Here is a 144179-nt window from a genome sequence, read left to right as displayed (position 1 = left end):
ATTGACGGATTGCCTGGGCCAGGGGTTCAATATAAGCAGCAAATAAAGTGGGACTGAGGCAGCAACCCTGTCTAGTTCCTCTTTGTAAACTAAACGATGGAGATAATGACCCATTAATTTTTATTTGGGCTGTTGGTAAAAAGATCTAATTATATTTACAAAATGTTTATTGAAGCCGAATCTATCCAAAGTTTGATCAAGAAATTCCCAATTGACCCAATCAAAGGCCTTTTTGGCGTCAAGGCTTAGTAATACTGCTGTGTTCTTTTCCCTTTCTATTTTATCCATCAGATGTAGCGTCCTCCTAATATTATCATGTGTTTGACGGCTTTTTATAAATCCAGTCTGGTCTTCGTCTATTAATTCAGGAAGGATAGTCTCTAGCCATTTTGCTATAATTGCTGTATACATCTTATAATCTACATTAAGAATTGAAATAGGCCTATAACAGCAACTAAATTCCCTATCCTTACCCTCCTTTGAAAGTACTGAGATGGTTGCCTCATTCCATGAAGGTGGAAGTTTACATTCTCTTTTAATCCAGTTAAATGTTTTTAACGGAAGTGGGGCTAGTTGTTCTTTAAAAGTTTTATACCATTCGGCAGGAAAGCTGTCACTACCTGGTGTTTTAGACGCTTTTAAACTCCCAATCACGTTAATTATTTCTTCTAGTGTGAAATCTGCTGTAATTGAATCGTTTTTTGTTTTTTTTTGCCTATACTTGGTAAATCCAGTTCATTAAGAAAATTTCTTGTCGCTTCCATTTTAGAATCAGAGGTATCCGTATACAGTTGTTTATAGTAATTTAGGAAAATTTTTCCTTAATTTTCTGTGAATGATAAATCAAATTATTTGTTTGTGGGTCTCGCATCCTATGAATGGTACTCTCAACTTGCTGTTTACGTACGCGTCGGCCAAGTAAATTGGCTGCTTTGGGGCCGGATTCGTAGTATGTCTGCTTATAGAATCAAGCCTTCTTTTCAACACCTTGTTCTAACAAGTCGTTAATCTGTTTCCTTATTTGCTGCATACGTGTTAGTAGATCTGGGTCCCTGTTGATTTTGTGTTGTTGCTCCACACTTGATAAATCTGATGTCAGGGTATTATACTCCTTTCTTTTTTTCTTTATTTTGTGCTGATAGTGCAATCAAGTTCCCACGCATCACAGCCTTCAATGAATCCCACGGGTCTAGACGGGTCTACCTCTCCATTATCATTTGTCATCATATATTCTTTAAAATTCAGTTCTATCTGTTCTACAATTGCTTTGTTATTTAACAAACCCACATTCAGCCTCCAACCTGTCTGTCTCTTCTTTCCTTCTATTTAAACTGTCAGATGCAAAGCACTGTGGTCAGAGACATCAGCTACTCCAATGCTACAATCTCTCACCCTATAACAGTCACTTTTTGGCATAAAAAAATAATCAATCCTAGAGTACGTACGGTGAGGAACTGGGTAGTGAGTGTAGTTCTTGAGAGATGGATTAATATGTCTCCAGACATCCCAGTATCCTATATCGTCCCTGGCTGTGTTAATCAATTTTGATATTTTGCTTAAATTTCTTTTGCTGTTAGTTGTGTCTAAATGATGGTTTAATACCACATTGAAATCTCCACCACATGTACAGATACTCTCTGCCTCCAGTACAATTACATCCATTAGTGATTTGAAGAACAGTTTACTAGTATTGGGTGGAGCATACACATTTACTAATGTTACTATCTCTTCTTCAATTTTACCCTTAACGATGAGATATCTCCCATCCTTTTCTTTCATTTCCTTATATGATTCAAATTTAACTTCATTAGCGACAAGAATAGCTATCCCCCTTCTATACGTATGCTCATATGAGTTGTAGTAAGTATTTCTAAAACCAAATCTTTTTAATTTCTCATGTTCTTGTTGAGAAAGATGAGTTTCTTGCATAAAAATAATATCCACTTTCTCTTTTTTAAGTTTGGTCATTACCTTTAACCTTTTAACTGGGTTACCCAAACCGTTCACATTTAAGGACATTAGCTTAACCTCAGTAGGCTGTGACATCATCCAGACGAGTCATTCTTATACCACTATGTTTCCACAGGCTAACCTTAAATAAAATAAACTGTAACACAGTAATAAGCCAAGAACTGCTTAGAACGGGCATTATAACAGAGAAGTATAAGGACTTCCAAAGTCTGAAGAGCGTTCTCCAGTTTTCAGCTGAGGGGGGATACCTCTCTCCAGGAAAGGCACCCTCCCCAATAAGTTCGCTACAGACTGTATCTGTAACCTCATTTCAGCTAACCTCATTTTCCCACCAGCCAGCGCACATACACCAAAGATCTTTATGTAAAGGGTCGCTTTAGCATAGATTTTTAAACACTGCTGTGTCCATGTTCAAATTCCCGTAGGCGTTCTGTAGCTCTTCTGGCAGTGTCCACACTTGTGGTTGATCCTACTCGCTGCCACGATGTAGCCCGCTGGAGACGATCCAATAAATGGCTCTTACCGCTCTCTCGGGCACCTCCACGCTGTATCCACGCCGACGCAGCTCCTGCGCTGCCTCCCAGGCACTGCCGTACACCTGCACACCGCCCTACCAGTAGATGCGTATCCGACCTTGCGCTGGTGAAGAACGGTGGCTGTATAGTCATGGTCGAAATACAGCGGTTTCTCTTCCATCATGATTTTCTTTCACCAGACTTTTTGGATAACCATCTCCTTGGTGCTGTACTGCTGGAAATTTACTATAATGGACCTTGGACGCGAATTTGGGCCCGGGCTGGGCGCCGGGTCTCTGTGTGCACATTGTATTTGCAAGTCCACGTTGCCAAGTTAAAATTCGGAGCAATTTTTTCGTCGAGCCCTCGACTCAGTATCGTTCAGTCTGTCTTCTAGTTTCTGCTGATTTTTAAAAGCCTGTTGAAGGGCGATGTTGGCCTCCGCAATCCATGTTTCAGTGTCATCGAGCCGCGTCTCTACTGTATCTCGTTGATTTTCTTACTGTGTTTTTGCATGGCTAGCATGTTTGTTGATAGTTGCTGGTTAACCTCTTTTTGAACTCAAGGAACTCTTCTCTCATATCATGTTTAATTTCGTCTTTGAATGTTTTTAAATCTTCTTTCAGTTCGCTGATCTGCTTGCTTATATTTTCAAGCCCCGTAAACACATTCTCCGATGTTGATTCGCCTCCACGTTGTCGGTCCTCCTCTCCCCGCATGTCGTCCTCCTCGTCTAACCCTACGTGGTGTGGATAGTTATTCGCTGTACTTTGCGTCCCTTTGGCTCTACCTTTCTTTCCCCCCGTCATATCAATGTAGGAAAATCACTTTTATTTATCAAAAATAATTACACAGGGGTAAATATAACACTGACTTGCGAGAGCTAAGTGCTCAACCCGCCATTTTTGTCTGCAGCCAAACCGGAAGTCCCTCTTTCTGCTGTTCCAAAGAAATCAGAGGGAGACCTTCAGTAACAGATATCAGGGAATTTGAGAGACAGCCGTCATTTACACTGTTTGCTGGAAATTCTGATTTAACTCGATGAAACAATCTAATTTAAATAAAAGGCTACAAAGTGGGCTGAGAGAGCCATGTGGTCTTAAAACACAGCAGGAGGTAAGTAGGGATTAGTGTGTGTAGTGCATTACCTGCTCTGCTCATACATTATAGTGGAAGACTCCTTTAAGTACATTTACATTCAGGAAATTTCCTATGATCGAATTCAGAGTGCATCGATTCAGAGAGAAAGATCAAACTCTATTAAGACTTTATTACTTCCTAAATAAAGGCAGTAAATGCTTCATCATGATCAGAAATTTTCTAAAGTTTTTGTCTTGAATCTTTGTTTTTTCTTGTATTTAAGTGGAATGCATTACAATTTACAGTATTGATAGTTTTAGGCACCATCTAACCAGTCAGAAAAATTTAAAATGAGTGTAATCCTCCTTACCTAGTAGCACATTAGCCATCAAAAACAAACACACACACACACACATTTGCATGAAGAGTTCTTAGAATAGATCAGCACTTTCAGCAGATGTTCATGGTTCTTCAGACAATATCACTCAAGCACAACACACACACTGCAGTCTACCTGCTGTTAAAGCTGCTGTTCCAAATCGCTGCCAAAGACACTTCACAACTGAAAAAGGAGACATGCTTTCCACATTAAAGCTTTATTTCAGCATAGCTAAACCACTGATACCATTTTAGACAACTAAGCATGCTTTAAAGTGTACACTTGATTTCTAGTGAGCGTCACAGCGACTCTTTCGGAACGAGGTGATCTGAGTCGTGTCGTGGTAGGAGACGGTACAGCCGAACACCTCGGCCTCTTCCCAGCGTTCTTTGCTGAGGGTCAGGGTGCTGCTGCGGCTGTAGAAGCCGTTCTTCTGTTCTTCTGTGCTGGTCACAATCCCCTCGTTCACCTCGGCACCATCCACGGTCCAGGTCAGCAGCGCCCCCTGTGGAGAATAGGCTGAGAGCAGGCAGAACAGTGAGGCCGATCCCTCAGAGAGCTGCAGAGAGGAGGGAGGGAGCAGAGACACGGAGGGCTTCACCACCGGACCAGCTGGAGAAAACACACACACACACACACACAAACAGTTATATTAATGTTATTGTAAACTCTAACATACTGAACTCTGTGATAATAAGACTGTAGATCAGATACACAAGTTTATCTGCACATCGTACAACAAAGCAGAATTCTCGTAACGTCATCCAACCAAATCAAATCTCCATCTTCTGAACAAAACACAGTGTGTATGAATGAGCATCACACCACGGTAAAGTTATGTATGTTTATTTATTTTTTTTACATGATGGGAATAATTATTTTGTGGCTCATCATTAATAAAAAAAAGCAATAACCCACCATTGTTCATGATTTATTCTTACACACATTTTCAGGACTATGATAAATTAGAGCAACACAAAGCAAAATTAAATCCACTAAAAACTAATATTTCAAATTTGTCTTAAAAAGTTTTAGACTGAATTTTACAAAATAAGACAAAAGCTGATATTTTACAGAAGCAGCTCTGCGCTTCACATCACATTTCTCTTCTTTATATAAAATGTTTTTTTTCTCTTATATTAATGTTACATTATAATTTTACAGTAAATTTATACATTTTAATAAATTGTGTAAAAGTACTAATGAATCTCTGAGCTTTTAGAAAAAGAAGGCACTTACTTCTTATAATGAGTTTGGAGCCACCACCAAAAGTGACCCACAGTGTTACATTCCAATGAAGCCGTCGTACAAAAACCTCTGTCACACTACAGTGAACACACACACACACACACACACACACACACACGCACAAACACACACACACACACACACACACACACACACACAAACACACACACACACACACACACACACACACACACATAGTTATATTAATGTTAATGTAAACTCTAACATACTGAACTGTGATAATAAGACTGTAGATCAGATACACAAGTTTATCTGCACATCGTACAACAAAGAAGAATTGAAACATGGCACTGCACATGTAGTCAGATTGTTCAACAGGGATGAAACTGTGCCAGGTGGCGTTATAGCACTTACTAACTTTACACTGATCTGAACAACTTTGAATAATGAACTAATTGTTCTTTCCTTGTAATTGTTTTACAAATATGACCCAATATATGTTCAGTGATACTTTTTTATTTACCTTTTTGTTTGTGTTATATTTTTTTACTAGTATGTGGTTTTAAAAATGAATCTCCACTTTAATAAGCCAATGTATTATGATGTGGTGGGCTGCTGGATCCAGCCTCGCTGTCCCTGACCGTAATGTTAGAGCCATCAGAGCCTGCGGAACGGGAACTTTCCTTCACACCAAAGGCAGAATCGTCCCAATGCCGCACTGCCTACGTAACCGGACATCCGTTCAGACAAATCAATCTAAGGAATGTTTCCGGTTCACTCCTATTTATAACCTGCAGGTGCGTCCTATCAGATGACGTCACCTGACCGAGGTTATAAAAGCCAAAAATTTGGCGTGTTTGATACACACATGCTTCACAACCGGCAACATGACAAGATGTTCCCATAGCGTTTTCACGCAGCATCTCGTTCCCGCCTTTTCAGGGAACAGGGTTACAGCAAAGTAACCCGAGACGTTGCCTTTCAAAGGCTACACTCGATGCTGCGTGAAAACGCTATGGGAACACTGCAAGTGTCTGGACTCCAAGGTTGTGTAACGTGTGCGCACAAGGCCGAGAAGGTATCAGAACTATGTCTGGGTAGCTGACTCGAGGACCCGTGGGCCCGGAGTAGCATCAACATCCAGACTATAAATGTAATAAAGGTGTGCGGAGAGGACAACCCTCCGTGTCACACACTTGCTGCAGGGGAATACCTCTTGCTAGTGCAATAGATGAGGCGGTCCCCCTGGTTGAATGAGCCCTGATTCCTAGAGGTGAATTGAGCCCACGCACCTCATAGGAGGGGGCAATAGCCCAGTGTAGTGGGTGCCACCCCCCGTTGCGGCCCCAGACCATGTAAAAGCTGCTCTGACTTACGCCACTAGCTGATGCGGTGGACGTAAATCTTAAGAGCACATAAGGGACAAAGTAAGTGAAGTCTTTCCTGCTCCGAAGTTGTAAAGGCGGAAGACAGAAGGCTTCAAAACAATAGGATGCATATTGGCAAATGTGTGCGGAGAGAACCAACCCTCCGCGTCACAGACTTGCTGCAAGGGAATACCTCTTGCTAGTCCAATTGATGAGGCGATTCCCCTGGTTGAATGTACCCTGATTCCTAGAGGCGAAGTGAGCCCACGCGCCTCATAGGAGAGGGCAATAGCATCTCTCATGCAGCTTGCGGCTTCAACACATGTAAAAGCTGCTCTGACTTACGCCACTGGCTAATGCGGTGGACGTAAATCTGAAGAGCACGTACTGGACACAGTGAGTGAAGTCTCTCCTGCTCCGAAGCTGTAAAGGCGGAGGACAGAAGGCTTCAAAAACAATAGGGATCTCCGATCCTCTTAGAAAGGTAACACCTTTTAGAAAAAACATCTTAAGGGTCAGAAACCTGAGGCGCTGACTCTAGTGGTTCAACAAGGGGGCACAAGCCAGAGGACAAATTTTTCCTGCAGAAATTCCAGCACTGAAACAATTTGGCAGTGGACTGGGTCTACCTGCTTCGTCATGCACCAACTTTCAAATACATTCTATTTGAGGGGAGGCAGCCCTAGCACTTAGAATAGTCTTAATTACGCTGGCTGGAAGACCAGCTTGACTTAGTTGGTCCTGTTCAGGGACCGCCAAGGCGTCCAGACGCAGGGGCTGGAAGTCAGAAAGTAGTAAAGGGGTCATTTGCTGATCTTGCGAGGCGAAGAGGTCCACCTCCGCTACATGAAATTTTCCCAGAATGTAAATCGCTCTGAGGGACAGGAACCTGGTGCGCTAGCTATTTAGCGGCGCGAGCACAGTCCACCCTGGCGATTAATATATAAGACCGCTATAGTGTTGTCCACCTGCACTAGGACATGGTAGTCTCAACTGCTGGAGGAAGTGCTTTAGGGCCTGAAATAGAGCCATGATTTTGAGGCAATTGATGTGCCGCGCAAAAAGATGGCCTCTCCAGCTCCCTTGGGCTGGACGGTCATCTAAGACCGCACCCCAGCCCATGAGGGAAGCGTCTGTCATTAGCATCTGCGACGACAAGACGAACTTAGAGTGGGATCCAGAGTCAGAAACCGGGGTCTGAACCACATAGGAAGGGTACGAAGCACCTGGCGCGTAGCCCTTATTGGGGATTGGCCCTAGAGTAAAATCCCCTGGTTCTTAGCCACAACTGAAATGCTCTCATGTGCAGAAGGCCCAAAGGTGTCACCGTGGATACAGCTGCCATGAGAGCTAAGATCTCTAAAACTGATGGTCACTTTCTGGTCTAGCTTGATTTCTTTATTCTTGACGGTGTTGAGAATGGATTTGACACGAGCGGGAGACAGCTGTGCCCGCTTACGCTCAAATTCCATGTGACACCCAAAAATGTTGTCCTCTAAACAGGAAAGAGCATGCTTTCATGGCATTGGATCTCAATCCTAGGAAACAAAGATTAGCTAGAACGACATGCTGATGTCGAAGCGCTAGCTACTGAGACTGGGCCAGCCAGTCATGTAATTCAATACGGATGCTCTGGAGTCGTAAGAGCCAGAACTACATCCATGTATTTTGTGTATGTGCGGGTGAAAAGCTAGACCAAATGGAAGGACCCGATACTGGTAAGCTTCGCCCCCGAAAGCGAACCTCAGGAACCTCCTGTGTTGTGGCAGTATTTCTATTGATTAATTTTTAGATAGCGGTAAAGCCCGCAAAATCTAAAAAATTGGACGCAGCCCCCCGTTCCTCTTGCGCACTTTCCAGTTTCATAGAAGTGGAGACCACGCCATTGAAACGCGGAGGGTGATGTGAGAACTGAATCCTGTAGTTTCTCTGTACAGTGCTTAGTACCCAAGGATATATACTTGGCAGTAGCTTCCACGCTGCCAGTTTCTCTGAAAGGGACAAAGCTCAGCGGCTTGGTTAAACGGGGGGGATGTTAGATGTTCGGCATCCTGAAACATGGCAGGAAAAACCCGAAGAACTAACATTTTATTGGAGACTGGAATTGCCCGAAACACCAGTGGTGGCGGAGCAAGAACACCAACCTCCTGGGGGTGCCAGGGAGAACACTTTATTCTTTAAAAGGAATTCTGCGTGCCTCTCCCCATTGGGGGGCCACCCCCCACGGTCCTAGGCACATGAACCTCATGGCTGCTTTGTGAAGACAATATGCCAGTCTGACCTCTTTTGAAGCGAATTGCGTGACGTACCCCAATCTTACAAGGGGGTGCCCAGCTCAAAAACACTCTCCTTGTGTGTTTCACACCTCGCAATAGTCAGACCCGGTCAAGACTGGGTGGCCGAAAGTCCCGACTCTTGAGCAAGGCGGGGAAGGAATTTCCCGAAGGCTTGTTATATAACTTCGCCTCATGAACCTAGTGGCAACCGAGTTAACGACATCGCCAAGTAGGCCGGGAGGCAAGATGGGCCATCGAGGAGGAATACACGATCCTTCTCCTTGATGCCCCTGAGATTCAACCACAAGTGCCTCTCCGCGGAGACCATAGCAGCCATAAAACGGCCGATAGCACGAGCCGTCTGCTTTGTTGCACGAAGAGACAAGTAAGTCCAATACGTCCTACCTTGAAGTGCCCCGCCAGTACTCAAGTCTCTCAGCAGGTCAGCCTGGTAGGCGTGCAAAACCGCCATGGTGTGCAATGGAGCACCAACCTGACCTGCTGCCTGAAAAGCTTTTCCCTCCAGGGAAGATAAAAAGTCTACACAGCTTGAAAGGAAGTAATAGCTTTTCAGGACGGATGTTGTCCCAGAAGAGAGATAGCCTGGAAGCGTCTCTTCTATCTGGGTGTCATCATATAACTCCGCGCTTCGACCTCAACTATATTTAAATCAATAAATAGGTTAATGGCAGGAAAACACGGGATGAATACAGCTTACTCCATGAAAGGGTTAACTCATATGGAGATTGCTAAGAAAAGGGGAGAGAGCGTCGTTGAGGCTCCGCCCCCCGGCCACCCGACAGAACCTGCCATCTACGTTTTTATTTATTTATTTTAATTTATTTATTTTTAAGTGCCTAGAGGCTATTACCATCTCCGCGGAAGCAAGAGAGGATGTTTATCCTTGCCCATTCACAAGAACCGCCAGGGCGCGCTTGAGAGCGGACAGAGGAATTTCCCGATCCGATGAGCGAAAGAAAGGAGTTTTTAAATCCGTCTCTCACTGCTCTGCCAGATGCACGAGTTTAAGCCCCAGGAATGCGCGGCGGCTCGAGGCATCTCAAGGAATGTGAGGCGCGCGCGTAGCACTTAATCAAAGCAGTAAAGTGTAGAGATCGCCCTCCGATATGGATTATACACACGGAGGGACATCTTGTTTAAACTCTGCCATTATCGGTGAGTTAAACACTTATTTTGCTGGTTAGACACAACACGCTCACAACTAGGTGAAGACAAGAATCTGAGGAATGTTTCCGGTTCACTCCTATTTATAACCTGCAGGTGTATCCTATCAGATGACGTCACCTGACTGAGGTTATAAAAGCCAAAAATTTGGCGTGTTTGATACACACATGCTTCACAACATGACAAGATGTTCCCATAGCGTTTTCACGCAGCATCGAGTGTAGCCTTTGAAAGGGAACTGTTCATTAGAAGCATTTCACAGAATTTACCTCTAAAGCTTTTTCTTATTTTCATGTAACTTTCAGCTCCACCTTTTCCTCTTCCTCCTTTTCATTCATTAAAATTATTATTAATTTGCTCAAAGAAATTCGCGGCATCAAGAAAGGATCCATATATCTCACTCCATAAATTAAAAGTGAAGGTGTCTAATTAATATTGAGGGAGGGCAAAACATCCGCATGTGCGGTAACATAAACACACTTTTAGCCTCTCAGCTTTATTTTTAATGTTGCTCGCGGCAGCGTAACAGCCTGTTAATTCATGTACTGATGAGATGGACAAAGTGGTCGATGCCCGTTCTTTTATTTCCTGCATTGTCGGGCTAAAGTACAACTTTTCGGGTCGATCTAGCACTTAAATCAAACTAAAAACTACTCTCTCTACTAGGCTCTATAACTCAAGCTTACATTTCGCATTCGCGTTCACAAACACTGGACCTCATTACACACAATGCATCTTCCGCAATGGACTACACTCCCTTAATCAGCTGTCGTAAATCAACCTCTTTCTCCCACAACAACACGCTCTTTGTCGGCAGCACACGTGTGATCGACGCACTTATCCATATGAGTATGAAAAATATGCAATATTATGGTTTCCGTCATTTTTTTTATTTTTTTATTATTACAGTGGTGTGAAAAACTATTTGCCCCCTTCCTGATTTTTTATTCTTTTGCATGTTTGTCACACTTAAATGTTTCTGCTCATCAAAAACCGTTAACTATTAGTCAAAGATAACATAATTGAACACAAAATGCAGTTTTTAAATGAAGATTATGTTATTAAGGGAGAAAAAAAACTCCAAATCTACATGGCCCTGTGTGAAAAAGTAATTGCCCCCCCTTGTTAAAAAATAACTTAACTGTGGTTTATCACAGTTAAAAGTTCAATTTCTGTAGTCACCCCCAGGCCTGATTACTGCCACACCTGTTTCAATCAAAAAATCACTTAAATAGGAGCTACCTGACACAGAGAAGTAGACCAAAAGCACCTCAAAAGCTAGACATTATGCCAAGATCCAAAGAAATTCAGAAAAAAATGAGAACGAAACTAATTGAGATCCATCAGGCTGGTAAAGGTTATAAAGCCATTTCTAAAGCCTTGGGACTCCAGCGAACCACAGTGAGAGCCATCATCCACAAATGGCAAAAACATGGAACAGTGGTGAACCTTCCCAGGAGTGGCCAGCCGACCAAAATTACCCCAAGAGCGCAGAGACAACTCATCCGAGAGGCCACAAAAGACCCCAGGACAACATCTAAAGAACTGCAGGCCTCACTTGCCTCAATTAAGGTCAGTGTTCACGACTCCACCAAAAGAAAGAGACTGGGCAAAAACGGCCTGCATGGCAGATTTCCAAGGCGCAAACCACTTAAGCAAAAAGAACATCAAGGCTCGTCTCAATTTTGCAAAAAAACATCTCAATGATTGCCAAGACTTTTGGGAAAATACCTTGTGGACCGACGAGACAAAAGTTTAATTTTTTGGAAGGTGCGTGTCCCGTTACATCTGGCGTAAAAGTAACACAGCATTTCAGAAAAAGAACATCATACCAACAGTAAAATATGGGGGTGGTAGTGTGATGGTCTGGGGTTGTTTTGCTGCTTCAGGACCTGGATGGCTTGCTGTGATAGATGGAACCATGAATTCTACTGTCTACCAAAAAATCCTGAAGGAGAATGTCCGGCCATCTGTTCGTCAACTCAAGCTGAAGCGATCTTGGGTGCTGCAGCAGGAGAATGACCCAAAACACACCAGCAAATCCACCTCTGAATGGCTAAAGAAAAACAAAATGAAGACTTTGGAGTGGCCTAGTCAAAGTCCTGACCTGAATCCTATTGAGATGTTGTGGCATGACCTTAAAAAGGCGGTTCATGCTAGAAAACTCTCAAATAAAGCTGAATTACAACAATTCTGCAAAGATAAGTGGGCCAAAATTCCTCCAGAGCTCTGTAAAAGACTCGTTGCAAGTTATCGCAAACACTTGATTGCAGTTATTGCTGCTAAGGGTGGCACAACCAGTTATTAGGTTCAGGGGGCAATTACTTTTTCACACAGGGCCATGTAAGTTTGGATTTTTTTTCTCCCTAAATAATAAAAAACATCATTTAAAAACTGCATTTTGTGTTTACTTGTGTTATCTTTGACTAATAGTTAAATGTGTTTGATGATCAGAAACATTTAAGTGTGACAAACATGCAAAAGAATAAGAAATCAGGAAGGGGGCAAATAGTTTTTCACACCACTGTATATATTTGTGTACTGACTGGGCTGGTCTTGGCAGGCGGCCCACCGGGAAAACTCCCGGTTCTCCAGATGGCCAGTCCGCCACTGAGAAAGACTGCACTGCTGCAGCTGGGAGCGACTGCAGGTGCTGAGTTGGAAGATGTGATACAACACAATGACACTGTGTGGACTCACAGCAAAACAATAACAATTAGAAATCTATCAGTAATCATAACACCACAGTACACAGACTCCATAATGGCTACTACTATTAAAAAAAATATTGTATAATTATATACTTCTATTATTTCTATTTCTCTTTCTCATGACTGGATAGTTTTAGTTTTTGTTCAGTCTCTATTACTCATCCTACCCATATTACATTGTCAGACTCTGAACTGATGTCAGTCACTGTTAATAATCTGCCCTCAGCTTTAGTTGTATTTTTTCTTGTTTCTCTTTTAGGCCACACTTCAGCGCTATTCTGAATTCTCACTTAGTCACTGGTGTAACTCCTCCTGTTCTCACAGCCTCTCTCTTAGCATTTGGGGATGACGCTGGTGTTCCTTCTCTCCACTTCCTTATAAGACTGAGCCCTGCTTCACTCCTGAGGTATTATGTGACACTATACATCATATCTCTGGTTCCTGGAAGAGAGAGAGGGGGAGATAGGCAGGAAAGAGAGGGGGAGAGAGAACAGAAGAGGGGAGAGCAGAAGAGGAGAGATAACAGTTCGGTATGGTCGCAGTCACATAATGCAGAATGTAAATGTATATTTAGTGTAGAGTGCAAGCAAAGACTTCGGCAGGACTAACCATAACAGCATAACTAAAAGGGGAAAGCCAAAAGGAAACACAGACATGAGGGCTTCCTGAGATGTAAAGCAACCAATCACCTCACCGTCAACAAACCTGAGTGATCAATGAGAGCATCTAAACATACCAGTTCACCATAATACTCTACGTCCATGAGTCCCCCAGATCTGCTACTTTACCCAAGACAGATCTATTTATAAAAATGCTTGATTAAATGAATAGGTTTTTAGCCTGGACTTAAACACTGAGACTGTGTCTGAATCCCGAACACTATTTGGAAGACTATTCCATAATTTTGGGGCTTTGTAAGGAAAAGCTCTGCCCCTGCTGTAGTTTTCATAATATGCGGTACTGATAAGCAGCCTGCATCCTTTGATCGAAGTAGGCGTGGCGGATCGTAAAACACTCAGATACTGCGGTGCGAGACCATTTAATGCTTTATATGTCAAGAGTAGTATTTTAAAATCAGTGCGAAATTTTACAGGGAGCCAGTGAAGTAAAGGTAAGGTAGGTGTGATGTGCTCGTATCTTCTGGTTCTAGTGAGGACTCTCACTGCTGCATTCTGGACTAGCTGAAGCTTGTTTATGCATCTAGTTAAACAACCAGACAGACATGAACTAGTTTTTCTGCATCGTTTAGCGGCAGTATATTTCTTATCATGGCAATATTTCACACCAAGGTTTTTTACTGTTGCACTCGATGGAACAGAAAAGCCATCTAAAGTTACAGTGTGATCTAAAATCTTACTTCTAGCTAAAAGCAGTCCTATGACTAGAACTTCTGTCTTATTAGGATTAAGCAGAAGGAAGTTAATTAGCATCCAATCTTTTATGTCCTGCACACATTGCTCAACTTTAGTAAGCTGGTTTTTCTTATCTGGTTTTGCTGAGACACATAACTGTGTGTCATCAGCATTACAATGAAAACTAATACCATGTTTACGGATTAGGTTGCCTAGAGGAAGCATGTATAGGGAAAAATGCAGTGGGTCTAAAACTGAACTTTGTGGAACACCAAACTGCACTAAAAAGGATGCAGAATAATAACCATTTAAGTCTACATACTGATAACGATCAGTCAAATAGGATCTGAGCCACGAGAGGGCTGTACCCTTATTACCTACTACGTTTTCTAATCTGTGAAGAAGAATGCCATGATCAATAGTGTCAAAAGCTGCACTGAGATTGTTACACAACCCTGATCAGAGGCCAATAGGAGGTAATTTACTACTTTAACGAGTGCTGTCTCTGTACTTTGATGGGGCCTAAATCCTGACTCATACAGTTCATGTATGCTATTTCTATGTAGATATGACCATACTGTAGCTGCTCCGCTACTATCTTTTTGAGAATGTTAGAGATAAAGGAGAGGTTTGTAATTGGACAGCTGACAGGGGTCGAGGTCAGGTTTCTTAATAATCGGTTTAATAACTGCTAATTTAAATAATTTTGGAACATAACCAATGGTGAGTGAGGAATTAATTATTCTTAACAGGGGTTCTGTTATTGCGGGTACTATCTGTTTAAGAAAATGCGTTTAAGGAAACTAAAGGTTAGTTTAACATCTGCATCAATTGCATTGTCCGGTTTCAAAGCTTCAATTTTATGCCTGATATTTACAATTTTATTATTTAAAAAGTTTATGAATTCCTTACTGTTGCACGATGTTGTTGTGGAGATGTCTGAAGTCGTCTTATTTTTAGCTAATTTGGCTACAGTATTATATAAGAATCTAGGATTATTTTTGTTATTTTCTATAAGAGTGGAGAGATGTGTTGATCTAGCTACACTAAGAGCTTTTCTATAGTTCAGGATGCTCTCCTTCCATGCTATTTGAAATACTAACAATTTAGTTTGATGCCATTTATGTTCTAATTTCCGAGCTGTCTGTTTAAAAATACGTGTGTGGTCGTTATACCAGGGGGCAAGTTTCTTATCTCTAATAATTTTTCTTTTAACTGGAGCTACATTATCTTAGGTATACTGTAGAGTCTCCTATAACCAGAGCTCTTTTAGCTCTTTCAGCGGGTGCATCACTGAGGAGAGCAAACGTTGGACACGTGCAAAAGAGGTGTGCTCCAGTGGGTTAGCCTTAGTGTTAGCTTTGGCTTAACGAGTATCCCACTCGCCCTGCTGTGAGGGCTCCTATGCCGGAGCCCAGACTTTCTGCTATGGGAATAACACCCTCTCTAAAGTCTGGATGCGCTCCTCTCACGCTGATATCTTTTCCATCAGAGTGCTCACTAACACACACCTATCACAAGTAAAATTATCACTAATGACGGAGGAAGAATGTCTGGCTCATTTTTTGGGCAAGAAGACCATTCAATTTCACCATTTTTAGACAACCATATATTTTCACTTGCTAGCTGCTGATGGGCTTCTGTTTCTGAAGCTGGCCGCTGACGGACTGATTCGTTTTTTTCCTATAAAACATACTAATGTAAACCTTTTGGATCTGACCATCCATCCTTCACCAGCATGAGACATCAGTGTTATCCCACTTCACTTTTCACACCATTACTTAGTATTCTGCACTCTTCTTCTCTCTGCTCTTCCCACAAGTAACTATACCTCTCGCTCACTCCCTCAATCCTTCCCTTCTTCTTTTCTTTCTCTGTCTCTTTCAGCATCCAATGTTTCTATGTGAATCTCAGTATGTTTTTGCAGCTCTTCAGCCATGAACTAAATTACAGCAAGTCTGAGTTGATGTATATTACTAGAGATGCATTAATATGATGTATTTTGTGATTGTTGGGAGAACTGTTGTGTAACAATATCTGGCAGGACAATCAAACGTTGGGTAGTTTTTCAAAACTAGCTAACTTTCTCTCCTGATGCTTACTCACTCCCTCACATATCGTCTATACTGCCTTATCCTTTATTCAGGGTTGCAGAGGACTTATCGCAGTTCCAGTGAAGATGACTTAGGGCACAAGGCGGGGTACACCCTGGACAGTACAGTGCAGGGCACACACACACACACACACACACACACACACACTCATTCACACACTACATGCAATTTTGGGAACACTAATTAGCATAATCTGCAGGTCTTTGTACTGTGAGAGGAAACCAGAGTACCCGGAGGAAACCCACCAAGCACTGGGAGAACATGCAAACTTAAACCCGGACCCTGGATGTGCAAAGCCAGACAGTGCCTCTACACCACCATGACGCCTCTCTTATGATATCTCATCACAATTTTTTTTTATTGTCCTGGCCCACAGGTGATGGAATAAACATCCTCTAAAAAACTGAACATCTGCATCACTATCAGGCTTCAAACAAAGAACTTTATTCAGTCACCAAGCGCTTAAATAAACACTAATAAAAAACTTCATCTTGTGCTATTGTTTTCTTTCTGCACTAATATTAACTTCTCTCTAACAGGAATTTAGCCTCATAATATTTTATTAGTTTATGAGGATGTGTTTTATTGTAGACCACCAAAGCACATGTAGGTCTGTAAGTCACTCTGGATAAGGGGATGTTCCCAGTGCTGTAGACGTAAGTATACTTGAGAGACAGTGCAATACTACTTCTTGTGCTGCGGTTCAGGTCTCGCTCCTGTTTGATGGTTTATTGAGTCAGGAATCACGTAGCATTAAGGTGTTGTTTTAATGTGATCTGATTTCTCCAGCTGATGGCCCTGTTTTATACATGACCTCTGATCACTTTTTTCTTGTCCTGTCTTTATAGAAGTTTTATTATCAGTTTGTCTCACCTGTGTCTTGTTTTTTTGTCATGCTGATACACTTTGCTGCTATTCTGTTCAATTTGTAATGGAAGATCTAGATTACTGCATTTGGTAGTTTTTTTGCTTCATTAAGAACACATGGCTCTCTCAGCCTACTTTATAACCTTTTATTTGAATCAATTAGATTGTTTCATCGAGTAAATGCAGAATTTCCCGCAAACAGTGTAAATGACGGCTGTCTTTCAAATCTCCTGATATCTGTTACTGAAGGTCTGCCTCTCCTCTTTTCAGAACAGAAGAAAGAGCTTAAACTGATATTTAATCTTTATTTAGTTCTGGTCATGTAGTTTTGAGTCTGTCAGCATCATAAAGCCCAGAGATAACAGACTGCTCTGAGTTAATCATGACGTAACTACTCAGCATATACGTACAGGAATGCTGTGTATAACTTTTATATAATGTTAATACACAGCAGGAGGTAAGTAGTGATTGGTGTTTGTAGTGCATTACCTGCTCTGCTCATACATTACAGTGGAAGACTCCTTTAATTACATTTACATTCAGGAAATTTCCTATGATGTGCATCGATTCAGAGAGAAAGATCAAACTCTATTAAGACTTTATTACTTCCTAAAAAAGGCAGTAAATGCTTCATTATGATCAGAAATTTTCTAAAGTTTTTGTCTTGAATCTTTGTTTTTTCTTGTATTTTAGTGGAATGCATTACAATTTACAGTATTGATAGTTTTAGGCACCATCTAACCAGTCAGAAAAATTAGAAATGAGTGTGATCCTCCTTACCTAGTAACACATTAGCCATCAAAAACAAACAAACACACACACACACACACACACACACACACACACACACACACACACATTTGCATGAACAGTTCTCAGAATAGATCAGCACTTTCAGCAGATGTTCATGGTTCTTTAGACAAACTCACTCAAGCACAAAACACACACTGCACTCGACCTGCTGTTAAAGCTGTTGTTCCAAATCGCTGCAAAAGGCACTTCACAACTGAAAAAGGAGACATGCTTTCCACATTAAAGCTTTATTTCAGCATAGCTACACCACTGAAACCATTTTAGACTAAGCATGCTTTAAAGTGTACACTTGATTTCTAGTAAGCGTCACAGCGACTCTTTCGGAACAAGGTGATCTGAGTCGTGTCTGATAACGTCACCCAACCAAACTGCAGCTAAACAATCTCCATCTTCTGAACAAAACACACTGTGTATGAATAAGCATCACTTCCCAGTAACGGTAAACTATGTTTATCTTTTTTACATGATGTTAATAAACTTTTTTGTGGCTTATCATCAATCAAAAATAATCAATAAACCAACATTGCTCATGATTTATTCTTACACACATTTTCAGTACAATTAATAAATTAGAGCAAAACAAAGCAAAATTTAATCTACTAAAACTATTTTAAATTTGTCTAAAAAAGTGATGAAGTGTTTCAGACTGAATTTTACAAAATGAGACAAAAGCAGAGTTTTCATGAAATCAGCTCTGCTCTTCACATTACATTTTTCTTATTTATGTAAAATGTTTCTTCCCTTTATATGAATGTCACATTATTATTTTACAGTAAATTTATACATTTCTTTAAACTGTGTAAAAGTACTAATGAATCTCTGAGCTTCTAAAACGCCACCAAAAGTCCTTCACAGTGATGCATTCCAATGAAGCCATCGTACAAAAACCTTTCTCACACTACAGTAAACACACACACACACACGCACGCACGCACACACACACACACACACACACACACACACACACACACACACACACACACTGATGAATTAAAGTGAATTACTTAACTTCTGTAATTTCTTCACTACAGAAGAAAGAAATTACTACTTATAAATATTGTTAAGGCAAATTTTATGCTTCTCTCTCTAATTTTCTTATTAATGCATCTTAGACTTAAAAGTATTTTACAGAAAATCTCCATCTGACCACAGAAGCAAAACTCACAAAATAACTCTGTAGTAGTGTGAGAATTACAGTAAGATTGGGGGAATGTGGTGAAGGTGTTTCCATACTTAGAGGACACTTTGCATTAGCAGCTCATGCTTCAGTGCTCTGGGAGTGTTTATAGCGCTGTGACTTTAACACTTCATGACTGAGAGCTGCTGCTACAGCAACTTCACCCACAGCTACCATGACTTTGATCCCCATCTTTATCTGGACACTGATCCTCTGGACTCAAGGTCAGACACTGCTTCAGATTTTATCTCTATAATGGTCTTTTCATACAAATACACTTTTTATGTATTATAATGTTTCAGTTTCATGGTGAATTATAATATATATTTTTACAGAATGCAGAGGTCAAGTCACAGTAACACAGAATCCTGCAGTGAAATCTGCTCTTCCAGGAGAAACAGTCATCATCAACTGTAGAACCAGTCCGGCAGTGTATCATCACAGCTCATATGGCCACTACTTATACTGGTATCAGCAGAAACCTGGAGAAGCTCCTAAACTCCTCATTAAATTTGTAAATCAGCTACAGTCAGGTTTTCCAGCTCGTTTCAGTGGCAGTGGATCTGGATCTGATTTCACTCTGACCATCAGTGGAGTCCAGACTGAAGATGCAGCAGATTACTACTGTCAGAGTTACCATTCCATCAGTGGCTATGAGTTCACACAGTGTTATAGAGTCGTACAAAAACCTGTGTAAGTGTGACTGCTGCAGCTGGGACCTACTGCAGGTGCTTAGCACCACCGTATAATACACACACACACACACACACACACACACACTACAAAAAGTGTATATGATTAAGATGGCTTTGCTAAAACATAAAGCTGTGTGTCATCAGCCTAGCAGTGGAAGCTAACAGCATGTTAATAAATCATTTTAGCATGTAGAGGGAAAAAGCAATGGGTCTAGAACAGAGCTGTCTCAATGGAATCAGGACTAAATACTGACTCAGACACTTCATCTACATGTGATACAAAATGGGTTTAAGCTCCTAAGCCACATTTACATATTTATGAATTTCTTATTATTTTAAACAGACAATAAAGTAATATAACTAAATTAATTTATTAAAATAGAAATAAATAATCCATGTACTGATCATAAACATAAGTATTAAGGTATTAATTAATTCTGGCTTCATTAAAGCTCACAGTTACAGATAGAGTAAAGTATTATTAATAATAATTGCAATTCCTTTGTTTTGCAGAACTTCCTGAGAACTCCTGTGCCTTGAATTAGTCAGTTTCTATAACAGTTGGTGGAAGTTTCCTCCAAGGTTTAACCTCGAAATCTTCAGTTAATCCAAATGACAGAATCAACAATCACCTCTGGCCTAAACTACAGTCATTTACTCACTCACTATGGAAGCAAATCAGTCTCATAAATAATTCACACAAAAGACACGATGCACACATGCGTATACCAATTCACGTGTGAAACCCAATTCACGTGCACGAAATTATATATATATATATATATATATATATATATATATATATTCACGAAAAAAACAACTCATATACACAAAAAAATATAAATATTCATAATATAAATTTCACAAATGCAAAACAAAATTCACTGATGTACAACTGTGTACAAAATTTTTGAATGTTTAAAATTCACGAGTGCATCATGGACTGCATGTGAAAATCGACTTTCGTGTGTGAATATCCCTGGATTTGTGTGTGTGTATTTTTGAGACTTTGCTGGCAGCAACGTGGGTCACTTATACACTTTAGCCAGATGCAACCTCACCATTCAACCAATCATCGCCCTCTAGGAGCGCAGCACTCAAGTAGCTCAGCTTTGCACACCTTTTGCGCAATCTGAGTTAATTATAGCGGAAATTAAGCTTTACCTACTCAAACAAAGAACAGGATGCACTTGTAAGTTATTACTATATTTCATAATGTTTCATTAATGAACTTTGCCGAAAATTACACAGCTAACCACTTATCATCTTTATAAACACTTCAGCCTTATTACATGTTTGTCAATCAAGACAGTTACAGTTTTCAATTTGGAGAATAATTCAATTAAATTTTATTTGTATAGCGCTTTTAACAATTGTCATTGTCGCAAAGCAGCTTTACTCAATCAAAAGAATTGAAGTCTGTATAGAATGTAAGTGTGCATGAATCAAGATGAGCAGATTGTCCCTGATGAGCAAGCTGCGGGTGACAGTGGCAAGAAAAAAAACCCTGAGATGGTAATAGGAAGAAACCTTGAGAGGAACCAGACTCAACAGGGAACCCATCCTCATTTGGGTGAAACAGAAAGCAGGAATTGATCTGCATTTATACAGTGTGTTAGGTGGCAGGCAGTTCAGCTATAACATGTTTATATTAATTTATATTAATTGACGTAAATATAAAATCCAGGTAGTTACAGTATTTGAGACAATTGCAATCTTGAACTATCGAGCAACCGCAGCCTGTTAACACCAGTTGAGGCCAGAACCGTCTTTATGGTAACGTGAAACCATCCCCAGACACCAGACGCATTCCAAAGAGACACACGGGGCATCCATGCGACGAGATCTCCAACCAGAAGCGGGACACCAGGATGGGTCAGACAGGTCCGGAGGGCAGAGGGAGTCTGGATCACTGGCAGCTCAGGAACGACATGTGTAGCTCGACAGAGAGAGGGAAGGAGAGAGGGAAGAAAGAGAGGGGGAGAGAGAACAGAAGAGGAGAGATAACAGTTAGATATGGTCTCAGTCACATAATGTATAATGTGAATGTATATTTAGTGTAGAGTGCAAGCAGAGATTCCAGCAGGACTAACTATAACAGCATAACCAAAAGGGAGAGCCAGAAGGAAACACAGACATGAGGGGGAACTGGGATGTAAAGCAAACAATCACCTTACCGTCGACAAACCTGAGTGATTAATGAGAGTGGGGGAATAAAATGAATAAGAATAAATGTTTCTATGGGTCACAGGGTATTCTGATATATCTGAATGTCAGCAGATTTGCTTTTATTTCATTAACAGCTCAAATAATGTATACATAATATAACAATTGATTAAAGCCGCACAATTTCAACTTTGCTTTGGTGCCGTCACTGAGCCAGAGAGCAGTTGTCATTTATAGGTATTATTAAACAGCTTTACAAATAGTCTCTTTAGTCACTATTATTTCTTACAATATGATTTCCTTACAATAATTTAAATTATCAGAGGTACTGGGATATATTTTTTTCCGTGCACTTGAATTGGGTTTCATGCATGTGAATTGGGATACGCATGTGTGCATCGTGTCTTTTGTGTGAATTATTAATGAGACTATTTTGCTTCCATACCTATCAGCTCTCTGACAGTTCACTGTGTTTCCTTTCTCTTCTATAAATAAAACACACTTTGTACCAGATTTGCCAACCCATCTAAGCATTAGAACTCACCTTTTTAACAACTCTCTTCACTGTGCATAAATAAGCGTCACACCAGGGTAAAGTTATCTCTTTTTAATATTTTTTTTTTGTATAACTTTTTAACTTATTACATCAGTAGCACCAAACTGTTCCCAAAGTGTGAGTCGTACAAAAATCAATCACCAATCTGGACGGGACATTTTTAGACTTACTCCTACATTACAGTATATTTATTTTGATCTTTTCGTATGTAAAAAAAAATCAGTTGCTTCTGTTTGCCAAAATATAAATACGTGATTAATTTAAGTCACAGTGATTATGTGTTAATTCATTGCACAGGACTATGGAATGAATCCCTGAAAGTATGTTATAGTAACTCAATGATTTAAGGTTTGATATTTTCCTGTTAAAAACTGTTGAACCAGGTTTGTGTCATGAGATGGATAAGCATAATGTACAGAGGTACAAAGAGATGTAATCAAGTTATTTATCTGTTCTAAAGAATTTAGTTATAAAAAGACGAGTTGTATTAAAAGTCAGGAACACCTCGCCATACAGTATCAGGATAGCTTTTTTGAGATGCAGCATTATTTTTATAATTTCAGCATTAAAGCTGGATTTATTACCGTAGAGTCGCCACGAGAGATCAGCAGACTCATGCACGTCTATTTAGAGCCAATAACTATTGAGCGTCTAAACTTCATACATGTTTATGTAAAATAAAAACCACTGAGAGTCCCTGGTCTCTCTGCTTTGTCCCTCCCACACTTGTCTCATCTTAACATTTAAGTCTTTGAATCCAATATACAGTAAACCTCGTATTATTACCCATCTGTCATTGTCCATATCCATTAGCCTCAATTCCTCTCTTTTTAACTGTGGGAGATTACTGATAAAGCTCTGTGCAGTAGTAGATGTAAATGTACAGTGCTGTGAAAAGTATTTAGCTGTTAGATTTACAGGTAGTTTCCACTTCACTCATTATTTTATGTGTAACCTTTCTGTTTATACTCCAATACATCTCAGGGACAGTTATGAAATGTGAGATGCAGATGTTCCACATGAGCTCCACACACAATTTTAGAGTACCTGTGATTGCTGAGACAAAATGTGGATGTTGGAAGGATTATTACTATTGCAAGAATAATTTGTGCAAGATATTATGATTGTAACCTTCAGTTAATTTCCTGCTTATTGCTTTTATACTTGATTGCAGACACAGAGTTTGGAGTAGACACAGGCAAACGTGATGTGCAAAAGCAAGAGCAGGAGACTCATGATGCCTAGATGAAATCTCAAATTTAGATGGAGGAGCGCTGACTAAGGATACAGAGCAATAAAATTAACACAACATTTACTAAAACGGAAGTCCTACCAGCAGTCAACAGTGATGGTAGTATGATGGTCTAGGGCTGCTTTGCAGATTCAAGAGTTGTACGAATTGCCACGATTGACAAAAAAAATTCCTGAAGGAGAATGTCCAGTTTGTGACCTCAAGCTCAAGCGCACATGTGTTATGGACCTCTGAATAGCTCAAATAAAAAAAAAATGCTAAATAGCTATGAATAGCAAAAATGAAATAAATAGCTCTTAATAAAAAAAAAAGATTATTTAAAAATTGCATTTTGCATGTACTCAAGTTTTCTTTGTGGTCTGCGAGTGTTTTACAAGACTTGCACAATTTTGTAATAAATTCTAACCTGTTAAATGAGCGAGGGCTTGATATACAAGTACTGTAGTATGAATGCACTTTGTCTGCTGAGCGTCACGTGATCACAACTGAGCCATGGTTCTTCTCTCTCTTATGTGCCGTGGGATTGTGGGTAATCATCTCCCATGCTCAGTCTCATAACTGCATATAGCCAACACCTGTGCGCGCGTGTACTGTTTACTATAACATTGTGACCACATTTTTGTGCGAACGCATAAAGCATTTTAAAAATTGTGTCCAAGTGTAGTGACTGTTCTTTAGTAACTGTCCTGCAAAAACAGCCGTCGTTAAGAAAAAAAATGTTAAAAAGGTTGTAGTAGTGAAGGTGATGAATCTGTTTTCAATCATCAAGTTTTCATTATTTCTTATGGGAAATTTGCTTTGATATACGGGCACGCTTCTGGAACGAATTATGCTCACAATCCTAAATTTAACTGTATTAAAATATGTTTGATGGTCTGAATCACCTAAATTTGACAAATAAGAAAAAATCAGGTTGGCACAAATATTTTTGACAGCACTGTATGTTTAATGTGTTAGCATGGCAAAGTAACATACATTAACAGACACATCTGAGATAACTTCCGACCGTGGAAATGTCTCTATATTTCCTAAATTAAATTTTTTAAAAAGTATTGAATCTAGAGTAGACACACAGCAGCATTCGTCTGTATTTTACATCAGCACAGAGAGAGTTAGAACTATTTACGCAAAACTTCAGATATAAACCAGTGAGCAAGTTTACACTCACCAACACACACAGACACACACACAAACACACACATTGGATATTTTTATCTTCAGTATTCACAAATGTACTATTTGCATATCCTTCACAGTTTAGAATTATCTCCAACATTTTACTGATAACTATATGTATTTTTAATGATGCACAGAAGTTATTTTTCTTCATTTTTAGACTTGTAATAGAAATAAAAGTGACGCACCAACGATGAGTTTGCTTCCTTCACCGAAAGTCCACCACAGTGATACATTTTAATGAAACGATCTACAAAAACCTCTATTACACTACAGTGACCACACACACACACACACTTTCTCCCAGAATAGAGCAGCACTTTCACCAGATGTTCAAGTTTCTTCAGCCAAACTCACTGAAGCACAACACACAGCACTGAATCTACAGCTAAACACACTCTCTCATCACACTGATAATGACTATTAACTGGAATAAAAGAAGACACAATGTCCAAAATGAAGCTTTATTTCAGCAGAGCAAAACTACAGGAAGAGCAACAGGACAGTGAAGAGAGTAAAGACAGAAATGTCAGCATTGTGTAGAATTAAAACTCTATTGTAGATGGATGTGTAAGCAGCTCAGTGTTAAATTCTATCTTGGAGCTGTTAGTCTTCACACTGGCTCTTTCTGAACGTGACCGGATGATTGACACCAGCATGGGAGACTGTACAGACAAACTCCTCCCCCTTTTCCCAGACTGCTTTGCTGAGGGTCAGGGTGCTGCTGCGTGTGTAACCGTCCTTCTTCTGTTCTTCTGCGCTGGTCAGAACCCCGTCCTTCACCTCTGAGCCGTCCACTCTCCAGCTCACCAGCGCCCCCTGTGGAGAGTAGGCAGACAGCAGGCAGAGCAGCGAGGCGGATCCCTCACACAGGTGCAGAGAGGAGGGAGGGAGCAGAGACACGGAGGGCTTCACCGTGGGACCGGCTGGAGAAGACAAACACACAATAAACACACATTTACACACACTTACACAACATTTACTCATTACTGCTTATTCACATGACTGCAGTTCAGTAGAACTACTCAGCAGGAGAAGATTTACTAGTTACTGGTTATATTGTGGAGCGACTCAGACTTTGATCAGCTTTATTCTGTGTTAAACACTTCTTACTGATGTGTAATATAAAGTGCTCCCTGTGTGATAGTAGTAAATGGATCTGATTACACAAATGTTCATTGTTTAACACAAACACACAGCAGCATTCGTCTGTATTTTACATCAGCACAGAGACTTTAGAACAATTTACACTAAAGTTCAGATATGAACCAGTGACCAGGTTTAAACTCACGGACTCACATTTTTATTATTCACTCATTTATTATTTTACTATTTTACAGTAAAGAATTACTTATAAATAAATTACTGATAACTATACACAATTTTTTTTTATTTAACTCATGTAAATGATGAGCGGAAGTTATTTTTCTTTACTTTTAGACTCCTAAAAGAAGTAAAAGTGACTTACCAATGATGAGTTTGGTTCCTCCACCGAAAGTGACCCACAGTGATACATTCTATTGAAACCGTCGTACAAAAACCTCTGTTACACTACAGTGACCATACACACACACACACACACACACACATAAAGAGAGGTTCCACTTTGCATTAGCAGCTCATGCTTCAGTGCTCTGGGAGTGTTTATAGCGCTGTGACTTTAACACTTCATGACTGAGAGCTGCTGCTACAGCAACTTCACCCACAGCTACCATGACTTTGATCCCCGTCTTCATCTGGACACTGATCCTCTGGACTCAAGGTCAGACACTGCTTTAGTTTTTATCTCTACAATCATCTCTTCATTCAAATACACGTTTTTTATGTATTATAATGTTTCAGTTTCATGGTGAATTATAATATATATTTTTACAGAGTGCAGAGGTCAAGTCACAGTAACTCAGACTCCTGCAGTAAAATCTTCTCGTCCAGGAGAAACAGTCACCATCAACTGTAGAACCAGTCAGGCAGTGTACACAGACTCATCTGGTGACCGCTTAAACTGGTATCAGCAGAAACCTGGAGAAGCTCCTAAACTCCTGATCAAATTTGCAAATCAGCTACAGTCAGGTTTTCCAGCTCGTTTCAGTGGCAGTGGATCTGGATCTGATTTCACTCTGACCATCAGTGGAGTCCAGACTGAAGATGCAGCAGATTACTACTGTCAGAGTTACCATTCCATCAGTGGCTATGAGTTCACACAGTGTTATAGAGTCGTACAAAAACCTGTGTAAGTGTGACTGCTGCAGCTGGGACCTACTGCAGGTGCTTAGCAGCGCCGTATAATACACACAAACACACACACACACACACACACACTACAAAAAGTGTATATGATTAAGATGGCTTTGCTAAAACATAAAGCTGTGTGTCATCAGCCTAGCAGTGGAAGCTAACGGCATGTTAATAAATCATTTTAGCATGTAGAGGGAAAAAGCAATGGGTCTAGAACAGATCTGTCTCAATGGAATCAGTACTAAATACTGACTCAGACACTTCATCTACGTGTGACATGAAATGGGTTTAAGCTCCTAAGCCACATTTACATATTTATGAATTTCTTATTATTTTAAACAGACAATAAAGTAATATAACTAAATTAATTTATTAAAATAGAAATAAATAATCCATGTACTGATCATAAACATAAGTATTAAGGTATTAATTAATTCTGGCTTCATTAAAGCTCACAGTTACAGACAGAGTAAAGTATTATTAATAATAATTGCAATTCCTTTGTTTTGCTGAACTTCCTGAGAACTCCTGTGCCTTGAATTAGTCAGTTTCTATAACAGTTGGTGGAAGTTTCCTCCAAGGTTTAACCTCGAAATCTTCAGTTAATCCAAATGACAGAATCAACAATCACCTCTGGCCTAAACTACAGTCATTTACTCACTCACTATGGAAGCAAATCAGTCTCATAAATAATTCACACAAAAGACACGATGCACACATGCGTATACCAATTCACATGTGTGAAACCCAATTCACGTGCACGAAATATATATATATATATATATATATATATATATATATATATATATTCACGAAAAAAACAACCCACGTACACAAAAAATTATAAATATCCATAATATACAAATGCAAAACACAATTCACTGATGTACAACTGTGTACAAAATTTTTGAATGTTTAAAATTTACGAGTGCATCATGGACTGCATGTAAAAATCGTCTTTCGTGTGTGAATATCTCTGGATTTGTGTGTGTGTATTTTTGAGACTTTGCTGGCAGCAACGTGGGTCACTTATACAGTTTATCCAGATGCAACCTCACCATTCAACCAATCACAGCCCTCCAGGAGCTCAGCACTCAAGTAGCACAGCTTTGCACACCTTTTGCGCAATCTGAGTTAATTATAACAGAAATTAAGCTTTACCTACTCAAACAAAGAACAGGATGCACTTGGAAGTTATTACTATATTTCATAATGTTTCATTAATGAACTTCGCCGAAAATAACACAGCTAACCACTTATCTTCATAAACACTTCAGCCTTATTACATGTTTGGCAATCAAGACAGTCACAGTTTTTAATTTGGAGAATAATTTAATTCAATTCAATTCAATTTTATTTGTATAGCACTTTTAACAATTGTCATTGTCGCAAAGCTGCTTTACTAAATCAAAAGAATTAAAGTCTGTATAGAATGTAAGTGTGCATGAATCAAGATGAGCAGATTGTCCCTGATGAGCAAGCCGCGGGCGACAGTGGCAAGGAAAAACTCCCTGAGATGGTAATAGGAAGAAACCTTGAGAGGAACCAGACTCAACAGGGAACCCATCCTCATTTGGGTGAAACAGAAAGCAGGAATTGATCTGCATTTATACAGTGTGTTAGGTGGCAGGCAGTTCAGCTATAACATGCTAATTGATGTAAATATGTAAATAGTTATTGGAGACAATTGCAATCTTGAACTATCGAGCAACCGCAGCCTGTTAACACCAGTTGAGGCCAGAACCGTCTTTATGGTAACGTGAAACCAGCCCCAGACACCAGACGCATTCCAAAGAGACACACGGGGCATCCATGCGACGAGATCTCCAACCAGAAGCGGGACACCAGTATGGGTCAGACAGGTCCGGAGGGCAGAGGAAGTCTGGAACACTGGCAGCTCAGGAACAACATGTGTAGCTTGACAGAGAGAGGGAAGGAGAGAGAGCAGAAGAGGAGAGATAACAGTTAGGTATGGTCGCAGTCTCATAATGTATAATGAGAATGTATATTTAGTGTAGAGTGCAAGCTGAGATTCCGGCAGGACTAACTAAAACAGCATAACCAAAAGGGAGAGCCAGAAGGAAACACAGACATGAGGGGGAACTGGGATGTAAAGCAAACAATCACCTTACCGTCGACAAACCTGGGTGATCAATGAGAGTGGGGGAATAAGATGAATAAGAATAAATGTTTCTATGGGTCACAGGGTATTCTGATATATCTGAATACCACCAGATTTGCTTTTATTTCATTAACAGCTCAAATAATGTATACATAATATAACAATTTATTAAAGCTGCACGATTTCAACTTTGCTTTGGTGCCGTCACTGAGAGGTACTGGGATATATTTTTTTCCGTGCACGTGAATTGGGTTTCACGCATGTGAATTGGGATACGCATGTGTGCATCCTGTCTTTTGTGTGAATTATTAATGAGACTATTTTGCTTTCATACCCATCAGCTCTCTGACAGTTCACTGTGTTTCCTTTCTCTTCTATAAATGCAACACACTTTGTACCAGATTTGGCAACCCATCTAAGCATTAGAACTCACCTTTTTAACAACTCTCTTCACTGTGCATAAATAAGCGTCACACCAGGGTAAAGTTATCTCTTTTAAAAAAAAAATTTGTATAACTTTTTAACTCATTACATCAGTAGCTCCAACCTGTTCAAAAAGTGAGTCGTACAAAAATCAATTACCAATCTGGACGGGACATTTTTAGACTTATTCCTACATTACTGTATATTTATTTTCATCTTTTTCATATGTAAAAAAATCTGTTGCTTCTGTTTGCCAAAATATAAACACGTGATTAATTTAAGTCACTGTGATTATGTGTTAATTCATTGCACAGTGATGTTCAAGCACCCAGTACACTCCCATGATAGTGATGCTGGCCCCTCTTAGGTCAGTGAGACTCATATAGCATCATTCACTCTCATTCATTCATCTTCACTTAATGTTTTAAGCTGGTCAGGACCACAGAGGATCTGGAGCCTATCTAGTCACATTCTACTGCATGATCTGTCACACGCCGACCTGCGTCAGCAGGCTAAAGGACCCACAAGCAGACACAACAGATCAAATGGGAAAAAAGTATTTAATTGGAAAATATGCTGGAAGCAGATAAAGGGAACATTAGGCAGTATATATATATATATATATATATATATATATATATATATATATATATATATAGAGAGAGAGAGAGAGAGAGAGAGATATATAGATAGATAGATAAATAGATATAGATATAGCTATGTATAATGTAGTTCTTTTATATTGAATATATATATCTATATAGTTTACTCTAGAGGCGGTCAGGAGTAGGCAGCAGGGCAGGTTGGAAGTGGCTGTGGGCAGAGCTATAGCAGATGAGATTATGCTGAAAGTAGATACAGAGGAAAGTTAGGCAAAATATGCGGTTCACTCAAAATGCCACTAGGAATGGGCAGCAGGGGAGGTTAGAAGTGGCTGAAGGCAGAGGTCTAGAAGATGTGAGATCCAGAGCCCATACAACACGGGCGAGAGAGCAACAGTGAAAGATCAAAGGGCAGAGCGCTTGCCGTCTTAGACTCACTAAATAAGAGCAGCCAAAAGGAGTCAGGGTAGAGAGCAGAGGCACTGACCAACAACTGAACAAGGACAGCACACACCTGTAGTCCAAACTAGAATGATCCAGGGGGATCGAGACAAGCCGTAGTCGAAAGTGAAAGCAGAGAATCAAAGCCGGTAGAGCAGTCAGCGTAGCAAACGAGTTTAATCCGAGAGGCAAGAGCGTAATCCTGGGGAGCAGAAAAGAGAATCAACAACGTGAAAAACAGGCAGATATACTTGACAAAAAGGCACGAGACAATAGAGCATTGGCACGCAATAATTCGGCAAGGGTTCGCTGCTTGAGGGAGAGTTATATAGAGTGGTGGTGATGAGGCGCAGGTGTGCGCGAGCATGAGTAACTCAGGCGGCAAAATGGAAGCCGCGGAATGGAGTGTGGAAGGGAGTTGCGGGAGATCAGGACTTGTCCCGAGAAGCAGGCATTACCCGGCGTACCGTGACAGGATCAGAGACAGATAAAACTATTCTATTCACAAAGGAGTTGTTACTATGTATTAGCAATAATTTTTTGCTGAAGGACTGGAAGAGGTGAGTAGTGCCATGACAAAAACATCTAAGATACAGAAATGTGTTTCAGAATAAACAGGACTATGGAATGAAACCCTGAAAGTATGTTAACTCAATGATTTAAGGTTTGATATTTTCCTGCTAAAAACTGTTGAACCAGGTTTGTGTCATGAGATGGATAAGCATATTGTACAGAGGAACAAAGAGATGTAATCAAGTTATTTATTTGTTCTAAATAAGTTAGTTTAAAAAAGACGAGTTGTATTAAAAGTCAGGAACACCACGCCATACAGTATCAGGATAGCTTTTCTGAGATGCAGCATTATTTTTATCATTTCAGCATTAAAGCTGGATTTATTACCGTAGAGTCGCCATGAGAGATCAGCAGACTCATGCACGTCTATTTAGAGCCAATAACTATCGAGCGTCTAAACTTCATACATGTTTATGTAAAATAAAAACCACTGAGAGTCCCTGGTCTCTCTGCTTTGTCCCTCCCACACTTGTGCTGTCTCATCTTAACATTTAATTCTTTGAATCCAATATACAGTAAACCTCGTATTATTACCCATCTGTCAATGTACATATCCATTAGCCTCAATTCCTCTCTTTTTAACTGTGGGAGATTACTGATAAAGCTCTGTGCAGTAGTAGATGTAAATGTACAGTGCTGTGAAAAGTATTTAGCTGTTAGATTTACAGGTAGTTTCCACTTTACTCATTATTTTATGTGTAACCTTTCTGTTTATACTCCAATACATCTCAGGGACAGTTATGAAATGTGAGATGCAGATGTTCCACATGAGCTCCACACACAATTTTAGAGTACCTGTGATTGCTGAGACAAAATGTGGATGTTGGAAGGATTATTACTATTGCAAGAATAATTTGTGCAAGATATTATGATTGTAACCTTCAGTTAATTTCCTGCTTATTGCTTTTATACTTGATTCCAGACACAGAGTTTGGAGTAGACACAGGCAAACGTGATGTGCAAAAGCAAGAGCAGGAGACTCATGATGCCTAGATGAAATCTCAAATTTAGATGGAGGAGCGCTGACAAAGGATACAGAGCAATAAAATTAACACAACATTTACTAAAACGGAAGTCCTACCAGCAGTCAACAGTGATGGTAGTATGATGGTCTAGGGCTGCTTTGCAGATTCAAGAGTTGTACGAATTGCCACGATTGACAAAAAAAATTCCTGAAGGAGAATGTCCAGTTTGTGACCTCAAGCGCATGTGTTATGGACCTCTGAATAGCTTAAATAAAAAAAAAAATAGCTAAATAGCTATGAATAGCAAAAATGAAATAAATAGCTGTTAATAAAAAAAAAAGATTATTTAAAAATTGCATTTTGCATGTACTCAAGTTTTCTTTGTGGTCTGCGAGTGTTTTACAAGACTTGCACAATTTTGTAATAAATTCTAACTTGTTAAATGGGCGAGGGCTTGATATACAAGTACTGTAGTATGAATGCACTTTGTCTTCTGAGCGTCACGTGATCACAGCTGAGCCATGGTTCTTCTCTCTCATGTGCTGTGGGATTGTGGGTAATCATCTCCCATGCTCAGTCTCATAACCGCATATAGCCAACATCCGTGCGCGCGTGTACTGTTTACTATAACATTGTGACCACATTTGTGTGCGAACGCATAAAGCATTTTAAAAATTGTGTCCAAGTGTAGTGACTGTTCTTTAGTAACTGTCCTGCAAAAACAGCCGTCGTTAAGAAAAAAAATGTTAAAAAGGCTGTAGTAGTGAAGGTGATGAATCTGTTTTCAATCAAGTTTTCATTATTTCTTATGGGAAATTTGCTGTGATATACGGGCACGCTTCTGAAACGAATTATGCTCGCAATCCAAAATTTAACTGTATTAAAATATGTTTGATGGTCTGAATCACTTAAATTTGACAAATAAAAAAAAATCAGGTTGGCACAAATATTTTTGACAGCACTGTATGTTTAATGTGGTAGCATGGCAAAGTAACATACATTATCAGACACATCTGAGATAACTTCCGACCGTGGAAATGTCTCTATATTTTCTAAATTATTTTTTCACACACACACACATGCACGCACACACACACACACACACACACACACACACACACACACACACACACACACATTTCCATAACGAGAGGTTCCACTTTGCATTAGCAGCTCATGCTTCAGTGCTCTGGAAGTGTTTATAGCCCTGTGACTTTAACACTTCATGACTGAGAGCTGCTGCTACAGCAACTTCACCCACAGCTACCATGACTTTGATCCCCGTCTTCATCTGGACACTGATCCTCTGGACTCAAGGTCAGACACTGCTTCAGATTTTATCTCTACAATCATCTCTTCATACAAATACACATTTTAATAATTTTTATAATGTTTCAGTTTCATGGTGAATTATAATATATATTTTTACAGAATGCAGAGGTCAAGCCACAGTAACTCAGACTCCTGCAGTGAAATCTGCTCGTCCAGGAGAAACAGTCACCATCAACTGTAGAACTAATCCCCAGGTGTACCAAAGTTGGGGTTATCAACCTTTAGCTTGGTATCAGCAGAAACCTGGAGAAGCTCCTAAACTACTGATTATAAAAGCAAATCAGCTACAGTCAGGTTTTCCAGCTCGTTTCAGTGGCAGTGGATCTGGATCTGATTTCACTCTGACCATCAGTGGAGTCCAGACTGAAGATGCAGCAGATTACTACTGTCAGAGTTTCCATTATATCAGTAGTAAATATGTGTTCACACAGTGTTATAGAGTCGTACAAAAACCTCCCTCAGTCAGATTGTAGAGAGACTGCACTGCTGCAGCTGGGAGCGACTGCAGGTGCTGAGTTGGAGGATGTGATACGACACAATGACACTCTGTAGAAGAGAGGAACCACATCACACTAACTCACAACTCACATCAGAAATCTCTCAATAATCATAACACCACAGTACACAGAGTCCACCATGGACACAACTGTACAATTAATACTTCTATTGATTCATAAATGATTCTGCTCCTTTTTCTCATGACTGAAACTGTTTGGTGGATAATCTTCTGTTTTGTTCAGTCTCTATCACTCATCCTACCCATATTACAGTCTCAGATGCTGACCTGATATCAGTCAACGTTAATAATCTGCCCTTAGCTTTAGGTGTGTTTTTCTTGTCCTTTCAGGACACACTTCAGCTCTGCTCTGGATTCTCCCTCAGTCACTGGTGTAACTCCTCCTGTCCTCACAGACTCTCTCTTAACATTTGGGAATTAAACTGGTGTTCCGTCTCTCCCCTTCCTGATAAGACTGAGCCCTGCTTTACTTCATAGTATTATGTGACACCAGCTTTCCTGCTTTCTCTGCATTTTCTCATACAGATCTTCTACTGTCTCATTTTAAGATTTCATTCTAATCTAATATAAAATTCAAATTATTACCCATAAATCATTGTTCTTAGCTCTGAGATCTCATTTCTTTCTTTTTATTGTGTAACCCCATTTAGTCAAGCCTCCAGTCCTCCTGACTCTCTCTCTCTTTACAACTTCTATATCCAGAGATTTAACATCTCTCTTTTAAAACACACTAATGTAAACCTTTTGGATCTGACCATCCATCATTCACCAGCATGAGACATCAGTGTTATCCCACTTCACTTTTCACACCATTACTTAGTATTCTGCACTCTTCTTCTCCCTGCTCTTCCTACAAGTAACTATACCTCTCCCTCAATCCTTCCCTCCTTCTTTTCTTTCTCTGTCTCTTTCAGCATCCAATGTTTCTATGTGAATCTCAGTATGTTTTTGCAGCTCTTCAGCCATGAACTAAATTACAGCAAGTCTGAGTTGCTGTATATTACTAGAGATGCATTACTATGATGTATTTTGTGATTGTTGGGAGAACTGTTGTGCAACAATATCTGGCAGGACAATCAAACGTTCGGTAGTTTTACAAAACATCTCCTGATGCTCACTCACTCCCTCACATATCGTCTATACTGCCTTATCCTGTCTTCAGGGTTGCAGAGGACTTATCGCAGTTCCAGTAAAGATGACTTAGGGCACAAGGCGGGGTACACCCTGGACAGTACAGTGCAGGGCTCACACACACACACACTCATTCACACACTGCATGCAATTTTGGAAACACTAATTATCATAATCTGCAGGTATACGGAGTATACCTGCAGATTATGCGGAGAGTAGTACCAGAGTAACAGAGTACGCGGAAAAAAAAACACCAAGCACTGGGAGAACATGCAAACTTAAACCCGGACCCTGGATGTGCAAAGCGACAAGGCTAACCACTACACCACCATGCCGCCTCTCTTATGATATCTCATCACAATTTTTTTTTTTGTCCTGGCCCACAGGTGATGGAATAAACATCCTCTAAAAAACTGAACATCTGCAGCAGGCTTCAAACAAAGAACTTTATTCAGTCACCAAGCACTAAAATAAGCACTAATAAAAAACTTCATCTTGTGCTGTTGTTTTCTTTCTGCATTATTAGCCTCATAATATTTTATTAGTTTATGAGGATGTGTTTTATTGTAGACCACCAAAGCACATGTACGTCTGTAAGTCACTCTGGATAAGGGGATGTTCCCAGTGCTGTAGATGTAAATATACTTGATAGACAGCGCAATACTACTTATTGTGCTGCGGTTCAGGTCTCGCTCCTGTTTGATGGTTTATTGAGTCAGGAATCATGTAGCATTAAGGTGTTGTTTTAATGTGATCTGATTTCTCCAGCTAATGGACCAGTTTTATACGCGACCTCTGATCACTTTTTTCTTGTCCTGTCTTTATAGAAGTTTTATTATCAGTTTGTCTCACCTGTGTCTTGTTCTTTTGTCATCCTGGTACACTTTGCTGCTATTCTGTTCAATTTGTAAGGGAAGATATCAAGGGCGTATATTTGCTCTGTACATTGGTGGGGACATATGACTCCAAAACAGGATAAACACATGCCATTTAAACAGCAATCATTTTATTTCACTTTTTCTGAGTCTTAGTGTGCAAATCTCGAATCAAATCATTAATGTTTGCCAAGTCAGTGAATGCATTTTAAAAATTATTTGTGCAAAGTGGATTGTCTATTGGTGAACCGTCAACAAAATTCTAACATGGCAAGATTAGTATGTAGCATATCAATTTCTTTCACAAGACTGATTTCTGACAAATAGTCGTCATTAGATTAGGAGAACTGACAGGGATCATATTTATACTTTTACATTTAGCTGTTTAATCTGCTGTTATTTTTAAGTCCGTATTCACAAACTATAGCCTGTCCTGCTATAATGAATGTGCGTCAAAGCGGTAAAAACTAGCATTAGCATGCACTAGCATTAACGTTAACTGTCGTCGTTACTTTGATGGACTTTGATAGATTCACTAGCGAACTTAAAGTGACTTATGTCCAGCTTTTTTTTCTTTTTTTTTTGCTGCCGCCATTCTCACATATACGTCACCCAACACACCTTTTTGCAAGGAAAAAAATTCCACTTCATTTAGCGCTGCTTGTATCTGAACGCAGCCATAGGCTCTCACATGATAGCAGGAAAAGGCACAGCCAATCAAAATGTTCATATGTGTTTTGGGGGCGGGAGGACTCAAGGAGAGAACATGATATATTCCTTTCTGCGTGTCTAGGTTAATGTTGACAGCACGATTTTTTTAAGTGGATTAAATTATTGGTGGGCACATTTTAATGGTCGGAGGATATTGGTGGGGACACATCCCCTCTGTCCACCCTAAATCTACGCCCCTGGAAGATATAGATTACTGCATTTGGTAGTTTTTGCTTCATTAACCCATTCAACATTGAATAAAAGTTAAACACAGCATTCCTGTACGTATATGCTGAGTAGTTAAGTCATGATCTCTGGGCTTAATGATGCTGACAGACTCATCACTACATGACCAGAACTAAATAAAGATTAAATATCAGTTCAAACTCTTTCTTCTGTTCTTTTTCCACTTTAATTTTTATTGCATTTTAGTATATCCCAACTGTTACATTTAAATGCATTTTTCCAAATAGCAGAAAAGGCTAATTTCAGTCAGATATGACATGCCATTTCAATAACAAGCAAATAAGATTAAAAAAATAATAATAAGAAAAAAATAAGAAACAATAAGAACAGAGCCTGTGGTGAGAAAACTGTAGAAAAAGTAAAAACATGGTGCATACAAAAAGGAAAGACATTTAGGTATAAAAGCTTAGGCACAGTTGACATATATGCCTAAAACTTTGGCTAGTACAGTTTAAGAGCCAGTGCCCCAATGATTTGTCAAAGTAAAGATTCCATTTTTGCCATCTTTTGGCATACATGTCCGCCTTCAAGCGTATCACACCAGTCATATGTTCCAACGTCCTTTCCTGAATTACCTCAAGCCACTGTTGCTGTTTAGGTAAATCAGGCTTATACCAGCTTCTGGTTATGGTTTTCCTTGCTGCTGTAAGGAGTATTTTTACCAGGTATTGGTCCTCCTAAAGTGTAACCAGTGAAATATGACCCAACTACAAGACGGGTCATATTTCATTTCGGGTCATATATTTAATTCTCTTTTCTACCTTGATTTAAGGTATAATGTTGGGTTGGCCTTACTTTCCATAATACTTACGTAAAACATAAATATTATTTTTGCACATTTACTATTTGATTAGTATGCATTCATCATAATCTTCACAACTGGATTAATTTCGTGTGAAGTTTCCATTTTTATTTTTCTGTTAAAGTAATCTCTGAATTGTATATACCTAAATAAGTCCCTATTAGTAAGAAAAAAAAATTCTGTAATTCCTCATTTTCCACTACTGTACATATTGCTCTAATGCCTTTTGTTGCCCATTGTTTAAATGTGGCATCACTTTCGCCTGGTTTAAATTGAGTATCAAAGGCTCAGCGAATTTAAACTAAAACTTCACTGCTCCAGAGGTTATTGAATCCAATTGACTTTTGACTACTGAGGGGATTTCATTTTCTCCAAGAACTGACTGAATCTGATAACCCACCATATATGTCTCATTTTCTTTCCATCTAGTAAAATAATTGTTGTTACACCAAAGAAAAAGGGGACGGAACTGAGCTGCATAAAAGTAATCATTGAGATTCAGCAGGGCCAATCCTCCTTTGTGCTTGGCCAACTGGAGTGTTGTGTATCTTATTCTGGGCTTCTTTCCATCCCAAATAAACCTGAAAATCAGTTTGTTCCAGATTGTAAACTGCTGTCTAGGTATCTCTACTGGCAAAGCTTGAAAGAGGTATAGCAATCTAGGTCATATGTTTGTTTTGATGACGTTGATCTTGACTGGCAAAATCTAATGGATAGGTAGACCACCGTTCCACATCGCTTATAATGTTCTGGTTAATCACATTATAGTTTGCACCATACAAGCTACTCAGATTTTTTGTAATAATCACCCAAATATATTTTATTTTCTACCATGTCCCATCTTAAATTATATCTATATCTGATTTCCTCAGAAGGTTTGTAATTAAATGACAAAAGTTGTGTCTTCGCAATATTTAGTTTTTAAACAGCAAAGAAGTTAAATACATCAAGGATTTCCATTAGTGCGGGAAGAGAAGCCTCAGGATCTGTTAAATAGATCAAGACATCACTCGCAAATAAACGAATTAAATGAACTTTATGTCCTATCGTAACGCCTTGTTTTTGTTCATGTTGACGCATTGCCTGGGGCAGAGGTTCAATATAAACAGCAAATAAAGTGGGACTGAGGCTGCAACCCTGTCTAGTTCCTCTTTGTAAACTAAACGATGGAGATAATGACCCATTAATTTTTATTTTGGCTGTTGGTAAAGAGATCTAATTATATTTACAAAATGTTTATTGAAGCTGAATCTATCCAAAGTTTGATCAAGAAATTCCCAATTGACCCGATCCAAGGCGTTTTCGGCGTCAAGGCTTAGTAATACTGCTGTGTTCTTTTCCCTTTCTATTTTATCCATCAGATGTAGCGTCCTCCTAATATTATCATGTGTTTGATGGCTTTTTATAAATCCAGTCTGGTCTTCGTCTATTAATTCAGGAAAGATGGTCTCTAGTCTTTTTGCTATAATTGCTGTATATATCTTATAATCTACATTAAGAATTGAAATAGGCCTATAACTGCAACTAAATTCCCTATCCTTACCCTCCTTTGGAAGTACTGAGATGGTTGCCTCATTCCATGATAGTGGAAGTTTACATTTTTTTTTAATCCAGTTAAATGTTTATAACAAGAGTGGCTCTACCTTTCTTTTCCCCCGTCATATCAATGTGGGAAAATCACTTTTTTTAATCAAAAATAATTACACAGGGGTAAATATAACGCCGACTTGCGAGAGCTAAGTGCTTAACCCGCCATTTTTGTCTGCAGTCAACCGGAAGTCCCTCTTTCTTCTGTTCTAAAGAGATGAGAGGGAGACCTTTAATAACAGATATCAGGAGATTTAAGAGACAGCTGTCATTTACACTGTTTGCTAGAAATTCTGCATTAACTCCATGAAACAATCTAATAAATTTAAAAAAACTCAGCGAGAGCCATTTTAAAACACAGCAGGAGGTAAGTAGTGATTGGTGTGTGTAGTGCATTACCTGCTCTGCTCATACATTACAGTGGAAGACTCATTACATTTACATTCAGGAAATTTCCTATGATCGAATTCAGAGTGCATCGATTCAGAGAGAAAGATCAAACTCTATTAAGACTTTATTACTTACTAAATAAAGGCAGTAAATGCTTCATCATGATCAGAAATTTTCTAAAGTTTTTGTCTTGAATCTTTGTTTTTTCTTGTATTTAAGTGGAATGCATTACAATTTACAGTATTGATAGTTTTAGGCACCATCTAACCAGTCAGGAAAATTTGAAATGAGTGTGATCCTCCTTACCTAGTAGCACATTAGCCATCAAACACACACACACACACACACACACACACACACACACATATTTGCATAGCATTTGCACATTTATACACACATTTCTCAGAATAGATTAGCACTTTCAGCAGATGTTCATGGTTCTTTAGACAAACTCACTCAAGCACAACACACACACTGCACTCGACCTGCTGTTAAAGCTGCTGTTCCAAATCGCAGCCAAAGACACTTCACAACTGAAAAAGACGACATGCTTTCCACATTAAAGCTTTATTTTAGCATAGGTACACCACTGATACCATTTTAGACAACTAAGCATGCTTTAAAGTGTACACTTGATTTCTAGTGAGCGTGACAGCGACTCTTTCGGAACGAGGTGATCTGAGTCGTGTCGTGGTAGGAGACGGTACAGCCGAACACCTCGGCCTCTTCCCAGCGTTCTTTGCTGAGGGTCAGGGTGCTGCTGCGGCTGTAGAAGCTGTTCTTCTGTTCTTCTGTGCTGGTCACAATCCCCTCGTTCACCTCGGCACCATCCACAGTCCAGGTCAGCAGCGTCCCCTGTGGAGAATAGGCTGAGAGCAGGCAGAACAGTGAGGCCGATCCCTCAGAGAGCTGCAGAGAGGAGGGAGGGAGCAGAGACACGGAGGGCTTCACCACCGGACCAGCTGGAGTAAACACAATAATAATAAACACACTAATAAATTAGAGCAAAAAAAAAAGCAAAATTTCATCTACTAAAAACTATTTTAAATTTGTCTAAAAAAGTGATTAAGTGATTTAGACTGAATTTTACAAAATGAGACAAAAGCAGAGTTTTCATGAAATCAGCTCTGCTCTTTACATCACATTTCTCTTATTTATATAAAATGTTTCTTTCCTTTATATAAATGTCACATTATTATTTTACAGTAAATTTATAAATTTCAATAAATTGTGTAAAAGTACTAATGAATCTCTGAGCTTCTTGAAAATGAAGGCACTTACTTCTTATAATGAGTTTGGAGCCGCCACCAAAAGTGACCCACAGTGTTACATTCCTATAAAGCCGTCGTACAAAAACCTCTCACACTACAGTAAACACACACGCACACGCACACACACGCACACACACACACACACACACACACACACACACACACACACACACACACACACACACTGATGAATTAAAGTGAATTACTTAACTTCTGTAATTTCTTCACTACAGAAGAAGAAATTACTACTTATAAATATTGTTAAGGCAAATTTTATGCTTCTCTCTCTAATTCACTTATTTATGCATCTTAGACTTAAAAGTAATTTAAAAAAAAATCATCATCTGACCCCAGAAGCAAAACTCACACAATAACTCTGTAGTAGTGTGAGAATTACAGTAAGATTGGGGGAATGTGGTAAAGGTGTTTCCATACTTAGAGGACACTTTGCATTAGCAGCACATGCTTCAGTGCTCTGGGAGTGTTTATAGCGCTGTGACTTTAACACTTCATGACTGAGAGCTGCTGCTACAGCAACTTCACCCACAGCTACCATGACTTTGATCCCCGTCTTCATCTGGACACTGATCCTCTGGACTCAAGGTCAGACACTGCTTCAGATTTTATCTCTACAATCATCTCTTCATACAAATACACATTTTTTATGTATTATAATGTTTAAGTTTCATGGTGAATTAATTAATATATATTTTTACAGAGTGCAGAGGTCAAGTCACAGTAACTCAGACTCCTGCAGTGAAATCTGCTCGTCCAGGAGAAACAGTCACCATCAACTGTAGAACCAGTCAGGCAGTGTATAGCAACAACTACTTACACTGGTATCAGCAGAAACCTGGAGAAGCTCCTAAACTCCTGATTAAACTTGTAAATCAGCTACAGTCAGGTTTTCCAGCTCGTTTCAGTGGCAGTGGATCTGGATCTGATTTCACTCTGACCATCAGTGGAGTCCAAACTGAAGACGCAGCAGATTACTACTGTCAGAGTTACCACAGTGGTGGTGTGTTCACACAGTGTTATAGAGTCGTACAAAAACCTCCCTCAGTCAGATTGTAGAGCGACTGCAGGTGCTGAGTTGGAGGATGTGATACGACACAATGACACTCTGTAGAAGAGAGGAACCACACCACACTAACTCATAGCTCACATCAAAAATCTCTCAATAATCATAACACCACAGTACACAGAGTCAACTCACATCCACTTTGAAAAATTACAGTTTTATAAGTTAATTAATATAAATTATTGTGGTACTATTTCCCATGACTGAAGCTGTTTGGTGCAAAATTGGCTCTTTTGTTTCTCCTAACATTTGGGATTGGAGCTGATGTTCCTTCTCTCCACTTCCTCTTTTTTAAAGTGTAACCCACTTCAGACAAGCCTGTAGTCCTCCTGACGTCTCTCCCTCTTTCAACTCCTATATCTCAATATTTATCATCTCACCTTTAAAACACAATAATGTAAACATATTGTACATAGTCATCCATCATTCAGCAATGTGAGGTATCAGCATTATCCGCCTCTTCCTCACTCCCTCAATCCTCCCCTCCTTCTCTTCTTTCTCTGTGGCTTTCAGCATCCAATGTTTCTGTATGAATCTCAGCATGTTTGGCAGCTCTTCATCTGAAACGAAATCTCACAAGTCTGAGCTGCAGTATATCAATAGAGATGCATCACTAAGATAAGATAAAATAAGATAAGATAAGATAGGGAGAAGATAAGATAAGATAAGGAGAAGATAAGATAATATATACCACAGTGGTGAAATTTCTATGTTTCAACAGCAAAGAAAAATAAAGTAGGGACAGTACAGTGTATAAATAGAAAAGTAAAAGAAAAAGCAATACAATAGTTACACTTTCAATCAAATTTCAAATTGCAATAGCGAATATAATACTGCACAATTTAAAAAGGTGTTATTGCACAGTTGTAATAGACTTGATGTATGTTGTGACTGTTATGGAGAACTATTGTGTAACAGTATTTCAAAGGATAAGCAAATTGTGTAGTATTAGAAAACTATCTGACTTTTCCTCCTCATACTGTATCAGAGTCACAAAATGGGAAATGAGTTTGAAAAGCATGATGAAATATGTATAAATCATAATTATTAAATTGTCCCTGATGAGAAGGACTCAGGAATGTCATGTGTAGCTTAACAAAGTGAGAGAGAGAGAGAGCAAGAGAAAGAAAGAGAGAGGTTTTTGAGGTTTTAAACGCACTTTATTGTGAAACAATAAAGAAAAAAAAACCTGTTGTACATTTTTTCTTACATATACATATATATACATACGGACACACAGACACACGCATACACACATGCAGTATTTACATATTTACAACTTTTTTTTCTTTTTTTTTATTAAAACACCCACTACCCCACTTCCCGTCTATTAACTAAGTCTTTTTTTTTTTTTTTAGTTTTTTTTGTCCGTTAATTTACAGTTTTATTTACAGTTTGTGGTATGGTTTCAGCTGTTGTCCATTTTCTCTTCTTCTTTTTGAGTGACGGTTTGTTTGTTTTTACCTGTTGTGTTAGTTTTTTTCAGTTCTTTTAACGTTTTCACTACCTTTTTCCTCTCCGTTTTGGACAGCTGTAGGAACAGGTTCACCTGCTCCTCTATCCCTACAGGTGTGTGTGTGGTGCTGCACCCGGCCTCCTCACTCTCCTGTACCGCGGTGCTCACAGTCTGACTGCAGGTTTTCCGCTTATTTGTTGGTTCTGTATTGGACGTCTCCTCTTGTTTTCTCCTCGGTCTTGTGTCTTTAGGTGTCTGTGGTGGTACGTTGGTCTGCGGCTGCTGTGTGTCGGTGCAGACGTTGGGGGCGTGGTCACTGTCAGCACTGAACACTGTACCGGCATCAGGTTCTGCGCTCGCGCGGTGTACAGTGGTACCGGTGTTGGGTTCAGCGCCGAGACAGCAGGGTGTGTCTCAGTGCTGCCGGTGTGTTCAGTACTGACCTGTTGGAGTTCCGGTGTGTCGGCGAGGCCCACCGCAGGCACGGATTCCTCGGTGCTCCCCCACCGTGCCGCTGCCGCTGTCTTCCGGCCGTGTCGCCGTGCGAGCTCCCCGGCTGCACGGCTCCGTTTTCGCACCCATCGCTAGCAGCACGTCCTCAATCTGCACGCCGTCCTCCGGCACACACCTGACACCATGCCGGAGGGACAGAGTCTCCACACCGGCCTTAGAGGCCATGGTGCCTGCTCTCTCTCTCTCTCACTTTAAACTTTTATTTAACTAAAAAACATTTACTGATTAAAAAAAAAAAATGAAATAAGCAGTCTCCAGAGAGATTGGCAGGACGCCAAACAGCCTTTCGCACGCTCCCTCACACCCAGCGCATGCGCAGAGAGAGAGAGAGACAGAGAGATCTTAACACACTTTATTAAAGAAAAGAATTGTAAACTTATTTACATGTTTTCTTTTTTTTCATAAGTCTGGTGTTATTTACATATTTACAGTGTTTTTTTTTTTTTTTTTTAAAGCTGTAAGAATCGGTTGGTGTGTGTAGGTGCGTGTGTGTGTGTGTGTGTGTGTGCTGTGTGTGCTGAGTTGCGCCCTGGTTCTTTATTCTCCTGTGTTGCGGCTTTCAGGGTCTGACTGCAGGTTTTCAGTTTTGTGGTGGGTTCTGTTGTGGATGTCTCCTTTTTTTCTCTTCGGTTTGGCTGTAGTGCTTTCTTTAGGCGTTGGTGTGTCTTTAGGCGTCGGTGTGTCTTTAGGCGTCAGTGTGTCTTTAGGCGTCGGTGTGTCTTTAGGTGTAGGTGTGTCTTTAGGTGTCATTGGTGGTGTGCAAATTTGTGGCTTCTGTACCTCTTTAGTCAGGTTTTTCCCGCTGGCTGTCCCCGCCCTGCTCCTGCTTTATTTTGGCCGAATCGCCCCCTGAACAACCCAGTGCAGACAGCGCTGCCTTTCATGTCTGATATCGCCTGCAGTCAAAGCACTTCAGTCGCGCCTAGATGGCAAAAACTATGAAGCAGGTCTCCCCCTCTTTAAAGTAGAATTTTACATTAAGTGTTCCTTTTATGTCGTTCAAAACCATTAAAATCTGCTAGCAGAAAGGCAGAACGTGGGGCAAACAAATTTATTGAAGCAGGCCAGCTCCTTCATAATTTCCTCGTCCTAATAAATAGGGGCACATTTGATATCATGACTCGTGTTGTGGCAATAGACAGAGGGGTAACTTGAACCGCTGACCCTATTACACATACTCCCCCTTTTTGTTAGTGTACTCGCAAGGTTTATCTTGGTTTAAACCACCACCACTGCTTTGTTTATCCGGGAGGCAGAGTAGATGTTCTCACACCTGACCTGCTCTCCACCACTAGCAGCACCTCCTCCACCTCTACTCCGTCCTCCACCACACACCTACAGTAATGCCATGTCGGAGAGACAGTGTCTCTTGACCAGCCTCAGAGGCCATGATGCCCCGCTCACTCTCTCTCTCTCACTATAAACCTTTAACTTTTTTTTTTATTAGTAACATTTACTAATAAAAATAAATAAATAAATTGGGGGGGGAATGTCAGTCCTTCCACAACTTGGCAAATCACTGAACAGCCATCCAAGCACTCTCCTCACACCCAGCACAGAGAGAGAGAGAGAGAGAGAGAGAGAGAGAGAGAGAGAGAGAGAACAGGTAGTTATGATCACAGTCGCATGTATTAGCTGACTTTTTTACTGTTTGTCAAAAAATTCTTCATGGTTTCTTTTTTTAACAGGGTTTAGGTCCTATTTTTTGAGACCTTTTATTTCTTCTTTCTGTATGTTTGATAGTTTTACTTGTCCAGTTTAAAACTGTGCCATTCCTATTTTGCCATGTGACTACCTGTGTTTTGAACTTGACTAAGGATCTGTCTACATGATATGTGTTTGTCAGTGCCTCGACCCCTATTAGGTATCAGGACTACAAAAATAAGAAGATCCATAAAAAGAAATAAAAAAGCAACTAAACAAATAAATATAATATTCCTGATCCACTGCAGTGACGAGTGTTCAGAGCTTCACATGTATCAACACAGAAACAGTAATACATCAGAGGCCGAAACAACAGTATATCATCACATAAAGGACAAAGGACACAGGATTGAGGATTAGAATGTTCGACTTTTGGACAGAGAAGATAGATTCAAGAGAGGGGCAAAAAAAGGGCCGTCTATGTACAAGTGAAAAAATATATTTTTTCACAGATGTAGAGATCTTAGGCTCAACCTGTCTCATATTTTTCATGCTGGTCCACCAGGAAAGCCTCCCTTAAAATCCCCCTTACTCTCTCTGGTCGTTACAGCTTAACGACTCTCCCTAATCCCACTCTATTGCAGTTTCTTCTAAACAGTTTTCATGTGGGAGTAAGTTTATTCTCTATAATTATTTTTCTTTTAAATGGAGCTACATTATTTAAAGTATAATATAATGTTTACTCTAAGCGTTCAGTCACCTGATCGAGTTCTCTGGGGTCAGACAGTGATCCAGTCATAGCTGATAACTCTGGCAGATCACTAAGAAATCTCTGTGCAGTAATTGATGTGAATGTATGTTTAATGTGGTAGCACAGCAACGTACATACATTATTAATAAAACACATTAAATGAGATGAGATGTTCTAAGATTACTTCAGACAGTAAAAATGTCTCTTATTTTTCTTTCAGCTGCTCCCACTAGGGGTCGCCACAGCGGACCATTTGTCTCCATCTGACTCTGTCTACCACATCTTACTTTTTCACTCCAACCTCCTGCATGTCCTCCCTCACCACATCCATGTGAAAATGTCACTATATTTTCTCAATTTAATCTGAAGGTATTCATAAGCGTGTCCTGTTATGCACTGATTTATTTATACTGGGTCCAGAATGGACATAAACACTGTTCTCAGAAGGTCTACTGGATTCTGAGGTAAAAGAAAGTCAGGAGCTGATTTTCAGTTTAAATTCAGTGTACAGTTTTGACACAAGTAGGAATGGATAAGGATCTGAACTCCTCCATCTTATTAATATAAAATAAGTCTTTACCTGTCAGTTCACTCAAGCATAAACCCTGCAGTAAAGAAAGAGATGAAAGCAGCTTCCTGCTCCACACCCAGCTAAACACACAGAGTCAGTGTTAAGCAGTAAATCAGAGAGCAGTGTAGAGGAAGTGAGATTCACATGAAGACGGGTGAGTGATCCTCTTTCTCCCAGAATAGAGCAGCACTTTCACCAGATGTTCAAGTTTCTTCAGCCAAACTCACTGAAGCACAACACACAGCACTGAATCTACAGCTAAACACACTCTCTCATCACACTGATAATGACTATTAACTGGAATAAAAGAAGACACAATGTCCAAAATGAAGCTTTATTTCAGCAGAGCAAAACTACAGGAAGAGCAACAGGACAGTGAAGAGAGTAAAGACAGAAATGTCAGCATTGTGTAGAATTAAAACTCTATTGTAGATGGATGTGTAAGCAGCTCAGTGTCAAATTCTATCTTGGAGCTGTTAGTCTTCACACTGGCTCTTTCTGAACGTGACCGGATGATTGACACCAGCATGGGAGACTGTACAGACAAACTCCTCCCCCTTTTCCCAGACTGCTTTGCTGAGGGTCAGGGTGCTGCTGCGTGTGTAACCGTCCTTCTTCTGTTCTTCTGCGCTGGTCAGAACCCCGTCCTTCACCTCTGAGCCGTCCACTCTCCAGCTCACCAGCGCCCCCTGTGGAGAGTAGGCAGACAGCAGGCAGAGCAGCGAGGCGGATCCCTCAGACAGCTGCAGAGAGGAGGGAGGGAGCAGAGACACGGAGGGCTTCACCGTGGGATTGGCTGGAGAAGACAAACACACAATAAACACACATTTACACACACTTACACAACATTTACTCATTACTGCTTATTCACATGACTGCAGTTCAGTAGAACTACTCAGCAGGAGAAGATTTACTAGTTACTGGTTATATTGTGGAGCGACTCAGACTTTGATCAGCTTTATTCTGTGTTAAACACTTCTTACTGATGTGTAATATAAAGTGCTCCCTGTGTGATAGTAGTAAATGGATCTGATTACACAAATGTTCATTGTTTAACACAAACACACAGCAGCATTCGTCTGTATTTTACATCAGCACAGAGACTTCAGAACAATTTACACTAAACTTCAGATATGAACCAGTGACCAGGTTTTAAATTACACACACACACACACACTAAATATTTATTATATTCTTAATATTCACTTATTTATTATTTTAGTATTTGGCGGTAAAGAATTACTCAAACAATTGTAATTACTCAAATTTCTGATAATTGTACACATTATGTTCCAGTTAACTCATATAAATAATTAATAGAAGTAATTTCTCTTCACTTTTAGACTTTTAAAAGAAGTAAAAGTGACTTACCAATGATGAGTTTGGTTCCTCCACCGAAAGTGACCCACAGTGATACATTCTATTGAAACCGTCGTACAAAAACCTCAGTTACACTACAGTGACCACACACACACTCACACAGACACAGACACACACACACAAACACACACCCACACACACCCACACACACACACACACACACACACACACACACACACACACACACACACACACACAGCTTTCCATAAAGAGAGGTTCCACTTTGCATTAGCAGCACATGCTTCAGTGCTCTGGGAGTGTTTATAGCGCTGTGACTTTAACACTTCATGACTGAGAGCTGCTGCTACAGCAACTTCACCCACAGCTACCATGACTTTGATCCCCGTCTTCATCTGGACACTGATCCTCTGGACTCAAGGTCAGACACTGCTCCAGATTTTATCTCAACAATCATCTCTTCATTCAAATACACATTTTTTATGTATTATAATGTTTCAGTTTCACAGTGAATTATAATATATATTTTTACAGAGTGCAGAGGTCAAGTCACAGTAACTCAGACTCCTGCAGTGAAATCTGCTCGTCCAGGAGAAACAGTCACCATCAACTGTAGAACCAGTCAGGCAGTGTATGGCAACAACCACTTACACTGGTATCAGCAGAAACCTGGAGAAGCTCCTAAACTCCTCATTAAACTTGTAAATCAGCTACAGTCAGGTTTTTCAGCTCGTTTCAGTGGCAGTGGATCTGGATCTGATTTCACTCTGACCATCAGTGGAGTCCAAACTGAAGACGCAGCAGATTACTACTGTCAGAGTTACCATTACATCAGTAGTAAAGATGTGTTCACACAGTGTTATAGAGTCGTACAAAAACCTCCCTCAGTCAGATTGTAGAGCGACTGCAGGTGCTGAGTTGGAGGATGTGATAAGACACAATGACACTCTGTAGAAGAGAGGAACCACACCACACTAACTCACATCAGAAATCTCTCAATAATCATAACACCACAGTACACAGAGTCCACCCCATGGACACTACTGTACAATTAATACTTCTATTGATTCATAAATGTTTCAGCTCCTTTTTCTCATGCTTAAAATTGTTTGGTGGATAATCTTCTGTTTTGTTCAGTCTCTATCACTCATCTTACCCATATTACAGTCTAAGATGCTGACCTGATATCAGTCAACGTTAATAATCTGCCCTTAGCTTTAGTTGTGTTTTTCTTGTCCTTTCAGTACACACTTCAGCCCTGCTCTGGATTCTCCCTCAGTCACTGGTGTAACTCCTCCTGTCCTCACAGACTCTCTCTTAACATTTGGGAATTAATCTAGTGTTCCGTCTCTCCCCTTCCTGATAAGACTGAGCCCTGCTTTACTTCATAGTATTATGTGACACCAGCTTTCCTGCTTTCTCTGCATTTTCTCATACAGATCTTGTACTGTCTCATTTTAAGATTTTATTCTAATCTAATATAAAATTCAAATTATTACCCATAAATCATTGTTCTTAGCTCTGAGATCTCATTTCCTCTCTTTTTATTGTGTAACCCCCTTTAGTTAAGCCTCCAGTCCTCCTGACTCCCCACTCTCTCTCTCTTGAACTCCTATGTCCTGAGATTTAACATCTCTCCTATAAAACACACTAATGTAAACCTTTTGGATCTGACCATCCATCCTTCACCAGCATGAGACATCAGTGTTATCCCACTTCACTTTTCACACCATTACTTAGTATTCTGCACTCTTCTTCTCCTTGCTCTTCCTACAAGGAACTATACCTCTCCCTCACTCCCTCAATCCTTCCCTCCTTCTTTCTCTGTCTCTTTCAGCATCCAATGTTTCTATGTGAATCTCAGTGTGTTTTCGAAGCTCTTCAGCCATGAACTAATTTACAGCAAGTCTGAGTTGCTTTATATTACTAGAGATGCATTACTATGATGTATTTTGTGATTGTTGGGGGAACTGTTGTGCAACAATATCTGGCAGGACAATCAAACGTTCGGTAGTTTTACAAAACTAGCTAACTTTCTCTCCTGATGCTCACTCACTCCCTCACATATCGTCTATACTGCCTTATCCTGTCTTCAGGGTTGCAGAGGACTTATCCCAGTTCCAGTGAAGATGACTTAGGGCACAAGGCGGGGTACACCCTGGACAGTACAGCGCAGGGCACACACACACACACTCATTCACACACTACATGCAATTTTGGGAACACTAATTAGTACAATCTGCAGGTCTTTGTACTGTGGGAGGAAACCAGAGTACCCGGAGGAAACCCACAAAGCACTGGGAGAACATGCAAACTTAACCCCGGACCCTGGATGTGCAAAGCGGCAGTGTTAACCACTACACCACCATGCCGCCTCTCTTATGATATCTCATCACAATTTTTTTTTATTGTCCTGGCCCACAGGTGATGGAATAAACATCCTCTAAAAAACTGAACATCTGCAGCACTATCAGGCTTCACACCAAGAACTTTATTCAGTCACCAAGCACTAAAATAAACACTAATAAAAAACTTCATCTTGTGCTGTTGTTTTCTTTCTGCACTAATATTAACTCCTCTCTAACAGGAATTTAGCCTCATAATATTTTATTAGTTCATGAGGATGTGTTTTATTGTAGACCACCAAAGCACATGTACGTCTGTAAGTCACTCTGGATAAGGGGATGTTCCCAGTGCTGTAGATGTAAATATGCTTAAGAGACAGTGCAATACTACTTCTTGTGCTGCGGTTCAGGTCTCGCTCCTGTTTGATGGTTTATTGAGTCAGGAATCACGTAGCATTAAGGTGTTGTTTTAATGTGATCTGATTTCTCCAGCTGATGGCCCTGTTTTATACATGACCTCTGACCACTTTTTTCTTGTCCTGTCTTTATAGAAGTTTTATTATCAGTTTGTCTCACCTGTGTCTTGTTCTTTTGTCATCCTGATACACTTTGCTGCTATTTTGTTCAATTTGTAAGGGAAAATATAGATTACTGCATTTGGAAGTTTTTTGCTTCATTAACACATTCGAAATTGGATGAAAGTTAAACACAGCATTCCTGTATGCTAAGTAGTTAAGTCATGATCTCTGGGCTTAATGATGTTAACAGACTCATCACTACATGACCAGAACTAAATAAAGATTAAATATCAGTTCAAGCTCTTTCCTCTGTTCTTTTTCCACTTCAATTTTTATTGCATTTTAGTATGTCCCAACTGTTACATTCAAATTTTTCCAAATAGCAGAAAAGGCTAATTTGAGTCAGATATTACATGCAATTTCAATAACAAGCAAATAAGATAAAAAAAAAAAAAACTAAACAAACAAACAAAAAAACTAAACAAATAAGAACAGAGCCTGTGCTGAGAATACTGTAGAAAAAGTAAAAACATGGTGCATACAAAAAGGAAAGACAATTGGGTATAAAAGATTAGGCACAGTTGACATATATGCCTAAAACTTTGGCTAGTACAGTCTAAGAGCCAGTGCCCCTATGATTTGTAAAAGTAAAGATTCCATTTTTGCCATCTTTTGGCATACATGTCCGCCTCCAAACGTATCACACCAGTCATATGTTCCAACATCCTTTCCTGAATGACCTCAAGCCATTTTTGCTGTTTAGGTGAATCAGGCTTATACCAGCTTCTAATTATGCTTTTCTTTGCTGCTGTAAGTAGTATTTTTACCAGGTATCAGTCCTCCTGAAGTGTAACCAGCGAAATATGACCCAAGTACAAGACGATGCATAAAAATGGGATCTCATATCCAAGTCCTTTGTTAGGGTTAAATGTACATTTTTCCAAAATGGCTTCAGTTTTTCACATCTCCAAAAAATGTGTGTGCGGTGTACTTCTAAGCAGCCACATTTACTGCTGATTTTAGGTGTAATAAAGAATCGTACTAAAGTCTTCCAATTGAATACCCTCCATTGTTGCGAGCTTGTGGAGGAATGTTGAACTTCACACATATCAAACCATACATCTGGTAGAATTTCTACATTTAATTATTTTTCCTACCTTGATTTAAGGTATAATGTTGAGTTGGCCTTACTTTCCATAATACTTACGTAAAACATGGAGATTATTTTTGCACATTTACTATTTGATTAGTATGCATTCATCATAAACTTCACAACTGGATTAATTTTGTGTGAAGTTTCCATTTTTATTTCTCTGTTAAAGTAATCTCTGAATTGTATGTACCTAAATAAGTCCCGATTAGTAAGAAAAAAAAATTCTTTAAAAAGTCAGTAATTCCTCATTTTTCACTACTGTACATATTGCTCTAATGCCTTTTGTTGCCAATTCTTTAAATGTGGCATCACTTTCGCCTGGTTTAAATTGAGTATCAAAGGCTATCCATCAAAGTACTTTTTGGTCTTTGCTTAATTTAAATTGTCTAGCAAGTTCAAACCAAAGCTCCACTGCTCCAGAAGTTATTGAATCCAATTGACTTTTGACTACTGAGGGGATTTCATTTTCTCCAAGAACTGACTGAATCTGATAACCAACCATATATGTCTCAATTTCCTTCCAACTAGCAAAATAATTGTTGTTACACCAAAGAAAAAGGGGACGGAACTGAGCTGCATAAAAGTAATCATTGAGATTAGGTAGGGCCAATCCTCCTTTATGCTTGGCCAACTGGAGTGTTGTGTATCTTATTCTGGGCTTCTTTCCATCCCAAATAAACCTGGAAATTAGTTTGTCCCAGATTGTAAACTGCTGTCTAGGTATCTCTACTGGCAAAGCTTGAAATAGGTATAGCAATCTAGGTCATACAGTATGTTTGTTTTGATGACGTTGATCTTACTGGCAAAATCTAATGGATAGGTAGACCACCGTTCCACATCGCTTATAATGTTCTGGTTAATCACATTATAGTTTGCACCATACAAGCTACCCAGGTTTTTTGTAATAATCACCCATGAATATTTTATTTTCTTCCATGTCCCATCTTAAATTATATCTATATCTGATTTCCTCAGAAGGTTTGTAATTAAATGACAAAAGTTGTGTCTTTGCAATATTTAGTTTGTAAACAGCAAAGAAGTTAAATTCATCAAGGATTTCCATTAGTGCGGGAAGAGAAGCCTCAGGATCTGTTAAATAGATCTAGACATCATCTGCAAAAAAAAAAAAAACTATTAAATGATCTTTATGTCCTTGTACGCCTTGTATTTGTTCATGTTGATGGATTGCCTGGGCCAGGGGTTCAATATAAACAGCAAATAAAGTGGGACTGAGGCAGCAACCCTGTCTAGTTCCTCTTTGTAAACTAAACGATGGAAATAATGACCCATTATTTTTTTATTTTGGCTGTTGGTAAAGAGATCTAATTATATTTACAAAATGTTTGTTGAAGATGAATCTATCCAAAGTTTGATCAAGAAATTCCCAATTGACCCGATCCAAGGCCTTTTTGGCGTCAAGGCTTAGTAATACTGCTGTGTTCTTTTCCCTTTCTATTTTATCCATCAGATGTAGCATCCTTCTAATATTGTCATGTGTTTGATGGCTTTTTATAAATCCAGTCTGGTATTCGTCTATTAATTCAGGAAGGATAGTCTCTAGTCTCTTTGCTATAATTGCTGTATATATCTTATAATCTACATCAAGAATTGAAATAGGCCTATAACTGCAACTAAATTCCCTATCCTTACCCTCCTTTGGAAGTACTGAGATGGTTGCCTCATTTCATGAAGGTAGAAGTTTACATTCTCTTTTAATCCAGTTAAATGTTTTTAACAGGAGTGGGGCTAGTTGTTCTTTAAAAGTTTTATACCATTCGGCAGGAAAGCCGTCACTACCTGGTGTTTTAGACGCTTTTAAACTCCCAATCAAGTTAATTATTTCTTCTAGTGTGAAATCTGCTGTAATGAATTCGGTTTGTGTTTTTTTGCCTATACTTGGTAAATCCAGTTCATTAAGAAAATTTCTTGTCGCTTCTATTTTAGAATCAGAGGTATCCGTATACAGTTGTTTATAGTAATTTAGGAAAATATCCTTTATTTTCTGTGAATGATAAATCAAATTATTTGTTTGTGGGTCTCGCATCCTATGAATGGTACTCTCAACTTGCTGTTTACGTACGCGTCGGGCAAGTAATTTGGCTGCTTTGGGGCCAGATTCGTAGTATATCTGCTTATAGAATCAAGCCTTCTTCTCAACACCTTGTTCTAACAAGTCGTTAATCTGTTTCCTAATTTGCTGCATACGTGTTAGTAGATCTGGGTCCCTGTTGATTTTGTGTTGTTGCTCTACACTTGATAAATCTGATGTCAGGGTATTATACTCCTTTCTCTTTTTCTTTATTTTGTGCTGATAGTGCAATCAAGTTCTCACGCATCACAGCCTTCAATGAATCCCACAATATAGATGGGTCTACCTCTCCATTATTGTTTATCATCATATATTCTTTAAAATTCAGTTCTATCTGTTCTACAATTGCTTTGTTATTTAACAAACCCACATTCAGCCTACAACCTGTCTGTCTCTTCCTTCCTTCTATTTGAACTGTCAGATGCAAAGCACTGTGGTCAGAGACATCAGCTACTCCAATGCTACAATCGCTCACCCTATAACAGACACTTTTTGGCATGAAAAAATAATCAATCCTAGAGTACGTACGGTGAGGAACTGGGTAGTGAGTGTAGTTTTTAAGAGATGGATTAATATGTTTCCAGACGTCCCAGTATCCTATATCGTCCCAGGCTGTGTTAATCAATTTTGATATTTTGCTTAAATTTCTTTTGCTGTTAGTTGTGTCTAAATGATGGTTTAATACCACATTGAAATCTACAGTACAATTACATCCATTAGTGATTTGAAGAACAGTTTACTAGTATTGGGTGGAGCATACACATTTACTAATGTTACTACCTTAACAATGAGATATCTCCCATCCTTTTCTTTCATTTCCTTATATGATTCAAATTTAACTTCATTAGCGACAAGAATACCTATCCCCCTTCTATACGTATGCTCATATGAGTTGTAGTAAGTATTTCTAAAACCAAATCTTTTTAATTTCTCATGTTCTTGTTGAGATGAGTTTCTTGCATAAAAATAATATCCACTTTCTCTTTTTTAAGTTTGGTCATTACCTATAACCTTTTAACTGGGTTACCCAAACCGTTCACATTTAAGGACATTAGCTTAACCTCAGTAGGCTGTGACATCATCCAGACGAGTCATTCTTATACCACTATGTTTCCACAGGCTAACCTTAAATAAAATAAACTGTAACACAGTAATAAGCCAAGAACTGCTTAGAATGGGCATTATAACAGAGAAGTATAAGGACTTCCAAAGTCTGAAGAGCGTTCTCCAGTTTTCAGCTGAGGGGGGATACCTCTCTCCAGGAAAGGCTCCCTCCCCAATAAGTTCGCTACAGACTGTATCGCAATTCACTGACGTGTGACCGATGGCACAGCTTACCTCATTTTCCCGCCAGCCGGCGCACATACACCGAAGATCTTTATGTAAAGGGTCGCTTTAGCATAGATTTTTAAACACTGCTGTGTCCATGTTCGAATTCCCGTAGGCGTTCTGTAGCTCTTCTGGCAGTGTCCACACTTGTGGTTGATCCTACTCGCTGCCACGATGTAGCCCGCTGGAGACGATCCAATAAATGGCTCTTACCGCTCTCTCGGGCACCTCCACGCTGTATCCCCGCCGACGCAGCTCCTGCGCTGCCTCCCAGGCACTGCCGTACACCTGCACACCGCCCTACCAGTAGATGCGTATCCGATTGAAAGGCGACTGAAAACGGATGCCCTTTTCTTTGAGAGCCTTTTTAATATTGGTGTACACCTTCATTCATTTCATTTACCTTTATTTAACCAGGAAAAAAAACTCACTGAGATTAACATCTCTTTTCTAGGAGTGTCCTGGCAGCCAAATAACAACAGACATTACAAAGAAGACAGTTTACATATTAAAAACAAAAAACAACCTTGCACTGGTGAAGATGGGTGGCTGTATAGTCATGGTCGGAATACAGCGGTTTCTCTTCCATCATGATTTTCTTTCGCCAGACTTTTTGGATAACCATCTCCTTGGTGCTGTACTGCTGGAAATTTACTATAATGGACCTCGGACGCGAATTTGGGCCCGGTCTGGGCGCCTGGGCTCTGTTTGCGCATTGTATTTGCAAATCCACGTTGCCAAGTTCAAATTCGGAGCAAAGCAGCTTTTCGACAAATTCCATCACTGAGCCTTGTTCAACGTTCTCTAGTACACCGTGGATCCTGATGTTGTTTCGTCGAGCCCCCAACTCAGTATCGTTCAGTCTGTCTTCTAGTTTTTGCTGATTTTTTAAAGCCTGTTGAAGGGCGACATTGGCCTCCGCACTCCATGTTTCAGTGTCATCGAGCCGCGTCTCCATCTCGTTGATTTTCTTACTGTGTTCTTGCATGGCTAGCATGTTTGTTGATAGTTGCTGGTTAACCTCTTTCTGAACTCAAGGAACCCTTCTCTCATATCATATTTAATTTCATCTTTGAATGTTCTTTCAGTTTGCTGATCTGCTTGTTTATATTTTCAAGCCCCATGAACACATTTTCCAATGTTGATTCGCCTCCACGTTGTCGGTCCTCTTCTCCCCGCATGTCGTCCTCCTCGTCTAACCCTACGCGGTGTGGATAGTTATTCGCTGTACTTTGCGTCCCTGTGGCTCTACCTTTCTTTCCCCCGTCATATCAATGTAGGAGAATCACTTTTTTACCAAAAATAATTACACGGGTGTAAATATAACTTCGACTTGCGAGAGCTAAGTGCTCAAGTCCCTCTTTCTTCTGTTCCACAGAGATCAGAGGGAGACCTTCAGTAACAGATATCAGAAGATTTGAGAGACAGCCGTCATTTACACTGTTTGCTAGAAATTCTGCATTTACTCCATGAAACAATTTAATAAATAAAAAAAAACTCAGCGAGAGCCATTTTAAAACACAGCAGGAGGTAAGTAGGAATTAGTGTGTGTAGTGCATTAACTTCTCTGCTCATACATTACAGTGGAAGACTCCTTTAATTACATTTACATTCAGGAAATTTCCTATGATCGAATTCAGAGTGCATCGATTCAGAGAGAAAGATCAAACTCTATTAAGACTTTATTACTTCCTAAATAAAGGCAGTAAATGCTTCATCATGATCAGAAATTTTCTAAAGTTTTTGTCTTGAATCTTTGTTTTTTCTTGTATTTAAGTGGAATGCATTACAATTTACAGTATTGATAGTTTTAGGCACCATCTACCCAGTCAGAAAAATTAGAAATGAGTGTGATCCTCCTTACCTAGTAGCACATTAACCATCAAAAACACACACACACACACACACACACACACACACACACGCGCACACACACACACACACACACATTTGCATGAACAGTTCTCAGAATAGATCTGCACTTTCAGCAGATGTTCATGGTTCTTCAGACAAACTCACTCAAGCACAACACACACACTGCACTCGACCTGCTGTTAAAGCTGCTGTTCCAAATCGCTGCCAAAGACACTTCACAACTGAAAAAGGAGACATGCTTTCCACATTAAAGCTTTATTTCAGCATAGCTACACCACTGATACCATTTTAGACAACTAAGCATGCTTTAAAGTGTACACTTGATTTCTAGTGAGCGTCACAGCGACTCTTTCGGAACGAGGTGATCTGAGTCGTGTCGTGGTAGGAGACGGTACAGCCGAACACCTCGGCCTCTTCCCAGCGTTCTTTGCTGAGGGTCAGGGTGCTGCTGCAGCTGTAGAAGCCGTTCTTCTGTTCTTCTGTGCTGGTCACAATCCCCTCCTTCACCTCGGCACCATCCACAGTCCAGGTCAGCAGCGCCCCCTGTGGAGAATAGGCTGAGAGCAGGCAGAACAGTGAGGCCGATCCCTCAGAGATCTGCAGAGAGGAGGGAGGGAGCAGAGACACGGAGGGCTTCACCACCGGACCAGCTGGAGAAAACACACACACACACACACACACACACACACACACAGTCATATTAACGTTAATGTGGAGCAGATGCAGAAGTTTATCTGCACATTGTAAAACAAAGCACAATTCTGATAACGTCACCCAACCAACCTGCAGCTGAACAAAACAATCTCCATCTTCTGAACAAAACACACTGTGTATGAATTAGCATCACTTCCCAGTAACGGTTAAACTATGTTTATCTTTTTTACATGATGTTAAAAATCTTTTTTGTGGCTTATCATCAATCAAAAATAATCAATAAACCAACATTGCTCATGATTTATTCTTACACACATTTTCAGTACAATTAATAAATTAGAGCAAAACAAAGCAAAATTTCATCCACTAAAAACTATTTTAAATTTGTCTAAAAAAGTGATGAAGTGATTTAGACTGAATTTTACAAAATGAGACAAAAGCAGAGTTTTCATGAAATCAGCTCTGCTCTTCACATCACATTTCTCTTATTTATATAAAATGTTTCTTCCCTTTAGATGAATGTCACATTATTATTTTACAGTAAATTTATACATTTCTTTAAACTGTGTAAAATTACTAATGAATCTCTGAGCTTCTAGAAAATGAAGGCACTTACTTCTTATAATGAGTTTGGAGCCGCCACCAAAAGTGACCCACAGTGTTACATTCCCATGAAGCCGTCGTACAAAAACCTTTCTCACACTACAGTAAACACACACACACACACACACACACACACACTGATGAATTAAAGTGAATTACTTAACTTCTGTAATTTCTTCACTACAGAAGAAGAAATTACTACTTATAAATATTGTTAAGGCAAATTTTATGCTTCTCTCTCTAATTCACTTATTTATGCATCTTAGACTTAAAAGTCATTAAAAAAAAAAATCATCATCTGACCCCAGAAGCAAAACTCACACAATAACTCTGTAATAGTGTGAGAATTACAGTAAGATTGGGGGAATGTGGTAAAGGTGTTTCCATACTTAGAGGACACTTTGCATTAGCAGCACATGCTTCAGTGCTCTGGGAGTGTTTATAGCGCTGTGACTTTAACACTTCATGACTGAGAGCTGCTGCTACAGCAACTTCACCCACAGCTACCATGACTTTGATCCCCGTCTTCATCTGGACACTGATCCTCTGGACTCAAGGTCAGACACTGCTTCAGATTTTATCTCTACAATCATCTCTTCATTCAAATACACGTTTTTTATGTATTATAATGTTTCAGTTTCATGGTGAATTATAATATATATTTTAACAGAATGCAGAGGTCAAGTCACAGTAACTCAGACTCCTGCAGTGAAATCTGCTCGTCCAGGAGAAACAGTCATCATCAACTGTAGAACCAGTCAGGCAGTGTACAAAAACTCAAATGGTGAGTTCTTACACTGGTATCAGCAGAAACCTGGAGAAGCTCCTAAATTCCTGATTAAATATGTAAATCAGCTACAGTCAGGTTTTCCAGCTCGTTTCAGTGGCAGTGGATCTGGATCTGATTTCACTTTGACCATCAGTGGAGTCCAGACTGAAGATGCAGCAGATTACTACTGTCAGAGTTACCATAGCATCTCTGGCTACTGGTTCACACGGTGTTATAGAGTCGTACAAAAACCTCCCTCAGTCAGATTGTAGAGAGACTGCACTGCTGCAGCTGGGAGCGACTGCAGGTGCTGAGTTGGAGGATGTGATACGACACAATGACACTCTGTAGAAGAGAGGAACCACACCACACTAGCTCATAGCTCACATCAAAAATCTCTCAATAATCATAACACCACAGTACACAGAGTCAACTCACATCCACTCTGAAAAATTACAGTTTTATAAGTTAATTAATATAAATTATTGTGGTACTATTTCCCATGACTGAAGCTGTTTGGTGCAAAATTGGCTCTTTTGTTTCTCCTAACATTTGGGATTGGAGCTGGTGTTCCTTCTCTCCACTTCCTTATTTTTAAAGTGTAACCCACTTCAGACAAGCCTGTAGTCCTCCTGACGTCTCTCCCTCTTTCAACTCCTATATCCCAATATTTATCATCTCACCTTTAAAACACAATAATGTTAACATATTGTACATAATCATCCATCATTCACCAGTGTGAGGTATCAGCATTATCTGACTCTTCCTCACTCCCTTAATCCTCCCCTCCTTCTCATCTTTCTCTGTGCCTTTCAGCATCCAATGTTTCTGTATGAATCTCAGTGTGTTTGGCAGCTCTTCATCTGAAACTAAATCTCACAAGTCTGAGCTGCAGTATATCAATAGAGATGCATCACTAAGATAAGATAAGATAAGGAGAAGATAAGATAAAATAAGATAAGATGAGATAATATATACAACAGTGGGAAAATTTCTATGTTACAACAGCAAAGAAAAATAAAGTAGGGACAGTATAGTGTATAAATACAAAAGTAGAAGAAAAAACAATACAATAGTTACACTTTCAATCAAATTTCAAATTGCAATAGCGAATATAATATTGCACAATTTAAAAAGGTGTTATTGCACAGTTGCAATAGATTTGATATATGTTGTGACTGTTATGGAGAACTATTGTGTAACAACATTTCACAGGATAAGAAACTGTGTAGTATTAGAAAACTATCTGACTTTTTCTCCTCATACTGTATCAGAGTCACAAAATGGGAAATGAGTTTGAAAAGCATGATGAAATATGTATAAATTATAATTATTAAATTGTCCCTGATGAGCAGGACTCAGGAATGCCATGTGTAGCTCAACAAAGAGAGAGAGAGAGAGAGAGAGAGAGAGAGAGAGATCTTAACACACTTTATTAAAGAAAAAAATCGTAAACTTATTTACATGTTTTCATTTTTTTTCATAAGTCTGGTGTTATTTGCATATTTACAGTGTTTTTTTTTGGAAAGCTGTAGGAATCGGTTGGTGTGTGTGTGTGTGTGTGTGTGTGTGTGTGTGTGTGTGTGTGTGTGTGTGCTTGTGTGTGTGTGTGTGTGTGTGTGTGTGTGTGTGTGTGTGCTGTGCTGCACCCTGGTTCTTCATTCTCCTGTGTTGTGGCTCTCAGGGTCTGACTGCAGGTTTTCAGTTTTGTGGTGGGTTCTGTTGTGGATGTCTCCTTTTTTCTCTTTGGTTTAGCTGTAGTGCTCTCTTTAGGTGCCGGTGTGTCTTTAGGTGTCAGTGTGTCTTTAGGTGTTGGTGTGTCTTTTGGTGTCATTGGTGGTGTGCAGATTTGTGGCTTCTGTACCTCTTCAGTCAGGTTTTTCCTGCTGGCTGTCCCCGTGCTGCTCCTGCTTTATCTTGGCCGAATCGCCCCCTGAACAACCCAGTGCAGACAGCGCTGCCTTTCATGTCTGATATCGCCTGCAGTCAAAGCACTTCAGTTGCTCCAAGGTGGCAAAAACTATGAAGCAGGTCTCTCCCTCTTTACAGTAGAATTTTACATTAAGTGTTCATTTTATGTCGTTCAAAACCATTAAAATCTGCTGACAGAAAGGCAGAACGTGGGGCAAACAAATTTATTAAAGCAGGCCAGCTCCTTCATAATTTCCTCGTTCTAATAAATAGGGGCACATTTGATATTACGACTCATGTTGTGGCAATAGACAGAGGGGTAACTTGAACCGCTGACCCTATTACACATACTCCCCCTTTTTGTTAGTGTACTTGCAAGGTTTATCTTGGTTTAAACCACCACCACTGCTTTGTTTATCCGGGAGGCAGAGTAGATGTTCTCACACCTGACCTGCTCTCCACCACTAGCAGCACCTCCTCCACCTCTACTCCGCCCTCCACCACACACCTACAGTAATGCCATGTCGGAGAGACAGTGTCTCTTGACCAGCCTCAGAGGCCATGATGCCCCGCTCACTCTCTCTCTCTCACTATAAACCTTTAACTTTTTTTTTATTAGTAACATTTACTAATAAAAATAAATGAATAAATAAATTGGGGGGGAAATGTCAGTCCTTCCACAACTTGACAAAACGCTGAACAGCCATCCAAGCACTCTCCTCACACCCAGCACAGAGAGAGGGAGAGAGAGAGAGAGAGAGAGAACAGGTAGTTATGATCACAGTCGCATGTATTAGCTGACTTTTTTACTGTTTGTCAAAAAATTCTCCATGGTTTCTTTTTTTAACAGGGTTTATGTCCTATTTTTTGAGCCCTTTTATTTCTTCTTTCTGTATGTTTGATAGTTTTACTTGTCCAGTTTAAACCTGTGCCATTCCTATTTTGCCATGTGACTACCTGTGTTTTGAACTTGACTAAGGATCTGTCTACATGATATGTGTTTGTCAGTGCCTCGACCCCTATTAGGTATCAGGACTACAAAAATAAGAAGATCCATAAAAAGAAATAAAAAAGCAACTAAACAAATAAATATAATATTCCTGATCCACTGCAGTGACGAGTGTTCAGAGCTCTACATGTATCAACACAGAAAGAGTAATACATCAGGGCCCGAAACAACAGTATATCATCACATAAAGGACAAAAGACACAGGATTGAGGGTTAGAATGTTCAACTTGTGGACAGAGAAGAGAGATTCAAGAGAGGGGCTAAAAGGAGCCGTCTATGTACAAGTGATAAATATATTTTTTTCACAGAGGTAGAGATCTTAGGCTCAACCTGTCTCATATTTTTCATGCTGGTCCACCAGGAAAGCCTCCCTTAAAACCCCCCTTACTCTCTCTGGTTGTTACATCTTAACGACTCTCCCTAATCCTATCCTATCACCCAACCTATAATTATTTTTATTTTAAATGGAGCTACATTATTTAAAGTATAATATAATGTTTACTCTAAGCATTCAGTCACCTGATCGAGTTCTCTGGGGTCAGACAGTGATCCAGTCATAGCTGATAACTCTGGCAGATTACAAAAAAATCTCTGTTCAGTAGTTGATGTGAATGTATGTTTAATGTGGTAGCACAGCAACGTACATACATTATTAATAAAACACATTAAAGGAGATGAGATGATCTAAGACTACTTCAGACAGTAAAAATGTCTCTTCTTTTTCTTTCAGCTGCTCCCACTAGGGGTCGCCACAGCGGACCATTTGTCTCCATCTGACTCTGTCTACCACATCTTACTTTTTCACTCCAACCTCCTGCATGTCCTCCCTCACCACATCCATGTGGTAATGTCACTATATTTTCTAAATTTAATCTGAAGGGTGTGACCAGCTTTATAAGTGTGTCCAGTTATGCACTGATTCATTTATACTGAGTCCAGAATGGACATAAACACTGTTCCCAGTAGGTCCACTGGATTCTGAGGTAAGAGAAAGTCGGAAGTTGATTTTCAGTTTAAATTCAGTGTACAGTTTTGACACAAGTAGGAATGGATGAGGATCTGAACTCCTCCATCTTATTAATATAAAATAAGTCTTTACCTGTCAGTTCACTCAAGCATAAACCCTGCAGTAAAGAAAGAGATGAAAGCAGCTTCCTGCTCCACACCCAGCTAAACACACAGAGTCAGTGTTAAGCAGTAAATCAGAGAGCAGTGTAGAGGAAGTGAGATTCACATGAAGACGGCTGAGTGATCCTCTTTCTCCCAGAATAGAGCAGCACTTTCACCAGATGTTCAAGTTTCTTCAGCCAAACTCACTGAAGCACAACACACAGCACTGAATCTACAGCTAAACACACTCTCTCATCACACTGATAATGACTATTAACTGGAATAAAACAAGACACAATGTCCAAAATGAAGCTTTATTTCAGCAGAGCAAAACTACAGGAAGAGCAACAGGACAGTGAAGAGAGTAAAGACAGAAATGTCAGCATTGTGTAGAACTGAAACTCTATTGTAGATGGATGTGTAAGCAGCTCAGTGTCAAATTCTATCTTGGAGCTGTTAGTCTTCACACTGGCTCTTTCTGAACGTGACCGGATGATTGACACCAGCATGGGAGACTGTACAGACAAACTCCTCCCCCTTTTCCCAGACTGCTTTGCTGAGGGTCAGGGTGCTGCTGCGTGTGTAACCGTCCTTCTTCTGTTCTTCTGCGCTGGTCAGAACCCCGTCCTTCACCTCTGAGCCGTCCACTCTCCAGCTCACCAGCGCCCCCTGTGGAGAGTAGGCAGACAGCAGGCAGAGCAGCGAGGCGGATCCCTCACACAGGTGCAGAGAGGAGGGAGGGAGCAGAGACACGGAGGGCTTCACCGTGGGACCGGCTGGAGAAGACAAACACACAATAAACACACATTTACACACACTTACACAACATTTACTCATTACTGCTTATTCACATGACTGCAGTTCAGTAGAACTACTCAGCAGGAGAAGATTTACTAGTTACTGGTTATATTGTGGAGCGACTCAGACTTTGATCAGCTTTATTCTGTGTTAAACACTTCTTACTGATGTGTAATATAAAGTGCTCCCTGTGTGATAGTAGTAAATGGATCTGATTACACAAATGTTCATTGTTTAACACAAACACACAGCAGCATTTGTCTGTATTTTACATCAGCACAGAGACTTTAGAACAATTTACACTAAACTTCAGATATGAACCAGTGACCAGGTTTAAACTCACGGACACACAGAGTATTTATTATATTTTTATTATTCACTCATTTATTATTTTGCTATTTTACAGTAAAGAATTACTTATAAATAAATTACTGATAACTATACACCAATTTTTTTTTATATAACTCATGTAAATGATGAGCGGAAGTTATTTTTCTTAACTTTTAGACTCCTAAAAGAAGTAAAAGTGACTTACCAATGATGAGTTTGGTTCCTCCACCGAAAGTGACCCACAGTGATACATTCTATTGAAACCGTCGTACAAAAACTTCTGTTACACTACAGTGACCACACACACACACACACACACACACACACACACGTAAGTTTTTCTTAAAGAGACGTTCCACTTTGCATTAGCAGCACATGCTTCAGTGCTCTGGGAGTGTTTATAGCGCTGTGACTTTAACACTTCATGACTGAGAGCTGCTGCTACACCAACTTCACCCACAGCTACCATGACTTTGATCCCCGTCTTCATCTGGACACTGATCCTCTGGACTCAAGGTCAGACACTGCTTCAGATTTTATCTCTCTAATCATCTCTTTATACAAATACACGTTTTTATGTATTATTATGTTTCAGTTTCATGGTGAATTATAATATATATTTTTACAGAATGCAGAGGTCAAGTCACAGTAACTCAGACTCCTGCAGTGAAATCTGCTCGTCCAGGAGAAACAGTCACCATCAACTGTAGAACCAGTCAGGCAGTGTATAGCAACAACCAATTACACTGGTATCAGCAGAAACCTGGAGAAGCTCCTAAACTCCTCATTAAACTTGCCAATCAGCTTCAGTCAGGTTTTCCAGCTCGTTTCAGTGGCAGTGGATCTGGATCTGATTTCACTCTGACTATCAGTGGAGTCCAGACTGAAGATGTAGCAGATTACTACTGTCAGAGTTACCATTACATCAGTAGTAAACATGTGTTCACACAGTGTTATAGAGTCGTACAAAAACCTCCCTCAGTCAGATTGTAGAGAGACTGCACTGCTGCAGCTGAGTTGGAGGATGTGATACGACACAATGACACTCTGTAGAAGAGAGGATCCACACCACACTAACTCACAACTTACATCAAAAATCTCTCAATAATCATGACACCACAGTACACAGAGTCAACTCACATCCACTCTGAAAAATTACATTTTTATAATTTCATAAATTATTGTGGAGTTATTTGGTGCAAAATTGGCTCTTATGTTTCTCCTAACATTTGGGATTGGAGCTGATGTTCCTTTTCTCCACTTCCTCTTTTTTAAAGTGTAACCTATTTCAGACAAGCCTGTAGTCCTCCTGATGTCTCTCCCTCTTTCAACTCCTATATCTCAATATTTATTATCTCACCTTTAAAACACAATAATGTAAACATATTGTACATAGTCATCCATCATTCAGCAGTGTGAGGTATCAGCATTATCTGACTCTTCCTCACTCCCTCAATCCTCCCCTCCTTCTCTTCTTTCTCTGTGGCTTTCAGCATCCAATGTTTCTGTATGAATCTCAGTGTGTTTGGCAGCTCTTCATCTGAAACTAAATCTCACAAGTCTGAGCTGCAGTATATCAATAGAGATGCATCACTAAGATTAGATAAGATACGATAAGATAAGATAATATATACCACAGTGGTAAAAATTTCTATGTTACAACAGAAAAGAAAAATAAAGTAGGGACAGTACAGTGTATAAATACAAAAGAAAAAGAAAAAAACAATACAATAGTTACACTTTTAATTAAATTGTAATAGCTAACATAATATTGCGCAAACTTAAAAAGGTGTTATTGCATTGTTGCAATAAATTTAATGTACTGTATGTTGTGACTTTTATGGAGAACTATTCTAAAACAACAAATAAGCAAAGCAAACTTTGTGTAGTATTAGAAAACTATCTGACTTTTCCTCCTCATACTGTTAGAGTCACAAAATTAGGGAAATGAGTAAAAAAAAAAAGTCAGATGAAATATGTATAAATCATAATTATTAAATCGTCCCTGATGAACATGACTCATGCCATGTGTAGTTCAACAAAGAGAGAGAGAGAGAGAGAGAGAGAGAGAGAGAGAGAGCTCTTAACACACTTGATATGATGAAAATTTTTTAAACTTAGTTAAAGTTAAAAGTCTGGTATTATTTACATATTTACAGTTTTTTTTGGAAAGCTGTAAGAATCAGTTAATTTGTTCTTCAATGTCTATGGATGTGTCTGTGTGTGTGTGTGTGCTGTGCTGCACTCTGGTTCTTCATTCTCCTGTGTTGCGGCTCTCAGAGTCTGACTTCAGGTTTTCAGTTTTGTGGTGGTTTCTGTTGTGGATGTCTCCTTTTTTTTCTTCGGTTTGGCTGTAGTGCTTTCTTTAGGTGTCAGTGTGTCTTTAGGTCTTTATTGGTGGTGTGCAGATTTGTGGCTCCTATACCTCTTCAGTCAGGTTTTTCCCGCTGTCTGTCCCCGCGCTGCTGCTGTATCTTGGCCTAATCGCCCCTGAGCTGCCCGGCTGCACAACCCAGTGCAGACAGCGCTGCCTTTCATGTCTGATATTGCCCACACTCAAAGCACTTCAGACGCTCCATAGTGGCAAAAACTATGAAGCAGGTCTCCCCCTCTTTACAGTAGAGGTTTTCATTAAGTGTTTATTTTATGTCGTTTAAAACAATTAACTGGCAAATCTACTGGCAGAAAGACAGAACGTGGGGCAAACGAATTTATTGAAGCCGGCCAGCTCGTTCTTAATTGCCTCGTCCTTAAAAAACGGGGGCACATTTGATATTACCACTTGAGTCGTGGGGGTAGACAGAGCAGCACCAGCAGCGGACAGATGTGACTTTAGATAACTTAATGGTCTGTTTACCAACTCTGGACTTAACATTACAGCTTACTGTCAGTGTCAGAAACTTACAATGTCACTCCTCTTTCCATCAAAAAGATGCTAAAGCTTTAAAAAATACTATTAATAAAGCTATTACAAAAGCTGCACTACTCGAAAAACTAATAAGAAGTGTGTTTGTGCTTTCCAAAAATGCGAATGAGTGTTGTCTTGATTTAGATAAATTCAGCATTTATTTATTCTTTGGTTAAGAGTTAATCTGCAGGTTATTTCTTTGACTGGAATATAATGTGATGCAGTTCATGAGGGACATAAGCTGAGGATAGATGAGCTAGTGAGCTAAACGCTCATAACCATGTTTATATTTTCCCCACTTTGGCCGTGACTTTGCATGGTAGCGCGAGCGCTTAGTTAATGAAAGCTGGATAAAAACCCATCAAGTGTTTATCAGTTAAGGAGTGGGGGGGAGGGGGCTTCAATACACTGTAAGTTATAGTTTGGCTTCAGAGATGAACTAATGCTCATATACGAGTGTTATATCGCTTATTTGTATGAAAAGCGCATTAAGTAAATTCTCGGTTAATTTAATGCAGATGTTAATACAGACAGACAGTGGCTAACGCTAACAAAGTTCAATGGTTAACATTAGCACAGGCAGTTTATTTACATTCCAGAATTCCCAAAACAGTATTTTACACACTCTGTGGTAAATACCCAGATAGCACAGGCACGTCACGGAGACGTCTGCTAAAGAGCGTACCATCTGGTAAACATCGCGTTCGTTTTTTTATAGTCATATTCAGATCGTCTGTAGATCGCCTGTTTGAGCTGTTAAATCATACATCTATACGACGTCTATATGACGTATCTTTATCACCCGAAATTTGCTGGTATGTGGACGGGAAGCTGCAGCATCAGCTATGACTTGAATGATTTAAAAGGAAATACGTGATTTTTTTTTTATCCAGATATTTAACTAGAACGTATAGCACGTTTAAAGACGAACACTACATTACTTTGTAGATGTAAATGCAGGTTCATGTTCCTTTTCCCATTTTCTTTTTTATACACTCAAAAAAATTAACCTGGCTACCTGTTACATGTATTAAAATGTAATATGTGATTTGTACTTAATAATTTCATGTTTTCAAGATAAACATGAATAAATGATGTTGTATTTACATAAAATTAAACATGTATTAGATTTAATCATGTTGAGATAAACCAAAGAGATCTTGTCACTATGAAAAGCGGAAATATCAGATCAAACATCGCAAGAAGACATTGCGAGAACAGAACACAGTGTGTTGAGAAGACAAGCATTTGGCGAGCGTGTGGAAAAGGTAAGCAGGAATTAATTCCCATCTTTCTAAATAGAAATGAAATACTAAACATAAATGTCACCTGTTGTTTAGCGATGTTTAGTCACGTTATTTTGGTTTAAGTTATTTCTTGTATTTTTAATCACACTTAAAATAACCACTATAACGTACAGTTATAAAGTACAAAACGTTTCTGTTGGTGTTTATTTATTTTTTCTATGATTAATACTTATTTGTGGTGTTTTATGTTTTGTACATCTTTTCAAATTGAGACCTCATTTGTAAGTTGCTGCTGGTGTAAAATAAAAATCTCTGTTTTATGCCGTTTGTCTTATGCTTCCTTCCTTCACAGAATTCTGTTGACCATGGTTAATTATATTTAATTAAAATAATGGGAGGGGGGTGTTTTAATAAAATAAAGTCTATCCGACATGAATCAGACGTTTAGCAGATGTATGAACATCTGATTAACATCGTCTAAAGAGCGGATCAGGGACGTTTTAATTCATTTACGCCTTAAATATGTAGGCTAAGCGTCGTTCTAACATCGGGCACGGACATCTCGGCGACATCTGCCAAATGAGCAAACGCCTTTTGCCAGACATTTGCCAGATGAAAAAGATGACGTCGCATAGACGTCTCCGCGACGTGTGTGTGTGCTATCTGGGTAGGTTTATTGATATTTTTTATTATTATCACAACTAGATATTCTGTAAAGTTTTTTTATCTTTGTCTTTACTAAATTCTCCTGTTCTCTTTAAGCATCCTCCACTGTGGAGGATGGGGTCAGACGGGTGACTCCTGGCCTTTTGGAGCTACTGGAGGAGCCTGAACAAGCTGTTGAGGGAGCTGTAGTACGGATGACGTCACAGTGCAACAGCTTTAGAATGATGCTTGGTCAGGTCTATATTCTGAACATAGAATTGCAAAACGTCTGATACTTTGGGGGAAACAAAGACTTGGAAAAAATGGATATTTTAATATAAAAGAACCAGATAGAGACTAATAAGCAGCTGATGTTATCTGGGTATTTAATGACCTTTAAACAAAATACAACATGTTTTCGCCTGTTTTATACCAATTACTGTTTTAACTTTGACTTGTTTCGAAAGAATACATTTTTAAGTCATGTTGGCGTGTTTTAATTGTTGGGGAATTGTTTGGGGTATTTAAAAAAAACAATTTACCTGAACCAACTATCAATTGGCAAAAAATGGAAAACAACTTTTTTTTTAAATAAACAAAGAGTTGGGCTAATAATAATAATAATAATAATAATAATAATTGTAGCGAACAATGAGGCTCCCACAGAGAGAGCAATCAACTGACCACAGGCCAGAGATCTTCTCCCAGCATGCATGTCGCCATCCTGATAATCTTATCTGATCCGCGATCATGAAGGGGCATCTGCAAAACGAGGCTGCAATCTTATCTGAATGGCAATCATAAAGGAGCGTCTGGGAAACTAAGCTGCAAGAAACTTCACAAGACCAGATGCTTTGAAGTAGACCCTTACGGCGCTATGCCGCTGCTGGCATCATCTGCTCTTCAAGAACTCTCAACAAGACTTTGTGCCAGAACTCCAAAGTCCAGCAACAAAGAAACCCTCAGGAGAAGTTCCAGAGCGCAGCCATCGGTAACCAGGCAACCAACGCCTCATAGAAGGGCTTTCCCGACAGACGTCATCTCTACAACAGCGCACAAACCAATCAGCAACTCCATGATTCCCTTCGCTTGAGGCGAACCAATGGATGAGAACGAAACATAATGCAAGTAAACAAACAAAGCTGCATACCTTGCTGAAGTTGGTGCTTGTTTCATAACTGAACCGTAAGATTAAACCCAAGACTCTGCTCTTGTGACTTTCGTTGATCTAGTAAACAGTACTAGAATAACTTCATTCATTTTCACTTTCCAAACTTTTTGTATGTGTGTGTGTGTGTGTGCGTGCGTTTAAGTAGCGTAGTTTCATGTATCGTAGATTAGTCAAATAAATCCTCGTTTCTTTATAAAGAACTGTTGACTGTATTTTAAAGTCTAAACATTTGCCCAGATCTTGTTACCTTGCTTATAACTGCTAAATACTAGATTTTGTGGTAGCATCGTTGGCCACATGATAAGCAGAACTGTTAAGATACACTAAATTGTGCTAAATTGTGCCAGTGGACGGGTAGTTGATAAAGTGTACATTATAAATTTAATTAAGTTAATCAAACTATCCTGAATTGTTAAAAATTCTATACAACTCTGACCAAGAGCTAAACATTACATATTAATGGTGAAGGATGCGTTGGCATTGTGTCCACATTACAATGTCTACATTTGTTGGTGAACAATGCGACCGCCATTCGTCGTCTTTATTAAGCAAACCCTGCATAATAATAATAATAATAATAATAATAATAATAATAATAATAATAATAATATTCTTTGACTATTTAAAACAAAGTTGTAAATAGAAACAAATGAAAGCTGCAGTTAAACACTTGATCATATGTATCTGCGCTAGTTTGTGCTTATGTGACCCATAATTATTTTTTCTCAATATAAATAAATGTTTGAAGTTTTAAGAACTCCATTAATTACATTTATATTCAGGAAATTTCCTATGATCGAATTCAGAGTGCATCGATTCAGAGAGAGAGATCAAACTCTATTAAGACTTTATTACTTCCTAAATAAAGGCAGTAAATGCTTCATCATGATCAGAAATGTTCTAAAGTCTTGAATCTTTATTTTTTTCTTGTATTTAAGTGGAATGCATTACAATTTACAGTATTGATAGTTTTAGGCACCATCTAACCAGTCAGAAAAATTTAAAATGAGTGTGAGCCTCCTTACCTAGTAGCACATTAGCCATCAAAAACAAACACACACACACACACATTTGCATGAACAGTTCTCAGAATAGATCAGCACTTTCAGCAGATGTTCATGGTTCTTCAGACAAACTCACTCAAGCACAACACACACACTGCACTCGACCTGCTGTTAAAGCTGCTGGTCCAAATCGCTGCCAAAGACACTTCACAACTGAAAAAGGAGACGTTCTTTCCACATTAAAGCTTTATTTCAGCATAGCTACACCACTGATACCATTTTAGACCACTAAGCATGCTTTAAAGTGTACACTTGATTTCTAGTGAGCGTCACAGCGACTCTTTCGGAACGAGGTGATCTGAGTCGTGTCGTGGTAGGAGACGGTACAGCCGAACACCTCGGCCTCTTCCCAGCGTTCTTTGCTGAGGGTCAGGGTGCTGCTGCGGCTGTAGAAGCCGTTCTTCTGTTCTTCTGTGCTGGTCACAATCCCCTCGTTCACCTCGGCACCATCCACGGTCCAGGTCAGCAGCGCCCCCTGTGGAGAATAGGCTGAGAGCAGGCAGAACAGTGAGGCCGATCCCTCAGAGAGCTGCAGAGAGGAGGGAGGGAGCAGAGACACGGAGGGCTTCACCACCGGACCAGCTGGAGGACACACACACACACACACACACACACAAACAGTTATATTAATGTTATTGTAAACTCTAACATACTGAACTCTGTGATAATAAGACTGTAGATCAGATACACAAGTTTATCTGCACATCGTACAACAAAGCAGAATTCTCGTAACGTCATCCAACCAAACCAAATCTCCATCTTCTGAACAAAACACAGTGTGTATGAATGAGCATCACACCACGGTAAAGTTATGTATGTTTATTTATTTTTTTTACATGATGTTAATAATTATTTTGTGGCTCATCATTAATAAAAAAAAAAAGCAATAACCCACCATTGTTCATGATTTATTCTTACACACATTTTCAGGACTATGATAAATTAGAGCAACACAAAGCAAAATTTAATCCACTAAAAACTAATATTTCAAATTTGTCTTAAAAAGTTTTAGACTGAATTTTACAAAATAAGACAAAAGCTGATATTTTACAGAAGCAGCTCTGCGCTTCACATCACATTTCTCTTCTTTATATAAAATGTTTTTTTTTCCCTTATATTAATGTTACATTATAATTTTACAGTAAATTTATACATTTTAATAAATTGTGTAAAAGTACTAATGAATCTCTGAGCTTTTAGAAAAAGAAGGCACTTACTTCTTATAATAAGTTTGGAGCCGCCACCAAAAGTGTACCACAGTGATACATTCCAATGAAGCCGTCGTACAAAAACCTCTGTCACACTACAGTGAACACACACACACACACACACACACACACACACACACACACAGGTATATTAATGTTAATGTAAACTATAACACTGCGATGGATTGGCACTCTGTCTAGGGTGTACCCCGCCTCGTGCCCTAAGCCTCCTGGGATTGAGTGAGTGAGTAAGTAAACTCTTACAAACTGAGATCTGTGATATAATATCTGTAGAGGAGATACACAAGTTTAACTGAACATCATACAACAGAGCAGAATTCTGATAACATCATTCAGCAAAACTGCCGATAACCAAAACAATTTCCATCTTCTGAACAAAACACACAGTGCATGAATAAGCATAACACCAGGGTAAAGTTATCTACAGTAGGTTTAATTCAAAGGACAGTGTACTGCACACACTGCAGAAGACTGGAGGAGAAATAACACCAAATTGTGGACAAGTGATGAGATTCAAATCTCGAATAACTTGATAATGCTGCTCAGACCTAAATCTTGTTTTTCCATACTTAGAGGACACTTTGCATTAGCAGCACATGCTTCAGTGCTCTGGGAGTGTTTATAGCGCTGTGACTTTAACACTTCATGACTGAGAGCTGCTGCTACAGCAACTTCACCCACAGCTACCATGACTTTGATCCCCGTCTTCATCTGGACACTGATCCTCTGGACTCAAGGTCAGACACTGCTTCAGGTTTCATCTCTACAATCATTTCTTCATTCAAATACACATTTTTATGTATTATAATGTTTCAGTTTCATGGTGAATTATAATATATATTTTTACAGAGTGCAGAGGTCAAGTCACAGTAACTCAGACTCCTGCAGTGAAATCTGCTCGTCTTGGAGAAACAGTCACCATCAACTGTAGAACCAGTCAGGCAGTGTATCATCACAGCTCATACGGTCATTTCTTACACTGGTATCAGCAGAAACCTGGAGAAGCTCCTAAACTCCTGATTAAATATGCCAATCAGCTACAGTCAGGTTTTCCAGCTCGTTTCAGTGGCAGTGGATCTGGATCTGATTTCACTCTCACCATCAGTGGAGTCCAGACTGAAGATGTAGCAGATTACTACTGTCAGAGTTACCATAGCATCAGTAGTAAAGATGTGTTCACACAGTGTTATAGAGTCGTACAAAAACCTCCCTCAGTCAGATTGTAGAGAGACTGCACTGCTGCAGCTGGGAGCGACTGCAGGTGCTGAGTTGGAGGATGTGATACGACACAATGACACTCTGTGGAGGAGAGGAACCACACCACACTAACTCACAACTTACATCAAAAATCTCTCAATAATCATAACACCACAGTACACAGAGTCAACTCACATCCACTCTGAAAAATTACAGTTTTATAATTTCATAAACTATTGTTTCTCATGACTGAAGTTGTTTGGTGCAAAATTGGCTCTTATGTTTCTCCTAACATTTGGGATTGGAGCTGATGTTCCTTCTCTCCACTTCCTCTTTTTTAAAGTGTAACCTATTTCAGACAAGCCTGTAGTCCTCCTGACGTCTCTCCCTCTTTCAACTCCTATATCTCAATATTTATCATCTCACCTTCAAAACACAATAATGTAAACATATTGTACATAGTCATCCATCATTCAGCAGTGTGAGGTATCAGTGTTATCTGCCTCTTCCTCACTCCCTCAATCCTCCCCTCCTTCTCTTCTTTCTCTGTGGCTTTCAGCATCCAATGTTTCTGTATGAATCTCAGTGTGTTTGGCAGCTCTTCATCTGAAACTAAATCTCACAAGTCTGAGCTGCAGTATATCAATAGAGATGTATCACTAAGATAAAATAAGATAAGATAAGATAAGATAAGATAAGATAAGATAAGGAGAAGATAAGATAAGGTATACCACAGTGGTGAAATTTCTATGTTACAACAGCAAAGAAAAATAAAGTAGGGACAGTACAGTGTATAAATACAAAAGAAAAAGAAAAAAAATACAATAGTTACACTTTCAATGAAATTGTAATAGCTAACATAATATTGCGCAAACTTAAAAAGGTGTTATTGCATTGTTGCAATAAATTTATTGTACTGTATGTTGTGACTGTTATGGAGAACTATTCTAAAACAACAAATAAGCAAAGCAAACTTTGTGTAGTATTAGAAAACTATCTGACTTTTCCTCCTCATACTGTATCAGAGTCACAAAAGTCAGATGAAATATGTATAAATCATAATTATTAAATCGTCCCTGATGAACATGACTCATGCGATGTGTAGCTCAACAAAGAGAGAGAGAGAGAGAGAGAGCTCTTAATACACTTGATATGATGAAATTTTTTTTAAACTTAGTTAAAGTTAAAAGTCTGGTATTATTTACATATTTACAGTTTTTTTTTTGGAAAGCTGTAAGAATCAGTTAATTTGTTCTTCAATGTCTATGGATGTGTGTGTGTGTGTGTGTGTGTGTGTGTGTGTGTGTGTGTGTGTGTGTGTGTGTGTTCTGTGCTGCACTCTGCTTCTTCATTCTCCTGTGTTGTGGCTCTCAGGGTCTGACTGCAGGTTTTCAGTTTTGTGGTGGTTTCTGTTGTGGATGTCTCCTTTTTTTTCCTTCGGTTTGGCTGTAGTGCTCTCTTTAGGTGCCGGTGTGTCTTTAGGTGCCGGTGTGTCTTTAGGTGTCGGTGTGACTTTAGGTGTCGATGTGTCTTTTGGTGTCATTGGTGGTGTGCAGATTTGTGGCTCCTATACCTCTTCAGTCAGGTTTTTCCCGCTGTCTGTCCCCGCGCTGCTGCTGTATCTTGGCCTAATCGCCCCCTGTGCTGCCCGGCTGCACAACCCAGTGCAGACAGCGCTGCCTTTCATGTCTGATATTGCCCACACTCAAAGCACTTCAGACCCTCCATGGTGGCAAAAACTATGAAGCAGGTGTTCCCCTCTTTACAGTAGAGGTTTTTATTAAGTGTTTATTTTATGTCGTTTAAAACTATTAAAATCTACTGGCAGAAAGACAGAACGTGGGGCAAACGAATTTATTGAAGCAGGCCAGCTCCTTCTTAATTGCCTCGTCCTTAAAAAACGGGGGCACATTTGATATTACCACTTGTGTCGTGGGGGTAGACAGAGGAGTAACTTGAACTGCTGAGCCTCTTACACATATTCCCCCTCTTTGTTAGTGTACTCATGACGTTTATCTTGGTTAAAAGCACCACCACCGCTTTGTTTACCCGTGAGGTAGATTAGATGTTCTCACAATTGACCTGCTCTCCACCATTACCAAAAGCTGCACTACTCGAAAAACTAATAAGAAGTGTGTTTGTGCTTTCTAAAAATGCGAATGAGTGTTGTCTTGATTTAGATAAATTCAGCATTTATTTATTCTTTGGTTAAGAGTTAATCTGCAGGTTATTTCTTTGACTGGAATATAATGTGATGCAGTTCATGAGGGACATAAGCTGAGGATAGATGAGCTAGTGAGCTAAACGCTCATAACCATGTTTATATTTTCCCCACTTTGGCCGTGACTTTGCATGGTAGCGCGAGCGCTTAGTTAATGAAAGCTGGATAAAAACCCATCAAGTGTTTATCAGTTAAGGAGTGGGGGAGAGGGGGCTTCAATACACTGTAAGTTATAGTTTGGCTTTAGAGATGAACTAATGCCCATATACGAGTGTTATATCGCTTATTTGTATGAAAAGCGCATTAAGTAAATTCTCGGTTAATTTAATGCAGATGTTAATACAGACAGACAGTGGCTAACGCTAACAAAGTTCAATGGTTAACATTAGCACAGGCAGTTTATTTACATTCCAGAATTCCCAAAACAGTATTTTACACACTCTGTGGTAAATACCCAGATAGCACAGGTACGTCACGGAGACGTCTGCTAAAGAGCGTACCATCTGGTAAACATTGCGTTTGTTTTTTTATAGTCATATTCAGATCGTCTGTAGATCGCCTGTTTGAGCTGTTAAATCATACATCTATACGGTGTCCATACGACGTATCTTTATCATCCGAAATTTGCTGGTATGTGGACGGGAAGCTGCAGCATCAGCTATGACTTGAATGATTTAAGAGGAAAAACGTATTTTTTTTTAATCCAGATATTTTACTAGAACGTATAGCACGTTTAAAGACGAACACTACATTACTTTGTAGATGTAAATGCAGGTTCATGTTCCTTTTCCCATTTTCTTTTTTATACACTCAAAAAAAGGAAGTTGGCTACCTGTTACATGTATTAAAATGTAATATGTGTTTTGTACTTAATAATTTCATGTTTTCAAGATAAACATGAATAAATGATGTTGTATTTACATAAAATTCAACAACTTAACATGTATTAGATTTAATCATGTTGGGATAAACCAAAGGGATCTTGTTACTATGAAAAGCGGAAATATCAGATCAAACATCGCAAGAAGACATTGCGAGAACAGAACACAGTGTGTTGAGAAGACAAGCATTTGGCGAGCGTGTGGAAAAGGTAAGCAGGAATTAATTCCCATCTTTCTAAATAGAAATTAAATACTGAACATAAATGTCACCTGTTGTTTAGCGATGTTTAGTCACGTTATTTTGGTTTAAGCTATTTCTTGTATTTTTAATCACACTTAAAATACCGACGGTTTCAGTATATGCGCGTGCTTAATCTGCGGTTCGGTTCTGGTTTCGGTCTGTTCTCATGAGTTGTGAAGCGAGAGGAACAAAGTATAAATATTGTTCATTTGCTAAATTAAGTATCATGAACATTAATTGAATATCTATCTCTGTATTTTTTCAAAGTAGTTTGTGATTGAAAAGTGCCCCGTCTGCATCTGACTTCAGGAGTTTCCTAACCAACCGTATTTAACGGTCATATTTAAAAGTCATAACGAACAGTTATAAAGTACAAAACGTTTCTGTTGGTGTTTCATTTTTTTTTCTATGATTAATACTTATTTGTGGTGTTTTATGTTTTGTACATCTTTTCAAATTGAGACATCATTTGTAAGTTGCTGCTGGTGTAAAATTAAAATCTCCGTTTTATGCCGTTTGTCTTATGCTTTATTCCTTCACAGAATTCTGTTGACCATGGTTAATTATATTTAATTAAAATAATGGGAGGGGGTTGTTTTAATAAAATAAAGTCTATTCGATATTCTGTAAAGTTTATTTATCTTTGTCTTCACTAAATTTTCCTGTTCTCTTTAAGCAGAGCTCCACTGTGGAGGATGGGGTCAGACGGGTGACTCCTGGCCTGACCCCATCTACTGGAGGAGCCTGAACAAGCTGTTGAGGGAGCTGTAGTACGGATGACGTCACAGTGCAACAGCTTTAGAATGATGCTTGGTCAGGTCTATATTCTGAACATAGAATTGCAAAACGTCTGATACTTTGGGGGAAACAAAGACTTAAACTGTGCCAGCTTTAATAGTTTTTAAAAAATAGATATTTTAATATAAAAGAACTAGATAGAGACTGATAAGCAGCTGGTGTTATCTGGGTATTTAATGACCTTTAAACAAAATACAACATGTTTTCACCTGTTTTATACAAATTACTGTTTTAACTTTGACTTGTTTTGAAAGAATACATTTTTATGTCATGTTGGCGTGTTTTAATTGTTGGGGAATTGTTTGGGGTATTTAAAAAAAACAATTTACCTGAACCAACTATAAATGGGCAAAAAATGGAAAACAACTTTTTTTTAAATAAACAAAGAGTTGGGCTAATAATAATAATAATAATAATAATAATTGTAGCGAACAATGAGGCTCCCACAGAGAGAGCAATCAACTGACCACAGGCCAGAGATCTTCTCCCAGCATGCATGTCGCCATCCTGATAATCTTATCTGATCCGCGATCATAAAGGGGCATCTGCAAAACGATGCAATCTTATCTGAATGGCAATCATAAAGGAGCGTCTGGGAAACTAAGCTGCAAGAAACTTCACAAGACCAGATGCTTTGAAGTAGACCCTTACGGCGCTATGCCGCTGCTGGCATCATCTGCTCTTCAAGAACTCTCAACAAGACTTTGTGCCAGAACTCCACGAAGCAAGTCCAGCAACGAAGAAGGAGAAGTTCCAGAGCGCAGCCATCGGTAACCAGGCAACCAACGCCTCATCGAAGGACTTTCCCGACAGACGTCATCTCTACAACAGCGCACCAACCAATCAGCAACTCCGTGATTCCCTTCGCTGGAGGCGTTTGTTTTGCTGAATAAGGTAACAATCGATATTTAAACAGTATGTGCATTGGTGGGGATTGGAAGATGAATGAGAAAACCTCATTTACAAGACAAAAGACAGTGAGAGGTGTGAGTGTGCAGTACAGTAATGCCATGTCGGAGAGACTGTGTCTCTTGACCAGCCTCAGAGGCCATTGTACTCTCTCTCTCTCACTATAAACCTTAAAACTTTTTTTTTTTTAACTAGTGACTTTTACTAATAAAAAATAAATGAACAAATAAAGTGAGGGAAAAAAACTAGGCAAGACACCAAACAGCCTTCCAAGTGCTGTCCTCACACCCAGCGGATACAGAGAGAGAGAGAGAGAGAGAGAGAGAGAGAGAGAACAGGTAGTTATGGTCACAGTCGCATGTATTAGCTGATTTTTCCACTGTTTGTCAGACATTTTTCATGGTTTCTTTTTTTAACAGTTTCTGAGACCTTTTACTTCTTCTTTCTGTATGTTTGATAGTTTTACTTGTCCAGTTTAAAACTGTGCTATTCCTATTTTGCCATGTGACTACCTGTGTTTTGAACTTGACTAAGAATCTGTCTACATGATATGTGTTTGTCAGTGCCTCGACCCCTATTAGGTATCAGGACTACAAAAAATAGAAGAAAAATGTTTTAAAAAGCAACTAAACAAATAAAAATAATATCCCTGATTCCCTGCAGTGACGAGTGTTCAGAGCTCTACATGTATCAACACAGAAAGAATAATACATCAGGGCCCGAAACAACAGTATATCATCACATGAAGGAAAAAGGGCACAGGATTGAGGATTAGAATGTTTGACTTTTGGACAGAGAAGATAGATTCAAGAGAGGGGCAAAAAGGAGCCGTCTATGTACAAGCGAAAAATATTTTCCATTTGTCTCCATCTGTCTCTGTCTACCACATCTTACTTTTTTACTTCAACCTCCTGCATGTCCTCCCTCACCACATCCATGTGGAAATGTCACTATATTTTCTAAATTTAATCTGAAGGTATTCATAAGTGTGTCCTGTTATGCACTGATTAATTTATACTGGGTCCAGAATGGACATAAACACTGTTCTCAGAAGGTCTACTGGATTCTGAGGTAAGAGAAAGTCAGAAGCTGATTTTCAGTTTAAATTCAGTGTACAGTTTTGACACAAGTAGAAATGGATGAGGATCTGAACTCCTCCATCTTATTAATATAAAATAAGTCTTTACCTGTCAGTTCACTCAAGCATAAACCCTGCAGTAAATAAAGAGAAGAAAGCAGCTTCCTGCTCCACACCCAGCTAAACACACAGAGTCAGTGTTAAGCAGTAAATCAGAGAGCAGTGTAGAGGAAGTGAGATTCACATGAAGACGGCTGAGTGATCCTCTTTCTCCCAGAATAGAGCAGCACTTTCACCAGATGTTCAAGTTTCTTCAGCCAAACTCACTGAAGCACAACACACAGCACTGAATCTACAGCTAAACACACTCTCTCATCACACTGATAATGACTATTAACTGGAATAAAAGAAGACACAATGTCCAAAATGAAGCTTTATTTCAGCAGAGCAAAACTACAGGAAGAGCAACAGGACAGTGAAGAGAGTAAAGACAGAAATGTCAGCATTGTGTAGAATTAAAACTCTATTGTAGATGGATGTGTAAGCAGCTCAGTGTTAAATTCTATCTTGGAGCTGTTAGTCTTCACACTGGCTCTTTGTGAACGTGACCGGATGATTGACACCAGCATGGGAGACTGTACAGACAAACTCCTCCCCCTTTTCCCAGACTGCTTTGCTGAGGGTCAGGGTGCTGCTGCGTGTGTAACCGTCCTTCTTCTGTTCTTCTGCGCTGGTCAGAACCCCGGCCTTCACCTCTGAGCCGTCCACTCTCCAGCTCACCAGCGCCCCCTGTGGAGAGTAGGCAGACAGCAGGCAGAGCAGCGAGGCGGATCCCTCACACAGGTGCAGAGAGGAGGGAGGGAGCAGAGACACAGAGGGCTTCACCGTGGGACCGGCTGGAGAAGACAAACACACAATAAACACACATTTACACACACTTACACAACATTTACTCATTACTGCTTATTCACATGACTGCAGTTCAGAAGAACTACTCAGCAGGAGAAGATTTACTAGTTACTGGTTATATTGTGGAGCGACTCAGACTTTGATCAGCTTTATTCTGTGTTAAACACTTCTTACTGATGTGTAATATAAAGTGCTCCCTGTGTGATAGTAGTAAATGGATCTGATTACACAAATGTTCATTGTTTAACACAAACACACAGCAGCATTCGTCTGTATTTTACATCAGCACAGAGACTTTAGAACAATTTACACTAAACTTCAGATATGAACCAGTGACCAGGTTTAAACTCACGGACACACAGAGTATTTATTATATCATCATTATTCACTCATTTATTATTTTACTATTTTACAGTTAAGAATTACTCATAAATAACATAACTATACACATAATTTTTATTTAACTCATGTAAATGATGAGCGGAAGTTATTTTTCTTTACTTTTAGAATCCTAAAAGAAGTAAAAGTGACTTACCAATGATGAGTTTGGTTCCTCCACCGAAAGTGACCCACAGTGATACATTCTAATGAAACCGTCGTACAAAAACCTTAGTTACACTACAGTGACCACACACACACACACACACACACACACACACACACACACACGCAAACACACACACAGGTTTCCATAAAAGAGAAGTTCCACTTTGCATTAGCAGCACATGCTTCAGTGCTCTGGGAGTGTTTATAGCGCTGTGACTTTAACACTTCATGACTGAGAGCTGCTGCTACAGCAACTTCACCCACAGCTACCATGACTTTGATCCCCGTCTTCATCTGGACACTGATCCTCTGGACTCAAGGTCAGACACTGCTTCAGATTTTATCTCAACAATCATCTCTTCATTCAAATACACGTTTTTTATGTATTATAATGTTTTAGTTTCATGGTGAATTATAATATATATTTTTACAGAGTGCAGAGGTCAAGCCACAGTAACTCAGAGTCCTGCAGTGAAATCTGCTCGTCCAGGAGAAGCAGTCACCATCAACTGTAGAACCAGTCAGGCAGTGTACAAGGGCTCAGCTGGTGAGGAGTTACACTGGTATCAGCAGAAACCTGGAGAAGCTCCTAAACTTCTGATTAAACTTGTAAATCAGCTACAGTCAGGTTTTCCAGCTCGTTTCAGTGGCAGTGGATCTGGATCTGATTTCACTCTGACCATCAGTGGAGTCCAGACTGAAGATGCAGCAGACTACTACTGTCAGAGTGGACATAGCATTACTGGCTACTGGTTCACACAGTGTTAAAGACTCGTACAAAAACCTCCCTCAGTCAGATTGTAGAGAGACTGCACTGCTGCAGCTGAGAGCGACTGCAGATGCTGAGTTGGAGGATGTGATACGACACAATGACACTCTGTAAAAGAGAGGAACCACACCACACTAACTCACAACTCGCATTAATAATTATAACACCACAGTACACAGAGTCAACTCACATCCACTCTTACATCTCACATCCATTACAGTTTTATAAGTTCATAAATTATTGTGGTACTATTTCTCATGACTGAAGCTGTTTGGTGCAAAGCCTGTAGTCCTCCTGACGTCTCTCCCTCTTTCAACTCCTATATCTCAATATTTATCATCTCACCTTTAAAACACAATAATGTAAACATATTGTACATAGTCATCCATCATTCACCAGTGTGAGGTATCAGCATTATCTGCCTCCTCCTCACTCCCTCAATCCTCCTCTCCTTCTCTTCTTTCTCTGTGGCTTTCAGCATCCAATGTCTCTGTATGAATCTCAGCATGTTTGGCAGCTCTTCATCTGAAACTAAATCTTACAAGTCTGATCTGCAGTATATCAATAGAGATGCATCACTAAGATAAGATAAGATAAGATAAGATAAGATAAGGAGAAGATAAGATAGGATATACCACAGTGGGGAAATTTCTATGTTTCAACAGCAAAGAAAAATAAAGTAGGGACAGGACAGTGTATAAATACAAAAGTAAAAGAAAAAGCAATACAATAGTTACACTTTCAATAAAATTTTAAATTGCAATAGCGAATATAATATTGCATAATTAAAAAAGGTTTTATTGCACAGTTGTAATAGACTTGATGTATGTTGTGACTGTTATGGAGAACTATTGTGTAACAACATTTTACAGGATAAGCAAACTTTGTGTAGTATTAGAAAACTATCTGACTTTTTCTCCTCATACTGTATCAGAGTCACAAAATGGGAAATGAGTTTGAAAAGCATGATGAAATATGTATAAATCATGATTATTAAATTGTCCCTGATGAGCAGGACTCAGGAATGCCATGTGTAGCTCAACAAATTGAGAGAGATTTTTTTATTATTTTTAAAAATAAACTTTATTTAACAATATTCAACCTACCAAAGTCACTGTATCACATGGTGTACAAACAAAGTTCAGCTTAGTAACAATTCAAAGATTAGTTCACCTTCAATTACAGTACAGATGTTATCATTGTAACACCACTTTAATTTAAAAGACTCCATATCATTCATTAGTTTGTAATATTTGTACTCAACACCAACCCTGGCTTTTAAAAGTGCTTTAAAAAGAAGTACAAGCTTGACCAAGAATAAAATTAATTAGCTGCCATTTAGTTTTTTGTTTTTGAAAATACTTTAATCCTAAAACAAACATATTAATCGTGAACTTTTCTTGAAATCTTAAAAACAGATTTCTCAATAAAACAAAAAGTGACCTCAATCTGATGCATTCCGTAAAACAATGAAAAACAGTTTCTCTTACTCCACACAAAACACATTTATCGACAAGATCTGAGTTTATGACAGAAACAAAAGCATTTACAGCAACAGCCCCGTGTAATATTCGCCACTGCAGATCACCGGTTTGCTTATTCAATGGTGGTTTGTATATCACCCTCCAAGCTGGTTTGTCCTCGCATTCCAAGTTTTTCTCGCCACACATTGTCTTTTTTTCTATTTAATACCACTTTATTAAAAATTTTAACAAAACACCTGTACAACAATTTTCCTTTCACCGAAGTAAACTCTAAATTTTGCAATCCATCTAGATCCAGCAAAATACCAAACATGCCCTTTAAATCAGGTGAAATAACAATTTTTGGAAAAGGATCTCTCGTGTCTGGAACTGAAATTCCATTACCATAATTTTGCAGTAAAAGCAGTTCTTCCTCAATTATTCTTTTTTTCCACATTTGTATAATAATCCCAGCTTGTCGTAAAGACCTTTGTTCTAAAGCCGTAGCCAGTGAAAATACATCACTTAGGTCAAATCCAGCCACATCAATTAAATTCGTTAGTTTTATGATACCAGAACCACATAATTTAAGTGTAAGACCAGGCAAATACACATCTGATAAATCAAAGCGAGCTCCTTTGACCAAAGGTTCCTCAAGTAACCAGAATAGAGACTCTGTCTTACAAATCCTGGTTACATTGAAATGTCCCCATGTTTTGAAAAGTCCACGGTAAAAGGAAGGTAGTCCTTTTAAGTTCAGCTGTTCATGATCCATAAAGAACAAGGTGTTGTCAAGTCCCAGTCTCTCAGTTTTCTGCAGGATAATTTGCGCTACTTTTCTCCATACCAGATCTTCAGGTCCAGTTAAAAGTCTCTGGATAAACTGCAATCGAAACGTAGCACATCTACTCGACAGTCCTTGACCACCTTCTTCAACAGGTAAAAAAAGTACACCCTGGGGGACCCAGTGAAGTCTATCCCAAAAAAAATTAACAAGAGTTGCTTGCAACCTGGGAAGAAGGCCGGAAGGAGGATCCACACATGCCAATCTGTGCCACAATGTAGAGGCAGTCAAATTGTTAATTACTAAAACCCTCCCCCTAAAAGATAGTTGTGGATGAATCCACTTCCACTTCTTTAACCTGCCCTCGATTTTCTCAACCACCCCAACCCAATTCTTTTCTTGTGTGACTGTATCCCCAATAAAAACTCCCAAATATTTAATTCCACCTTTTTTCCAGATTAACCTTCCAGGTAATGATGGTGGACCCCTCTCCCATTTTCCAACAACCAGTGCATCACTTTTACTCCAGTTTACTTTAGCAGAAGATATGCGTTGAAACTCATTAATAGTTTTTACCATATTATTTATATCATTCTGTCCATTAATCATAATTATAACATCATCGGCATAAGCTGATATCTGATGCTGCAAATTGTTACGAGGTAAAAATAACCCTTTCACTTTAAAATATAACTTATTTAACAAGGGTTCAATTGCTAAAGAGTACACCATTCCTGAAAGGGCACATCCTTGTCTTATACCTCTTTTAACTTTAAAAGGGGCGCTCAAACCACCATTGATTTTTAGCATACTTTCAATATCTCCATACAACACCTAAATTGCTCCAATAAAACCTGGTCCAAACCCAAGAGCATTCAGAGTTGCCCAAAGATACTGGTGCTCCACTCTGTCAAAAGCTTTCTCTTGATCAATGGAAATGAGCCCTAAGTTGATACCCAAAAGTTCAGAGACCTCTATTATGTCTCGAATAAAAGCAATATTGTCTGAAATTAGCCTGCCAGGCACACAATATGTCTGGTCAGGGTGTATGACCTGCCCCATCACCTCTCTCAATCTGTTGGCCAGAGACTTTGAGAAGATCTTTAAATCAGAGCACAGCAAGCTTACCGGTCTCCAATTTTTGATTTCTTGTAGATCACCTTTCTTTGGCAGAAGAGTGATAACAGCTCTCCTGCAACTCAAAGGTAAAGATCCCTCGGCTATGCTCTCATTGAGCACATCCAAGAGATCCTCACCCAGCACTTTCCAGAAGGCTCTGTAAAACTCAACTGGTATTCCATCAATACCAGGAGCTTTTCCGCCCTCCATGTTCTGCAATGCATTCCGAAGCTCTTGCTCACACAGAGGCGTCTCCAGCACTGCTTTTGATTCTTCTGATAGCTTTGGTAGGCCTGCATAAAAGCTAGAGGCCAACTCCTCATCTTTCTTATATTCACTCTCATAAAGTTCATTATAGAACCTTACAGCACGCCGTCTTATTTCAGGCAGCGCTGTCAGTTCTTGCCCACTTTCTGAGCGCAGTGAGTGAATATATCGGCTCTGGCCATTTTTTCTTTCCAGATTGAAAAAGAACTTAGATGGGGCATCCATTTGCGCAAGATTTTGATAGCGCGACCTGACCAGAGCTCCCTTTGCCTTCGTGCCTAGCAGGTCCGCATAAATTAACTTTTTAGATTTTAGGGCATCAATTCCATTCTGTCCTCCAGTAGCCTCTATAAGTGCCTGTAGCTCTACAATTTCGGCTTCTAATTTTTTCAGTTTTTGTGTAGCATTTTTAGAGACATTGGAAGTATACTGCTGGCATAAAAGTTTGATTTCAACTTTTCCATAGTCCCACCACTGACACAGATTAACAAAGCAATCTTTCTTTAGTTTAAATTCTTTCCAGAAAAAACTAAAAACCTCATTAAACTTTAAATCATCCAACAATGAAACATTAAAATGCCAATAGGCACTCTTTGATTTTATGTTTGCTATGACTACTGTACATATAACAAGAGCATGATCAGAAAAGCCTGAAGGACTTATTACACAGTTTTTCACAATATTAAGTTGGTGCTTAAAGCAATATAGTCTATCTAGTCTAGCCGAGGAAATCAGGTTTCCTCGAGTATGTGTCCATGTATATTGTTTATCATTCTTATTTAGGTGTCTCCATATATCACACAATTTGTGGGTCTCAATCAATGTGCAGATAGCACGGCTTGAAGCAGCATGGGGCTCGATGTGATTCCGATCTAGCACATAATTCTCAGTGCAATTAAAGTCACCACCTAGAAACACATACTCATCTGAATTATAACTCTGTAGAAATTCATTAAGCTTATTTAAGAAACAAACTCTCTCAGCACCATTAGTAGGAGCATATACATTAATAAGCACAATACAAAATTTTTCGAACTGTGCTTGCATAACAATAAGTCTACCAGGAATTTCATGTTTCACCTCAAAAGAGACAGGAATAAAATGCTTAGCAAACAATACCACTATCCCTCCTCGAGTAGAGCTCATATGAGAGCACACCACTACTCCTTCCCACTCTCTTCTCCACTCAATTTCGTTTAGACCGTCACTGTGTGTCTCCTGAATGAAGGTGACATCAATTTTCTTTTGCTTTATTAGTTCAAATAAAAGTGCTCTTTTATAAGCATCCCGTGCCCCATTTATGTTCAGAGTGCCCACCCTCACCTCACTCATTAATAAGTATGAAAGAAAGATTAAACCTTAGAGCAAATTTGAACATACGAAAAATAGAGTGCACTATGTTGTTTCAAACCCATCCTGTGCTTGAAGTTCTGATCTCATTTTTGTAGCAATTTTCTTTAGTCTATATATTTCTTGAATAGTAAACTGTTCCTCAGCCTCACTCCCCATTAACATTCCCACAGTGTCTACAAGCCATCTGCGATTTGGAAAATAATCTGTAATCTGCATATTCATCGTGCTTTTTGTTCCTTGTAAAAAAGACTTAATTTTTCCAAATGGATAAACATGATGTCTAGTCCTTCTGTTCTTACTATACAAAGTATCGCTATCAGAATCTTCAATAACACTGCTTTCAACATCAGTTTGTGTTGCTGACAATTGTTTTAGTTTTCCATTCCCTATTTTTCCTTTATTCCTTTTCCTCTTGACAGGAGGTGTTTTAAAAAGCGCGTCATTACTCACATACTCAGCATTGTCCTCTTCCATCTTAACATCAGCTGTTTACTGGGTCTTATCTGAGTCCTTTGCCATTTCTGACCCTCCCGTCCACTCCTCATTTGCCCCGGCCTCTACTGTAGAAGCACTCGTACCTTCATCCTGCTTATGTTCGGCCCCTGTCACGACATCATCCACTGCTGCCACTAGATCAGCTCTCACATCCTCAGTTTGTGCCGGACACAAGCTTCGATGTGCCCTTCAACCCCACATTTAAAGCATTTCATCGTCTCAGAGCTGGCAAACACGACATACTGTAGTCAAAGCCATCGATCTTAAATTTAAATGCCACATTTAGTTCTTCCATTTCACTTTTTAAAACCATGAAAACTTGCCGTCTGAAAGAAATGACATGTTTCAGTAAGGGGGATTTGCAGCTTAGCGGGACTTTTCTCAATTGAGAAACAATTTTTCCGTGCCTGGACAACTCAGTAATCAGCATTTCATCTTTTATAAACGGGGGAACATTGGACACAATAATCTTTTTTGCTGCTTGAACAAGGGGCATAACGGGAGTGAAAGTGTCTTGTATGACGACTTCTTTTTGTACCACACTATTCACTTTCTCAGTGTTATCCAGAAAAAGCACTACAGCACTGTTCATGCGGAACGCCGACATTATACTTTCGTGCCCGACAATATTTCCGACCGCCAGACTGCACTCTTCTACTGAACAGTTCATTACAGGTGCGATTTTAATACCATGCCTGCGGGAAAGACACTCATAGCACGTGCGTTCTGGAGACGCCCTCGTCGACCAGCACACGCTGGAAGACTGTACAGTTTATCCTCAAACTTAATCACACACACAAAAAGTTAATAGAACGCCAAGAGAGCAATAGAAAAAAAGGGGGAAGGGGAAAAGGAGAGGGGAACTCAGTCACACTGTAGAACTCTCACACGCCAACTCCGCCCGAGAGACATCACACACTTTATTAAAGAAAAAAAATCATAGAATAATTTACATGTTTTCATTTCTTTTCATAAGTCTGGTGTTATTTACATATTTACAGTGTTTTTTTGGGGAAAGCTGTAAGAATCGGTTGGTGTGTGTGTGTGTGTGTGTGTGTGTGTGTGTGTGTGTGTGTGTGTGTGTGTGTGTGCGCTGAGTTGCGCCTTTATTCTCCTATGTTGCGGCTCCCAGGGTCTGACTGCAGGTTTTCAGTTTTGTGGTGGTTTTTGTTGTGGATGTCTCCTTTTTTTCTCTTCGGTTTGGCTGTAGTGCTCTCTTTAGGTGTCGGTGTGTCTTTAGGCATCGGTGTGTCTTTAGGCATCGGTGTGTCTTTTGGTGTCATTGGTGGTGTGCAGATTTGTGGCTTCTGTACCTCTTCAGTCAGGTTTTTCCCGCTGGCTGTCCCCGTGCTGCTCCTGCTTTATTATGTACGTGCATGTTATTCACAAGTTCTGACGCGTGTCTTTTGTTACACAGTGTCACACACGACTCCGGACGTTTCGCTGATTTCTTTGTCTCTTGTTTATTTTCAACATCAAAGTACAACGGTTGTTACAGTTTCTTGCATAAATCCACTGTAGTCACGACAAGTCGCTTGCTGTGTTCTGTAGCTTACTGTCTCACGGTCAAAAGCTTGTGTTCTCCACATCTTAGCACTCCATCCTGCAGTACTGGCTTCCATATCTGCCATCTCTGGCGTTCTTCAGTTCGTGAAGCTTGGCTAGAGAGACAGTAAGCTAAAAGGATACAGTAAAATAATCTTTCGAAGCTACAGAACACAGCAAGCGACTTGTCGTGACTACAGTGGATTCATGCCGAATCGCCGCCTGAGCTGCCCGGCTGCACAACCCAGTGCAGACAGCGCTGGCTTTCATGTCTGATATCGCCTGCAGTCGTAGCACTTCAGTTGCTCCAAGGTGGCAAAAACTATGAAGCAGGTCTCCCCCTCTTTACAGTAGAATTTTACATTAAGTGTTCCTTTTATGTCGTTCAAAACCATTAAAATCTGTTAGCAGAAAGGCAGAACGTGGGGCAAACAAATTTATTGAAGCAGGCTAGCTCCTTCATAATTTCCTCGTCCTAATAAATAGGGGCACATTTGATATTACGACTCGTGTTGTGGCGATAGACAGAGAGGTAACTTGAACCGCTGACCCTATTACACATACTCCCCCTTTTGTTAGTGTACTCGCAAGGTTTATCTTGGTTTAAACCACCACCACTGCTTTGTTTATCCGGGAGGCAGAGTAGATGTTTTCACACCTGACCTGCTCTCCACCACTAGCAGCACCTCCTCCACCTCTACTCCGTCCTCCACCACACACCTACAGTAATGTCATGTCGGAGAGACAGTGTCTCTTGACCAGCCTCAGAGGCCATGATGCCTCGCTCACTCTCTCTTTCTCACTATAAACCTTTAACTTTTTTTTTTTACTAGTAACATTTACTAATAAAAATAAATAAATAAATAAATTGGGGGGGCAATTTCAGTCCTTCCACAACTTGACAAAACGCTGAACAGCCATCCAAGCACTCTCCTCACACCCAGCACAGAGAGAGAGAGAGAGAGAGAGAGAGAGAGAGAGAACAGGTAGTTATGATCACAGTCGCATGTATTAGCTGACTTTTTCACAGTTTTTCAAAAATTCTTCATGGTTTCTTTCTTTAACAGGGTTAAGGTCCTATTTTTTGAGACATTTTACTTTTTCTTTCTGTATGTTTGATAGTTTTACTTGTCCAGTTTAAAACTGTGCCATTCCTATTTTGCCATGTGACTACCCATGTTTTGAACTTGACTAAGGATCTGTCTACATGATATGTGTTTGTCAGTGCCTCGACCCCTATTAGGTATCAGGACTACAAAAATAAGAAGATCCATAAAAAGAAATAAAAAAGCAACTAAACAAATAAATATAATATTCCTGACCCACTGCAGTGACGAGTGTTCAGAGCTCCACATGTATCAACACAGAAAGAGTAATACATCAGGGCCCTAAACAACAGTATATCATCACATAAAGGACAAAGGACACAGGATTGAGGATTAGAATGTTTGACTTTTGGACAGAGAAGATAGATTCAGGAGAGGGGCTAAAAAGAGCTGTCTATGTACAAGTGATAAATATATTTTTTCACAGAGGTAGAGATCTTAGGCTCAACCTGTCTCATATTTTTCATGCTGGTCCATCAGGAAAGCCTCCCTTACAAAAACCCTTACTCTCTCCTGTCGTTACATCTTAACGACTCTCCCTAATCCCACTCTATTGCAGTTTCTTCTAAACAGTTTTCATGCGGGAGCAAGTTTATTGTCTATAATTATTTTTCTTTTAAATGGAGCTACATTATTTAAAGTATAATATATTGTTTACTCTAAGCATTCAGTCACCGGATCGAGTTCTCTGGGGTCAGACAGTGATCCAGTCATAGCTGATAACTCTGGCAGATCACTAAGAAATCTCTGTGCAGTAATTGATGTGAATGTATGTTTAATGTGGTAGCACAGCAACGTACATACATTATTAATAAAACACTTTAAATGAGATGAGACGTTCTAAGATTACTTCAGACAGTAAAAATGTCTCTTATTTTTCTTTCAGCTGCTCCCACTAGGGGTCGCCACAGCGGACCATTTGTCTCCATCTGACTCTGTCTACCACATCTTACTTTTTCACTCCAACCTCCTGCATGTCCTCCCTCACCACATCCATGTGGTAATGTCACTATATTTTCTAAATTTAATCTGAAGGTATTCATAAATGTGTCCTGTTATGCACTGATTCATTTATACTGGGTCCAGAATGGACATAAACACTGTTCTCAGAAGGTCTACTGGATTCTGAGGTAAAAGAAAGTCAGAAGCTGATTTTCAGTTTAAATTCAGTGTACAGTTTTGACACAAGTAGGAATGGATGAGAATCTGAACTCGTCCATCTCATTAATATAAAATAAATCTTTACCTGTCAGTTCACTCAAGCATAAACCCTGCAGTAAAGAAAGAGATGAAAGCAGCTTCCTGCTCCACACCCAGCTAAACACACAGAGTCAGTGTTAAGCAGTAAATCAGAGAGCAGTGTAGAGGAAGTGAGATTCACATGAAGACGGCTGAGTGATCCTCTTTCTCCCAGAATAGAGCAGCACTTTCACCAGATGTTCAAGTTTCTTCAGCCAAACTCACTGAAGCACAACACACAGCACTGAATCTACAGCTAAACACACTCTCTCATCACACTGATAATGACTATTAACTGGAATAAAACAAGACACAATGTCCAAAATGAAGCTTTATTTCAGCAGAGCAAAACTACAGGAAGAGCAACAGGACAGTGAAGAGAGTAAAGACAGAAATGTCAGCATTGTGTAGAATTAAAACTCTATTGTAGATGGATGTGTAAGCAGCTCAGTGTTAAATTCTATCTTGGAGCTGTTAGTCTTCACACTGGCTCTTTCTGAACGTGACCGGATGATTGACACCAGCATGGGAGACTGTACAGACAAACTCCTCCCCCTTTTCCCAGACTGCTTTGCTGAGGGTCAGGGTGCTGCTGCGTGTGTAACCGTCCTTCTTCTGTTCTTCTGCGCTGGTCAGAACCCGGTCCTTCACCTCTGAGCCGTCCACGCTCCAGCTCACCAGCGCCCCCTGTGGAGAGTAGGCAGACAGCAGGCAGAGCAGCGAGGCGGATCCCTCAGACAGCTGCAGAGAGGAGGGAGGGAGCAGAGACACGGAGGGCTTCACCGTGGGACCGGCTGGAGAAGACAAACACACAATAAACACACATTTACACACACTTACACAACATTTACTCATTACTGCTTATTCACATGACTGCAGTTCAGTAGAACTACTCAGCAGGAGAAGATTTACTAGTTACTGGTTATATTGTGGAGCGACTCAGACTTTGATCAGCTTTATTCTGTGTTAAACACTTCTTACTGATGTGTAATATAAAGTGCTCCCTGTGTGATAGTAGTAAATGGATCTGATTACACAAATGTTCATTGTTTAACACAAACACACAGCAGCATTCGTCTGTACTTTACATCAGCACAGAGACTTTAGAACAATTTACACTAAACTTCAGATATGAACCAGTGACAAGGTTTAAACTCACCAACACACACACACACACACACACAGCATATTTATTACAGCATATTTATATTTGTCACTGGTTTACTCATTTATTATCTCAGTACTTCATGGTTTAGAATAACTCCCAACATATTACTAATAACTATACACATTACTTTCATTTACTCATGTACATGATGAACAGAAGTTATTTTCTTAATTTTTAAAACTGTAGAAGAAGTAAAAGCAACTTAGTGTTACTAAAAGTGACTTACCAATGATGAGTTTGGTTCCTCCACCGAAAGTCCACCACAGTGATACAATCTAATGAAACCGTCGTACAAAAACTTCTGTTACACTACAGTGACCACACACACACACACACACACACACACACACACACACACACACACACACACACACACACACACACACACACACACACACACACACACACACACATAAAGAGAGGTTCCACTTTGCATTAGCAGCTCATGCTTCAGTGCTCTGGGAGTGTTTATAGCGCTGTGACTTTAACACTTCATGACTGAGAGCTGCTGCTACACCAACTTCACCCACAGCTACCATGACTTTGATCCCCGTCTTCATCTGGACACTGATCCTCTGGACTCAAGGTCAGACACTGCTTCAGATTTTATCTCAACAATCATCTCTTCATTCAAATACACGTTTTTTATGTATTATAATGTTTCAGTTTCATGGTGAATTATAATATATATTTTAACAGAATGCAGAGGTCAAGTCACAGTAACTCAGACTCCTGCAGTGAAATCTGCTCGTCCAGGAGAAACAGTCACCATCAACTGTAGAACCAGTCAGGCAGTGTACAAGTGGTCAGCTGGTGAGGGGTTACACTGGTATCAGCAGAAACCTGGAGAAGCTCCTAAACTCCTCATTAAACTTGTAAATCAGCTACAGTCAGGTTTTCCAGCTCGTTTCAGTGGCAGTGGATCTGGATCTGATTTCACTCTGACCATCAGTGGAGTCCAGACTGAAGATGCAGCAGATTACTACTGTCAGAGTTACCACAGTGGCAACGTGTTCACACAGTGTTATAGAGTCGTACAAAAACCTCCCTCAGTCAGATTGTAGAGAGACTGCACTGCTGCAGCTGAGAGCGACTGCAGGTGCTGAGTTGGAGGATGTGATACGACACAATGACACTTTGTAGAGGAGAGGAACCACATCACACTAACTCACAACTCACATCAGAAATCTCTTAATTATCATAACACCACAGTACACAGAGTCCACCATGGCCACTACTGTAAAATTAATACTTCTATTGATTTATAAATTATTCTAATCCTTTTTCAAAGCTATTTGGTGGTTAATCATCTGCTCTCTGATTTAGTTGTGTTTCTGCATGAATCTCAGTAAGTTTGGCAGACATCTCATCATGGATGGCAGCTCTTTATCCTCAGCTAAAACAAAATTTTAGCAAGTCTGTTCTGCTGTATATCACTAGAGATCACTATGATGGATTTGGTGATTGTTGAGGAGAACTATTGTGTAACAACATCTGACAGAACGATGAAACTTCGGGTAGTTTAAAAAACTAGCTAACATTCTCTCCTCATATCTCATCACATCTTTTTTTAATTGTCTTGGCCAAAAACTGAACATCTGCATCGCTATCAGGCTTCACACCAAGAACTTTATTCAGTCACCAAGCGCTAAAATAAACACTAATAAAAAACTTTATTTTGTGCTATTGTTTTCTTTCTGCACTAATATTAACTCCTCTCTAATGGGACTTTAGCTTCATAATATTTTATTAGTTTATGAGGATGTGTTTTATTGTAGACCACCAAAGCACATGTACGTCTGTAAGTCACTCTGGATAAGGGGATGTGCCCAGTGCTGTAGATGTAAATATGCTTAAGAGACAGTGCAATACTACTTCTTGTGCTGCGGTTCAGGTCTCGCTCCTGTTTGATGGTTTATTGAGTCAAGGAATCACGTAGCATTAAGGTGTTGTTTTAATGTGATCTGATTTCTCCAGCTGATGGCCCTGTTTTATACATGACCTCTGATCACTTTTTTCTTTTGCTGTCTTTATATAAGTTTTATTATCAGCTTGTCTCACCTGCGTCTTGTTCTCGTGTCATCCTCGTGCACTTTGCTGCTATTCTGTTCACCCTGTAAGAGAAGATATACTGTAGATTAATTCAATTCAATTCAATTTTATTTATATAGCGCTTTTAACAATGGTCATTGTCTTAAAGCAGCTTCACAAAAATGAAGGAAATAAAAAAAAAGAAAGTATTTGGAAGTGTGTATGTGTGAGAAAAATGTGTCTAGATAATAATGAGATGAATGATTGAATGATGAATGAAATGTCTCTGATGAGCAAGCCAAGGGTGACGGCGACAGAGGTAAGGAAAAACTCCCTGAGATGGCAATAGGAAGAAACCTTGATAGGAACCAGACTCAACAGGAAACCCATCCTCATCTGGGTGATAACAGATAAAAAATTATATAACATCATGTGTGTTATACAGATGAAAGTTCAATATAACAGGAATTTTTTAAATTAACATGAGTCAGTAGGTGCAGAGGGCAGATGGGGTCTGGATCACTGGAAGCACAGGAGCAGGATGTGTAGCTCCAACCATCATAAAGGAGAATCCAGCTTAAGCTGGTCCTTCTCTGGATGTCTCAGGAACCTTGCAGGGTTGGCCTTTGTCTATTGCAGCTGGCACAATCTCCAGATGCCTCGGGATGGGTAGAAAAGTACAGAACAGATGGAGAGAATTAGCGTAGTTGCCATTCAGGATAGATGTACTGAAGTATGAAGTTATGGGATGAGTTACGTGTATGGCAGATTAAAGAGATGCGTCTTGAGTCTACTTTTAAACTGGGAAACTGTGTCTGAGCCCCGAACACTGTCTGGGAGGCTATTCCAAAGCTTTGGAGCTAAATATGAAAAAGCCCGACCCCCTTTTGTAGATTTTGAAATTCTGGGAATTACAAGAAGTCCGGAGTTTTGTGATCTTAAGGAATGTGGTGGATTGTAGCGTATCAGAAGACTGGTTAGGTATGTGGGAGCTAAACCATTTAAAGCCTTGTATGTAAGTAATACTATTTTGTAATTAATTCTAAACTGAACAGGTAGCCAGGGCAGGGATGATAATATTGGGGTTAACATTTTCGACTAACTGAAGCTTGTTTATTGAGGGTGCCAGACAACCACCTAGTAATGCATTACAATAGTCCAGTCTGGAGGTCATGAATGCATGAACTAGCTTTTTTTTAACATCTAGCATGAACTAGATTACTGCATTTGGTGGATATTTTGCATCATCAACACATTCGAAATTGCATAAAAGTCATACACAGCATTCCTGTACGTATATGCTGAGTAGTTAAGTCATGATTTACTCAGAGCAGTCTGTTATCTCTGGGCTTGATGATGCTGACAGACTCATCACTACATGACCAGAACTAAATAAAGATTAATTATCAGTTCAAGCTGTTTCTTCTGTTCTAAAGAGAGGAGAGGCAGACCTTCAGTAACAGATATCAGGAGATTTAAGAGACAGCCGTCATTTACACTGTTTGCTAGAAATTCTGCATTCACTCGATGACAGAATCAAATACATCTATGTGAATAAAAGGCTACAAAGTGGGCTGAGAGAGATTCTTCACTCTCTCTCTCTCTCTCTCTCTCTCTATGATGTGCATCAACACAGAAAGAAAGATCAAACTGTGTGTGTGTGTGTGTGTGTGAGAGAGAGAGAGAGAGAGAGAGAGAGAGAGAAGAATATGGTCTATAATAAGACTTTACTGTTTTAAAAAGAAAGTCTGATCAGAATAATGCATTAACTGTTTTTCTAAATCAATGCTTTATTCTGATCAGATTTTTTTGTAAATCTGGGAAATTTCTGATGTTTTCATTTTGAATCATTTTTTTATTGTATGTTTGTGGAATGCATTAGATTGCACATTCTAACTAATCAGAAAAATATGAAATGAGTGTGGTCCTCTTTACGCAGTAGCACATTAAGCATTAAATATACTCAGTCACACACACACACACACACACACACACACACACACACACACACATTATTTGCATGAAAAGTTTTCGGAATATAACAGCACTTTCAGCAGATGTTCATGGTTCTTCAGACAAACTCACTCAAGCACAACACACACACTGCACTCGACCTGCTGTTAAAGCTGCTGTTCCAAATCGCTGCCAAAGACACTTCACAACTGAAAAAGGAGACATGCTTTTCACATTAAAGCTTTATTTCAGCATAGCTACACCACTGACACCATTTTAGACCACTAAGCATGCTTTAAAGTGTACACTTGATTTCTAGTGAGCGTCACAGCGACTCTTTCGGAACGAGGTGATCTGAGTCGTGTCGTGGTAGGAGACGGTACAGCCGAACACCTCGGCCTTTTCCCAGCGTTCTTTGCTGGGGGTCAGGGTGCTGCTGCGGCTGTAGAAGCAGTTCTTCTGTTCTTCTGTGCTGGTCACAATCCCCTCGTTCACCTCGGCACCATCCACAGTCCAGGTCAGCAGCGCCCCCTGTGGAGAATAGGCTGAGAGCAGGCAGAACAGTGAGGCCGATCCCTCAGAGAGCTGCAGAGAGGAGGAAGGGAGCAGAGACACGGAGGGCTTCACCACCGGACCAGCTGGAGAAAACACACACACACACACACACACACACACACACACACACACACACAGGTATATAAATTTTAATGTAAACTATAACACTGCGATGGATTGGCACCCTGTCTAGGGTGTACCCCGCCTCGTGCCTTAAGCCTCCTGGGATTGAGTGAGTGAGTGAGTAAACTCTAACATACTGAGCTCTGTGATATAATATCTGTAGAGGAGATACACAAGTTTATCTGAACATCATACCACAAAGCAGAATTCTGATAACATCATTCAGCAAAACTGCCGATAACCAAAACAATTTCCATCTTCTGAACAAAACACACAGTGCATGAATAAGCATAACACCAGGGTAAAGTTATCTAGGTTTAATTTAAAGGACAGTGTACTGCACACACTGCAGAAGACGAGAGGAGAAATGACACCAAATTATAGACTAATGATGAGATTCAAATCTACAGTCAAAAACACAATTTATCTGATACATGAAGCTATGAAAGAATACCTGCTGCTCAGACCTAAATCTTGTTTTTCCATACTTAGAGGACACTTTGCATTAGCAGCTCATGCTTCAGTGCTCTGGGAGTGTTTATAGCGCTGTGACTTTAACACTTCATGACTGAGAGCTGCTGCTACAGCAACTTCACCCACAGCTACCATGACTTTGATCCCCGTCTTCATCTGGACACTGATCCTCTGGACTCAAGGTCAGACACTGCTTCAGATTTTAACTATGAAATGATTTTTTTTATATAAAACACTAATTAAATCTATTATATTATTTTAGTTACTTACAATTGGTGCTACATTGTTTTTTTGTTTGTTTGTTTTTTTATCTTAGAATGCAGAGGTCAAGTCACAGTAACTCAGACTCCTGCAGTGAAATCTGCTCGTCCAGGAGAAACAGTCACCATCAACTGTAGAACTAATCCCCAGGTGTACCAAAGTTGGGGTTATCAACCTTTAGCTTGGTATCAGCAGAAACCTGGAGAAGCTCCTAAACTACTGATAATAAAAGCAAATCAGCTACAGTCAGGTTTTCCAGCTCGTTTCAGTGGCAGTGGATCTGGATCTGATTTCACTCTGACCATCAGTGGAGTCCAGACTGAAGATGCAGCAGATTACTACTGTCAGAGTTACCACAGTGGCTATGTGTTCACACAGTGTTATAGAGTCGTACAAAAACCTCGCTCAGTCAGATTGTAGAGAGACTGCACTGCTGCAGCTGGGAGCGACTGCAGGTGCTGAGTTGGAGGATGTGATACGACACAATGACACTCTGTGGAGGAGAGGAACCACACCACACTAACTCACAACTCACATTAGAAATCTCTCAATAACCATAACACCACACTGCACTCACTCCACCCCATGGCCACTACTGTACAATTAATACTTCTGTTGATTTATAAATGTTTCTGCTCCTTTTTCTCATGACTGAAACTGTTTGGTGGATAATCTTCCGTTTTGTTCAGTCTCTATCACTCATCCCACCCATATTACAGTCTCAGATTCTGAACTAATGTCAGTCAACGTTAATAATCTGCTCTCAGCTTTAGTTGTGTTTTTCTTGTCCTTTCAGGACACACTTCAGCCCTGCTCTGGATTCTCCCTCAGTCACTGGTGTAACTCCTCCTGTCCTCACAGACTCTCTTTTAAGATTTAAAAATTAAACTGGTGTTTCGTCTCTCCATTTCTTGATAAGACTGAGCCCTGCTTTACTCCACAGTCTTATATGTCACTCTATTTATTCTGTCCTATTTCCTGCTTTCTCTCATACAGATTTTGTACTGTCTTATCTTAATATTTTATTCTAATGTAATATAAAATTCTAATTATTACCCATACGTCATTGTTCTTAGCTCTGAGATCGCATTTTCACTCTTTTTAGAGTGTAACCCCCTTTAGTTAAGCCTCCAGTCATCCTGACTCCTCTCTCTCTCTCTCTCTCTCTCTCTCTCTCTTGATCTTCTATATTCTGAGATTTAACAACTCTCCTCTAAAACACACTAATGTAAACCTTTTGGAGCTGACCATCCATCCTTTACCAGCATAAGATATCAGTGTTATGCCACTTCAGTTTTCACACCATTACTTAGTATTCTGCACTCTTCTTCTCCCTGCTCTTCCTACAATTAACTATACCTCTCCCTCACTCCCTCAATCCTTTCCTCCTTCTTTTCTTTTTTTGTCTCTTTCAGCATCCAACGTTTCAATGTGACACTCAGTATGTTTCGCTGCTCTTCAGTTTAAACTATACCACAGTAAGTCTTAGTTGCTGTGTATGACTAGAGATGCATCACTATGTTGTATTTTGTGATTGTTAGGAGAACTATTGTGTAACAACACTTTATTTCTAAAGCACTTTAAAACAACAACAAAGCTGACCAAAGTGCTGTACAAAAGTCAACAATCAGGCCATAAACAGCAGGGTGTTTTATAATAAAACATTCAATTGATAAATAAAAAATACAAATTTAAAATTAAAATGATGGTAACAAGAAAAAGAAACAACTAAGAACATAGCGACACAATAACATACTACTAATAATAAGAGTCATAATAAAAATAATGATAATCAAAAGAGAAACAAGATATAAAACACAAAACATCTCAACAAAATGCTTCACACTGGGTTGAAGGCCAGAGAGTAAAAATGAGTTTTTAACCGTGATTTAAAAACAGCCACTGATGGAGCTTGTCGAATGAGTAAGTAAAACTCATTCCATAGTCGAGGAGCAGCTACTGAAAAGGCACAATCACCTCGAAGTTTGCATCAAGTTTTTGGAATTTGAAGAAGCAGCTTGTCAGTAGACCTGAGAGAGCGAGATGGAACATATGGGTGCAACAATTCCACCAGATAGGCTGGAGCAAGGCCATTTAAACACTTAAATACAAATAAAAGAATTTTAAAACAGATCTGAAAGTACACTGGAAGCCAGTAAAGGGAAGCCAAGATTGTAAGCGAGCCATAATGGTGTGGCTGATTTCAAAGAACAAAGCATTACAATAGTTAAGACGAGGGGTTATAAAAGCATGGACAACCAATTCCAGGCCCTGCCTTGACAATATAGGCTTAATCTTTGCTACTTGCCTCAAATGGAAAAAAACTGGATTTTACCACAGCATTTACTTGACTATCCATTTTTAGAGTAGGATTCATTCTAATACCTAAATTTGTAATCAAGGCTTTCTCAAATGAGGCCAAAGAAGAGACGTCAAAGCAAGGAGATTTGCGGGAGCTATTGGGTCTAAACAACACAACTTCTGTCTTTTCCTCATTGACATTTGAGAAATTAAAAGCCAACCATCTTTTAAGATCAACAAGGCAGTCCAGAAGGCCCTTCTTTGGCCTAATTTAAGAAAGACTTGATTACAAATGCTTGACAGAACATGCACCACTGTGCTTTAATTGGAGGTAAACCTGACAGTCATCTGCATAAAAATTAAAGGAAATGTTATATTTCTGGAAAATAGCTCTGAGTGGGAGCAAATACAAGGAAAATAAAAGTGGACCAAGAATGGAGCCCTGTGGTACCCCCCAAGGAAGGCAGCAGAGTTGGAAGTGAAACCATCTATATTACAGTTTTTCTCGATTGGTTTGGCTCATTTCTTGAAACCAAGATGACATTCTCAAAATAACATGGACAAATCTCCAAACCACCTTGCAATTGTTCACAACAGAATGTCATTTCTCATTGGTTTTATCAAATTGCAAATGCTTTAGTACATGTCTCAAGGGACTCTGTGCTTTTTTTCAAATGATTATGTACAAGTAGCTACAGTTAGCACAATGAGCCCACATTTAGCACATTTTCCAAATAAATAGATCTTGCTGATCTAAACTGATTAGTTGATTTTTCAGTGAAATGGTTACTCTCTCCAAAACATATCAGCATGGTTTCATTGTGTAAGTCATCATATGCACAATTGTCTGTTCAACTGTCAAAATTAGTCAAGGATATAATACCATGAAATAATTTCTTGTGACATTTGATAAATTTATGACAGTAATTGACAATCAATCAGGTGAAATTAGAACTAACGAAGGAGCAGTTTCCCACATCTCAGATGACCAATCAAACAGTTTGTTTAGTTACCTGACAGGTGTTGTCTATGATTATGACTGCTGCCAAAAGTATATAGACAGAGCTTGGCCCGGGGCCAGTTTCATTTGCAGTGTGAACATGGAAGCACCTCGCCAAGTACAACAGCAACTTCCTGCTCGAGGAAGAGGAGGAAGAAGAAGAGGAGGAGTGAGAATGCGTGGTGGAATAGGGGGAAGAGGCCGAGGAGCACGGAGGCACTATGATGTCCCAGATGAAATCCGGGCCACCCTTATTGACCACGTTATAAACCATCGCCTCACAATGGCAGAGGCAGGTCTCCGAGTGCAGCCTAATGTGCCTTGGTCTACAGTCTCCTCCATCATCCAAACCTTTCGCAGGGAAAACAGGTACAGAACTATTTTATTGAACTATTCAGTGTTGGTGTGTGTGTGTAGGCCTAGAGTACTGTAATATCTTCATGTGATGTTATATGATACTATAAAAATGACAAAGAAAAAAAAAATTGAGAAAATACTGTGAATAGTATTCCAGTCACTGTGCAGTGCATCACACTTTTAGAACCATAAAACAGCAGTACAATTACATTGGTAACTCATTTTGTAACAAATTTACAGTGTTGACCTTTGACTTGTATGTCTAGGATTGGACGACAGCCTCAAGTGGGTGGCAGAAGAAAACTTCTAAATGAACAACAAGAACGAGAAATATGCAACATGGTCATTGCAAATAATGCCATCAAACTGAGACAGATTCGTAATGCAATCCTTCTAGACAATGTAATGTTCCAAAATATAAACTCTATCAGCATCTCCACTAAAGACCGGGTATTGAAGAAACATCAGATGACCATGAAACAGATTTACAGGGTACCATTTGAGAGAAACTCTGACAGAGTGAAAGAGCTGCGGTACCAGTATGTGCATGTAAGTCAACTACTGGTTGTCTATCATTGTAACACTATTACAGTAAGACATGGTTACCACTTTTTTTTGTTTTGCTTTATCCTTTTTACCTTCAGAATCCAGCTTTGTGTGACTAGAGCATTTTGCCTAGAAATTGTCTTCAGTTTTTCACTCCCTCTTTTTACAGTACTTTAGATCCTCCCTGCAGTATCTGTCTCTACTTGACTGATTAGATTTATTTTTATTCTATTGTAGAGAATAATGGCATTAGAAGGCAACGAAACCCCTCACATCCTAGTGTTCGTTGATGAAGCTGGCTTTAACCTGGCCAAAGGTTGAAGGCGTGGCCGTAACATCATTGGCCACCGAGCCCCTGTGGATGTCCCAGGCCAGCGAGGAGCAAATATAACAATGTGTGCCGCTATATCAGAAAGAGGTGTGGCCACACACATTCCCAGTTTAGGGCCAAAGTTTTAAGGCAAAAGTTCCTTAATTTTTTGGACAACCTTTATTCTGATCTGATCCTGGAAAATGAGAGAGGTGAAGAAGGACCTCAGCTACCACATTATGTCATTGTGTGGGATAATGTGAACTTCCACCGTGGCCCACGCATCAGAACCTGGTTCACCACCCATCCCCGGATGCTAATGGAGTTTCTTCCACCTTACTCTCCTTTCCTAAATCCAATTGAGGAGTTTTTTTTCAGCTTGGAGGTGGAGGGTGTATGAGCATCAGGCTCAAGACCAGAGGACCCTGCTGCATGCAATGGATGCTGCATGTGAGGACATCACAGGGGATCAATGTAGGGGATGGTTGAGACAGTTGAGATGGTTGAGACAGGTTGTTTTTCGTTGTATATATGTATTGTCTCATGTGTGCAGGTCAGTCCCTTCCTGATTCCAGTCCAGGACTTGCAACTCCTCCTCAGATTGTCGCATGATTGTCTCCGCCCCGATGATATCGTCATTGGCTGACAGTATTTAACCACCCCAGAAGATCAATGCTGGGGTGGCTTTTGACTACTCAGCATATTCTTTGCCTGTTTTGTGTTTGCTATTTCTGGTGGTTGATGTGTGGATTTTTGGTTCATTTATTTGGTCCACGGGTCTGCCTTTGTAGCTTAGTAAGTCTGTGAAACTTAGTATCTTCTGTATGTAAGTAAATGTCTAGTCTCTATATAAAGTGTTAGTGTTTTATGTATATGTTTCTCTTTTTTTCACCAGTTGTAGGGATGTGGCCGCCATTTTTTTTGGGTGTGGGAGGGGTTTTTTTCTTAACTGTTTATGGATAGGGAGTTAGGTTAGCAAATTGTGTTTTATTTCTGTTTTCTTTTGTAGGGAAGTTAGAGGTTTTCTTAATCAGTTCTTCTGTTTGTTGTTTTGGCCTTGGTCCACCCTGAAGTTCACACCGGTTATTTTTTATAGTACTTTTTTCAATATATAATTTACAATCCCTTATGTGTGTTGTTTTTGAGTTTAAACAGTACCTTCTCCAGCTTACCATTATTCATTCACCTTTAATATCGCTGTGCGGCCCAACCCTAGACTGGGTCGTAACACTGTATTCACGGTTGTGGAGGCCCTGCATCTTATCCCAGGAGACTTACAGTGGGGCACAAGGAAACACTGCACAGGTTATCGCAGGGTGCACACACACACACACACACACACTATGGGCAATTTTGAAAATGCCAATTAGACTAATCTGCAGATCTTTGGACTGCACTGTAACCCTAATGCTCAAGGTAATTAAACATATTAGGCCGGTTTCCTGTAGGTGGATTAAGCCAAGTCGTAGACTAAATGTCTTTTTAAACCTGGCTTTATTGAAGTAGCTTTCTCATACATGGATTACAGTAGTCTCAGACCTGCACTAGTCTAGACTTAAACAATCAGATTTGTAGAAGGTAGGATTAGACCTAATCCAGATCTATATAAAATTAAACCTGGTCAAAGCAGGTTTAACCTCAGATTAAAAACTTCTTGCCTCAAGGCTCACGTCCACAGTAGCAGAAAATGGATCACCTCGACTATTTTAACGATAATCAGAGACCACCACCAAGACCAGAAAGAAGGTTGCTGAAAGACAGGAGCCACCCACTAAATGATTTTGATGATTTACATTTTCTTGACCGTTTCCGTATGTCAAAGGAAAATGCCACAGAAATAATTTACATTTGGGCATTTGGCAGATGCTCTTATCCAGAGTGACTTACAAAAAGTGCTTTAATGTTTACATCATTGGATACATACTTACACTGGGTTAACAGATGCGTCTTGAGTCGTCGTTTAAAGATGGTCAAAGTCTCTGCTGTACAGACATCTAGAGGAAGTTCATTTCACCCCCTAGGTGCCAGAACAGAAAAGAGCCTGGATGAATGCCGCCCTCGATCCCTGAGAGATGGTGGGATGAGGCAAGCAGTGCTGGAGGATCGGAGGGAACGTGGTGCAGTGCGTGGTGTAATTAGCGCAGAGAGGTAAGTGGGTGCTGGGCCATTTTTAGCTTTGTAGGCAAGCATCAGTGTTTTGAATTTGATGCGGCCAGCTACAGGAAGCCAGTGCAGGGAGTGGAGGAGTGGGGTGGTGTGGGAGAGCTTAGGAAGGTTAAAAACGAGAGGTGCTGCTGCATTCTGGATCAGTTGCAGAGGACGAATCGTGGACAGAGGCAGGCCTGCCAGGAGTGAGTTGCAGTAGTCCAGTCTTGAAATAACAAGGGACTGAACAAGCACCTGAGTAGCCTGTGAAGAAAGAAATGGGCGATATCTGATATTGTGAAGAAGAAATCGAAAAGAGCGAGTAAGGTTAGCAATGTGTGGGAAAAATGACAGATGATTGTCCACGGTTACCTCAAGATTGCGGGCGGTGGCTGAAGGAGTGATTTGGTTGTTGTCCAGGGATATCACAAGGCCTTGACCAGCATTGGTTTGCTGCAGCCCAAGCTTTCAGGTGACTTAGTCAGGGGCACCTCTATTTCTCCTACCTTACAAATATTAATTATCTTAAGGTTTTTGGCATGTGGAACCTTCCATCGTGAAACTGGGGATTTGTGTGGTGTAGGTAAATCAACAGTGTGCAAAATAGTACACGAAGTCTGCAGTGCTATATGTGAACTGAAAAAGGATTATCAAGTTCCCAAATGCTGCTGAACAGGCCACATACAAGGTAGATTTCTATGAATATGGGAACTTCCCTGGAGTCATTGGTTGTATCGATGGCTGCCACATTTCTATCAAGTGTCCCTCTACAGCAAATGCTGAGGAATTCAGAAATCGTAAAAACTGGTTTTCAATAAATGTACAAGGAGTGTGCACTCCCACTATGCAGTTCTCCAATATTGTTGCATGTTGGAAATGTTCAACTCATGACTCAAGGATTTTCCACAACTCCTCTTTGTATGGTCAGTTTGAAACAAGACAACACTCTGGAATTCTACTTGGTGACCGTGGGTATGCACAGACAAACTTCTTGTTCACCCCTTATCTCCATCCAGTCAGACCAGAGCAACAGCGCTATAACCAAGCTCACATGTTCACCAGAGGGCTACTAGAGCGCATATTTGGTGTATGGAAGAATCGTTTCCAGTGTCGAAATACACTGCGGTTTGAACCTAGGAGGTGCTGCATTGTTATTATTGCAACAGTAGTGCTTCATAATTTTCTTAAACAGTGTGGCTGCCCAGACCCTAATATTGAAGATGATGATGAGCAACATGTCCCTATCTCTGAGCTAGCCAATGACAGAAATGGACTTGCTTACAGAGATGCTTTTGCTTTGCAGCACTTTTCATAAATGTGCCATGAGTGATACATAAATGATTGGCATAGACAGGTAAAAATTTTCAGAAAATTATTTATTTAACTGAGGTTTGGTTCCAAAGACAATTGACACGGCTGCTGTTTCATTTCTCTCTTTCATAGACAACTTACGATGAAGAATTTTCATTTTGACTTCATGTTCTTCTTTTAAATATTGTAATTTACATTCATGAAACTCTGTGGCAAGTTTCTCATGAATAGTCATCCTTTTCCCTCTTGACCTACTGCCTGGATTAAAGACTGCTGGAGGCTGAATGATGCTACTGCAGGAGACTGGATGGTGCTGCATGTTGGTGCTGGCTGCTGCTGCTGGATTCATTTGAGCCTCTTGACTGTTCCCTGCGCCCCCCAAGTCCTGGGTCAAGATCAGATCATCTTTGTATGAAGAAAAAAATGTAGCATTACATTTGACTTCAACAATAAGGGTCATTACATAATTTTTGTTATAAGACATGACTTGCATTTTAATTATGTTGGATGGGATAGCACATGTTTCTGTAAATAAACAGAGTCTTTGAAAGATTCCTCACCTGAACTGTCCAAATGGTCATCATCTGGAATACCTTCCAGGGGTTGCTGACTTTCAATAATCCCAGCCAACAAGTCCCCCAACTCCTCTGTGTCTGGTGGAACTGGTAGTCCCCCACCTGTCTTGAAACGCTCTTGACGCGTAGCAGCAGTTGGTTTTTTTTTTATGTTTTTCCACAGGACCTTTACAAGATAATATACACTCTGAAGTAGGAGTTCTATATAATATTGTTGTCTTTTTACATTTCATTAATGAAAACATTTATAATTGACTGATTTGTAAGAATGGGGCAACAATAAATCTTACCTGAAGTTGTTGGAGTGTCCGTTTGGTTACTTTATCATTTGAGTTGAATTCATTTAATATGGAAATCCATGCTTTCTTCTTCTTGTTTTCTGTACCTGAATCATGCTGTTTGTTTTCAATTACAGGATAGTTTGATACAATTTGTTTGAAAAAGGTCTTCTCAAATTCACTAAAGTTTTTTTGAGCGTTTTCTTATGCCCATTGCCGGAAACAGGCGAAAGACCAACAACAATTTCTTTGATTTGCAACAACTAAAAAATAAAGATAATTAAATAGTATGAGTTAGGCTACTCGTTAATGAAAATAAAGAATGATTAAAATGAATGATCACAACAAACTCAAAAACTGATAGTAATGTTTACTTAAAATTAAAAGCTTCATTACTTTAAAAAATTGAGGGAATCACAGGTTTACAGTGTGGACCAGAGGAGCACTGGGAGAACATGCAAACTCAAACACGGACTCTGGATGTGCAAGGTGACAGTGCCAGGTTTTTTTTATACTCGTTACACCAGAAGCTTTATAACCTGTTGCCTTACAAGGCAAAAACTTTTTTTAAATAGCCATCTCAGGCAAAATATAAAAAGGGGCTGAAGTTTTACCTAAAAGAAAAATTTACATGAACCACACGGCTCCACGAACGGCGCCATCTTCAGTATGGCACAACAACACGCTGTATCGCTGCCAAATTGTTGTGACCTGTTTAATATCAAAAGTGATTGCCAATTTTAATGCGTTAGTAACTTTATGAAATAGGCTAATTAAAAGTCACTCTATTAGTTCTGATATCAAATAAAATAAAATTCTTAAACAGGCCTACAGTATATTCCATCATTAATATGACTTTGATAACGTGCCATAATGTGCTTTCATACACCGCTGATTTATAAAGACTTCTGCACAGTGGCGACGACTAGCGGCTTGAGGGGAAACCACGCTAAGAGTGAGTTAGGGTTACCTAAGAGATACTTAGCAGACAAACATTTCGGGAAATGCGCCATAACGTTAAGAGAGAGGTTAAGGTACAACTTAAGAACTACTTAACGATAAGAAGCTTTTGGGAAACCGGGCCAACTAAATAAAGATTAAATATCAGTTTGAGATCTTTCTTCTGTTTTAAAGAGAGAAGAGGGAGACCTTCAGTAACAGATATCAGGAGATTTGAGAGACAGCTGTCATTTCCACTGTTTGCTGGAAATTCTGCATTCACTCGATGAAACAATCTAATACATTTATGTCAATAAAAGGTTACAAAGTGGGCTGGGAGACAGCAGGAGGTAATTATGGATTAGCATGTGTAGTGCATTACCTGCTCTGCTCATACATTACAGTGGAAGACTCCTTTAATTACATTTACATACAGGAAATTTCCTATGATGTGCATCGACACAGAGAAAGATCAAACTTTATTACCACTCTCTGAATAAAAGTAGTAAATGGTTTATATGATCAGATGTTTTTTTTGTGTATCAGGAACATTTCTAATGTTTTTGTTTTGTGTGCGTGGATTTTAGTGCAATGGATTAGATTTTATTAATAATTTTAGGCACATTTTAACCAGTCAGAAAAATGAAAAATGAGTGGCATCCTCCTCACCCAGTAGCACATTAACCATCAAATATGCTCAGTGACACAAACACACACACACACACACACACACACACACACACACACACATTTGCATAAACAGTTTTCAGAATAGATCAGCACTTTCAGCAGATGTACAGTATGTCGTTTAAAACCACTAAAATCTGCTAGCAAAAAGGCAGAACGTGGGGCAAACAAATTTATTGAAGCAGGCCAGCTCCTTCATAATTTCCTTGTCCTAATAAATAGGGGCACGTTTAATATTACGACTCGTGTTGTGGCGATAGACAGAGAGGTAACTTGAACCGCTGAGCCTCTTACACATACTCCCCCTTTTTGTTAGTGTACTCGCAAGGTTTATCTTGGTTTAAACCACCACCACTGCTTTGTTTATCCGGGAGGCAGAGTAGATGTTCTCACACCTGACCTGCTCTCCACCACTAGCAGCACCTCCTCCACCTCTACTCCGCCCTCCACCACACACCTACAGTAATGCCATGTCGGAGAGACAGTGTCTCTTGACCAGCCTCAGAGGCCATGATGCCCCACTTACTCTCTCTCTCTCACTATAAACCTTTAACTTTTTTTTATTAGTAACATTTACTAATAAAAAAAAATAAATAAACAAATAAATTGGGGGGGGGGGTGTCAGTCCTTCCACAACTTGACAAAACACTGAACAGCCATCCAAGCGCTCTCCTCACACCCAGCACAGAGAGAGAGAGAGAGAGAGAGAGAGAGAACAGGTAGTTATGATCACAGTCACGTGTATTAGCTGACTTTTTTACTGTTTGTCAAAAAATTCTTCATGGTTTCTTTTTTTAACAGGGTTTATGTCCTATTTTTTGAGACCTTTTATTTCTTCTTTCTGTATGTTTGATAGTTTTACTTGTCCAGTTTAAAACTGTGCCATTCCTATTTTGCCATATGACTACCTGTGTTTTGAACTTGACTAAGGATCTGTCTACATGATATGTGTTTGTCAGTGCCTCGACCCCTATTAGGTATCAGAACTACAAAAATAAGAAGATCTATAAAAAGAAATAAAAAAGCAACTAAACAAATAAATATAATATTCCTGATCCACTGCAGTGACGAGTGTTCAGAGCTCCACATGTATCAACACAGAAAGAGTAATACATCAGGGCCCGAAACAACAGTATATCATCACATAAAGGACAAAGGACACAGGATTGTGAATTAGAATGTTCGACTTTTGGACAGAGAAGATAGACTCAAGAGAGGGGCTAAAAGGAGCCGTCTATGTACAAGTGATAAATATATTTTTTCACAGAGGTAGAGATCTTAGGCTCAACCTGTCTCATATTTTTCATGCTGGTCCACCAGGAAAGCCTCCCTTATAAAAACCCTTACTCTCTCTGGTCGTTACATCTTAACGACTCTCCCTAATCCCACTCTATTGCAGTTTCTTCTAAACAGTTTTCATGCAGGAGCAAGTTTATTCTCTATAATAATTTTTATTTTAAATGGAGCTACATTATTTAAAGTATGATATAATGTTTACTCTAAGCATTCAGTCACCTGATCGAGTTCTCTGGGGTCAGACAGTGATCCAGTCATAGCTGATAACTCTGGCAGATCACTAAGAAATCTCTGTGCAGTAATTGATGTGAATGTATGTGGTAGCACAGCAACGTACATACATTATTAATAAAACACTTTAAAGGAGATGAGATGTTCTAAGATTACTTCAGACAGTAAAAATGTCTCTTCTTTTTCTTTCAGCTGCTCCCACTAGGGGTCGCCACAGTGGACCATTTGTCTCCATCTGACTCTGTCTACCACATCTTACTTTTTACTCCAACCTCCTGCATGTCCTCCCTCACCACATCCATGTGGAAAGGTCACTATATTTTCTAAATTTAATCTAAAGAGCAGCTTCATAAGTGTGTCCTGTTATGCACTGATTCATTTATACTGGGTCCAGAATGGACATAAACACTGTTCTCAGAGGATCTACTGGATTCTGATGTAAGAAAAAGTCAGAAGCTGATTTTTAGTTTAAATTCAGTGTACAGTTTTGACACAAGTAGGAATGGATGAGGATCTGAACTCCTCCATCTTATTAATATAAAATAAGTCTTTACCTGTCAGTTCACTCAAGCATAAACCCTGCAGTAAAGAAAGAGATGAAAGCAGCTTCCTGCTCCACACCCAGCTAAACACACAGAGTCAGTGTTAAGCAGTAAATCAGAGAGCAGTGTAGAGGAAGTGAGATTCACATGAAGACGGCTGAGTGATCCTCTTTCTCCCAGAATAGAGCAGCACTTTCACCAGATGTTCAAGTTTCTTCAGCCAAACTCACTGAAGCACAACACACAGCACTGAATCTACAGCTAAACACACTCTCTCATCACACTGATAATGACTATTAACTGGAAAAAAACAAGACACAATGTCCAAAATGAAGCTTTATTTCAGCAGAGCAAAACTACAGGAAGAGCAACAGGACAGTGAAGAGAGTAAAGACAGAAATGTCAGCATTGTGTAGAATTAAAACTCTATTGTAGATGGATGTGTAAGCAGCTCAGTGTCAAATTCTATCTTGGAGCTGTTAGTCTTCACACTGGCTCTTTGTGAACGTGACCGGATGATTGACACCAGCATGGGAGACTGTACAGACAAACTCCTCCCCCTTTTCCCAGACTGCTTTGCTGAGGGTCAGGGTGCTGCTGCGTGTGTAACCGTCCTTCTTCTGTTCTTCTGCGCTGCTCAGAACCCCGTCCTTCACCTCTGAGCCGTCCACGCTCCAGCTCACCAGCGCCCCCTGTGGAGAGTAGGCAGACAGCAGGCAGAGCAGCGAGGCGGATCCCTCAGACAGCTGCAGAGAGGAGGGAGGGAGCAGAGACACGGAGGGCTTCACCGTGGGACCGGCTGGAGAAGACAAACACACAATAAACACACATTTACACACACTTACACAACATTTACTCATTACTGCTTATTCACATGACTGCAGTTCAGTAGAACTACTCAGCAGGAGAACATTTACTAGTTACTGGTTATATTGTGGAGCGACTCAGACTTTGATCAGCTTTATTCTGTGTTAAACACTTCTTACTGATGTGTAATATAAAGTGCTCCCTGTGTGATAGTAGTAAATGGATCTGATTACACAAATGTTCATTGTTTAACACAAACACACAGCAGCATTCGTCTGTATTTTACATCAGCACAGAGACTTTAGAACAATTTACACTAAACTTCAGATATGAACCAGTGACCAGGTTTAAACTCACGAACACACAGAGTATTTATTATATATTCATTATTCACTCATTTATTATTTTACTATTTTACAGTAAAGAATTACTCATAAATAAATTACTGAAAACTATACACATCATTTTTTATTTAACTCATGTAAATGATAAGCGGAAGTTATTTTCTTTACTTTTAGACTCCTAAAAGAAGTAAAAGTGACTTACCAATGATGAGTTTTGTTCCTCCACCAAAAGTGTACCACAGTGATACATCCTATTGAAACCGTCGTACAAAAACCTCTGTAACACTACAGTGACCACACACACACACACACACACACACACACACACACACAAACACACCCACATAAAGAGAGGTTCCACTTTGCATTAGCAGCTCATGCTCCAGTGCTCTGGGAGTGTTTATAGCGCTGTGACTTTAACACTTCATGACTGAGAGCTGCTGCTACAGCAACTTCACCCACAGCTACCATGACTTTGATCCCCGTCTTCATCTGGACACTGATCCTCTGGACTCAAGGTCAGACACTGCTTCAGATTTTATCTCTACAATCATCTCTTCATACAAATACACATTTTATGTATTATAATGTTTTAGTTTCATGGTGAATTATAATATATTTTTACAGAGTGCAGAGGTCAAGCCACAGTAACTCAGACTCCTGCAGTGAAATCTGCTCTTCCAGGAGAAACAGTCACCATCAACTGTAGAACCAGTCAGGCAGTGTATAGCAACAACCGCTTACACTGGTATCAGCAGAAACCTGGAGAAGCTCCAAAATTCCTGATTAAATATGCCAATCAGCTACAGTCAGGTTTTCCAGCTCGTTTCAGTGGCAGTGGATCTGGATCTGATTTCACTCTGACCATCAGTGGAGTCCAGACTGAAGATGCAGCAGATTACTACTGTCAGAGTGAACACAGCATCTCTGGCTACTGGTTCACACAGTGTTATAGAGTCGTACAAAAACCTCCCTCAGTCAGATTGTAGAGAGACTGCACTGCTGCAGCTGGGAGCGACTGCAGCTGCTGAGTTGGAGGATGTGATACGACACAATGACACTCTGTAGAAGAGAGGAACAACATCACACTCATAACTCATAGCTCACATCAAAAATCTCTCAATAATCATGATTCCAAGCCCTAAAATGTGTAGACCTATCATAATCATAACACCACATTATAATTAAAGAGAACATAATCATAACACCACAGTACACAGAGTCAACTCACATCCACTCTGAAAAATTACAGTTTTATAAGTTTATAAATTATTGTGGTACTATTTCCCATGACTGAAGCTGTTTGGTGCAAAATTGGCTCTTTTGTTTCTCCTAACATTTGGGATTGGAGCTGATGTTCCTTCTCTTCACTTCCTCTTTTTTAAAGTGTAACCCACTTCAGACAAGCCTGTAGTCCTCCTGACGTCTCTCCTTCTTTCAACTCCCATATCTCAACATTTATCATCTCACCTTTATAAAGCAATAATGTAAACATATTGTACATAGTCATTCATCATTCACCAGTGTGAGGTATCAGCGTTATCTGCCTCTTCCTCACTCCCTCAATCCTCCCCTCCTTCTCTTCTTTCTCTGTGGCTTTCAGCATCCAATGTTTCTGTATGAATCTCAGCATGTTTGGCAGTTCTATTGGAGAACTATTGTGTAACAACATTTCACAGGATAAGCAAGCTGTGTAGTATTAGAAAACTATCTGACTTTTTCTCCTCATACTGTATCAGAGTCACAAAATGGGAAATGAGTTTGAAAAGCATGATGAAATATGTATAAATCATTATTATTAAATTGTCCCAGATGAGCAGGACTCAGGAATGTCATGTGTAGCTCAACTAAGTGAGAGAGAGAGAGAGAAAGAGAGAGAGTTAAAATGCTCTTTATTACACTTGTTTCAACACTTTCAACATTACATTATATCACATCACATGAGTACAAAGAGAAAAAAAAAAAAAAAGTAAGCTACATTAAATGTGAAAAACATAACTCTTTCTCGTCAACTGAGCACAAAACCCCATTACGACACCATTTCATGTCAAAAGTTGTCAAATCCTTTATAGACTTATAAAAACAAAAATCAATCAACACTCGTGATTTCACCAGATTTAAAAACATTGCCACCACGTCGTCACCAGACAGTCTTTCAACCCTATTTTTCCTACTCATATAGATGGCTAACTTAGCCTGACCTAAAACAAAATTTAAAAGCTGACATGTAACCCTATTAGATCGGACAAACTTAAAACCAAAAATAAACAATCTCATTGAAAACAATTCATTAAAGGAGATGCAAATTTTTTCCATAAGTAAGAATAGAGGTTTCAGTCTATCACATTCCATAAAGGCATGAAAGACAGTTTCTCTTTTTGAACAAAAAGGGCAATCAGCAATGACTTCAGGATTAAGGACTGAAAAAAAGCATTAACTGCAATAGCACAGTGGAGAAGTCTCCACTGTATATCCCCTGCTCGTTTAGGTAATGGTGGCTCATACAGTGACCTCCATTCAGGTTTTACATTTTCTTCTACACCCAATACTTTACGCCAAGGCGTGTCAACTTTTTCATTCAGTACTTTTTTTATTAAAGACTTTAACACATGTTTTATAAAAAGCTTTACCAGTAGCTATAGACAAGTCTAAACACAAGAGTTTTTCAGCATCTAGAAAAGGTCCCTTGCAACCCTCCAATTTGGGTAACAAGGTAAAAAGAGGGAAACAATCTTCAGAGTTGGTAACATTTACTCGTTCGTAATTGTCCATCAGTAAACTTTTTTCTTCATCACTGACCAGTGACTTCCAGTTCCTTAGCATTTACATTTACATTTACATTTAGGCATTTGGCAGACGCTCTTATCCAGAGCGACTTACATTTTTATCTTATTACACATCTGAGCAGTTGAGGGTTAAGGGCCTTGCTCAAGGGCCCAACAGTGGCAACTTGGTGGTTGTGGGGTTTGAACCTGGGATCTTCTGAACCGTAGTCCAATGCCTTAACCACTGAGCTACCCCTTAGCATCTGTTCAACAGTCCGCAAGGACCTAACCTTTAAACAACAAGCTACTTCTTCTGTTTTTCCAAAGTCTATCCCAGCAACACAAATCAAACGGCCAAGAGTGACGATCTGTGAATTCAGCAACAGTGTACTAAGTCCATGAAAAGAGGAATTGTTCATTGTTAAGTCAAAACGCGCTCCATTTATTAAAGGCTCTTCCAAAAGCCAGTGGAGAGAAGGTGTTGTCTCACTTCTCTGCAAGTCAAAAAGACTCCAAACCTTAAAGAGATTGTTATAAAACACTGGCAGTTTACTCACATTCAGTTTAAGAGGGTCCATTAAGAACAAGGATTTATCCAACCTCAAACCTGCAACGCTGTGCAGGATAGAGCATGTAACAGCCCGCCAACCATTCACTGTGGACCCATACAAAAATCTTTGTAGAAATTGCAAACGGAATGCTGCTATTCTACTTTTTAATTGTATTAGACCATGACCACCCTCTTCTTTAGTTAGATACAGCACACTCTGTGGCACCCAATGCAGGTTATCCCCAAAAAAATTGACTAAGGCACCTTGAATTTCTACTATAAGTTGTTAGGGAGGATCCAAACAGGCCAGCATGTGCCAAAGACTGGAAGCTACTAGATTATTCACAATTAATATTCTCCCTTTGTATGACATCTTTGGTATTAGCCATTTCCATTTATCAAGTCTACCTTTCACTTTATCAACAACCCCTTCCCAATTTTTCTGAATAAACGTTTCATCTCCCAAATACACACCTAAGTACTTAAACCCTCTTGTTCCCCAGTTCAAACCTTCAGGAAGGCTGGGTTTCCCTTTTAACCATTTGCCAATTAAAAGTGCTTCACTCTTGCTCCAATTAACTTTTGCAGATGATAAATCTCTAAAACCTTCTAAAACTTCCATTATACTTTAACATCATTTTGCCCATTAATTAAGACCACTACATCATCAGCATAGGCAGACAAAGTGATATTATTTTTACAAACAGGTAAATTCAGACCACAAACTTTTTCTCTCAATTGTTGCAACAAAGGTTCTATGGCAAGTGAATATAACATTCCAGATAAAGAACAACCTTGTCTTATACCCCTATAAGCCTTAAAAGGAGTACATAAGTCACCGTTTATTTTCAGCACACTTTCAACATCCCCATAAAGCACTTTCACTTTATCAATAAAATTCTGACAAATTCCAAAAGCTTCTAATGTTCTCCACAAGTAAGGGTGCTCGACCCTATCAAAGGCTTTTTCTTGATCTAGTGAAATAAGTCCAATATTAAAACCAAGCAACTTGGAGACATCAAACATATCCCGCATAAGAGTAATATTATCAAAAATAGACCTACCCGGAACACAATAAGTCTGATCTGGATGCACCACTTGATCTATTACCTTTGTTAACCTGTTAGCTAGAACCTTAGAAAGCAATTTATAATCGGAGCATAAAAGTGAGACAGGACGCCAGTTCTTAATTTCTAAAAGGTCTCCTTTTTTGGGGAGAAGGGTAATGACCGCTCTACGGCTACTCACCGGCAAATTGCCTGAGGCCAAACTGTCATTGAGCATGTGCAAAAGATCGTTCCCTACCTCTGTCCAAAAGAATTTGTAAAATTCAACCGGAAGTCCATCAATTCCAGGGACTTTTCCAGATTCCATGCCTTGTAGAGCCTCGTGCAACTCCTCCAGGCTTAAAGCGCCTGAGAGGTCTGCATTGGCCCCCTCCGACATTTGATTCAGGCCTACAAAAAAAGAGCTCTCAGAATCCCACCCTGCTCCCAACTCCTTCTTATACAGGTTTTCATAGAATGTACAAGCTCTTTTACGTATTTCTGCATGACTAGTTAAAATATCTCCTGTCTCAGAGCGCAAAGCATGCAGAAACCGTTTTTGTCCATTTTTCTTTTTAAGACTAAAGAAATATTTGGATGGTGCATCCATTTGTTCAATACTTAGAAAACGAGAACGAATCAGAGCTCCTTGTGTTTTCAACCCCAGTAGGTCTGCTAACTGTGTTTTTCTGTTTGAGATCATCTCTGTGTAATTTTGATTCTTTGTGAAGTCAGCTAAACTTTGTAATTTAATTATATCTGTCTCCAAGGCTTTCATTGACTTATTTAGCTCTTTGGTGACGTTGCAAGTATACTGTTGACAAAGTTGTTTTATTTGAACCTTTCCAAAATCCCACCATTGCTTTAAATCTTGAAAAAAATTTTTGGTTTTTCTAAAGTCTTCCCAAAAGAGCTTGAAGACGTCTTTAAAGTCCTTATTACACAGTAAATTGGTGTTAAAGTGCCAATAAGCACTGTGGGGCTTGATTTGACTTAAAAAGAAAAAACACAAAATCATGCGATGATCAGAGAAACTGACTGGGGAAATAACACAACCTTTGAAAATGCCCAACTGGTGTTTAAAACTGTAAAAACGATCTAATCTTGCAAGAGACAGGAAATTGTCACGAGCATGGGCCCATGTATACTGTCTCTGTCCATCATGAAAATGCCTCCAAATGTCACATAGATCATTCGTATTTATAACTTTAATAAGACGTTTACGTGAAAGCATGTGGGGCTCAGTATGATTTCTGTCAATAGGATTTTCTGTACAATTAAAATCACCACCTAAGAATAAATATTCTTCTGTACTACAACTTTGTATTGTAGAACTAAGCATATCTAAAAACAACAATCTTTCCATTGCCAATGTTGGTGCATAGGCACAGACAAAAATCAGAACATGTTTTTCAAAAATTGCTCTTATTTTTAAAAGCCTTCCTTTTACAATCTCATCAACTTGATATGAAGTTGGACAAAAATTTTTTGAAAATAAAATCCCCACACCACCACTAAGTGTGGTTTTATGACTTAGGACAGAAACCCCATTCCATTTATAACGTCACTGTGTGTCTCTTGAATGAAAGTAACATCTATGTTTTTTTGTTTAATAACTTCAAACAGTTCAGCTCTTTTTCTGCTATTTCTAGCACCATTCACATTAAGTGATGCAACACACACTTCAGTCATACTCATAAATAAAAGTAGAAGTACAACCAGAGTACTATAATTCATTTTTGTTAATTTAAGCTTTTTCGCCGCCATCATTCAAGTCCATGTTAAGTTTTCGTATTATATTCTTTAACCGGGACACTTCTTTACTTAAAAAACAGCCTTCAGCCATGAAACTTTGGGTTTTTTTCTACAAACTGTCCCACATCTGGGAAGTACTCATTGACTAAAACCCCTCTCCTTTTCTTCGTTAACTTAAGGAACAATTTAATATCATCTACGTCATAATTACGGTTAAAAAACTCACTTTGTGACAGAGTTACGCTTGAGTCAGATAATTCACTTTCACTCTCTGAGTCGATCTGATCGGGAGCATTTTCCAGATCTACTTTCTTAACCTGCCAAGAATTGTTTACTTTGTCTGACTTTTTCACCTTAAACACTGTTTGTTCTACACCAGTTTCATTAGGCCTATTGTCAGCCTCCCGAACATCCCCAGTGTCCATTTCTAAAACCATTTTATCGCTTGGCTCACCTTTGTCTCCCTTGTCTTCAACATCTTTTGTACTTTGGATTTCCTCCTCCACTGAAACCGCTGCACTCTCCGCAATCCTAGCGCCATGAGCGTTATCATGAGCGTTATCATGAGCGCTCGCCTGCGCCACCGCTGATTCCACCTCCGCGGAGTCTTTGGCCGATTGTTCTCCGCCATTCGCTGCATTTTCCGCGCCAGCCGTGCGGCCACTCTTTCCTTGTTTGCTGGGACAAGATCGGACCAAGTGGCCGATTGTTCCACAGCCGAAACATTTGATCTTGTCAGTGGTTATGAAAACCACATAATCAAAGTCATCCACTCGGAAATTCAGCGCGAGGTCTAGATCAGCGTCATTTGTTACAATCATGTAAACTGAGCGTCTAAAGGATACAACGTGTTTCAGTAAAGGAGAAAACCCACCAATTGGAATCTTTTTAACTGAGGAAACCAGTTTTCCATAGCGAGACAATGCTTGTATTAAAACATCGTCACTAATAAACGGCAGGATATTCGAGATAGTGACTCGTTTTGATGGTAATGAAAGTGGTAGAACAGGAGTGAGAACGCAGTCAAGTACGATTCCTCTCTGAACTAACTCATTAGCCTTTTCAATTGTGCTTAAAAAGATAACAATGGCACTATTCATTCTTGAGGCAGACAGTACATTATCATGTCCCACCACTTCACCCACAGCTAAACAACAATTCTCCACGCTCACTGCAGACACCACTTTCACACCGTGACGACGCGTGAGTGAGTTCAAACCCGCCATGATTCCCCTACACCCAAAAAGCCCACCCCACCTACAAGAACACAACCCCCCAAAAATATATCAAATCTAAGGAAAACAACTAAATCTTCACCCTATGCAAAAAAAAAAAGGGGGGGGGGGGGGGTGAGCAAAGAAAAAAAGAACTTGCACAAGAGTCACCACTCACGCTCACTCACACAAACACCCCACTCACTCCCAGCATGCACCAGAGAGAGAGAGAGAGAGAGAGAGATGAACAGACGAGAAGAGAGAGAGAGAGAGATAGAGAGACATCTTAACACACTTTATTAAAGAAAAAATCATAAAGTAATTTACATGTTTTCATTTCTTTTCATAAGTCTGGTGTTATTTACATATTTACAGTGTTTTTTTTGGGGGGGGGGAAGCTGTAAGAATCGGTTGATGTGTGTGTGTGTGTGTGTGTCTGCTGAGTTGCGCCCTGGTTCATCATTCTCCTGTGTTGCGGCTCTCAGGGTCTGACTGCAGGTTTTCAGTTTTGTGGTGGGTTCTGTTGTGGATGTCTCCTTTTTTTTTCGGGTTTAGCTGTAGTGCTCTCTTTAGGTGTCAGTGTGTCTTTAGGCGTCGGTGTGTCTTTAGGTATCGGTGTGTCTTTAGGCGTCGGTGTGTCTTTAGGTATCGGTGTGTCTTTTGGTGTCATTGGTGGTGTGCAGATTTGTGGCTTCTGTACCTCTTCAGTCAGGTTTTTCCCACTGGCTGTCCCCGTGCTGCTCCTGCTTTATCTTGGCCGAATGGCCCCTGAGCTGCCCTGAGACAGCGCTGCCTTTCATGTCTGATATCGCCTGCAGTCAAAGCACTTTAGTTGCTCCAAGGTGGCAAAAACTATGAAGCAGGTCTCCCCCTCTTTATAGTAGAATTTTACATGAAGTGTTCCTTTTATGTCGTTCAAAACCATTAAAATCTGCTGGCAGAAAGGCAGAACGTGGGGCAAACAAATTTATTCAAGCAGGCCAGCTCCTTCATAATTTCCTCGTCCTAATAAATAGGGGCACATTTGATATCACGACTCGTGTTGTGGCGATAGACAGAGGGGTAATTTGAACCGCTGACCCTATTACACATACTCCCCCTTTTTGTTTGTGTACTCGCAAGGTTTATCTTGCTTTAAACCACCACCACTGCTTTGTTTATCCGGGAGGCAGAGTAGATGTTCTCACACCTGACCTGCTCTCCACCACTAGCAGCACCTCCTCCACCTCTACTCCATCCTCCACCACACACCTACAGTAATGCCATGTCGGAGAGACAGTGTCTCTTGACCAGCCTCAGAGGCCATGATGCCCCACTCACTCTCTCTCTCACTATAAACCTTTAACTTTTTTTTACTAGTAACATTTACTAATAAAAATAAATAAATTGGGGGGGAAATGTCAGTCTTTCTACAACTTGGCAAATCGCTGAACAGCCATCCAAGCACTCTCCTCACACCCAGCACAGAGAGAGAGACTTTGACGTTTATGATCCTTTATTTTACAAATTTTGTTGTATAAAAATAGAATAAGGATAGATTGATTAAAAATGAGTAAATAAATAAATAAATAAATAAATGAGACATTTTTTAGACATTGTACTCATTCTTTTAAACATACATAGTTATTGTGTTTGTTTGTTTTTGTGTGTTGTTTTTTCAGTTTAAGTTTGGTGTAAAGATTAGTTCATCATCTTCTACTGAACACAGAGTCTCTCCACAACACCATATTGTTTTAAACATGTCTATGTCTTTCATATTTTTGTAGAAATTGAAATCGATTTAAATTCTTGATTTAACAAGTCTGGAGAAGATCTTTTGGGGGTCACATTCTGTACTTTGTGCCAACTTATTTTTTCTGCTTATATATATTGCCATTTTGGCTTGACCAATGGTAAAATTAATAAGCTGGCATTTAAAACTCTTTCTCCGGACATATTTAAAACCAAGAATAAAAAACTGGTGATTAAAATCTACATGCAGTGGTAAAAAAATGCATTTTAAAAGGTTAAACAAGGGCGACAATCTGGAACAATGTATAAAAGCATGAAAAACAGTTTCTCTCTGTGAACAAAAGGGGCATTCTTGTGTTATTTAAAATAGAGATAAAAGAGTTCACAGAGACAATTCCGTGTAAAATCCTCCATTGGAGGTCAGCAAACTTTTTGGTTAATGGTGGTTTGTACAGTGCTCTCCACTCTGGTTTAATATCATTATTAAAACCCAGTTCAGTGCGCCATGGGGTGTCCACCCTCCCATTCAGTTTTTTCTTGTTTAAAACCTTTATGCAAGCTTTGTACAAAACCTTACCAGACACTGTCTCAAAGTTCATCTCGTCCTCACCCTTGTGCTCCAGGAGGGGGCCGCCGTATCCCTCTAGGTCTGGAGTTATGGTCAGCTGTGGAAAGGGTTCCTCTTCTGTAGAGCTGGTCTCGTTTCAGCTGAACTCGTTCCTCCGACGTTAGGGTGGTTCTCCATCGATGCAGGAGTTGGTTGGCGACCCGTTGAGACCGGAGTCCCATGTGTGCTGCCAAGTCCTCTGCTCTAAACAGGTCTGTTCCAGTGATGTTTACCAGCTGCCGGAGTGTCACGATCCCTGCGGAGACCAGGGTCTTGGATAGTGCTGGGGTGGTTTCGCTAGAGATGTCTAGATGTCCTCCACAGACTAGGGGCTCCTCCAGCAGCCAGTGTAAGGTTCTGTTTCCTTTGACTTGTTTTTTGAAGTTCCAAATTTTAAAAAGTCTTTGATAAAAAACTGGTAATCCAGTCGTGTCCAGTGCTGTGGGGTCCATTAAAAACAGAGATCTGTCCAGTCCGAGTCCTCCCACCGTGCGTAAGAGTGTGAAGGTTGCTGCTCTCCATCCTTCGTCACTGGCACCGGTGAGGAGTCTCTGGATGAACTGCAGACGGAAGGCTGCAGTTCTGCTGGCTAGCTGCACCAGGCCCTGTCCTCATTCCTCTTTAGGCAGGTGAAGCAGGCTTTGTGGTATCCAATGCAGTTTGTCCCAGAAGAAATCTACCAGTAGGGCCTGTATGCTTGCTAGCAGGTTTGGTGGAGGGTCCATACATGCCAGTTTATGCCACAGGGACGATGCTGCTAGGTTGTTGATGACCAGCACTCGTCCTCTGTAAGACATTTTTGGGACCAACCACTTCCATCTGCTCAGTCTGCCTTTTATGCCTTCAACAATACCCTCCCAGTTTTTGTTTAAAAACTCAGCACTACCCAAGTAGACACCTAAGTATTTAAAATCGCTCTTTTTCCATGTTAAACCCCCTGGTAGTGTGGGCTGCTCGCCTCCCCATTCTCCTACTAAAATAGCTTCGCTTTTGTTCCAGTTGATTTTAGCCGATGATAAAATCTTAAAATCTTCTAAAACGTCAGTTAAAAAAGTCACATCTGTCTGTGTGTTCACCATTACAGCTAGATCATCGGCATAAGCTAAAAGACAGGTTAAAATATTAAAATGAGGTATATTAAAACCAGAAAGCTGATCTCTCAGTTTGCATAAAAGAGGTTCTATTGCCAAGGAATATAGCATGCCTGATAGAGAGCAGCCCTGTCTAATGCCTCTGTGTACTTTAAAAGGAACACATAAACCACCATTAACCTTCAGTACACTCTCAATGTCACTATACAATGTTTTGATCATGGCTGTGAAACCTGGGTTGAAACCAAAGTTTTCCAGTACCTTCCACAAATATTCGTGTTCAACCCGGTCAAAAGCCTTTTCCTGGTCCAGCAAAATAAGACCAGTCTTTAAATCCAAAAGTCTAGAGACATCCAAAATATCGCGAATTAAATGTATGTTATCAAAGATAGACCTACCAGGCACGCAGTACGTCTGGGCGTGATGAATGATCTGCTCCAGTACCTTTGTCAGTCTTGAGGCTAATGCTTTTGAGAGTAGTTTGTAGTCAGTGCACAGCAGTGATACTGGGCGCCAGTTTCCCAGGTGCGTCAGGTCTCCCTTTTTTGGCAGTAAGGTCAGGACAGCCCTCCTGCAGCTCACCGGGAGCTTTCCTCCTTTCACGCTGTCCTGCAACACCTTTACTACATCCTGTCCTATTACTGACCAAAAAGTCTTGTAGAACTCTACAGGGAGACCGTCTATACCTGGCGCCCGTCCGTTCTTCAGACCTTGGAGAGCCTCCTGAATCTCTGCCAGCGTCAGTTCTGTTGCCATGTCTGTGACCGTTTGTTCTGGCAATTTGGGCAGATTTTTTAAAAAGGTCTCCTCTATTGCATGTGCTTCTGACCACTCACTACTATACAGCTTTGAGTAAAAGCTGTTTGTCTGCTTGCAAATTTCAGTGGGCTCTGATACAAGATCCCCTGATTCTGATCGCACAGCATGTATGATTCTTTTCTGTCCATTTTTTTGTTCCAGACCAAAAAAGAACTTGGAAGGAGCATCCATTTCCGTAGCATGTTTAAAACATGAGCGGACCAGCGCCCCCTGTGCTGCAGTGCCCAGCAGGTCATTCATTATGGCTTTTTTGTTTTTGAGGGTTTCAATATTTCCTCGATCTCCTGTGGTCTCCAAACCCTGGAGTTCCACTATTTCGGTCTCTAGAGCTCTCATTGATCTAACAATGTCTTTTGTGACATTGAGAGTGTACTGCTGACAGAAAACTTTTGTTTGTGCTTTAGCTAAGTCCCACCATTGCTGTAGAGAGCTAAAATCAGCTTTTTGTGATTTAAGACTGGCCCATAAATAAGTAAAAGACTTAAAATTGGCATCCTCTAAAAGTACAGTATTAAAATACCAGTAGGCACTTTCAGGTTTTAGGTTTTTCCTACTGACTATGCACTGCACCATACTATGGTCGGAGATGCCTACTGTGGTAATAAAACATTTCGTAAAATAAGACAGTTGATGTTTAAAACAATAAAATCGATCGAGTCTAGCCAGAGAGAGTGTGTTATCTACGGAATAGGCCCAGGTGAACTGTCTTTGTTTTGTGTTTAAGTTTCTCCATATATCACTTAAGTCCTGGGCCTCCATCATCTCCCACATGCGTTTACGGAAGGCCATGTAAGGGTTCTTTAAGGTTTCTGTCCAGATTGTCGGTTGTGCAGTTAAAATCCCCACCCAGAATTAAAATATCAGCAGAATTACATTCATTAATGACGTTGTTTAGTTTGCCTAAAAAACTCATCCTCTCTACTGCCTTGGTGGGAGCGTACACACAAATAAAAACAAAGACTTCATTCTCATAAAAAGTTCTCACTTTTAAAAGCCTCCCATTTAAAAATTTTTCTACTGTATAAGAGTTCGGTATAAAATTGCGAGCAAAGAGCAGTGCGACTCCAGCACTCAGTGGTGTATTGTGGCTCAGAATTGCGAGCCCGACCCACTCTTTTGACCAGTCCGCAGAGTTTTTAGAGTCGCTGTGTGTCTCCTGCAGTAGAGCCACATCGATGTGTTTCTGTTTTAATAGTTCGTAAAGTTTAGCTCTTTTTTCATATGTTCTTGCCCCATTAATATTTAAGCTCGCAATGTTTATTCCATTCATTAAAAGGTGTATAGATAAAAAAACAGTCTCATATATAAGAAAGAAAGAAAACATACCAGTGTCTAGCGGAGAGGTAAAATCAAAAGTCCTCCTCAGCGAGTTCTTTATTTATTTTAGTGATCCATTTCTTTATTCTGAATATTTCCCGGTCAATAAAAGCTTTGTGTTTTTTGAAATATTTGACGTCGTGAATGAACTGTCTCTTGTTTGGGAAGTGATCTTCCAGTTTGATTTTTGAGCCTCCTTTTGTCTTTTCTAAGAAGCTGTGTATAGACTCCTCGCTGTAAACCACTGGCATTCTTTCTTCCTCAGGGGTGAGAATCATCACAGAGTCCGATATGTAGCCATCACTGTCTGATTCTGTTTCTGTGTCTTTTTTGGGGAGTTTTTTTCCTCCTCCCTTGCGGTCTTTTTTCCTTTTGGGTGTCTTGAAGAGGGGCTCCTCTTCCATCTCTATGTCCGCCTCGTCCCCCTGTGACAGTGCAGTGGCTGCTGCTTCCAGTTGGCGGCTCTTCGCCCTTGTACCCATCGCTGAGAGGACGGGTGACTCCAGCGCTGCACCCGAGCCCTCTGAGACCTTATCAGTCATGCTCGGCCTGGCCGTGCCGGTTGGGTCACGTTGGGTTCCCCTCGGTCCGGTTTAGTCGAGCATGTTGCTTTTGGTGTCGATGTTGTTTCAGCTGACTCTTGGATTGCAGGCTGGGCTTGGGATTCATTCACTTTGGGCACTGGTTCGGCAGCATTTTCGGGTCCCTCAGCAGGCGGCCGAGCCGTGGTCGCGGGGGGAACGGCCACGGCCAGCACGGTGGAGTCTTGACCCGGTCGCACAGGAGCATCAGGATCATTCTGTCTTTCAGGACAGGCACGGACAAGATGTCCCATTGCACCACATTTAAAACATTTTATATCGGTGTCTGAGGAGGCGAATATGTTATAATCAAAGTTTTCAACTCTGAATTTGAAAATGACGTTTAGCTCTTCAACACCCTCATTAAAAATCATAAAAACAACTCTCCTGAAAGATACTAGGTGTTTTATCAGAGGGGGTTTACAGCCAAGGGGGATTTTCTTTATAGGGGAGACCAGGCGTCCGTATCTGGACAGTTCTGCTGCTATCACACTGTCAGATATAAAAGGGGGAACATTAGACAGAACTACTTTCTTAGCTGGGGAGCTCAGGGGAGAGACCAGTATGTGCTCGTTATTAAGTGTAATTCCATTTTGGACAGTTTTAATCACTTTATCTACACTATTGACAAACACAACAACAGCACTGTTCATTCGGGAAGCAGAGGCGATGTTCTCATGTCCCACCACATCACCAACCGCTAACACACACTCCTCTAAACTCGCCGCGCACACCACGCGCACACCATGCCGGCGAGTCAAACTCTCATACCGCTGTGTGTCCGGAGCCGTACAGTATATCATCACATAAAGGACAAAGGATACAGGATTGAGGATTAGAATGTTTGACTTTTGGACAGAGAAGATAGATTCAAGAGAGGGGCTAAAAGGAGCCGTCTATGTGCAAGTGATAAATATATTTTTAAATATATTTAGGTTCAACCTGTCTCATATTTTTCATGCTGGTCCACCAGGAAAGCCTCCCTTAAAATCCCCCTTACTCTCTCTGGTCGTTACATCTTAACGACTCTCTCTAATCCCACTCTATTGCAGTTTCTTCTAAACAGTTTTCATGCGGGAGTAAGTTTATTCTCTATAATTATTTTTTTTTAAATGGAGCTACATTATTTAAAGTATGATATAAAGTTTACTCTAAGCGTTCAGTCACCTGATCGAGTTCTCTGGGGTCAGACAGTGATCCAGTCATAGCTGATAACTCTGGCAGATTAAAAAAAAATCTCTGTGCAGTAATTGATGTGAATGTATGGTTAATGTGGTAGCACAGCAACGTACATACATTATTAATAAAACACTTTAAAGGAGTTGAGATGATCTAAGACTACTTTAGACAGTAAAAATGTCTCTTCTTTTTCTTTCAGCTGCTCCCACTAGGGGTCGCCACAGCGGACCATTTGTCTCCATCTGACTCTGTCTACCACATCTTACTTTTTCACTCCAACCTCCTGCATGTCGTCCCTCACCACATCCATGTGGAAATGTCACTATATTTTCTAAATTTAATCTAAAGAGCAGCTTCATAAGTGTGTCCTGTTATGCACTGATTCATTTATACTGAGTCCAGAATGGACATAAACACTGTTCTCAGAAGGTCTACTGGATTCTGAGGTAAAAGAAAGTCAGAAGCTGATTTTCAGTTTAAATTCAGTGTACAGTTTTGACACAAGTAGGAATGGATGAGGATCTGAACTCCTCCATCTTATTAATATAAAATAAGTCTTTACCTGTCAGTTCACTCAAGCATAAACCCTGCAGTAAAGAAAGAGATGAAAGCAGCTTCCCGCTCCACACCCAGCTAAACACACAGAGTCAGTGTTAAGCAGTAAATCAGAGAGCAGTGTAGAGGAAGTGAGATTCACATGAAGACGGCTGAGTGATCCTCTTTCTCCCAGAATAGAGCAGCACTTTCACCAGATGTTCAAGTTTCTTCAGCCAAACTCACTGAAGCACAACACACAGCACTGAATCTACAGCTAAACACACTCTCTCATCACACTGATAATGACTATTAACTGGAATAAAAGAAGACACAATGTCCAAAATGAAGCTTTATTTCAGCAGAGCAAAACTACAGGAAGAGCAACAGGACAGTGAAGAGAGTAAAGACAGAAATGTCAGCATTGTGTAGAACTGAAACTCTATTGTAGATGGATGTGTAAGCAGCTCAGTGTTAAATTCTATCTTGGAGCTGTTAGTCTTCACACTGGCTCTTTGTGAACGTGACCGGATGATTGACACCAGCATGGGAGACTGTACAGACAAACTCCTCCCCCTTTTCCCAGACTGCTTTGCTGAGGGTCAGGGTGCTGCTGCGTGTGTAACCGTCCTTCTTCTGTTCTTCTGCGCTGGTCAGAACCCGGTCCTTTACCTCTGAGCCGTCTACGCTCCAGCTCACCAGCGCCCCCTGTGGAGAGTAGGCAGACAGCAGGCAGAGCAGCGAGGCGGATCCCTCAGACAGCTGCAGAGAGGAGGGAGGGAGCAGAGACACGGAGGGCTTCACCGTGGGACCGGCTGGAAAAGACAAACACACAATAAACACACATTTACACACACTCACACAACATTTACTCATTACTGCTTATTCACATGACTGCAGTTCAGTAGAACTACTCAGCAGGAGAAGATTTACTAGTTACTGGTTATATTGTGGAGCGACTCAGACTTTGATCAGCTTTATTCTGTGTTAAACACTTCTTACTGATGTGTAATATAAAGTGCTCCCTGTGTGATAGTAGTAAATGGATCTGATTACACAAATGTTCATTGTTTAACACAAACACACAGCAGCATTCGTCTGTATTTTACATCAGCATAGAGACTTTAGAACAATTTAAACTAAACTTCAGATATCAACCAGTGACCAGGTTTAAACTCACCGACACACACACACACACACACACACACACAGCATATTTATTACATCTGCCGTATTTACTCATTTATTATCTTAGTACTTCATGGTTTAGAATAACTCCCAACATATTACTAATAACTATACACACTACTTTAATTTACTCATGTACATGATGAACAGAAGTTATTTTCTTAATTTTCTTAAAAACTGTAGAAGAAGTAAAAGCAACTTAGTTTTACTAAAAGTGACTTACCAATGATGAGTTTGGTTCCGCCACCGAAAGTCCACCACAGTGATACAATCTAATGAAACCGTCGTACAAAAACTTCTGTTACACTACAGTGACCACACACACACACACACACACACACACACACACACACACACACACACACACACACACACACACACACACACATTTCCATAAAGAGAGGTTCCACTTTGCATTAGCAGCACATGCTTCAGTGCTCTGGGAGTGTTTATAGCGCTGTGACTTTAACACTTCATGACTGAGAGCTGCTGCTACAGCAACTTCACCCACAGCTACCATGACTTTGATCCCCGTCTTCATCTGGACACTGATCCTCTGGACTCAAGGTCAGACACTGCTTTAGATTTTATCTAAACAATCCTCTTTTCATACAAATACACATTTTTATGTATTATAATGTTTCAGTTTCATGGTGAATTATAATTTATATTTTTACAGAATGCAGAGGTCAAGTCACAGTAACTCAGACTCCTGCAGTGAAATCTGCTCGTCCAGGAGAAACAGTCACCATCAACTGTAGAACTAATCCCCAGGTGTACCAAGGTTGGGGCTATCAACCTTTAGCTTGGTATCAGCAGAAACCTGGAGAAGCTCCTAAACTACTGATTATAAAAGCAAATCAGCTACAGTCAGGTTTTCCAGCTCGTTTCAGTGGCAGTGGATCTGGATCTGATTTCACTCTGACCATCAGTGGAGTCCAGACTGAAGATGCAGCAGATTATTACTGTAAAGGCGTTCACTGTCCTAGCAGCTGCGTGTTCACACAGTGTTATTGAGTCGTACAAAAACCTCCCTTAGTCAGATTGTAGAGAGACTGCACTGCTGCAGCTGGGAGCGACTGCAGGTGCTGAGTTAGAGGATGTGATACGACACAATGACACTCTGTGGAGGAGAGGAACCACACCACACTAACTCACAACTCACATTAGAAATCTCTCAATAATCATAACACCACAGTACACAGAGTCCACCAGGGCCACTACTGTAAAATTAATACTTCTATTGATTTATAAATTATTCTAATCCTTTTTCAAAGCTATTTGGTGGTTAATCATCTGCTCTCTGATTTAGTTGTGTTTTTCTTGTTTCCCTTTCATGACACACTTCAGCCCTGCTCTAGATTCTCCCTCAGTTACTGGTGTAACTCCTCACAGACTCTCTCTTCTGAGATTTGGGAATCAAACTGGTGTTCCTTCTCTCCACTCCACTAAGGTACAGTAATGAAAAAAGCTCCTTCACTCCACAGCCCTACAGTAAGCGACAACATAGGATATATATCTCATGTCCTGGTTCTCTGCTTTCTCACACACACACACACACCTGTCCTGTCTCATTTTAATATTTCGTTCATTAAATCCAATATAAACTTCATATTATTACCCATCTGTCACTGTCCTTAGCCATTGGACTCATTTTCTCTCTTTTTAATGTGTAACCCCCTTCAGTCAAGACTCCAGTCCTCCTGACTCCTCTCTCTCTTTAGAACTCTTATATCCGAAGATTTAACAACTCTCCTCTAAAACACAATAATGTGAACTACTTGGACATGGTCATCCATCCTTTACCAGCAAGAGGTATAAGTTTTATCCCGCTTAATTTTTCTGATTATTACTTAGTATTCTGCTCTCTTCTTCTTCCTTGCTCTACCTACAAGTAACTATACCTCTCCCTCACTCTCTCAATCCTTCCCTCCTTCTCTTCTTTCTCTGTGACTTTCAGCATCCAGTGTTTCTGCATGAATCTCAGTAAGTTTGGCAGACATCTCATCATGGATGGCAGCTCTTTATCCTCAGCTGAAACTAAATCTCAGCAAGTCTGTTCTGCTGTATATCACTAGAGATGCATCACTATGATGGATTTGGTGATTGTTGAGGAGAACTATTGTGTAACAACATCTGACAGAACAATGAAACTTCGGGTAGTTTAAAAAACTAGCTAACATTCTCTCCTCATATCTCATCACATCTTTTTTTAATTGTCTTGGCCAAAAACTGAACATCTGCAGCACTATCAGGCTTTAAACAAAGAACTTTATTCAGTCACCAAGCGCTAAAATAAACCCTAATAAAAAACTTCATTTTGTGCTGTTGTTTTCTTTCTGCACTAATATTAACTTCTCTCTAATGGGAATTTAGCTTCATAATATTTTATTGGTTTATGAGGATGTGTTTTATTGTAGACTACCAAAGCACATGTACGTCTGTAAGTCACACTGGATAAGGGGATGTGCCGGGTGCTGTAGATGTAAGTATACTTGAGAGACAGTGCAATACTACTTCTTGTCCTGTGGTTCAGGTCTCGCTCCTGTTTGATGGTTTATTGAGTCAGGAATCACGCAGCATTAAGGTGTTGTTTTAATGTGATCTGATTTCTCCAGCTGATGGCCCTGTTTTATACATGACCTCAGACCATTTTTTTCTTTTGCTGTCTATATATAAGTTTTATTATCAGTTTGTCTCACCTGTGTTTTGTTCTCGTGTCATCCTGGTGCACTTTGCTGCTATTCTGTTCACTCTGTAAGAGAGGATATACTGTAGATTAATTCAATTCAATTTTATTTATATAGCGCTTTTAACAATGGTCATTGTCTTAAAGCAGCTTCACAAAAATAAAGGAAATTTAAAAATAAGAAAGTATTTGGAAGTGTGTCTGTGTGAGAAAAATGTGTCTAGATAACAAATGAGATGAATGAATGAATGAATGATGAATGTCTCTAATGAGCAAGCCAAGTGTGACGATGACAGAGGCAAGGAAAAACTCCCTGAGATGGCAATAGTAAGAAACTTTGATAGGAACCAGACTCAATCAGGGAACCCATCCTCATTGGGGTGATAACAGATAAAAAATTATATAACATCATGTGTGTTCAATAAATGTTATATAACATCATGAAAGTTCAATATAACAGAAATTCTTTAAATTAACATAAGTCAGTAGGTGCAGAGGGCAGATGGGGTCTGGATCACTGGAAGCACAGGAGCAGGATGTGTAGCTCCAACCATCATAAAGGAGAATCCAGCTTAAGCTGGTCCTTCTCTGGATGTCTCAGGAACCTTGCAGGGTTGCCCTTTGTCTATTGCAGCTGGCACAATCTCCAGATGCCTCGGGATGGGTAGAAAAATACTGAACAGATGGAGAGAATTAGCGTAGTTGCCATTCAGGATAGATGTACTGGAGTATGAAGTTATGGGATGAGTTACGTGTATGGCAGAATAAAAAGGTGCGTCTTGAGTCTACTTTTAAACTGGGAAGCTGTGTCTGAGCCCCAAACACTGTCTGGAAGGCTATTCCAAAGCGTTGGAGCTAAATATGAAAAATCCCTAAATCTTTTGTTGATTTTGAAATTCTGTGAATTACCAGAAGTCCAGTGTTTTGTGATCTTTAGGAGCGTGGCGGATTGTAGCGTATCAGAAGACTGGTTAGGTATGTGGGAGCTAAACCATTTAAGGCCTTGTATATAAGTAGTACTATTTTGTAAGTAATTCTAAACTGAACAGGTAGCCAGGAAAGGGATCATAATATTGAGGTTAACGTTTTTGACTAACTGAAGCTTGTTTATTGAGCATGCAGGACAACCACCTAGTAATGCATTACAATAGTCCAGTCTGGAGGTCATGAATGCATAAACTAGCTTTTTTTTAACATCTAGCTTGAACTAGATTACTGCATTTGGTGGATATTTTGCATCATCAACACATTTAAAATTGGATAAAAGTTATACACAGCATTCCTGTACGTATATGCTGAGTAGTTAAGTCATGATTTACTCAGAGCCGTCTGTTATCTCTGGGCTTGATGATGCTGACAGACTCATCACAACATGACCAGAATTAAATAAAGATTAAATATCAGTTCAAGCTCTTTCTTCTGTTCTAAAGAGAGGAGAGGCAGACCTTCAGGAGATATCAGGAGATTTGAGAGACAGCCATCATTTACACTGTTTGCTGGAAATTCTGCATTCACACGATGACAGAATCAAATACATCTATGTGAATAAAAGGCTACAAAGTGGGCTGAAAGAGATTCTTCTGTCTCTCTCTCTCTCTCTCTCTCTCTCTCCCTCTTTCTCTATGATGTGCATCAACACAGAAAGAAAGATCAAACTCTGTGTGTGTTTGTGTCTGTGTCATGGAAACACCAGGCTCCACCCTCAATCTCCGTTCCCAATTATCTGAGTTCTGAGCACACCTGTTTCACATTAGCACCACACCTTAAATACACTTCACTTCCCAGCACTCAGCGTCTGACCTCCAACACGGAATACGGACTCCGCTAGACTCACCTGCTCTCTACTTCAATGTTTGTATATTGTCTTGTCTCCTGGCTCCTCGTCTCGTCTCCTGACACCAGTCCCATGGCAGCGCCACCACATTACGGTGGTGAGGCGGAGAACTGCAATGGATTCCTCCTTCAGTGTGACCTCACCTTCGAGATGCAGCCTCTCAGGTTTCCTACCGAACGGTCTAAAATAGCGTATATCATTTCATTACTTACCGGCAAGGCTCTTCAGTGGGCTGAGGCCATTTGGCAGCAGGAAAGGGAATGTAGTTCATGATTATGATGAGTTCATAACTTACTTCAAGGAGGTGTTTACCCAATCTGCTGACTCGTCCACCACTGGCGAGAAACTATTTAAGCTAAATCAAGGTGAAATGTCTATAAATGATTATGTACTCACTTTCAGAACCCTAGCTGCCGCCAGTGGGTGGAATGAGGCTGCACTCCTGACGAAGTTCCGACAGGGACTGGATCCACGCCTGAGGCTGCAACTCTAAGAGTGCACTACCGAAATCTCCACGCGCCATCCACCATCTGCAGTTCTCCGCCCAACAGAGGTGAGATCAGTTCCAGAACCTATGCAAGTAGACTCACAATTTCTCTCTCGACTCACGACCTCCGAAAGACAGCACCGACTGACCCAAGGAATCTGCCTTTACTGTGGAGAGAAAGGACATGTCCGTCTGACATGTCCCCGACGGCCTCCTCGTCCTCTGGTGAGCATAGTAACTTCTTCTTCTTGCAAACCTATGACTCCGTTAACCATAGACGTAGTTTTTGATACTGCCTCCCTGTCTCTTACAGTAAAGGCACTCCTGGACTCGGGGTCAGCCGGCAACTTCATCTCCGCCACGCTTTGTCAGCAACTCGGGACCCCATGACTTTTCACTCAACTCAGTTCAGGATACGTTGCGTCACTGGCGCCCCCCCTCGGGGAGGGTGGGTTCGTTACATCACCCCACTTACCCGCATGCGAGTGGGATGGCTGCATACAGAAAGCATAAGATTTCTGGTTCTGGATTGATCCACCAGAGACGTCATCCTTGGACGCCCATAGCTCGCCAAGTACCAACCTTTTATTTCATGGGTCAGTGGAGAAATCCTGAAGTGGGGGTCTGAATGCATGAGTCGGTGTCCCCACGCAAGACCTATCCTTTCCGTAAACACCACGTCCGTGGAGAGTCCCACCAATCAGCTCTAAGTGACCATTCCAGAGACCTACTCCCATTTTAAGGATGTGTTCTGTCCTCGGCGAGCCTCTCAGCTGCCACCTCATCGGCCATGGGACTGCGCCATTGACCTCCTTCCCAATGAACCAGTGCCCAAGGGGAAAATCTACTCTCTCTCCATTCCAGAACAGAAAGCCTTGGAAGAGTACATTGAGGAGGCTCTCCAACAAGGGTACATTCGGTCGTCCACCTCCCCTGCTGCTTCGAGTTTTTTCTTCGTGGCCAAAAAAGAAGGGGGCCTCCGTCCCTGCATTGATTACTGTGCCCTAAATAAAATTACTATTAAATTCAGTTACCCACTCCCTCTCGTCCCGGCAGCCTTAGAACAACTCCGAGGAGCGCACATTTTCACCAAGTTGGATGTCTGGAGCCCCTATAACCTAATTCGAATACGAGAGGGGGATGAATGGAAAACGGCTTTCCAGGGTTACATGAATGAGGTGTTTCGATCGTTTCTGAATAAATTTGTTATAGTTTACATCGATGATATACTTATCTACTCGAGGAACGAATCGGAACACCACATTCATGTGACCGAGGTCCTCCGGAGACTCAGACAACATCGATTGTTCCTGAAGGCCAAAAAATGTGCATTTCACCAAACCTCTGTTTCATTTTTAGGCTATCACATCAGTCAACTCGGAATCAAGATGGACGGGGGGAAAGTGGAGGCGATTCAAACATGGCCAATCCCAACCACCATAAAACACCTCCAATGATTTCTAGGTTTTGCTAATTTCTACCGCAGATTTATTCAGAACTACAGTTCCCTTGTTTCCCCCCTGACAAACCTTCTGAGGGGGAAGTGCAAAACCCTTACCTGAAACGAAGAAGCCACTAGCGCCATGTCTAAACTCCAGAAAGCATTCACTACTGCACCTATCCTTGCTCTCCCAGACCCCAATAAACCATTTCTTGTTGAAGTGGACACCTCTCAGTCAGGAGTTGGAGCGGTCCTCTCTCAGCAGCAGGGGAAACCTCCTTAATACCATCCCTGCGCTTTCTTCTCACGGAAACTATCACCAGCCGAAAAGAATTACTACATCGGGAATCGAGAGCTCCTGGCAATCAAGCTTGCACTGGAGGAATGGTGACACTGGTTGAAGGGGGCTAGACAACCTTTTCTGGTCTTAACTGATCACCGAAACCTGGAATATCTGAGGGCCTTAATCCGCGACAGGCCAGATGGGCGCTATTTTTCACCCGGTTCCACTTCACAATCAGTTATAGACCAGGAACAAAAAACGTCAAGGCTGACGATCTTTCTCGTCAACATGAAAGGGAAGAAGCTCCAGAACTTCCTGGAAACATTCTTCCCCCGACCCTCTTCATCTCTCCAATTCAGTGGGAAGTTGAGGAAGAGATTCGTCAGACCTTGACAACAGAACCCTCTCCACCAGGTTGCCCGGCTGGTCGTCTCTACATTCCGACTGCACATAGGGACATCCTACTTCATCAAGCGCATGCTTTACTGGGCACTGGTCACCCTGGTACCAATCAAACCCTCTCACTCCTAAAGGAACGCTTCTGGTGGCCCAATATGGCAGATTAAGTCAGAAGGTACGTGAGAGAATGCCGGGACTGTGCCACCTCCAAACCCTCCAGACAGCTGCCCGCAGGGAAGTTATTACCTCTTCCAAGTTATTACCTCTTCCCCGGCGTCCCTGGTCTCACCTAGGAGTAGACTTCATCACCGATCTCTCGCTCTCCAAAGGCTTTACCTGCATACTGGTCATCGTCGATAGGTTCTCAAAGTCCTGCCGCCTCATTCCTCTCCAAAAACTCCCCTTGGCTAAAAAAGACGGCCGAAGCGCTATTCGACCAGGTTTTCCGGGTGTATGGGATCCCTGAAGACATAGTATCTGACAGAGGCCCCCAATTCATTTCTAGGTTCTGGAAGGCCTTTTTTGGACCCCTGGGTGTGACCGTAAGCCTGTCTTCTGGGTATCACCCCCAAAGTTACGGGCAAACCGAGTGCAAGATTCAGGAGATAGGCAGATATCTCCGTACCTTCTGCCAAGATCACCACCACTCCTGGAGCCAGTTCCTTGCCTGGGCCGAGTACGCGCAGAATTTACTCCGACAACCCACCACCTGACTCACTCCCTTTCAGTTTCACTTGTGAGAAAGAGAGAGAGAAGAATAATGATGTTTTAATTTTTTTTATTGTATGTTTGTGGAATGCATTAGATTGCACATTCTAACTAATCAGAAAAATATGAAATGAGTGTGGTCCTCTTTACCCAGTAGCACATTAAGCATTAAATATACTCAGTGACACACACACACACACACACACACACACACATACATTTGCATTAACAGTTTCCAGAATATAACAGCACTTTCAGCAGATGTTCTTGGTTCTTCAGACAAACTCACTTACGCAAAACAAACACACTGCACTCGACCGGCTGTTAAAGCTGCTGTTCCAAATCGCTGCCAAAGACACTTCACAACTGAAAAAGGAAGTGTGCTTTCCACATTAAAACTTTATTTCAGCATAGTTACACCACTGACACCATTTTAGACCACTAAGCATGCTTTAAAGTGTACACTTGATTTCTAGTAAGCGTCACAGCGACTCTTTCGGAACGAGGTGATCTAAGTCGTGTCATGGTAGGAGACCACGACACGTAACGTGTTACGACCTCGTAACGTCATCTAACCCACAGTGTGTATGAATGAGCATCACACCACCGTAAAGTTATGTATGTTTATTTAGTTTTTTTACATGATGTTAATAATTATTTTGTGGCTCATAAAAAATAAGCAATAACCCAACATTGTTCATGATTTATTCTTACACACATTTTCAGTACGATGATAAATTAGAGCAACACAAAGCAAAATTTTATCTACTAAAAACTAACATTTCAAATTTTTCTTAAGTTTTAGAAAGAATTTTACAAAATAAGACAAAAGCTTATATTTTAAAGGAGCAGCTCTGCGCTTCACATTACATTTCTCTTTTTTCCTTATATAAATGTTCTGTTATAATTTTACAGTAAATTTATACATTTTATTAAATTGTGTAAAATTATTAATGAAGCTCTGAGCTTCTAGAAAAAGAAGGCACTTACTTCTTATAATGAGTTTGGAGCCGCCACCAAAAGTCCACCACAGTGATACATTCCAATGAAGCCGTCGTACAAAAACCTACAGTGAACACACACCACACACACACACACACACCACACACACACACACACACACACACACACACACAAATCCTGTTCCAAATCGCTGCCAAAGACACTTCACAACTGAAAAAGGAGACATGTTTTCCACATTAAAGCTTTATTTCAGCATAGTTACACCACTGACACCATTTTAGACCACTAAGCATGCTTTATAGTGTACACTTAATTTCTAGTGAGCGTCACAGCGACTCTTTCGGAATGAGGTGATCTGAGTCGTGTCGTGGTAGGAGACGGTACAGCCGAACACCTCGGCCTCTTCCCAGCGTGTAGAAGCCGTTCTTCTGTGCTGGTCCCAACCCCCTCGTTCACCTCGGCAGCAGCAGCGCCCCCTGTGAAGAATAGGCTGAGAGCAGGCAGAACAGTGAGGCCGATCCCTCAGAGAGCTGCAGAGAGGACACAGAGGGCTTCACCACCGGACCAGCTGGAGACAACACACACACACACACACACACACACACACACACACACACACACACACAGGTATAATAATGTTAATGTAAACTATAACACTGCGATGGATTGGCACCCTGTCTAGGGTGTACCCCGCCTCATGCCCTAAGCCTTCTGGGAATGAGTGAGTGAGTGGGTGAGTAAACTCTAACATACTGAGCTCTGTGATATAATATCTGTAAAGAAGATACACAAGTTTATCTGAACATCATACAACAAAGCAGAATTCTGATAACATCATTCAGCAAAACTGCCGATAACCAAAACAATTTCCATCTTCTGAACAAAACACACAGTGCATGAATAAGCATAACACCAGGGTAAAGTTATCTAGGTTTAATTTAAAGGACAGTGTACTGCACACACTGCAGAAGACGGGAGGAGAAATAACACCAAATTATAGACTAATGATGAGATTCAAATCTACAGTCAAAAACACAATTTATCTGATACATGAAGCTATGAAAGAATACCTTAATAATGCTGCTCAGACCTAAATCTTGTTTTTCCATACTTAGAGGACGCTTTGCATTAGCAGCTCATGCTTCAGTGCTCTGGGAGTGTTTATAGCGCTGTGACTTTAACACTTCATGACTGAGAGCTGCTGCTACAGCAACTTCACCCACAGCTACCATGACTTTGATCCCCGTCTTCATCTGGACACTGATCCTCTGGACTCAAGGTCAGACGCTGCTTTAGATTTTATCTCTACAATCATCTGTTCATTCAAATACACATTTTATGTATTATAATGTTTCAGTTTTATGGTGAATTATAATATATTTTTACAGAGTGCAGAGGTCAAGTCACAGTAACTCAGACTCCTGCAGTAAAATCTGCTGTTCCAGGAGAAACAGTCACCATCAACTGTAGAACCAGTCAGGCAGTGTACAAGGACTCTAATGGTGACTGGTTTTACTGGTATCAGCAGAAACCTGGAGAAGCTCCTAAACTCCTGATTAAACTTGTAAATCAGCTACAGTCAGGTTTTCCAGCTCGTTTCAGTGGCAATGGATCTGGATCTGATTTCACTCTGACCATCAGTGGAGTCCAGACTGAAGATGCAGCAGATTACTACTGTCAGAGTGAACATAGCATCTCTGGCTACTGGTTCACACAGTGTTATAGAGTCGTACAAAAACCTCCCTCAGTCAGATTGTAGAGAGACTGCACTGCTGCAGCTGGGAGCGACTGCAGGTGCTGAGTTGGAGGATGTGATACGACACAATGACACTCTGTAGAAAAGAGGAACCACATCACACTAACTCACAACTCACATTAATAATCATAACACCACAGTACACAGGGTCAACTCACATCCACTCTGAAAAATTACAGTTTTATAAGTTAATTAATATAAATTATTGTGGTACTATTTCTCATGACTGAAGCTGTTTGGTGCAAAATTGGCTCTTATGTTTCTCCTAACATTTGGGATTGGAGCTGGTGTTCCTTCTCTCCACTTTCTCTTTTTTTAAAGTGTAACCCACTTCAGACAAGCCTGTAGTCCTCCTGATGTCTCTCCCTCTTTCAACTCCTATATCTCAATATTTATCATCTCACCTTTAAAACACAATAATGTAAACATATTGTACATAGTCATCCATCATTCACCAGTGTGAGGTATCAGCATTATCTGCCTCTTCCTCACTCCCTCAATCCTCCCCTCCTTCTCTTCTTTCTCTGTGGCTTTCAGCATCCAATGTTTCTGTATGAATCTCAGTGTGTTTGGCAGCTCTTCATCTGAAACTAAATCTCATAAGTCTGAGCTGCAGTATATCAATAGAGATGCATCACTAAGATAAGATAAGATAAGATAAGATAAGATAAGGAGAAGATAAGATAAGATAAGGAGAAGATAAGATAATATATACCACAGTGGGGAAATTTCTATGTTTCAACAGCAAAGAAAAATACAGTAGGGACAGTACAGTGTATAAATACAAAAGTAGAAGAAAAAACAATACAATAGTTACAGTTTCAATCAAATTTCAAATTGCAATAGCGAATATAATATTGCACAATTTAAAAAGGTGTTATTGCACAGTTGCAATAGACTTGATGTATTTTGTGACTGTTATGGAGAACTATTGTGTAACAACATTTCACAGGATAAGCAAACTTTGTGTAGTATTAGAAAACTTTCTGACTTTTTCTCCTTATACTGTATCAGAGTCACAAAATGGGAAATGAGATTGAAAAGCATGATGAAATATGTATAAATCATAATTATTAAATTGTCCCTGATGAGCAGGACTCAGAAATGTCATGTGTAGCTCAACAAAGTGAGAGAGAGAGGGAGAGAGAGAGAGGTTTTTGTGGTTTTAAACGCACTTTATTGTGAAACAATAAAGAAACCTGTTACATTTTTTCATACATATATACATATATATATATATATATATATATATATATATATATATATATATATATACAGACACACAGACACACGCATACACACGCATACACACGTATACACGTTTTTATTTACAGTTTGTGGTTTGGTTTCAGCTGTTGTCCATTTTCTCTTCTTCTTTTTGAGTGACGGTTTGTTTGTTTTTACCTGTTGTGTTAGTTTTTTTTCAGTTCTTTTAACGTTTTCACTACCTTTTTCCTCTCCGTTTTGGACAGCTGTATGAACAGGTTCACCTGCTCCTCTATCCCTACAGGTGTGTGTGTGGTGCTGCACCCGGCCTCCTCACTCTCCTGTACCGCGGTGCTCACAGTCTGACTGCGGGTTTTCCACTTATTTGTTGGTTCTGTATTGGACGTCTCCTCCCGTTTTCTCCTCGGTCTTGTGTCTTTAGGTGTCTGTGGTGGTATGTTGGTCTGTGGCTGCTGTGTGTCGGTGCAGACGTTGGGGGCGTGGTCACTGTCAGCACTGAACACTGTACCGGCATCAGGTTCTGCGCTCGCGCTGTGTACAGTGGTACCGGTTTTGGGTTCAGCGCCGAGCGCAGGGTGTGTCTCAGTGCTGCCGGTGTGTTCAGTACTGACCTGTTGGAGTTCCGGTGTGTCGGCGAGGCCCACCGCAGGCACGGATTCCTCTGTGCTCCCCCACCGTGCCGCTGCCGCTGTCTCCCGGCCGTGTCGCCGTGCGAGCTCCCCGGCTGCACGGCTCCGTTTTCGCACCCGACCTGCTCCCCCACCGCTAGCAGCACGTCATCAATCTGCACGCCGTCCTCCGGCACACACCTGACACCATGCCGGAGGGACAGAGTCTCCACACCGGCCTCAGAGGCCATGGTGCCTGCTCGCTCTCTCTCTCACTTTAAACTTTTATTTAACTAAAAAACATTTACTGATAAAAAAAAAAAAATTTAAATAAGCAGTCTCCAGAGAGTTTGGCAGGATGCCACACCCAGCGCATGCGCAGACAGAGAGAGAAAGAGAGATCTTAACACACTTTATTATAGAAAAGAATTTTAAACTTATTTACATATATATTTTTTTAATAAGTCTGGTGTTATTTACATATTTACAGTGTTTTTTTTTTTTTTTTTTAAAGCTGTAAGAATCGGTTGGTGTGTGTGTGTGTGTGTGTGTGTGTGTAGGTGCGCGTTGGTGCGGCCGGACTGTAAGGACAAAATACCTGAATACATACCGACACTATGAGGACACACGGTAACTATAAGGACATGGCTGATGTCCTTATAATTAAGGCAACGTAGAGCGGTTTATTCATGTTCCCTGAACTCCCTCCCGCTTTTTGGGAAAATGTCCCATTATTTCCGCCCACCCGTTTTTTTTTTTTGTATCAGCGTATGCCCCCAGTGTATGACGCGCCTCCATCGGCAACTTGGCGCTACTGCAGCTTCATTTCCGCCGCGTTTCATTGGTCGAGCTGCGGAATGCTCGTCAGCGATTGGTTGCTTTGGATATCCGTCAAAGACCATACGGACTTGATGTGCGGTGGAGAGTTTAGTAATTAAGCTAAATTAACTTAATTGGAGCGAGATTTTCCTCTGTAATATCGACAGAAGAGTTTCATCTGCTCATGCTGAAGGTAAGAACATTTTGTTTTTAACTTTATGGCAGTGTGAGTCAGTCTGGATAGTTTTAAACTGTGTGTATGATGATTAATCAGGCTGATATCTATTAGGAACACCATTAGCGTCTTCCACACCTCCATTAGTGGCTCCAACACACTTATATTATCTGCCACGTGCGAGTCAATTAAAATAATTTGTATTAATTAACTTTTTGGTACCTATGAAATTCAAAAGTAGTTCATAGACATGTTTAATAACATATGTGAACCATCATGTAGTGATGAATGCTTGAGTAAATAAATTTAGTGATAAATAGTTTGTATGAACAATTTAAACACTTTCATACTGCTGTAAATATCATGATGTAATAGGGTTTAGTGGATGTTCATATAATATGTAATATTTTTACATCTTTGTCCAACTAATATTATGATTACTCTCTCTCTCTCTCTCTCTCTCTCTCTCTATATATATATATATATATATATATATATATATATATGAGAGAGAGTGTGTAATCATTATATTTGTTGGACAAAGATGTAGAAATATTACAAGTATATTATATAACTATTCATATGTAAAATTGTGTAATTACAGAGTCTTCACTACAGTCTGATAATATGAATATATGTTCGATTATAAATATTTATTGAAACTAAATTTATAAAGACATACTACTTATGTTCGCTAAACTTTCAGTCAACATGGTAAGAAAAAGGAGAATAAAACCTGAAGAGGATGCAAAAGAACACACATTGTCAGGCAAAGACAAGGCCTTCATTGAGGGACGAGAAATCAACACATTTAAAAGTAAGTTACAGGATGCATCACAATAGTGCTTATACATTTACACATTTTAGTCTGGGGTGAGCCACATTTTTGTTTAAACTTTGAAGAGCCACACATAAAAAAAAAATTAATGTGAGGTCAAAGAAAAAAGTCTAATCAAAGCCATAGTGGTGAAAACTGATGCTTGACTTCCACAGTTACGGCACCTCGTATTACATTCCACATTTTTACAGAATTTAACACCTCTGAAAGTAAAAGTAAATTCTACAATGGTTTTTAATTTTGTCTCTTCAGGGAGAGGTGTGTTTGCACTTGAACACATTGAACCAACCACCTTTGTTGTTGAATATCGTGGGATTCTCTCTCAAAGTAAACATGTTAAAGACATTAATAGCAACTACTTGTTCGATTTCACATGGAATGGAAAACGTTATTGGTAAGTTGGCTGGGTTTTTTTTCTGTAATGTTTAATACCTTTAAGTCTGTTTCATGTCATTCTAAAAAAGCAAAAAAAAATATATATATATATTTTTTTTGTTAACATTATGACACGGTGGACAGATGGACAGTCTTTTAAATGTACTAAATTGATTAAATAATTGAATAATTGTTTCGGGCACGCCACTCCACCCCTCGTCAGCTCACACTCAATAGTGTAATTTTTTTCCCTTCCCTAACTTCCTCCGCTTTTCACTCTCCTTCCCTATTGTATTTATCTAAATAAATGCACCCCTTCTGGCGTTTAACTACTTTTGTTCCTCACTCAGTTACAATAATATCTATTAGACAATAGGTTAAAGAAACCAAGGTTAGCATAATCCCCAAAATATACATTATTCAGTTGGTACCTAATGTTCCAGTCGGGAATGTTTTATTTTTATTTTATTTTTTTTACAGCATAGATGCTTCCAAAGAAGATGGAACACTTGGCAGACTGGTCAATGATGATCACAGAAATCCAAACTGCAAAGTAAAGACGATAATTGCTGAAGGAAGGCCACACCTGTGCCTGTTTAGTATAAGAGATATCTTTCCAGATGATGAGGTTACATACAACTATGGAGATTCCTCTTGGCCATGGCGTTCAAGGGTCTGTAATGTTTTTTGTTTTATTTTTTATTATTATTAAAAGTCAACCATGTTGTATTTTGTTACGTATTTATTTGTGTATTTTCTGGTACACAACAGAGCTGAAAAAGTGAGAAAAGATATTTACTTCCTTTTTATGCCACTTCCATCCATTATCTTGTGGTGGCCACTTAGCAAGC

The 144179-nt window shown here is 40.0% G+C and overlaps 3 protein-coding genes, 5 long non-coding RNA genes and 4 gene segments (V, D, J or C); 5 read left to right on the top strand and 7 right to left on the bottom strand.

The window, feature by feature from the left end:
* Nucleotides 1–4234: 4234 nt before the first annotated feature.
* On the bottom strand, nucleotides 4235–4873 carry LOC128516449 (immunoglobulin lambda constant 6-like). The segment is given in 2 exon segments: nucleotides 4235–4557; nucleotides 4864–4873. Coding segments are annotated over 2 exon segments (333 nt in total).
* A 20438-nt stretch (nucleotides 4874–25311) lies between these two features.
* LOC128509514 (uncharacterized) lies at nucleotides 25312–26366 on the bottom strand. The gene is made up of 2 exons (XR_008356058.1): nucleotides 26330–26366; nucleotides 25312–25787 (listed from the first exon to the last, which is right to left on the bottom strand). It is a non-coding gene; the product is annotated as an uncharacterized LOC128509514 (long non-coding RNA).
* A 208-nt stretch (nucleotides 26367–26574) lies between these two features.
* On the top strand, nucleotides 26575–34110 carry LOC128516417 (uncharacterized). Its single transcript, XM_053490556.1, has 4 exons — nucleotides 26575–26623; nucleotides 26737–27066; nucleotides 33471–33539; nucleotides 33654–34110. The coding sequence occupies exons 1-4, from the start codon at nucleotides 26575–26577 to the stop codon at nucleotides 34025–34027; spliced, it is 822 nt and encodes a 273-aa protein (XP_053346531.1). The 3' UTR covers nucleotides 34028–34110.
* Nucleotides 34111–47576: 13466 nt separating this feature from the next.
* LOC128516295 (Ig kappa chain C region, B allele-like) lies at nucleotides 47577–51381 on the bottom strand. The segment is given in 3 exon segments: nucleotides 47577–47896; nucleotides 49312–49386; nucleotides 51360–51381. Coding segments are annotated over 3 exon segments (417 nt in total).
* An 8131-nt stretch (nucleotides 51382–59512) lies between these two features.
* On the top strand, nucleotides 59513–65924 carry LOC128516279 (immunoglobulin kappa variable 3-15-like). The segment is given in 3 exon segments: nucleotides 59513–59561; nucleotides 59675–59761; nucleotides 65617–65924. Coding segments are annotated over 3 exon segments (444 nt in total).
* A 26509-nt stretch (nucleotides 65925–92433) lies between these two features.
* Nucleotides 92434–93622, bottom strand: LOC128509478 (uncharacterized). Its single transcript, XR_008356052.1, has 2 exons — nucleotides 93510–93622; nucleotides 92434–92909 (listed from the first exon to the last, which is right to left on the bottom strand). It is a non-coding gene; the product is annotated as an uncharacterized LOC128509478 (long non-coding RNA).
* Nucleotides 93623–97582: 3960 nt separating this feature from the next.
* Nucleotides 97583–99935, bottom strand: LOC128516247 (immunoglobulin lambda constant 6-like). The segment is given in 3 exon segments: nucleotides 97583–97905; nucleotides 99107–99173; nucleotides 99915–99935. Coding segments are annotated over 3 exon segments (411 nt in total).
* LOC128509381 (uncharacterized) lies at nucleotides 99114–104294 on the top strand. 2 transcript variants are annotated; one of them, XM_053481110.1, is made up of 3 exons: nucleotides 99114–102350; nucleotides 102605–102887; nucleotides 103122–104294. In XM_053481110.1, the coding sequence occupies exons 1-3, from the start codon at nucleotides 101899–101901 to the stop codon at nucleotides 103203–103205; spliced, it is 819 nt and encodes a 272-aa protein (XP_053337085.1). In that variant the 5' UTR covers nucleotides 99114–101898; the 3' UTR covers nucleotides 103206–104294. The 2 variants fall into 2 exon arrangements, with proteins under 2 accessions (XP_053337085.1, XP_053337077.1); XM_053481102.1 differs by having other exon boundaries at nucleotides 102605–104294.
* A 7227-nt stretch (nucleotides 104295–111521) lies between these two features.
* On the bottom strand, nucleotides 111522–112650 carry LOC128509465 (uncharacterized). Its single transcript, XR_008356050.1, has 2 exons — nucleotides 112552–112650; nucleotides 111522–111997 (listed from the first exon to the last, which is right to left on the bottom strand). It is a non-coding gene; the product is annotated as an uncharacterized LOC128509465 (long non-coding RNA).
* A 15227-nt stretch (nucleotides 112651–127877) lies between these two features.
* On the bottom strand, nucleotides 127878–129022 carry LOC128509472 (uncharacterized). The gene is made up of 2 exons (XR_008356051.1): nucleotides 128950–129022; nucleotides 127878–128353 (listed from the first exon to the last, which is right to left on the bottom strand). It is a non-coding gene; the product is annotated as an uncharacterized LOC128509472 (long non-coding RNA).
* A 387-nt stretch (nucleotides 129023–129409) lies between these two features.
* Nucleotides 129410–131586, top strand: LOC128509446 (uncharacterized). The gene is made up of 3 exons (XR_008356044.1): nucleotides 129410–130179; nucleotides 130413–130541; nucleotides 130687–131586. It is a non-coding gene; the product is annotated as an uncharacterized LOC128509446 (long non-coding RNA).
* Nucleotides 131587–141632: 10046 nt separating this feature from the next.
* LOC128509362 (uncharacterized) overlaps nucleotides 141633–144179 on the top strand; it is a 14058-nt gene continuing 11511 nt past the window's right edge. For 3 of the 4 annotated variants that reach the window (XR_008356029.1, XM_053481094.1, XM_053481073.1), the window contains exons 1-3: nucleotides 142729–142932; nucleotides 143206–143347; nucleotides 143809–144001. Coding sequence is in view for 3 of the 4 variants with exons in the window: in XM_053481094.1 (XP_053337069.1) it covers nucleotides 142803–142932; nucleotides 143206–143347; nucleotides 143809–144001 (465 nt within the window). In the remaining variant the exon portion in view is untranslated. Of the gene's footprint in view, nucleotides 142134–142728; nucleotides 142933–143205; nucleotides 143348–143808; nucleotides 144002–144179 lie in introns of those variants that run through there. The other variant, XM_053481085.1, reaches the window with a different exon arrangement.

The sequence above is a fragment of the Clarias gariepinus genome, chromosome 2 (genome assembly GCF_024256425.1).
Source record: "Clarias gariepinus isolate MV-2021 ecotype Netherlands chromosome 2, CGAR_prim_01v2, whole genome shotgun sequence".
Classification (NCBI taxonomy): Eukaryota; Metazoa; Chordata; class Actinopteri; order Siluriformes; family Clariidae; genus Clarias; species Clarias gariepinus.
Note: the sequence above shows the minus strand (reverse complement) of the source record. Positions and strands in the feature narration are given on the sequence as shown.

What these genes read in the sequence shown, in the direction of transcription:
- LOC128516417 (XM_053490556.1), top strand. Translation starts at nt 26,575, where the DNA reads ATGACTTTGATCCCCGTCTTCATCTGGACACTGATCCTCTGGACTCAA. An exon ending in TGGCTATGAGTTCACACAGT is followed by an intron (nt 27,067 to 33,470) that starts GTTATAGAGTCG and finishes CTGCTGCTACAG; the next exon opens with CAACTTCACCCACAGCTACC. An exon ending in ACTGATCCTCTGGACTCAAG is followed by an intron (nt 33,540 to 33,653) that starts GTCAGACACTGC and finishes ATATTTTTACAG; the next exon opens with AATGCAGAGGTCAAGCCACA.
- LOC128509381 (XM_053481102.1), top strand. Translation starts at nt 101,899, where the DNA reads ATGACAGTAATTGACAATCAATCAGGTGAAATTAGAACTAACGAAGGA. An exon ending in ACCTTTCGCAGGGAAAACAG is followed by an intron (nt 102,351 to 102,604) that starts GTACAGAACTAT and finishes TTGTATGTCTAG; the next exon opens with GATTGGACGACAGCCTCAAG.